This window comes from Pseudopodoces humilis, chromosome 2 (genome assembly GCF_049639895.1).
Source record: "Pseudopodoces humilis isolate 2021_Gansu_Grassland_sample_001 chromosome 2, ASM4963989v1, whole genome shotgun sequence".
Classification (NCBI taxonomy): Eukaryota; Metazoa; Chordata; class Aves; order Passeriformes; family Paridae; genus Pseudopodoces; species Pseudopodoces humilis.
The window spans coordinates 27732905-27877083 of NC_142201.1; the positions used below are offsets into that span (position 1 = coordinate 27732905).

The 144179-nt window shown below is 40.3% G+C and overlaps 4 protein-coding genes and 1 long non-coding RNA gene across 17 annotated transcripts in view; 2 read left to right on the top strand and 3 right to left on the bottom strand.

Annotated features, from left to right (window-relative positions):
• The first annotated feature begins 30595 nt into the window (after positions 1–30595).
• FHL2 (four and a half LIM domains 2) lies at positions 30596–68074 on the top strand. Of its 4 annotated transcripts, none has more exons than XM_014255575.2 (6): positions 30596–30735; positions 55153–55327; positions 61686–61860; positions 65454–65623; positions 66262–66448; positions 67190–68074. In XM_014255575.2, the coding sequence occupies exons 2-6, from the start codon at positions 55172–55174 to the stop codon at positions 67339–67341; spliced, it is 840 nt and encodes a 279-aa protein (XP_014111050.1). In that variant the 5' UTR covers positions 30596–30735; positions 55153–55171; the 3' UTR covers positions 67342–68074. The 4 variants fall into 4 exon arrangements, with proteins under 4 accessions (XP_014111050.1, XP_087907575.1, XP_014111083.1 ...); XM_088051449.1 differs by having other exon boundaries at positions 30618–30735; positions 55148–55327; XM_014255608.2 differs by lacking the exon at positions 30596–30735 and adding an exon at positions 42736–44209.
• On the bottom strand, positions 44462–47948 carry LOC148184817 (uncharacterized). Its single transcript, XR_015771864.1, has 2 exons — positions 47478–47948; positions 44462–44748 (listed from the first exon to the last, which is right to left on the bottom strand). It is a non-coding gene; the product is annotated as an uncharacterized LOC148184817 (long non-coding RNA).
• Positions 68075–70127: 2053 nt separating the features above from the next.
• On the bottom strand, positions 70128–78746 carry TSLIG2 (tRNA splicing ligase complex subunit 2). The gene is made up of 4 exons (XM_005516560.3): positions 78594–78746; positions 76581–76747; positions 73877–74249; positions 70128–71652 (listed from the first exon to the last, which is right to left on the bottom strand). The coding sequence occupies exons 1-4, from the start codon at positions 78735–78737 to the stop codon at positions 71596–71598; spliced, it is 741 nt and encodes a 246-aa protein (XP_005516617.2). The 5' UTR covers positions 78738–78746; the 3' UTR covers positions 70128–71595.
• Positions 78747–82412: 3666 nt separating this feature from the next.
• TGFBRAP1 (transforming growth factor beta receptor associated protein 1) lies at positions 82413–115794 on the top strand. Of its 8 annotated transcripts, XM_088051339.1 has the most exons (13): positions 82484–82601; positions 83695–83834; positions 85229–85930; positions 92923–93117; positions 94086–94240; positions 99894–99976; positions 106072–106413; positions 107771–107828; positions 109143–109286; positions 110233–110379; positions 111730–111889; positions 113446–113879; positions 114503–115794. In XM_088051339.1, the coding sequence occupies exons 3-13, from the start codon at positions 85246–85248 to the stop codon at positions 114689–114691; spliced, it is 2592 nt and encodes an 863-aa protein (XP_087907465.1). In that variant the 5' UTR covers positions 82484–82601; positions 83695–83834; positions 85229–85245; the 3' UTR covers positions 114692–115794. The 8 variants fall into 8 exon arrangements, with proteins under 8 accessions (XP_014106246.1, XP_087907465.1, XP_087907466.1 ...); XM_014250771.2 differs by lacking the exon at positions 83695–83834 and having other exon boundaries at positions 82413–82509; XM_088051340.1 differs by lacking the exon at positions 83695–83834 and having other exon boundaries at positions 82488–82601.
• A 27978-nt stretch (positions 115795–143772) lies between these two features.
• Positions 143773–144179, bottom strand: part of MRPS9 (mitochondrial ribosomal protein S9) — a 34074-nt gene continuing 33667 nt past the window's right edge. For all 3 annotated transcript variants that reach the window (XM_014263269.2, XM_088051638.1, XM_088051636.1), the window contains one exon: positions 143773–143983. In XM_014263269.2, the coding sequence (XP_014118744.1) occupies positions 143892–143983 (92 nt within the window). In that variant the 3' untranslated portion in view covers positions 143773–143891. The remainder of the gene's footprint in view (positions 143984–144179) is intronic.

Sequence of the window (144179 nt, forward strand, 5' to 3'; positions counted from 1 at the left end):
CCATCATTGTGATGGGCATGCAAAGTTTGCAGCCATTACCAAGATTTTTAATTGTAATTTTCAATGTGAGCAGATTCACTTCCCACTTGTATTTACTTGGATACGAAAGGCTAGTCTTGTCTGGTCTGGTCACATGGATGCTTCTGTATTTGTTTGCTGTTTTTTCTTGTTATTCATGATTTATTTAGAGCCAACCCCGTTGAAAGTCATAACAAAGACAGTATGTTCAGTCACTCAAATTATGGGCCATTCTCCAGGGCAATAACCCAAGACTACAAAAATTCATACAATGCCTTCAAAAAGAGAAGGAAAAACAGCAGCCTTATTCTCTGGCAAGCAAGATCTATGATTTTGTTGAGACTTGCTTAAAAGAAACATTATCACATTTTGTTTTGTCTTCTCACTAAGGAATCTGTGCACAAGCATAAGTTATTCAAGCATTCAGTATTTAGGATATAACAGAGTAAAAATGTCCATCACTGTACTCTCCATTTTCCCTTGTTCCTCCAAACAATCCTCCTGTGCTGGGCTGCCTAATGATCCACAAAATGTTGTCCTACTGATTTCATGAAGTGACTTTCTATCCCATGAAAAGATGGTTCATGTCAGAGTTATGAACCGCAGAAGGGCAGGCAAGGAAAATGGCTCAGGAAGCTCTCTCAGTTGCGACGAGAGACAGCTGGATGCTCACAACTCTTGAAAGCAATGAACTTCAAAAAAGAGGCCACGGGACAGTGACCACACTAAAAAAATAAAGATGTTTTTCCTGGAGACGTGCTTGCTGACTTGGAATTGGCCTCTCTGCAGGCCCAGGGGGACGATGCGAGCATAGTTGACTGTCCAGCAGGAGCTTGAATATGGCCTTCTGGTTGTTGAAATGAGCTGTAGAATGAGGGGAAGGTAGGGGAAATGTGCCTTTCAGAATGTTATAAATATCTAATCCCAGTCAGGTTTCCTCCAACAGATTATTCCAGCCCCCCCCCCCCGCCCCCCATCATCTGTAGTCAGAAATACACAAAATTGCAACTCACAGGGATATTTCCTGCTAAATTGTCATTCTTGCTGCTACTCCTACAGTGCAACATTTCTAAACTTAACTAACTGCAGCATCTTACTTTTTAAAAAATTATTGTTTTAGACATACTATACCTTTTTTTTTAAAGATCAATGTGATAGTCATTTGTAGTCATTTGTGAATATTGGGAGGATTCTGTGGGGGAGGATTGCTGTTCTTGCACTCACATCTATATATCTCTTTTCAGATACTTTAGGAGGCAGATTATGTCATTGTAGTTTCCTCCCCCTGAAAAGAAAGCTGTTTTATAAATAATGGCATGGATGGACAGATCCTGATTATAAGTAGTTGTAGAAAATTTTTCTCCAAAGCAGCTGTACTTTTACATCATATAATATATAAGCCTTATTCCCTGGATACATTTCCCAGGAGGATATTCTCTGTGTGTGGTGGTGTGAGGATATTCTAGTGGTGTGTGTGGATCAAACACATTTTATTTCACAATAGGCAGCCATGGTATGGCAGAAACTTTTATGACCTCCACCTAGCTTATAATCTTCAATCAGATACCATTCCTTAAATTAAATTACTGACTAAAATTCTGTCCTATAGACCACCTGAAAACCTTAAATGTGTTGATGACTTATTGCTTTAGTTCTGGATTTCATATTGACCTCTGAGTGTATTCCCTCTAATTTGTTAATGAAAGCATTAAAATGGGTATCAGGAACAGATAAGCAGAATGCCCTAATAATATTTTTAATTCCTCATCAAAAGACTTGGACGTTCTCATATAATTAGGTGAGGTGGTGCAGATGACTGGCTGTTATGTAAACTTCAAGGAAGAAGTAAGAAGGAAAAGATAAATTAGTAGACCTAGAACAACTAAAAAAGAACTCAGTTACCATGCTTTTTAACCTGAAATAAAACCTGTTAAAAGCAGAAAATGAATCATATGATCCAGTGGTACAATGAAACCATCTCAGAATTTTTTTCCTGATATACCATTTAAGTTACTTCTGTAGATGAAGGCAAAAAAATTCCATCTCCTCCCTTATGAATTTAAAGAGAAAAGGCCAATAGCCATTTCCTCCTTCTGTCCCATGACACAACAAAGCTCTGCATAACAATCGAAGTTTAACCATATATTGGAGTCCATGTGACCTTTTAACTTTTTTATTATAAAAAACTGTCAAAGACAGAGGTGACCTTTATGCTATTATCTAAAAGGGCAATGTGTAAGGGTCAAGCTGTTCTTTTTCTAAAGTCAAACAGGCTGGGAATGGCACTGGTGGAAGAGAACTGCCTTCTCCCTGGCCATGGAAGAGACTTGGGGTCTGTTGATGACTGAAGAGTTTTTGACCAACACTGCCCATGCTTCTGCCTAAACCATCTGTACCTGCACTGGGAACTGCTGAGCCTTCCTTACTCAAGGACCACAAACAACCATATCAGATTAAATATTACTCTTTTTCATCTCTCTCTCTCTCTCAACTGTTGAATGAGATTCCTGTCCCTGCTTGGACTTGCCTTAACCTTTACCAGAGACAGAGAAATCTCCCATTTAATTTTCTCTCCTGCCTGAAGATTTCCCTCCATTTTCTCTGCACCTCTCTCCTGCACACTGTCAGAGAGATGACAGCTTTTCCTCTGGTGTGGCTGGGACTCTTTGGGCTACCCAGCAGGGAGACACGCCCTGACAATATAACAGGTCAGCCACAGCACAGGTAGGAATGTAGCAGAAATACATCTGATCTACCCACCCTCTCTTTTTCCTCTGGACATCAGCATGCTGTCTTTTCCTGCAGCATCTGAGTGACAAGACTAACAAGGCTGTGGACAAAAAACAGAGAATCACTGAGCAGATGGGGGCTGAGAAAATCCAAGGATGAAGTGGAAAAGTGGGCAAGAAAAATATAGAGCTGAGAAACCAGCAGAAAAGTGGAAGTAAAATCCCATATCTTTACTTAGGTTTGTGCAAATATTCTACTTTTATATCCATGAAAGTGACTCATGACTCCCTCAGGACTGAACCTGAGTATGATGAGGCATAATCTGGCAGACAGCCTTCCCATGCTGTTCCTGGTCTTGCTCAGCACTATTTCCCTCCTCCCACACTGGAGTTTCTTTAACACATGAGAGATGACTCTGGAGAAAGTTTTAAAATACCATCATAGAGGCAAAAATAGGAACTTGGCTTTCAAGTGCTTTTTCTATTTAAATTGATAGAGAGGAGCCTGATAGAAAAAATTTTTAAGCTGCTGGGCACCACAAAACTCTGAAAGAGGGAGAGCATCCTGTTGGGCACATTGTTGCAGATATTCTTCTGTCCAGTCACACTGTGTGTGTGTATATCACACAACAACAATTGAAGACCCTGATAATTTCCAATACATTGTTAGAAGGGTGGTGCCATCAAAAAAACCTCTTTTTTTTCTTTTTTCTTTTTTTTTTTTCCTACAGGAGTCATGAAAATAAGAAGTTAACTAGAGCAACAATACCCTAAAAGGATGTAGGGTTGAGGTTATCCCCTCATTAGACATCAGAGAAATTTTGGGTTGACCTTAGGTACTGTTTGATCATGCTGAATCTAACACAAATTCAACAACTATTTTTCAACTTTTTTGCCTAATACAGTAGGACTCTGCTCTTGTTTTTAATTGCTAAAAAGTCTGGTGTACATGCACCTAAACTGGCAGTTTTTCAAATTCATCATCTTATAGACAAAAATCTCATCATATCACTATTTTAGTTTGCCTGTATTTTAAATTCTTATTGTGGTCTGAAAGGTACTAAGAATTTTATCAAACAAATTTAAGGATTTGCTGTTTGTCAGCTAGAAATCTGCTACCTCAGCTTCAAGAAAGAAATGTTTTGGTTGCTCTGAAGTTCTGGTCTCTGTCAGGGCTCTCAGACACTATAGTGATACAGAAACATAATGAATGCATCGAGTGCCAAATGACACAGGTGCGAAAATAGTTTGTACCAGCTGAGAGAAAACAAATGCTTCCTCCTCACTTTGCAAGGAAAAATCTTATGGTGTGAATAAGAAAGCAAAAAAACAAAAAACCCAGAAACATCTATGTTTTGGTTTTTTATTTTAAGTCTTTCCATCAAGAACCAAGGTATTTTAGAAATGTCTCTGTTGAGATCTGTTTATTAGCTCGCTCACATCCACATCCTTTCCACACACAGCAGGCTTGCTGGGCAAGTGGTGCCTGTGACCTTGCAACTCTGCTGCTACACAGTCATGCTCCCTAGGGAAGCAGTGGAACACGGTAGGAATCAAGCTGATGCAGGGGAACCACTGAATCACAGCTTTCATAAGGTCCTAGGGTCAAGGTTTCAATTAATTAAATTTATTTTCTCAATAAATTAAATATTCATCTTGGAAAGCAAACACTTATTTGGGAAAATAAATGTTACATTGGTTTTCACCAAAAACAGTTTTGAAGGAAGGTTTTTGACTAATTGTTGTGGTTTAGGAATGGTATTCCCCAGTTTAGTGCTCCCACTGAGACTCTCCAAACCACACTGATACTTGCTTGGTACTCTCCTCCTTGTCCCTCTCTCTCTTCCCCTGTGATGGGCTGAGGAGGAAAATTTGAAGCACAAAAAATAAAGATCATGGGTTAAGATAAGAACAATTTACTGGAAACAGCCATGAGATACAAAAACAAACAGTAAGAGCAGCAATGCTGATGACAGAGGGTACAAGAAAACAGACATTATTGCTCACCACAGAAACCCCTGACAGTAGACAGCACCCATCTGCCCCCTCCTCCACGCCACCCCCACTGCCCCTCTGGCTCAGAGCCAATGTTACCCCACTGCTCCTTCCACCATGCTGGCTTGACCAGAAGGAAGAGAAAGTCTCTTCTCTCCATACCTGGCAATGATGAGGTGGAATAGAACAACCTCCAGCTACTGGCCATGGCCCATCCCAGCTACTGCAAAAATTAAACCTGTCCTGATGGAACCAGGACACTACTACTAAAAAGCAGAGTATTGGTCCTGCAGTTTGTGGTGTTTTTCAGTATCTGATCAGAGGAAACAAGAGTCTACACAGCCACAAGATCTAAAATTGAGACAATTACTGCATGTTTCTCCCAGGTGTTAGTTGTAGTAGAGGATTATTGTATGATACTTTAATCAGAAGTACCAACGTGTTTAAGAGAAAAGGCCACAACATGTTGCACATGATGACCATTTATCATTTTGTTCCATGATTTGATCTTTTACATCAAGCCTCACATTCTGAAAACACAGGGCTGAGCAAGAATCACAGATTTTGTTTTCTAAAAAGACACCTTCAAGACTTGTGCTAGATAAAGCAAACCTGTAAGGGTAACATCTATTCTTTCCCACACTTATGCAGCCTCTCCTTAACACCACAAGCTCTAGTATCAGGAGGACGTCAACACAAGCCAGAGACATTGCTTTTAATCTCATGTTTGTTGAAATCTGCCTCATTGTTTGTCTTTTTCTTAACACTTGGCACTGGCAATGATTAACACTGCCGACATTTCCCTGCCAGAAAAGAAGGGCTTTTTTTGTTTTTTTTCCAGTGAAGTCTGGAGATACCTCCCACTCTGAGGCTGCCTTTCCTCCCTTGTCTATGGAGAGAACAGCTAAGGACAACAACAAAAATCTTGTGCCTCTTTTAAGAGAGGTGTTTCCAAGAGGGAAGAAAGGAAAAGTAGCAGTTAATAAATGTCTTGTGGGTCTAGGACAGTGGGAAAAGAGTCTCTTATTTTTCTTTTTCACTGCTGAAACATTATTCAGAAGCTGCTGATAGCATGTCTCTGCCCTTCTTCAGACACAGCACTGTACCACCATGGATTGCCCCAAGAAATGCTGCTTGGCAGAAAGCTGTGGTCAGTTTGACCTACAGTCTGCTCTAGGTTGATCCAGAAAGTGAGAGCTACCAGGATGAGTCTAGTTGTTTTCTTAAAAAGTTTTCTTAAAAGTTTTCTTAAAAGTCTGTACCTGTGGGCTAAGACACCTCACTTACACTTATGCAGGGACCTGGGTTAAGCTTAGCTTTGCACGGGGAACATCTCTACCTGCTTCTTCTCAGTTTTTGCTCTTGTGAGTTGGGGTGACCAGGAGAGGCATTTTTAGCTGGTCATTTGCAGCTGGATGTTTGCCAGCTCCTTTTCATCTCCTGAACACCACAGAAGCAACAGATCAGATTTGAAAATCTGGCCTGTTATTCTTTGGTTATTATACCAGGGATAGAAGAGCACCCTCTTCACTTGTCAGCAACTAATAGATCACAAGTTGGCTGGTTTTCCAAACATAAAAGCAATTTGCCGACAGCAGGGACCTACACCCTAAAAGGAGAGAACACACATTTGGCTGGCAGCCACCTCACCACCCCAACAAAGGAGACGCTGGGTATTGGTAGCTGCTTTTAAGTCGTCCCAAGTGCAAACTTGTTTCTGATTTTTAGGCTGTCTGATAAGACTTTCTTGTTTATTGCTAACAACTGCTCAGTGAGCCAATACTTTTTAAGAGCAGCTATCATTCACCCACACTGCCCTGTCTGAAAAACAGACATGAGGTTTTGGTGGCTCACTCCTTACCCCACTGCATCAGTGGGATCCTGCCACCAAAGACAAAGGGTGAAAGATGAAAGCTGAGTCATTCTGTTGCCAATTGCCAGGCTTCAACAGTCTTAAATATGCTGGAAAGGCCTAGATTTATTCCGTTTCAAATGATTGTAGTGCCAGATGCATCTTATGTGAATACAGAGACAAAAATTCCTGTGTATCCCTAATGGTATATTCCATTAGTATATTCTAATTGCGTATTCTTCCTTCCCTTGTATTCAGCAGCTACGAAACTTGGAAAGAAATGCCAGTAGTAGATGAAGAATGTGTGAAAGCTATAAAGTGGTGTGGAGGAGGGGAGAGAAAGCTTAGGATGGACCAAAGGTCATTGCAATCCCTTTCTTGCTCAGAGTCAACCCTCCCTACTCTCCAATCTCACATCTCTGCAGCCATTCCCTTGATTTCCCCTGCCACCTTTCAAGAATCTTCCACTACTAGGACAATGCTTAAGCTGAGAAGGTAACTTGTAAGGCACTGAAATGTGGCCCTCAGCTGCGATTCACACTGGGAGCAGTCCTTGGACCTCACATTCTACAGAGCTCTTTGGCAAAGGAACAGGGGCAGGGCTTGGTTGCCTGAAGTTCATGGAGTTGTAGCAGGCACACTTTTTATCCTTATTAAGACAGAGGGCTGAGCGTGCTTATTGGTGTTATTGTACTTGTGTGAAGATTCATCAGCCTTGGTATAAGAACCTGAAGGTTAGGGAATTCATTCCACTGCCCATACCTTGGCTCATGCCCTGTGTGGTGCCCTGGGGTCCTTCATGGAGCCACAACAACACAGGCCACCTCCAACTCCTGTGTCTTCCCTCCTGCCCCATGCAGGTGTCTCACAGACCCCAGGTTATATCCAGTAGCTTGGAACAGCTCAGTGTGAACAACTGCCTGGAGCCCTCAAGGGCTAAGAATAATTTCTTTTGCTAGGAATGAATAGGCTGCTCCAGATAACAATTAAGCACCAAAGAGAGGTCAGATTAATTACTCTCTGGAGGTTCATGTTCTATTTCTTTGGTCATGCTCGCAGACTTTAGACTTACAACTTTCTTGTATCTTGTATGAAGTGAGACAAATCCAAATTACACTGTAGCAGTTGCAGTCATTTTTTAGTACTTTCTTTTGGGATCAGGTCACAGAGCAAAGCTATTTACAAACCTCCATTTATCCTCTTTTTCCATTCACACATTGCCTTTCTATTTTTGTGCTTATCTCTCAAGTTACCTTTCCAACGACTGCCAAAATGACAGCTACTGCTGTGCCGTGGCTCCTTCCCGGCACCCCACGTTTAGCCCCCAGGTGTGTTTCCCAGGAGGTGAAGAGAGAGCAGGCGTTGGTGTGCAGGCAAGCATATGCTTTACAACAAGGCTGAGATGCTGAGAAGCAGTAGCTGCAATGTTGATCATATCAAGGCGCGTTACCAGGAGACACCTCACAGCGCGGCAAACGCGCGTCGTTGGAGGCTTCTTGCCCTCTGGAAGGTAGTGGGTGTAACATTTTTCTTCTCTCTCTCACTCAGACATGAAGGATGAGCAGCTTAACAAGGTCACATTTATTAGAGGCATGTATATTTCCATCTGCCCAGGCGGATAGCCTGGCACAAAGCAAGGAGGCACTCTAAAAAGGAATTGTTTCAGAGGGGAGTGCCTAGGGAAAGCTAGGAGAACAGTGGTGGTTAGATACCATGATGTTGAGACAGGCACAGATACATCAGATCAAAGGCTCATGTACTAATCAAGCAAAACAATAAATGCTACTTCTTTCTTTCAAAATCCTTCTATCTGTATTGCTTTCCAGGGCACCACTAGCAAAGTGGCAGAGAAGATGAATAAGCCCTAGCAGTAATGAACCCCCAAAGCTGAAAGTTCACTCCTTCATTTCCAAGGCAGAACCTGCACTGCAAAATAGTTCATGGCTACTGATGAGACTTTGCTAGACTTGAGCAAGCACTGCTTTCTCTGGTGAGCCTCAGACAGGAGATCCATGAAGATATAATGCTAGTTTAGGTAGCAGCTTAAACTTTTTTCATGGTGGATGAATATAGAAAAAAAAGTCTATGAGGTGAGAGGCTGAGAAAAATCTCTGAACATAAATTTTGCTAAACCCCTTTGAGATGAAAGCTCTAGCTTCACTTCTTTCACACCCAGGACTCAAGGATCTTCAGAGCACAGATGTTTCAAAATCTAGTATCTTACAAAATCTGGTATCTTAACTCTGCCAAGAGAATAGAAATGAAGATGTCCTTTAGGTTCAATGTTATAAATATTTTCTTTCTATTTTCTAACATATTAAACAACTGACTGTACGTGATGAAATAAGGCATGGGGATTGCAAAGGAATAGAAAAGAGAGCAGTGTCTAAAGAATAAGATTATTCTTTAATATTTTTCTCTTCAAACAGCTAGCAACATTTAGTAATTAGTAGGGAAGGGACATAAGAGTAGAGAATAAGGAAGACACAGATTAATTTTTCCTTTGAGGCATCACTAGGATGATTTTTGTGATGGCATACATCCCCAATTAAAATGTACCTTATTGTATCCTCTTTCAGGTTTACTCAGGTTTAAGGCAATGGCATTATCCTCCACTGACTCCTGAAAAATGTAGCCCTTATTTGAATACAAACCACCATTTTTTTAACCAGCAACTATTTCCTTCCCATAGAAAGCTTTCTGCAAATTTTGCAATTTTGGAATTTTCCAAGAATTTCTGTATCAAAAATACAGACTAAAGTTCCACTACCTGTGACTGCTGTCTAAATAGCTGACAACAAGAGATATTCCTGCTTTTTGGGCCATGGTCCATCTCCTCCCTATTTGATTTTGATATTGATGTCTCAGTGAAGAAAACAACATAGTATAACATAGCCTGATTTTTAGACTTTAGAATAATGGCCTGTGTTACCAGAAGGGAGCCAGAGCTCACTGACATAGCAGCAGAAAGCCAGGCCCTTGGCTAAATTCTGACTAGGAATACACGTCCGTGGCGGGATTCAAGCAGATGGATCGTGTGGTGATGGTTCACCTGCAAAAACGCCCCAGCCACCCACTAACCCCTGGGACATTATGATGAAAAGAGGTACATTAACTGAGGGCTGAGTGAGATCCAGCCTGCAGCTAGGCATGTCCATGTGGTGCCAGCACTGCCACCCACATATCCTGGCTCAGCCTCTGCTTCCACGGGCACACCTGTGTTTGGGGACTGCATGGATCAGAGGATGTGAGGATCAGAGGCAGCTGGGCTGGAAGGCTCTCACGTGGGCATGCACGTGTCCAGCCTGTTCCCAACAGGTTCCCACAGCCTGGGGACCGCTAGGAGCCATCATATGTGCTGCAGAAGGGGTGAGAAGCAGTGGCTGTGGGGGAAGCCCCATATTAGCCAAAATATGCATTTGGCTTCAGAGCCAAGAAGATAGGCCAGTGCCAACCAATGTACTGTATCATCCTATCAAGGGTTTTCCTGGAAATCCTCCTCAGACTCCCAGACGTATTTAGTTGATGTCATTGGTGTAGACTGACAGTAGGCAGGTTGCTAAAAATTGAACATTACATAAAGTTTCAGCCATTCCAAAAGTAGGATGACATTTCTAAAATTAAGAGCAAATACTGTGTGAAACATATAGCCAAAGAATTTAAGAGCTACTTAACCTGCTTTTGGCAGGTGCTAGGGTATGGATGTACAGTGAGGACAAACCCTTAATACCTGGAAATGGTTCCTAAAGCCAATGTTTGTCTTTTACTTAGTTTAATTAATAGCTAATGACAGACACATGATGGTGGATAACCACTACCTGCCTTAACCTAAGTCAAAGCTTCAAAGGGCTCTTCCTGGTGTGTTTGGCTCACTTGAAGAGGGCTATCAACAGCAATTCATCACCTCTGAAGTGGGGCTGAGAGGCAGCAGAGAGTTTTCTCAGAACCTCAGCTTCTGGGGAGGGATGGCAAAAGTTGGCTCTGCAGAAGCAGCCCTGAGCTCTGCAGCAGTAGTCAGGAGGAATTTCAGGGGCCAAAGTCCCACATTCATTTATAGAGGTAGAGGCATCTCTCAATAATCAGATCATAACACACTATAGTAACCCTGCTTAAAAAATATCTCCTGTTACATGCCTCTGTTAAAATGATGAGGGAAAGGGGAAAAACCTATTTTTTTCTTTGGTATTCTTTATTGCCACAGGCTCCATGGTGAGCATTTTTGCGTGGGAATCATTGTCTCTGTATAATTTTGTTATTAATATTGTTGCTGCTACTGTTTATTTTCTCATCTCATTGCTGTTTCCAGTAAATCGTTCTTACCTCAAGCAGTTATCTTCAACTTTTGTGCCCCCAATTCTCCATTCCAACCCACCACAGTGGGAAGTGGGAGGGGAAGTGGGATCGAGAGAGCAGTTGTTTGAGAGAGTCTTGGTGGGGGTAGTGATTTGGGGAGTACCATTCCTAAACCATGGCACTGAACAAACCCTCTCCCAAACTGTGCTCAAGATAGTACTGCTCCCCATGCACAAACTGGTCCCAGTACTTTATTTCCCTTAATCATGAGACTGAACTCTTCTTGTTACTTGAGCCTCTCAGGCAGATATCATGCCCTCTTGTCAGGAGAAAAAACTTGAAGGTTCATTTTACACCCCAAATGTAGCAGAAGGCTTCTGTTGAGCTGTCCTGTTTATTTGAGTGATTTGTCCACCTTCCCACACTGAATAATGCTGCTCTGTAGTGTAAGTTGTGGGCTGTGTAGTGTTAGACAAAAAGATCTTTTTGTGGAAAAACCCACAGGTATGCACCATGCCCTCTGGCCACCTCTGGTAACTCCTGTACTGTTTTTTCTCCTGATCTCTTGGAAGCAGATGGTTGGAAAAACAGAGACTTAGCCTGAAACTTTCTGACCATGACAGCTTTCAGTGATGCAGGGAGCTTTCTGTGATACCACAAATTTTCTTTCTATGGTGGCTCCAGCAAGAACCTCTGCCAACCTTCCCACTTTCACCAGTAGTTTCCAATGCCATGTTCCCACTCGTGCTGCTACATTTTTGGGGGGGAAGCACACGCTGAACCAAGCAGGAGAGCAAGCTGGGTTATATTATTAATTTTTAAAGAGTATTTTGATGTGGCTCAGCTGTCTCAGTACAGACCCAGGCAGAGCTGGACTCAGCTGAGCCAGCTCTGTTCTGGTTGTGGTAGCAGAGGTGGGCATCTGGGGGCTCACACAGGAGGGGAGATGGAGTGGGTTTTGCTGACTGAGGTGTAGCCATGGGGAGAGTTATCCATGGAAACATGTACCACACTTAAAAGATCAGGTGGATTTGCCACCTATGAATGCTGTTTTGTGAAGGGAGATGAGTCTGACAGTGAGCAGAGGAATGGCTTTAAGAGACTGGAAAAAGGCAAATTAATTGCTTCAGGAAAAATTCCTCAAAGCTTTATTTTCTTTTTGAAATCAAGATTCACCAAATAGGAGGTGTGGCACTTGGTGATATGGTTTAGGGGTGATTACAGTGATGTTAGGTTGATGGTTGCACTAGCTGATTTTGGAGATCCCTTCCAGCCCTGATGATTCTGTGATTCTGTGTAAGCTTGCACAAGTAAGATACACAAGCTTTCAGGCAGCACTCCCTAGTAGTACATCTTAGTGCAAGAGGAAGGTGTGAGGCTTACCTGAGCCTGCATTCTGTGCTTGCTTAACCCAGACATCTTTTCACACGTTGGTGAGGGAGATTGTGATGTAGAGTACAGCTTCATCTAGAGCACACCCCTGGAGAAATTAGCCTTGGCAGTCCATTGAACCTTCAGGCTTATCTCCCTGTGAGACTGAGCTGACAAATGACACAATCACACCTTTGCTGCATTTCTTTAGTGACCATTAACCCATCCCTTTTTTTTATTGTGACAAGTGGAAAGTGATTGATCTGTCGATTGTGGTGATTGCTGGGAGTGCTCAGGGCTGCATTCTGGGTACAGAAAGCAGGGAAACTGAGGCAGTTAGAGTATGACGGATTACTGTAGCCTAGGTTACAGCTACCACCTTAAAAGGCAGTATCTGTAGGCCCAAAATAAGACAAATGTAGCCTGACAGGTTAGACATGGGACACAGGTAACCTCCTGCTAGTTCTTTCATTTGTCTTTCATTGCTCTATCATAATTTACAAATGTCATATGTGACCTGCTCTCTCAGGTCTTCTACACTCTGGATCCCCATCATGTGCCTGTTGCTATTAACTTCAGTTCTGAAGTGCTGAAGAGCTGTAACAGGCATTTCTGTGACACATACCATTCCGAAAGCCTAGGCCCCAAAGTTGTGTATTTATAGGCTACTAGACATGCTTGGCTCCTGTTTCCAAAGCAGGCACTCCTCCATCAGAGTTGTGGCCATTGCAACCCATGCCCAACTCGCAACCCATGCCCAACTCACACACTTTAGGTTTTCTGCTCTCCTGTACCATCACTTTATAGAAAAGTTAAGGTGTAGAACAAGAATAATCTCCTCCAGTAGAGGAGAACTGCAAACAGAAGGTTATTTATCATACAAGAGAAGGAATTGTGAGGGCAGACTTGGCAGGGATGACCCCAGCCACAACGCTTACTCCCTGCTGGCACACTGCCATGCCTTAACAGGGTTACAGAGGAGAGGGATGCAGGTGGCTCCTGCTGCAAGAGCCAGACTTATCACCTTGCTGTATGCTTATAAAATGGTCTCACAGCTCTAACAGGGGAGTTAGTCATTGCAGGACTGATGGCTGGTGAAAAATGCAGACTTTTTTCCAGGATATGAAGTCCTGCACAGTATTAACCCACTATTCAGATAACGTAAAATCGTATTTTAAAAGCTTTGAAGCATATAGATAGAAGTGGTTTAATTTATTTCAATGTAAAATGTCCTGAAGGGTAAAAAGAATCCCCAGTGAAACACTAAAACCTCCAGCAGAGGCCTGGGGGTTGTTAAGCCATGCCCAGAAGTGAGGGGATGCTAGGCTGAAGAGCTCCTACTGGTAGCAAAACTTCACTGTGGACAGCCACCTGCCTCTGGTCTGAAAAGAGCTTTGACCAAATGTGAACAACTCAGTGGCTCCCTCACAGATTCATCTTTCAGACTACCCTAAACTTCTACTTGAGCAACCTCAGGCTGAGTGTCAGTAGCTCAAGGACAACAAATGTCTGAGTTTTGCTGGGTAGTGGCTTCCAAATTATGAAATGGATTTCTCTTGAACCAATTCCTGAAGTCCTAGCACGTGCCTAAGACCCTGGGCCAGAAAAAGATTTAAATGTGTGTGAATGCCCATTGGCTGAAACATGCCATGAGCATGTACAGTTCTCAGTGCTGAGAGCAGGTTTATCTGTCTTCCTGGGACTGTTGGATCATGGGCTCAAAACCAAGGTAGGGACCTGATCCCAGAGGGGCAGTGGGATAGTCGAGGATCCAGGTACTAAAAATATTGTGGCCTCCTTGCCCTGCAAACAGAAAACATTTCCTCCCACCCACTTGGTACCACTTTGGTGCTGGGTGAGTCTTATGTGGGGAAAGAGGCCACCACTGTCTGCAGGGACAGCAGTGATGAGGATGCAGAAGGAGAGCATCCTTGCAGAGAGCCATGGCTGCCAGTCTGGTAAGTGTATGGCATTGTTTTCCTATTTAATCCCTATTAAATCAGTTTTAAAGGCTGAGCCCAAGTGAGTGTGTGTTATAGAGAGACTCCTCGAGGCAGCTCAGGTAAACTGTATGCTTTACAACTTCTGCTTTTAGTGTCTTTTTTAAGATTCTCCTAACTTAGCAAATAAATCACATTTTTTTAATGTAAGTGAGATTGAGATTTGTTTAAACTAGAAAATGCTTGGAAATTCAGGTTTTGATTATTATTTTTGCTCTGTACATCAAATTAAGCTTGAACTATTAATGGCAACATGGAATTTCTTGTGTAGTGCAGTTTAAGCTGGATATTTTAATCCATTTAAACATAAAGGATCACATTCACCTTTATACAGAGGCACTAAAGTGATAGGAAATAATATTTAAATCCTGTTTCAGACCTAAACATTTTCATTACAATTATTATAGTATGTGCCTAAACCAAACTAATCTTGCAAAAAATGGTTTACTGTATTTAGTACAGAGTATTTACATGATAACAGATAAAGTGAATGCATCATATTGCTAGCTATTAAAAATACTTAATAATTCCAGTTGGAGCACTCAGCTGTAAGAGCTACTTTCCATTTCAGTGAACTTTATGCTGTGGACAGGAAAGAAATGATTTCTCCACATGGCTGAGCATCAGGTTTCTTTGAGCATGAAAGCAGGATTGTAAAGGGTAGGTGTTTATGCTTGCTTGTTTCCATCGGGAGTGTTCTCTGACATGCAAATGACCTGCCATCCACTAGCAGGCTTTAAGCAGATCTCCTTTAAAACCTTCTGCTGCAAGCCCGTGTCAGCTCAGATTAGCTTTGTTTTAGCAGGCAGAGTTATCCTTCAGTGCTGTGCTGCTACAGCTGGGTGAAAAGCACTGAGTGGCAAAAAGGGGAAAACTGTAAGAGTTATCTGCAGATCACAGGCTCTCTTGCCCTTTTCCCTCTCTGAATCCAGATCCACCAGGGCTGATTTCCACCTGAAGGCTGACTTGGAGCAACTCTTTTTTTGAAGTGGTCTTTATAGTTAATAGCTGGGGGGGTTTTGTCTTGTTTTGCTTTAGCAGTGCTCATTGTCTAAAATAGTGAGGATGTTTGAAAAGTGAAGATGTCCTTACACTTTTGGGTAAGCTGGATGGTGCTTTGGGCTCCATGAGCTGTACATGGTGCTTGAGATAATTCACTCAGCCAAAAAACAGACAAATTTTTGGAAAAAAAATATTATTTCAGCCTATCAGAGGAGGTAGTTTGTGGGTAAGAACGAGCAGCCAAGACCAGGAGAAGGCAGTATTTATCTAGGCCATCTGATAATAGTTAGTTAAAAGATGCCTGGCAGATGACATGTTAAAACTGACCAGAGTGTAATCTGGAGGGAAGAGAGAAAAGGCAAAAGGAGGAGCAGGAGGGAGAAGACTTGTTCCCATCTGAAATTTCACCCAGGCTGGCTGAAACACTCATTTTTGGGCAGCTACACATGTCCCTGCTTCATGGAGTCTCTGAGGTATAACATGATGTACCTGGGGAGCACATGGAGCCACTCCCAAGTGCCTGACACTGCAGTCACACCTGTACAACAAATAGCACTTCTGTCATGCCACCATTCATCCATGCAAAAATGACTGAGTGGATGTTTTGGGGGGCAGCTAATGTTGCAGTACATTTCTGAAAGGAAATCTATCCATGACAGCATTGCATAGTAGAACAGCAGGCTTCCATAAATAATTAGGAAGGCAAATCTTTGCCTTTTATCTTTGTCACAGTGACTGGAATGCACCTCACTACCTTCGGTGGTTACAATTCATGCAGCACTAAAACCACAAGGTATGTTTTTTACATGCCTGATGTACACCCCTCCACCCACCAGCATTTCTCATAAATATCCTTTTATTTCAAAGATGCCAGGAGCCACTGGAAAAACCTGGAGTCTCATCAAGTATTTGCTTGAAATAACAATCTGTTGTTAAAAAGAGGAGCTCTTCACAAAAGACACATCTGATCTTTCCAAGGAGTGACTGGTGAACTGGAGTATTTGGAAAGTGTCTGTTGTGAGCATGATGGAAGAAAGGGTCCAGAATAATATTTTGTAGGGAGGAAGAAGTTTCAGAAGGAACCTTACTCCACTAAAACAGGAGATGCTGATAGAAGCCATCCTAAACCAGGCACTATATTTATCACCATTCTTAGAAGTTTTTATAATAATAGCAGTAATCATAACAATAATGACAGCAATAATTAATCACTGTGCAATGGGCTGCCTGCAGCACAGAAATGAAGGTGTAAAGTGATGGAAGATGAGCCCTAGACCACTCTCATTGTCTTGTAGTGTGTGTGTATATGAAACTTTCAGAATAACTGGTACCAAGTTGAGGAATTTTGACTGCCAGATGTCATGGAACAAAAATAAATATATTTTTTCTTATCTTTGCATGTTTCCACCTATGGTGCCAACACTGGTTGCTCTCTCTGAGTACCTACAACACAGCTGGCCAGATGTTTTTCACTGCTTTGGCCTTTACCACATCACAGGGGGTAAGAGGAAAACATTGCAAGAGTTTTATTCCAAATCAGCCTGGCACACCATGGAAATGCACACAGCAGGGTGTTCATGTTGTCTAACCTAACCTGTCCTGGGCACATGTGCCCCTACTTAAGCTACCTCTGGCCCACATTCTGGAGGCCTTCACTAACAGCAGAAGGACTCATGAAGTTTTATTTATGGATTGAGCTAAAGATCTGAGTCAGGCATGAGCAAAAAAGGCTGACACAGTTCAGGAAGGTTGTTGAATAAGAACAAGATAACATTTTGTCAGGACATCTTTCAGAAATTGTATGTCTGCAGCTGATCTTGCCTAGGGGTAGAAGATCCAGCTTTGTTTTTCTGTGACTCTGTGGTGTTCAGTGAGTCCCATGGTCAGGAGGAGGAAAGCTGAAGGAAATCACACAGAACCTGAATTTCTCAGGGAGTTGTAATGGCTTAGAAAAAGAAATATAATGAAAAAAAATAGCTTTGGGGAAATGTGAAGAGTAGCAGAAATTTAAATTTTGAAACTTGCCTGAGGCATCACTTCTGGAAAAATCAAGCTGATATAGCAAGCAGTGGCTTGATGTGGGGTTATCCTTACATCTCTGTGATGTTCATTTTCACTAGAAGAGGGTGCGAAGTGAGGAGGGGAATGTGTATTTTTTGCTACAAAATTCAAGGCCTTTAAGATAGACCCTCTTGAGAGACTTTGGAAAACCTTGTCCTTGTGCCTGGCAAAAACCGTACTGAGCAGAGCTTATAAAGTCACAGGTAAGTTTTTTGCCTTCACTTCAGCTATTTGCTGAGTTGGTCTAATACACAGCAATTTGAATGAATTAGAGGGTTTAAAATGCTTCCCATCACTTTATCCTCTACTGCTCTGTCTCTCTGCCCTTGGAACTATTTTTATGGTCAGATTCTTATCTGTCCTCTTTAAGAACCTAGGTGCAAGTGTGGTCAGATCAGTAGGCACTCAGGTCTGCAGCAGTTTATCTGCTTATGGCATCAGTCAATGTCTCATCTCTTAGGTTGCTGCTGAAATTGTGCTATCTAGGGTTGCTTGCTGATTGCAGAATGTAACTTACAGGTTGGATGTTTAAAATATAGATGGCCTGGGCCATATGGACAGTTTGGTGACTATTCAGAGATCACACACAATTCTTCAGCCTGACCACAAGCAGGGGGTTATTATTCAGAGACCTACATTGTTACCAGGTAAAGAGTCTCCTACGGTGATAAAATCACTGAAACAGGGCCTTATGTGAAATTATGCAGTCAAGGACCAGGAGAAGGACCACTCCTGTGATGTGCAGCTCCACTGCTAATTGCAATTTCACTGCTAGAAGGGAACCAGACTTGTTCTCCTTTCTGAGAAGAGGTTCTTCTACTGTATCAGAAACAATTGCTCATGCCCTGGAGAAACAGGGAAAGGGAAAGAAGTATTTACTGAACTCTGATGTTTGGCACCTGGAGAATGTGTGTATTTTCACCTGGAGTATAAGGCAGGATACTCACACTTTTTACCACCTTGCATTTGAGGTTTCTTTCAGAGACCTTGGAAACTTTTCAGTAACTTCAGGGGAGTTTGGATCATGTCCAAAGGCTACCCAACAGCCTGGAAGGGTAAAATGATAAACTGACTCTTTCTCCTGGGGAGATCCAGGAAAAGAGTTCAACAGAGATAATTAGGATACTGTGGCATTTAGGAAGTTTTGGGGGGTTTGTTGTTCTTGTTGTTTGATAGGGTTTTCTTTCCCCATAGCAACTCACAGTCTAATGCCTAGATTATTTTTAATGTAACATTTCTCCTCCTGTTTTGATTTGTAAGGAGGACAGCCCTCAGGGCCTTTGGCTGCAGGGCTTGTCAGGCAGCTGAAACGGAGCAGCAGGAGCTCCTGCAGAGAAGTGCAATCCACAGTTCAGCTGCCAGCCAGGGCTCCTGAAGGGCCCTGAAGGGAAAGCAGGAAGGGCTGGGGCAGGATGAGGATGCAGAGCTGTCTCAGATGTCCCCAGGTGCTGCCCTGAGGGGCAGAAGGTGACCAGCAGCTGCTGCAGCAGCACGAGGGAATGGGGTGACCCCTGAGCCCACAGAGCCACAGGGGAGTTTACAAACCCATGGCTGCTCTTGTGACTGCCCCAGGAGCTGCTGAGCAAATCACAGCAAAGATAAAGGTTTGATTTGGGATAACGAGAGCTATGATTTTTTTAGTCTGGGCCTGGTCCAAAGTCAGTCTTTATAATCTGGATTGTGTTCAGGCTGAACTGAGCTTTGCTTTTCCATTTTTGAGAAAGCCCAAAGAGCAGCCTCCCGCCATGAAATCCCTCTGAGCCAAGCTGCTGATGGGAAACAAGTCTCACATTTGTTTCCTTTCACATCTTTTGGTTTAGAAGCACACAGATGCATTTAACACACACCCTAAAAATAACATCCTCAGAAAAGTTGGAAAATCAAGATTTTTACTTCTTAATGATTGTCTTTAGCAGCCTGCTTTATGATATTGTCTTAGAACTGACAACACACAATTGATCAGCCTTAAAAACAAGAGTTTTCACACCTTGCTACTTCTAAGATAAAATGCATTTTAATGGCTTTTCTACTAATTAGCTGCCGTAACTTCCCAGTCCCTTGGTAGAGGCTCTTATTAATGTATGCCTATATAATCAACAAGGATTACAGTCTTTTATTCAAAGTATGTTGATAAGGGATAAGCAAACACAGTGGTGCTGCTTTCTCCCCACTAACAGCCACCTCCTGCTGTGCCACTTCAAATATCAGATCTGCCGTGTCACCCACCTGCCTGGGCAGGAGCTGCCAGGAGGGGCTGAGGGTGGGGAGACCACTTGGTAGGGCTGAAGTGGCCTGGAGGATGGAGCAGAAGTTTATTGCTACATCACTGTCACAGAATTCTCTGCTGCTAAAGCACAGTGGAAAGCTCAGAGCAAACCACAGAGCGTAGCTCACCATCTGGGATACAGTGGATTGATAAACCTTTCTCAGAGGTGGAGAGTGTTGTGCAAATGCCATGATCTCCCTTACAGCTCCCCTCTTCCTCACAGGCTAGATCTTCAGTTTGAGTGAGGTGAAAATAAACATAATGCCAGTAAAGAAAAAAGCCATCTGAGTATGAATTAAAGGGGCCAAAGCCTCCTTAACTTAGTCTCTAAGCACCTCTGTGATCTAGGTATTGCCAACAGTAAGCCCAGGTCTTGTGCTCTCCCTCTTACAAATGGCTTTGCTCATGCAGTATCAAGCATTGGCTGGGCTAATATCTATAGTGGTTATTGAGGGAATACACACAACCTCAGTAAGGAGTAACAAATCATCTGGAACACACCCTTGGATGCCCATTTTAAAATAAACATTTACTGCCTCAGCTCTTCAGCCGCCCACAACAGGATCAGCCTAACACCATAGCCTCAGGATTTGTCAGCTTGGAAAACACTTAACATCAGCCTATTCTTAAGATGCAAGCTGTTTGATTATTCCTAGCTAACACAGTTATCTGTGCTCATATTTTCCATGCAGTCTCAATACAACACTCAGACCTTTCAAAGCAATAGTTTAATTAAATATGGCAGTTAGGGTTATTTCAGTTCCAGGAGTACGTGAGGCAAAGATGCTGAGGACAAACACAGCACTTGTGCTTCTGGGGGAGTGTGGAGAGATTCTATTCTGTGGGAATATGAAGCTTTCAGAGGACTGAATTTCATCAGCATTTGAATGCTCTAGAAATCACACTTCATTTACGTATTTCACATTGGACATTTCAAGATGGAATTCATCAAGATATTATACATGCGAGAAGAATTTGAGATCCAGCTATTCCTCTGTGCTTAAAAGGTATTTTTACTTTGTTTAGATATACTCTGTGAAGCCAGGAGTGCCAAGACAGCATGCAGCATGGCTCCCTTTATGCTGACCCATGTAACAGGCAACGTGCATTTTGTGTGCATGCGTGTATTTGCCTATCAGGAATATATGCTCAGCCTCACCAGAGGCTGGATACACACACACAGAGCTGCAGCAGCCTCACCTACATCCTAAAGGCTGTGAACTTCAGCCAGCCCTAGCACCTTGAACTTGATGGAGTTCCTTGGAGTGCCTTGCTGAGGCACTTTTCCAGCTTTCCGGAGATTAAGACTGTGTCCCGAGAAGACCTCCTTTACAATCCTCATTATAAACTTTCACAATGTCTCATGCAACTTGTGGAGAAGCATCTGGCTACCTCTGGCTTTGTATCTTTTCTAGAAGAACAGTCCACCCCTTAACTGAATTGTGGCTTATATGGGAATGGAATGACGGTGGCTTGCCAGTTATACTTAAATCACTCCTACCACCAGACAGGCATGAAGATAAAGTAAGGAATGAATTTATTCAGGAATCCAAAGATCAGCATTACAATCTCCTTATTTAGAGGCAGTTGTGCATAAAGCAAAGAAAACTTTCAGCTGCAGACAGATTATTCTGTTATCTGTTTTATCCTGATGAAATGCTCTCAGCATGCTTACATACCTTTCAGCTTGAAACTTGTCTTTAAGCAAGACCTGGTCCACAGCATGTATTTCATTGAGGGGATGTTTATTAAGGGGTATGCATGTCCTTGCACACCTCTTTTCTCCCCTGGGCTATTTCAATTCCTCATCACACCACTCCCACTCATGCCATTGCCTGAGTTGGGAAGCGTTGGTGCCTGCTGGATAGGTGGGCTCTTCTGCCCAGGCAAAATATCTTGGTGCTTGCCTTAATGCATGCTGACTGTGAAGGAAAGCTTCTCCTGAAAGGCAGAGCAAGATTTAGGCTTCCTTGTATTAATTTTTATATAGTGAAAACATCAACTAGTGTATATGAATAAGCTGAAAATCATAGTAGATATAAACAGTGATAATACACGTAGTTAATTAGATTTTGGCTGTATTGAGACAAGAATTAATGGCAATCAAATTATTTCAGGGTAAAAATATCATAAACACTCTTGGCATGAACTATGCCTATGCAATACCCCAAGATAGCAACCTCTTCCTTCAAAGGTGTTTCTGGGAAACATTAAAACCAAAAGTAATTTATCATATTCTATACTCTATTAACACAATTTTATTTTTCATCTGTTCTCCAAAATCCAGGATTCACATTAGCCAATGGATCAAGCAGTCCCTGTGTTTAATTTTCATATGGGACAGTGGTGAAAATCCTCACTTGCAAAGTTTCAAAACTGGTTACTGAAGGCAAAAGTTTTTCACTCCTTCTTTAAGGTCTGTAGATACCCTTGCAATGGTCACTTGAACAGTAGGAATAATCTTGGATTGCTTGACATTAATGTGATCACACCTCTGTGAAAAATGGTTTTGACTTAGAAAATAGCTTGTTTTTGCACAAGCAATGGTGGCTGGACAGTGTTAAACAGAATGGTTGTCCTCAATAAGTATTCTGGCATTCATATCCACAGAGCTACCAAGGAAAAAACTGGGCAATTTGAGCTGCTGATGTGTTTGAAAAGCAGCAGAACTGCTGTAATCACATTGAGAGATGATGCAAGTAATTTTTCATCATGGCAGCAAAGGTCCCACTTGTGAAAACTTCTCAATTCAGTCCTTTAACACAAGAAAGGGTACTTGGAGAGCTTTGTTTCTGGGATCCCCTGGCCTTTCTCTATCACACTTTCTACTCCTTCTCCTCTTACTCTTTGTCCTCCTCCTCATCATCAATATGATCATCAATATCTGTCAATAGTCAATATCTGTTTTTCTTAAAATTTGATTTCCAGAAGGTAAAATTGTCTCCAGAGCCCATCCTGACACAAAAGATCAAGACCAGAGCAGGATCAGAATCAGAGAGTCCACAGGTCTGAGATCCAGTCTTGCTTTAGGATTTGCTGAAATGATATGCAGAACTGAATGCTCTAAATGCATTTCAGCACACAAGGCATACAAACTTCTCTTTCTTTCTGCTTGTTCATCTCCCTTAGCTCTAGACCCTTTAATGCCAGGAGATCTTTCTTTTCATATTTCTTTAGATTTGGCAACTCTTGAATCTGTTTAGGCCCAAGATCAATTTCAAACTACAGGTGATGCCCATGGCTCATGCAGGGACTCAGAAAAACACCTTCTCAATACACTCTAGCAAAAGAGCAGATTCTTCCTAAAAGACAGAAAGAAGTATTACTGTTTGCTGAGCAGGAGCCAAGTTTAGTATGATCACAGATCAAAGAGAGCTGTGAACCTCTCATCTCCATCTCGGCAGGGTGCTGTCCAGAATGTTTAATATTTGTGCCCAAAAATTCAATGGCAGATTTGTTTACAGAAGAGTTTTCCAAGAGGTGTTTGGGTTGCGCTCAGCAGCTGCCCTTATTGCTGTTGCTGGGCATACCTGGCGTGTCTGGGTGATTTATTGATTTCAACTGCTCTCTGCAGCCCTCCTGCTTGAGAGACAGGGGCTGCTCCAGCACGGCAAGGAGCCATGAAACAACAGCTGCAACAGATGGCCACAGCTCCTGCCCTGGTTTGGCACACCCGGCCAAAACCGGGACAGAGGCACACGCTTGTGCGGGGCTGGACAGGTGAGGAACACCACAAGGACGTTTGAAGATGGCAAACGAAGAGAAACAAAGTGCTGTAGGGAAATAAAGTTAAATGGGGAGGTGAGGGGAATGAGGGGAAGGTGAGAAACGGCAGATGTTTTGTTTTAACATCTGTTAATCCTTGAGGGTAAAGAAGTGGTGGCAAGGACGCTGAGGAGGCAGGAATTCAGAGGATTACCTTGCAGGTTTCCTGGCTTGAGTGGAGATGGGAGGTTGGAAGACCACACTGCTGACACTGCAGATGTCTGGGGCAGAAAGGAAGCAGGGGAGACGTGGTGTGCCAGTCATAACAAGTAAGAGGAAAAAAGGTGGTGGAACAGGGAATGAAATGCATAGAAAATTATGGTAATGCTAAAGTGTCTAGTATTACATTGGATGATGGTTTTATGAGGTATGCATACAGGTAGCATTAGAAAAAGGTCAGCAAATTCATAGACAGGATATGTGCAAAAACAGAATGCAGAATGAGATAAAGACTCTAATCTCACTGTCTTTCAGTCACTGAATGTAAATTCATCTTTTCATTGCTTAAAAAAGACACTGTGGGGGTTTTTTCCAACAATTTGAAAATCAGAAAATTATTTGTGCATTTTGATTAATATATAAAAATGTACCTAGTCTTGGCTGAGAAAGCCTGTATAACAGAGACATGTCATGTCTTTGCTCAGCATGCTTTGGTTTTGATTTCTGCCCTCCAACAACTTAATAGCTGAACATGTCTGTCAAATCTTTCAAATTAATGTATGTCCACAGAGCTGATAATTAGTCTTTGAATTGTTTTTGAAAAATCTGAGCAGCCCCAATGATGTCAGAAATAGCTATTGTTTAACTGAGGTGTCATAAAGAGCTGTCCTCCTGGTATAAGTCATGTTCTCCATTAAACTTAACCATAAAATTAATGGCAGTTTTAGTATATGCAATTTTTTCAATCCACCAGTGAAATCACTATGAGCTCTCACAAAAGGCATCACTGAAACAGATGAAGTATTTATTCAATCATCTTCAGGGTTTCCGTGTTATGGAGGAGAAAATTAGTGACCCAAAGTAAAGAGAAAAGAAGCACTTGAAGTTTACTGTAGTCATGTAGAGGATCTGGGTAAGGGGCAGTGGCAGGTGGCAGGTTGGACATTAATCTGAGCACTTGCATCCAGACTAATCTAGGCTCTACAGTGAAATTCTTCTCATTGTGCTAAATAGTCTAAGAGGTACACAGTAGCTCTAGAGTGCACTTCTCTCAGCAAAGCTCTAGCAAAGATTGAGTTACCTGTTGATTATGTCTCCAGGGGAAGGATATATTCTGTAATAACAACAGCTGCTCTTTATAAACACAACTTTCTAATACCACTGGGCTTGTTTCAAATCACACATGATGGTCTTCAGCAGGCTAACCTGAGCCACCAGGCTTGCATTAGGGCAATATCAAAACAGTGGATTACTGCCCTACTCCACAATGTTCAGGCACAATACAAGGCTTAAACAGTTTTTTTGCAAGATTTTAGGTCTATCACCATTTCTATTTGCATTATCCTAGTTTTTATTTGCATGCTGATTTGGGAAGTGCCTTTGAAGGTACTAGAATATCCTACAATTTTACATCTGAAGGCCTACTTTATATAGCCTAAGAATAGCTTCTTTGCAATGTGGTAATGGATGCAGACAGGATGATTTTGAGGTGCTGAAGCACTCTATTCAAGACCCTATACCCCTAGTTCAGATGTGAGTCAGATGTGGGGAAAGAGCTAGCACAGCTAGTCATGGGACATTTTGTTGGGAAATGGGCTCCTGACAGAAAGATTCTTTTAATGGCTGTGGAGGTGTGGAAAACTCTAAGTCCACTGAGGGCTGGGTTTTATCATCTCAGAACATTTTTCAAATCTGTTTTTGAGCAATGATCTCTCTCATAGTTTCCCCTACAAGTGGAAACCTGAGCCCTTGGGAGCTTTGTTTGATTTTTTTTCAAAGTGCTTGGCACTTGTACCGTCTCTCTCCGTCACTGGGACTTGCATTTACTTGCCAGGTTGGATAACATGGATGTGAGTGTCATATCCAAGGTCACACCATGAATTAATGTCAGAACTGGGATTATTATTACTTATTATGGGCAGGCTGGTGATTACACCTATGCTAAAGGCAATCTACAGTTTCTGTTACAAAAATCTGCTTTTGTGTTTGTGGATGCCAAAATAAAACTGCTTAGTCTAAAATTCCTGATCCATACAAGCAGCCTCATACTTGGAGGCAGGCGAAGCAGACTGGGCTCCTGATTTCTTCATTTTGCTAGCGGCAGCTCCTGACTCCTGCTGCTGGGGTCACAGCACTGTACTTCTCTGAGATAAGAGTTACCTCAGGAGAAAATTCCTCTCTTCTAAAAGGAGTCCTGAAACACTTTTTTGCATGTGTACTGGTACTCACTGGTGGAGTTAGGTAGAGTGCGGTAAAGGCATTAGTTCAAACAGGCAGGTAAGTGGGCAAACAGGGCACCAAAATTCAGTGTTACTGGGATTGCTTATCTCATCTGCTTTGAACTCAGGCAATCACTTAGATCCTTTTGTCACTATAAACCACAAAAGATTTTATTGTTGTTAAGTGAAGCCTGCTTAGCTTTGTAAGGACTCATTTTGGTGGATTATGAGGCCGGATTTAGTTTGGGACTGAAGAAACCTTAGCATGATCCAAAAACAGCAGCTAAAGTATACTGAACGACTATTTCAGCCAAAATGGGAAAGGGCAGAGATGGAGCCATGAAACAGCTGCTAAGAGCAGTGGCCTCCTGTGAGCTGTGATATTTGCTGGGCAGATAGGTGGAAGAGTGAAGAATAAATGATTTCTGCTTTTCCAATTTTGTTTGTACTCTGAAAATATATCCAGATCTCCCTCTGGCTCAAGAGTGGTGAAATTCTCTCCTCGCTCAGGGCATTTGTCAGTGCTGTCATCAGGTCTGCAGAGTGAACCCTGAGGCATGGGGCTATTAAGTAGGCACAGAAAGGCAGCCTGGGGACTGGATTCATCTCCCTCAGTGTGAGTGGGACACGGGATGGAAAGGGGAGAAATGGAAAATCTCCTTAGGCTTTCCTTTCAAAGTTTGGTTTTAGAGGTTTTGGAGAGTTCTGACAACCACCAGGCCCAAGGGGTACAAGCTGCAGAGACTGGGCATGGGACAGAACAAACACCTCAAGTGTTTGGGATGAGAAGCAGCAGAAAATTCATGGAAAGAAAAGAAAAATAAATGCTTCAAGGTCATTAAATATAATTTGCTTCTGTCTCAGTGTTCCCAACCCAAAACCTGTGGGAATTCGGACAACTGTTCTGGGATATATATATCCACAAGCACAAACTACTGGCTAGAGGAAAGAAAATAGGCTAGGTTAACCTACATCTCGTCCAACAGAGCCATTTTTGTGACACACTACTCAAAGCAAGGGCATCTTGTGCTGAGTGAGGCACAGTTCACATAAATTCAGTGATCAGAAGTTAGCTGATGACAAAATTTATGTGAAGGAAAGTCTGGTGTGAGCCATCTTCTGTCACTAGGTAGTCAGCAGGAGATGGGCACCTCCAGCCCTCATAGAAAGCACACAAATAACTGGCTTACATCAGATGCCAAAACCTGTGAGAGGTGAACTGCTGATGAGAGCATCCATGGAAAACATGCAGGTCACAGGGCTCTGAGTGTTCCAACCTGCTCTCAAGCCTGAGCATATCTTTGCAGCAATGACATCTTCTTGTGGAGCTTCAGCTCAAGACACAGGGCAGGAGGGGAAATCAGGCAGAGATGAGGCCCTTGGAAATCACCGTGCTTTGCTGCTTCATACGAAAGCACCTACATCTCACCTGTGCTCCGTAGTCTGGGCACAACGGTGTCAGTGAGAACAGCTGCCCACCAGGAGGGAGGTGGGGTTGGGATCCTCCAGGTACTCCCCCAGGTGTGGCAGGGGCTGGGTGCAGAGTTTTATGTGCAGGTTGAGCCAATTTGGAAGGCACTGGTGTGACCTGTGGCTGTGAAGGGCTAGAAGAAGCTGACAGGCTGATGTCTTGCTAACACAGCTGAATCCCCTGTTCATAACAGCGAGTGCTAATCCTGTCTTTTTCACTGTGAGGACCTGAGTGTGAAGCATTCACAAAAGATTGACTACCAACACAATCCCCACAGGTGCCCTCTTCCCCTCTGGCTCTGCTGCTAAGTTTCTGGCAGTCAATATCATATGTACAGAACCCATGTCTAAATCCCCCAAATTAGATTAAAGGCTCAACAACATCATAACACAGTTTTAATCGCTGTGCTGCCTACCATGAACACAAATGACAGAACAGCAAGGGCAGATTCCCATGAATATCTGTTAGTAGAGCTCTTCTTCTTTCTTTTATGCTACCAGTGCAAGCTGGTTAGATTTTGGTTTGTTAAACCTATCCTGAACATTTAATTTCTCTTTGGATGCCCACACTCTGGCATCTTCTGTGACTTGTAGAGAATGGCAGGGTAAATCCTGATTGTGAGGGATTAGTGGTTAAACCTCTAACCTCACTGCAATGGATGGCTAATGGCACCTTGGTATGGTTTCCAGGGGGGCTGTGCTTTACTACTTGCAGCATTTCATTTCTAAAGCACATTTGGACTCAATGATCTTAAAGATCTTTTCCAGAGTAAATGATTCTGTGATTGTAAAGCAGCTCTTCTTGTACATACACATCCTGTTGCCTTGGAGTAGGGAACTGGTTGAAATTCTTGATTTGCTTCCTGCCTGTGCCTCAGCCATGGAAGCAGCAGGGCTATAGCCCCATGGAAATGGCAAGGGGGACTGTGCCAAGCAATGCCATCACTGCTGTGGGATAGAGAGCCTCAGCCTCCATCCCTTTTCATAAAGCCTAAATTCCAATACCACTGTACAGTTGAGAAACCTGGAGAAGTGTCTGCTTCTGACAATATCCACAGGAATACCTCTCCTCTACTGCTAGCCTGCCACCTTTCTGTATCTTGGAAGTGCTGGTCCCTAGGTGTGGGGACTTTCTCCTGCCTTTCTCAAGGAAGTGGCTCAGCTGTTACCTGCTGCCAGGAGCACAGGATCAAGGCCTGACATGTTGCTGATGATTTAGCTTTCTGGCAGCATCCTTTTTCAAGAAGTCCTTTCCCTGGTAAGAGTCCTCGAGAGTAAAAGCAACACCCAAAATTAAACTGGGACAATTGAACTAGCAGGACAATGTGGGGTAACCAGTTTTAGGGAACATTGACTCTCATCAGAGAGAAAAGGAGTAAAGTTTGCATTAGCAGATCTGTAATCCACCTTCTCTCATTTTTAGATTATGTGTTCTGGAAGGCAACATTTGCCCCAAGCTGGTCCCTGGTTGCTGGATGTGTACACCAAATCCAAAAATGTTCTGCAGTTGGGCTGACACTTGGGGATTAAAGATGTCATTAGTGCCCAGAACATCTTGGACTGGGGAAGGGGACAACCATCATTTATCCAGGTTGTTTCTACAACATCAGCCAGACCTTTGAATCATGCAAACAAAAAAATTGGCTAACATAAAAAGGTTGAGGCTTTCCAGAGCTGTCCAAACATATGTCTTAACTACCCCACTTTTGCTGCTTAAATAGCTTTTCATAACTGTTTATTGTTCTGGGAAATGTTCTGGAAAAGGTTGTTTACATGGTGGCTAAAGAAATATGAGGCAAAAGGCCACTAGATCTAGGAAGAACAATACTTTCTCTAGCAATCTGCGGGATATTTCTCTTATCTCCCTAACCAAAGTCTCTAGGCCATGCTCCTCATCCATGGTGCTTGGAAGCTAGGCAATTCTGCAGGGATAAAAGGAGATGTGTGAAAGTCATTTTCTGCCAGAGGCTTGACTCAGGTTGTCTAATCATTTTGCTTGGCAGAGGCTGGGGACATGCTGTTGCGAGCTTTTTGGTGGTAGGATGGATGCCTCAGATGCCAGCTTCTCATTGGTTTGGAGTTAAAACCATAAAACCTGACTGGGCTCCACATCAAGCCATAAATCAATTTGTCATGCCAAAAAGCCTGGCACACAGTTTGTGTTAGTATCCAGCCTCTGCAGCTTGACCTACACTTGCTGTCCAAACTGCTCAGAGACAAGCTGGGAGGTGACACTCTCTCCTAAGGACTATTGCTCAACTAGAGCTCTGAAGAAGAGAGAGAGAAGGGGGAGATGAAGGGCATGAAGTATTCTTCAGGACCATGGAAGTAATAAAAAAATCAGCAAAGGAGTTTAATCCCTTGTCAAGTACTGCTGATTCAGCCAGGGGGAGGAACAACCGGCAACCTCAGTTCAACAGCACGGTACTTCTTCAGATAAGTATGTTGCTGTGGAGAGTCATTTGCCTGCACACGGAGTCTGCCCGATGTTATTTCTTCACACCCCCTCCCCACATCTTATAGAGAGGTTTTCCTTTTCCTCCCCTTAAAATAGTTCATCTTTGTACCAAGGACCATGCCTCTGCTGCAACTTTCTCTGCAGAAGTACATTGAAATGCAGAGATGGACCCAATATTGGCAAGGAGGTAGGCAGGTTGTAACCCCATCTCTATACTGAGCCTTGTTTGGACAGGTTCTCCTCCCCAGCCAGCAAGACTATTCCTATGGGAGCTACTAGAAGAGCTTTTTTCCACCTCAAACATCTTGGTTTATTTTAATGTACAAGTGTCCCCTTCACCCACCATCACACTTACCTAGCAGCAGGAAGGATACAACAAGTCCTGAGCAGAAAGTTCACCCCTGAGCTACGGTCCTGTTGCCAACACTGACTTTGTGATCTCAGGCTAATCTCTAAAGCTGCTGTCTTTTGTAGTGAGGTGGCACTACAGCTTCCTGCATGAGGAGGTGCAGGGCAAAAACAAGGCAGGACACAAGACACAAACTACTCTGCAACAGGGCTGCACACCTGGCATGGACAGATGTACAGGTTAAGGAGTATTGGAGTTTGTTACATCCACAGAGCAGTCAGCACTTCTTAAGGTGTTTCTGTTAATCCCAAAGGCCTGACAAATAATCTGATCGATAAATTGGAGTTGCTCATATCTCAGACAAAACATTGAGCCCTGAAATATCGTCATCTCCTCGGGGTGCCTTGCAGCACCCCTGAAGGCACTCCCAAATGCAGCAAAGTGATGGGCTGGCACTACTCAAGAGCACAAAACCCTTTCCATCGGGGCCCTCATGCAGCTCTAGCTGTGATACCTTAAAAGGCTGGTTAGCACAGAGATGCTGCAGGCCTTATCTCCTGCCCATGGCTGCTGCTTTGGAGAAATTATATTTATAGCTCCCCCGAAGCACAGATGCCCAACTGTCTAATTACGAAACATATAGTTTGGGCAATGCAATAGAGGCAAGTCTGTCCTGTCCTCTCTCGTTCACAGACTCATGAGCAGAGGCAGCACTGAGCTGCAGCAAGGTAAGATAGTGTCTTGTTTTAGTTTTCACTGTCTTTTGAGCCCTTTTCTCTTTTCCACCTGCCATTTGCCATCACTTCTCAAGGGGTGTGCTTCTTTCTCAGGGGAAGAGTGCACTTTAAGATGTTTGTTCTTCTCTTGCTACCAGGGCACACACAGAGAGTCTCTCTTTGTATTCCCAGACTGTTGTTGGGAATCAGGTGCTAACTAACAGCTGCTCTTTCGTTTCTTCACTAAGAATACACTGTCATGTTTTCATGTTCTCAAGGAACACAACCATATCTAAGTATAGACACTTCCTTGAATAACGAACAGAATTACTTAAGGCAGAAAGCTTTTAATTAGTTTTTGAGGTTTTTTCCCCTCTATCAGCATTTTCTTCTTTATGTTGAATGTTTGGAAAATGAATAGATAGTGGAGAAAAAAAAGGTAGACAGACAGAAGGAGTATTTTACTTTTTTCTTCTTTCAGACCATTTTCTAGTGGCCGTGAAAGAAAAAAAGGAAAATTACAGGTGATGCTTGCTGATCTCGTGTTTTAAACAATTATTTGTTATGGATTACAGCAGTTGAGGGAAAAAGGAAAAGAAAGCAAAGCACTGAATCATAACTGTGTTTCAAAGCAGGAATTCATCAAAACTAGCCTGTAAAATGGCATTAGCAATAACTGCCAAATGCCAATTATCAGGATATTGTTACATTAAATTACTTTTAACCTCATCTCATGAGAGCATTAATTTTCAAATAAAACAAATAAAAGAACACCTTGTAGGGAAAATAATATTATTTGTGCATGTGCTTACATTTGTTTGGATGCATTTAGAGACACGTTTTTATTTTAAATATTCTTATAACCAAAGGCTTTGAAATCCAAGGATCACAAAATATGACACAAAGGTAAGAAATATTTATTTACTTTTAGTCTAAAAGCTAAAGCTATCACACATTGCACTAGAGTTTGTTTACTATTCCATTATTCAAGAACTTAAATGAAAGAAGGGTTTTTTCAGATGCTGAGTCCTTCATGGGCTTTGGCAGGATCTCAGGTCCCTGGTACCCTGAGAAGCAGGACTCTTTAGACCTGACACAAAGCCAGTGTTTATAGGATAGGAACAGCCCACTTCAAAGTGCTTAGGATGCAGGCCAGATCCTATGTGAGGATTTCAAAGGCAGGAGGCCAGATGATTACTTGGTCTGAAGCTGCTGGAGATGCAGGGACTGGAGATGAGAGGTAGGTGTTTACATCGGTGCACTTGGTGCAGCACTTTGGTCTGGTCCCAGGGCTGTCTCTTGGGCTCTGCCGTGGCAACGCATGCCTGGCAGTGCTCCTACAGGAAATGCAGCCCTGGGGCTTTGCCCAGGCCATTACACACTCATGGCCTCTGAAATCAAGTGAACACATCCAAAACCCGTCCTAGGGGGATTTGCTCTTAGACCATGCCCAGAGGGGAGAGCCCTACAAGTCAGGCCAACAGACCAGCATAGGTGACTGAATCTCAGTGCCTGGGAGCATCCTGCTGTCCTATCTGATTTATGAGTAAAGACATGGCCTCTGAGGTTGCCCCCAGGTATCCAACCTCATCTGTGACAGGCACTCACTACTGTGGTTGATGACCTCAGGTAATATGTCATGTCTGGCTTAGCTTTCCTGGGTTATGCTGGTGTGGGCTGTGACAGTCAGTGTAGAGATAGTGCTGGGAAAACATGCTTAGGGACAAGTTTGCTCCACCTTTCATGTCAAGAACAGCACATAAGTGGAAGAATAAAGTAATGTAAAAGACCACATTATCTACACATGCATTTATCTTATCTTGGGGCTTACTGTCCCCACATGGATGCCTTGGAAGGCTTAACATCTCCAGACACTGCAGCCAGCACCTCCACACATCTTGCTCCTCTCCAGCTGTAGCTGTCTTGCCGCTACACCATGGTCTGCTCAGATCTGCACAGAGCTCCAATCTTCTGCTCCCCAGCACTGGTGAGATGAGTTTCCTGTTACCTGGAGCCCAAAGGTAGCATGTCCTACCAGAGAATGCACTGTTTTAGAGGGACACCAGTGGGACATGGTGGCTGCCTTCACCCGTCACAAGATCTTGCTATTAATCTAAGCTGATGTGCCTCCACAGTAAATTGTGCAATAAAGAGATCATGTACAAAACCAGAATTTTTTAATAGCCTCACTTCTCACACACTAAGAATTTTCTAATGTCCTCAAATTCTTTGTCTATTTTCCAAGCTTCTGGCTAAAACAATAAAAATGAGAAAATTGTGCTGGTTGGGCACTTAGTGTTAAAATATTGCAGCCACTGGTGTATTGACAGTGTTCCCTTTTAAAAACAAGAAGCAGAAGCAGCATTCCAATCATGTAGAACAAAGCATTAGCTTTTTAAAAAACCTCTGTTGGCCAAAAGTCTTTAGCTGGAACAAAATGCAGGAACATACATAGTAATGCTGTGATTTTTCACAGGATTTGAATTTAAAAGTGAAGTTAAACAAAAAGACCCAAAGCCTGTTTCCAAAGTGAAACCATTCTAAAGGCAATCTCCAACAATAATGCTTTGTTCTTACCTATGATTTAAATATATGATTAATGGATGAATAACTTTTTCCCTTGAAAAAAGCAAGCCATCAGAACAAGGCAGACCTTTGACTGCAGCTGGCAAGAGGCTGTGAAGGGGAAGCCTCATTCAAACACTTCTTTAACACAGAAAATGTAAAAGGTTATTTTACAAGGAAGTAAACCAGAGAAGGAAGTGGATGTGAATACTGACTTGGGGTGAAATCCTGGTCCCACAGATATCAATAGGAGTTCTCTCAGATGCATCCACAGATTATTTTAACAAAACTCAGATCACTTTCTTTTTCTTCTAATTTTAATAGTGCCATACTTGTGTAGATTTGTATCACAAAAGTGCATTTGCATATTTTTTCTTACCTTTTTCCTTCTTTGTGGCTATGTGCTGTCTAACCAAACCACAGACACTCTGACACAGTTGTTTTTCAGTTAGATGAATTATTACTGACTGCAATATTTTATCTTTGGCTTTATATCACAGTGAGTACAGTTCTACACTGATAAATCTCAGGCTGTTTCAACAATGTTCATCATCTAATGCTGATCAGCTTTGAGAAGCATAGGTCATATTGCACCAAGTCCTAGTTTTTCTGAAAGCAGCTGGAGCAATTTTGCCTGGTTTTGCTCACTTCCCTCTGACAAACATGGAAGGAGAACTACCATGGACATTGCAAAGGGATTCATCCACTTCATAAAACTCAAAATGTTTCTGCTGCAGGTTGATTAACTGGCTACTTTTACCAAGTAAAAGTACTTTCACACTCTTACCAAGAATTAGTAAAACTGAAAGGAAACTAGAAGGAAAAATATTTTCCCTCAATTTCACTTCATATTTTCATACTTTCAGTAATTTTTTTTTATGAAGCCATTTGTACAGGGTGTCTTTTATAATATTCTTTCCTTTTCCTGTAGTGTCCATGGAACTCCCATATCACAACAAATTAGAGTAGAGCTCTCCTTTAAAAAGGAAAACAAGCACTTTGTCATGAGAAGAAAATAAGTGGGGACAGAAGTTGTCTCACACACCTCATAAACAAAGCTAGTGGGCTTTCAGATCAGCATATTCCCTGTCAAACTGAACAGATTTTCACCAGTCTTCCTAGAAATTTGCATGCTTTCTGTAGGAGGGGAGCATTGACAGCATTGATTAGTGCTCCTTTTTGGTAGTCTGTGCCTAGGTAAGCAAAGCCCAACATGCCTTGAGATTACCATATGAAAACAGAAATACCTGCAAGGCCACAGATGCCATCACACAGAAGCCCATTATCCTGTTATTTATACCATTTTTCCAATGCTTGGTATTCAAATTCCCTATGCATGGTTTCCATTGCAACACATCTTCCAGCCTCCAGCTCTGGGTGTGGAAGGCAGCAGGACACCCAGGGGCCTAGAATACTAATTATAATACAAAGAGAGAGAGACAGCATGGCACTTTTGGTACAAAACAATAGTAGAGAGGAAGTTCTCAGAACAAACTCTGTTGTACTTTTCAACACCACCACATAAGCCCCAGTGAGGAATTTGTGTGAGCACAGGTCAAACATGTTACGTGTTACATGCTCGCATGACCTGCCTTTCACCGTCGAGTATTTCTTCTCTCAACATCCTTTTAGGGGAGAAAAATAGCACTTTTTCCTAATTCAGAAAAAAGAAGTAAGGGTCCTCTAAGGACCAGATCTGAGGCCAGCCATGCCTCCTTTCTGCCTTTTTACCCTGTGTTTACTAATATAAAAGTAGGGCGGATCTGCAGCTTACTAAAGGAAATAGCAAAGAGTGCTGGCTCCAGGGCATGCTCATGGAGAAAGCTGGCAGGAGAAGCAGGGTGGGCATGGCTGTGAAAGTGCTATAAGCACTCAGGCAGAGCAGTCTGCCTTCCTCACAGGTCTTCCTCTGCTCTCTCCTGCAATGAAGTTCCCATTGCCTGCCAGTGCTGTGTCTGCTGCCAGACAAGCCAGTCCCTTCCCCACATTTTTTGCTGGATATCCAAGTGTTAGAAACTCTTTCTTGCAAGTGAGGAGTCTGGGTTCATGGAAATCCTTCTGGATACATGGAAGAGTCAGCATCATTGTGGAGAGGCTTTTCAGGGGCAGACAGATGGGCAGTGCTCAGTCATGTAAGGCATTTACATTGTAGCAACCCAGCCAGGACTCACTGGTCTTCATGGTTAGACATCAGGGATAAGCAAAAAGGACTAGCACTGCCTCATAATGTCAGTTCTGACTCCCCTCTAATGATTCATAAAAATTACTTATCTTCCAGCAAGAGACACTTTATCTTCAAGACAAGCCATTGTTACAAGTATTTCCTTCGTTTTACTCACAACATTCGAATTTCACTCACATTAAGACAGCAACTCCACTAGACAGCCATGTGAATATAAACTTGGCAGGCACAAACACAACCCATATGCCTATCAGGCTGAGAATGGATGGTATATTTTTTCAGCTCAATGTGAAGCGGTAGACACGAAATTCACATCAGCAACCAAATGATTTTTAATCCTATTATTTAAAGGGCCTGAGCACTTACAGGGTTCAAAGTAAGCACAGGCCTAAGAGGATCAACAGCAAGGACTCTACTTCAAAGTGCACATTCTAAGCTCATATACTCAATCATAATATATGTCTGAGCCTACATCTCAGACCCTCTCAGTTTATCTGTAGTATATACAAATGGTAGCTGGGAAGAAAAATAATTGTTGCCATACAGAAGGGTCTTTTTTCAAAGCAGGATGTCCCCAATCAAGGTCAGACTGGAGAGAGTGACTGTTTCTACTTACATCAAAATATTGTGAGTCTGAAGTAATTTGGGAAGTGATTTGTAACTGTATGCTTCGTTTGAATATTAGGCAAGTTGAAGGGTTTGGGGAATGATAGGTCCAACAGATAACCAGTCCTTGAAGTCCTTGATGGTTAGAACAGAAGAGGCTAAATGATCTCTTTTTTTTGCTTCTGTGTTCATTGTGGGGAGCTTGAAGAGCTTCCTGCAGCAGAATGCTTCCTCATGGGTATTGTCAGAGGATCTATTTCAAGCTGAAGTGTCTGTCAAAGAGGTATGGAGCAAATAAACAAAATGAATAGGAAGAAAATATTAGAAATAGATGGTGTTCATACAACAGATTTAAAGGGTCTGAGGACGAATTAGCTGAAATAGTAATAGTCCATGGCCTCTTATTTAAAACAGACTTAGAACTGAGCACCTGAATGTATCCAATACAGCATCAGCTTTTTTAAATGCTTCCAAGAGAAAGCGGGAGAAATAGAGCCTGGTAATACTGAGAAATTTAGTAGAAATCACCACACAGGGTAGAGAAGATGGGTGAATATGATACACTGGGAGAAATTCAATATAGCTTGGTAAGGAAAAATCATGCTCTACGGATCCCTCAGGTTCCTATAAGGTAAACAGCATGGAAATACAGGAGGTCTTTGGTTGAGATCATCTGCCTATTTGTCCTTTTCTATGTATTCACTAAGGGCCCTCACCACAAAACCTTAAAAACACAGTAACAGGATAAGAAGGAAGATATTTGCATGTATCACATAAAATCAATTGAAAGATAGACAGGTTTTACAGCAAAGAGATTGATAGGAGATTATTAGTGGAAATTCTTCTAAGACTGAGGAACCAGATGAGAGAAAAGGATCGTAGGCAACAGGATGAGTGGGCACTACAGTAGTCTCTCAAACTGAATGTAGATGTGCATAAAAGAGTGAATGTGGGGGGAAAACGTAACTTTAGCTATAAAGTAATGGTTTTGACATGTCTAGCTGGATGTGAAATTTAGAGGTTATATAGGTTTACAAAAAAACCCAAAACAACAGAACACAAGCAGCCAAAATGCAAACTGAATGCTAAAGTTTTGGCTACATCTCCTGAAAAACTAAACTGCCATATTGAAAAAGTGTGAGGAGGAATGATAAAACACGAGAAGTAGCATTTGTACAAGACTGAACAGGTAGACTTAGACTCCCTGGCCTAGGAGAGATGGCTGAGGGGAGATATGATAAAGATTGACAAAGATAGCATAGAATATGTAGCATATGAATAAAGATCACTTTTTCATTATATCTCCAAAGGTAACACCTAGGATGCCTCAGATGAAACTGGCAGGTAATATGTTCAAAATTAACACAAGGAAGATGGTTCTTCAGCAACACAGAGTAGAGCTACCTGTTACTGGAAACTGTGAATTTCCTTTCAGGCAACTGGGAGGGAACTGCAAGTTCGTGAAAGTGATATTCAGTATGGATACTGCCTCCAGGTTGAGAAATCCCCAAGCCAAAAGTTGCTGGAGGCTGGCAGAGTATTATGAAGAGATATCATTACATTCTCTTCTCCCTTTCTTCCCAAGACATTTCCCAAGAGCAGCATAACAAATTGGAGGAACCCAGTTTTCAGTGATTCTCTTATTGCTATGGTGTGATCCGAATAACTAACTACAAATGACAAGTTCTGCCTGACACTTCATCCTTTACAGGCATGAATGTTAGACTGAAAACTTCCTTCCTTCCTTCCTTCCTTCCTTCCTGCCTTCCTGCCTTCCTTTCCCTGCCTTCCTTCCTGCCTTCCTTCCTTGCCTTCCTTCCTTCCTTCCTTCCTTCCTTGCCTTCCTTCCTTCCTTCCTTCCTTCCTTCCTTCCTTCCTTCCTTCCTTCCTTCCTTCCTTCCTTCCTTCCTTCCTTCCTTCCTTCCTTCCTTCCTTCCTTCCTTCCTTCCTTCCCTTCCTTCCTTCCTGCCTTCCTTCCTGCCTTCCTTCCTGCCTTCCTGCCCTCCGCACTTCCTTCCTGTCCTAATCCTTAACCCTTAAAGGCAAGTTAGACAAAGATCTGCCAGGAATGACTTTGACATGGCCACTTCTGCCTTGGAAATTAGTTAAGTTCTTAACATGTCTGCCAGCTGCTCAGTTTTTCAAGCCTGTCTTTGCTCAGAAGTTCCTGAGGCCTCTGGCTGTCTGATAAAGTGAAATGGTAGTTTCAGATGTTGTGATTTATTTCCAGAGTGTGATAACAGCTATCAGGACTCCAGGCAGAAAAAGTGCTAAGGGGAGCAGAAGCAAGTAATACACACAGGAGTAAGGTTTTGGAGAAGAAGCCATGAACAGTGGGTCAGTGGGAGGGGGAAAGACTATGGAAAGGGGATTTTGCTTAAAAATGCTGAAGTGTGCTGCTGGGAACGCCACAGGGAATGGGAGCTATTTTTTACAGAATAGCAAGTCTCTGGTGCTGTTGGAAACACAGAGTGATTAGTTTCTTGGAACAATCACAGTGTGTTTGTTTCATGCATCTGGAACAGGGAATGATAAATCATGATTATACTAAAATTAATGAATCCTAAATTAAGGGGTAGTATTTACCAGCTCAGAAGACCAGCAATTACTGCAACCTCTGTCATAATTTGACGTCCCAGATTCCATCTGCAGGGGTAGGAAGCCCAAAAGGTTCTTCTCATCTGTCATATTCAGGCCCCACATGGCAGTCAAGTTGAATCCAGAGGAAAGAAGCAAGAGCTCCTCTGCATAGGTCCTTGCACTATTATCATTCAGTCATATGAAGACCCCCACATGTTGTTGGGGGTTGTCTTTCTATCCCAAAGCACTCCCAAAAACATGCCACCAAGATCTCTGCCCTTGGTTACAGATGAGCCAGCTATGGAGCTGAGGGGTTTAGCAAACACTTAGAAGCCAAAGAAATGTGAAGATGGCAAAGACCAAAATGTTTCACTCTAGTTTCCTTAAAATTAAAGGCACCACCTGTTCCTTAGTGAGGGGAAAGAATGAGAAATAATGCTAGGGAAAGTAGATGAAAAGACTGTATTCCATAAGAATTGTTGTCTTCCACTCTCTTTGTTGTAAATCTTCATTATTTCTTCATGCAGTTCACAGCCTGGTGAGGGCTGTTCAGGATGGCTGCCCCACATGGTACAGGCAGCTAACTGCTTGGGGAGCTGTTTGATGGGCTGCCTCTATCCTGCAATGGCCTCTATAGTTTTTTTTTTAATCCATGAGGTCCTGGGATAGATTTTCTGACAATACTGCTTGTCCAGTGAAGGACTTGTCAGTCCTGTAACACAGTGCCTCATCTTTCCAAGCTTTTGGAAACTCATCTGTCAACAAGAGGGATTTTCCTTGGCAGATACCATTCTTTTAAGCCCTATGTTGATGCATGAAGCTTCCTCTGGTGTTCTATCTTCTTCTTCGTCAAGCACCACTACACCTGTGATCAAATTTTGTTCCTCTGCACATCAGTGATAAAAGCTGTTTATCTACTCAGCTGGGAGAGAGGAAAGCAGCAGAAAAAGGGACACAGCTGTCCTTCTGCCTGGGTCATCCACTGCAAGCCCTCTCTTGCATCTCAGTTGTTCACAGAAGGAAGGGTATGGGAGCAATTACACAGAAAGTGACAGGCCACATCCTGACAGGTGTCTCACTGCCATATCCACTTTGGGACATCTCTTTCAGGAGATAGATTTCTCTGAATGAAACTGGGGCTAAATGGATCGAAAGTCCTAACTTAAAAAAATTAATGAAATCTTTGTCCAAACTGGCCATTATATTCTACAATGCTTTCGTCTCTATCCCAGACCATGCTATCATAGAGACACACATGTATTTGAGTCTCAATGATCTCTATTATCACACAGCATCATGTTATCCTTCTAAAGATAACTTTTCCTATGGAAAACTGAAGTTCTTTGATGCTACTCAGCCATGGCATCTTTCTCTAAATTCCTGAATAAATTGTTTAGCACTGCATGTGAAAACTATTTAAACATATTAAGAAAGTAAACATGGAAGTATTTTTTTTTACAGATTAGATTGGAGTTTCTAAATGACTAATGTTTCCACATTGATTTAGGCTAAACATCAATAATAGAAGTCTTGCATGATCCCAAAGCAGACAGACTTTCTCTATCTGCCTTGTCTGGGGTGGTTTCAATGGATTGTCCAAAGATATCTGTAATTCCCTCATCAGAATCTGCAGAACTGATATTTCTTACCTGATGTGTCTTTCTACTTGAGGTTCAAGTCTCCTAGGGGAAGAAAGGAAGATCAGAATATTGCAAAAAGCCTTGTGACTTGGAAACTGAGTTGGGAAAGAAAATACATGCTGAAAATATCTTTTCATCCTTTGTAAATTCCTCATAATCTTGGGGAAAATACTTATCTGAGCATTTTATAAGAATGAAATTTCAGGGAGATTTCATATTGCCCAGCTGTTATTTTAGGTTTAATGAACTAAAATGCAACATCTGCACTAGTCTACACTCCTTCCTAAGTAGTAGTGCCAAAAATAGCAGCTCTCCTAAATGCACCCTCTCATATTCAATTGAAGCTTGTGTTACACAGACTCAAGCATCAAAAAGGGAATTAGTTGAATTCTGATAAAGTAACTTAACAGTTTCCATGATAAATTGGTGGAGTAAGGAATCAGCCAGTAGCTTAGCCATTTTCAAACCTAAAAGTGTATTATTTTCCCCTCCCCTTCTCTCAGAGACATTCTATTTCTCTGTGTCTCAAACTGGGGGAAATAAAAATATTCCACTCCCAGCTGTCTCTTTCCACTACTTTTCTTTGTTCATTCTTTTCAGCCAGAAAAGGAGATAAGTGCTGAAATTACAGTTATGCCACCATCAGTCCAGTAGCTGAAGTGAGACTTATGAGGGCTTAGTAAAATCATTGAGAAGTCCTGCTATGAAAATGGTACTATTCCCATCTTTTTTCCTCATATGGGAGGTACAGCATTCTACACATAAAATTAACCTGTTAAACACACAGACCACTGAAGAACAAGCAATATGCTGTGTAAATGCCATATACATGAGGAAAAGATAAATATAAACCATAGGATGCTTATAAATCACTGTATGGTACTTGCATTTCCACTCTTGATTTAGGCCCCCTATTGGAAGCATTGCCCCCGTTTTCATTGCATTCACTCCTCTGAAACCTTGAAGATGCCTCATCTCTGCTAGGTTCTTTAGAGAACCAATGAAGTAAAAATGAAATATAAAATACATATACAGAGAAAGAAGAACTGGGTTACATAATAAATTTGTTAGTGAAAGGTCCTCTGCCCTTTCCTCCCCATCTCTCTGAAAATTAATGGCATTTGTGGCTCTCCCACCCACCCACACCTGTTGGATTTGATTCTGGTGGGAAAGGGGCTGGGAAGGGCTGCCAATCACTGATGAATATTTACTTGCCAGATAAATGTGGGGTGAGTGGTCCTGAAGGAGGGTAAGAGGTCTGGCACTCCCTATACCTTCCCTAGAAGTGTTTGATGGAATGCATACACCTCATTATGGGATGAGGGAAGGTGTGCCTGGTAACCTTCCGCATCTCTTTCACAGCTCCAAATAGTCTTGAGGTGGCTGCTGAGTGTCAAGTCCCATAGTGAGCTCACAAATCAGTGGGTTTTAAATTGGCAGAGCTTCTTCTTTCTCCAAGGAGTCAGAGGTGATATATTAAATTAGGCAAAAATTACCTTATCTTCCTTAGTCAACCCAGACCTGCAACAGATAAACTAAATCATTTCCGCTGGAGTCAGTATATATTTAAACATATAATTGTGGAAAACACTTGCCTTGTATGACAAGGATCATCAGAAAATCTCTGTCAGACTTTCTGCAGTAGCTGTCAATGGACAGATGGGGAAATAAAAATATCAGGAATATTGAAAAACATATTGATGTTTTTCTGACACATTCAAAATAGTTTGTTTAGAAAAGTTTGGAATCAAATAGCCCAATTCTAATCACCTTCAAGGCCTTTCTCCTTTTCAATGTACACTACTAAATTAGAGTTGAGGTAAGAACAGTAACTAAGATGAAAATAAATAATTATTGTTGCCACTGTGCAATAGTTTAACCTAAAAGAGAGAAACTATTCCTCCTAATACATTCATACTCTAGCTAGTCCTTGGTAAATTTCCTAGCAACTTACACGTGAGTTTGGCTGTCCTGAGCTTTATATTGACAGACAGTGAAGCTAATGAACAGAAAGATGAAATGTTCTGTCCAAGGGCATCCAGGAAGTCACTGATGGGACTGGAAACCCAGCCAGTATAGCTCTCCCAAGATATAGGTGCAGCTCCAAGGTAGCTCATGGGTTCAATGAAAATTTTTCACTCACTGGTTTAATTCATTTTACAGTGCCACTGCAAATTCAAAGGAAGAATCAGGGACTCCCCATGTGGCTGGGGAGTGCAGCAGCTTTGATTTTAATAAGATTTAATTGCCATGGCATTCTTAATCCTGTATGTCCATTGTCAGTCCTCCAGGGCATGATGCCTGTGTTTTGAGAACTCAACAGCAAAGGCTGGATCAACTGACAAACAGATCATTGCTGGCCACCAAAATAACTCACATCTGTAAATGAAAGTTGTTTTCTTATAAAAGAACCAGGAATGGTCCCTCCCCACCATTTTATTCTGTGCTTTTCTAGATTTGGAGTAGCATTGAGACCAACCAACTCATTTTACCCCCATTTCAAATCTGGCTGTATTTGGGTGGATAAGAGGACAGAAAGTACAGGGCAGGGTTCTGGCATAAGTTCGTTTTGCAGGAGAAACCCTTATCTAGCCCATGTGCACATTTACTCCACCGCTGAGGCACGCGCCAGAACCCAGTATCCAAAACTGGACTACCTGGTATCTTCTAGATGCAAAACAACAGCAAGACTCTCTTGGGATAATGGGCTTTACATATTTATCCTTCTGGTATCCCTTGAGGTTGGAAGCATTCATATTAAAGCACCTCCCTTTGGCAAGCACCAGTCATTACTGAAGAATTACCCTGAATTGCCTTCCCAAGCCTAGCCCTCAAGCTGCAGAGAGCAGACATCTCCCATGTGCTTCTCATCCAAATTCTCCCTCTGGGAGGTTTCCCAGGACCTTCACTGTTTTGATTAGCAGAATGTGTTTCTGCTAGAATGGTTGATAAATGAAATTGGATTTTGTAGCAGGAAAAGTAGTTCCTGATTATAGCAGGATTAATAGTTCCCTCTCTTCTTACCATGTGCACACTGGCAAGGCTCTCAACTGGGTACTGAGCATGTGCTGAGACAAGCTGTTCCTTTGGCTTTTTCTTACAAAGAGATGGTTGGTTTTGGTTTCATTGATTTCCCCTGCTTTTGTTCGTTTTCCTCCTGATTATGGGGAAGCTTGGTAAGAAAGAAGGGTGGAGAGAAACTTGACTGGGGTCCAAATGCTGATAAAGAAATGCCTGTACACTTGGTCTTTGTAAAAATGTGCACCTCTCCACAAAGGAGAAGAGAGACAGGTTGTTTCACTCTTCTTTGGCAAGACACTCAGCAGGCAAAACGACCAAAGCAAATAAAGCCTCATACCAATTTTAACCAAGGACTTTATTCTCTCAGCCAGGTGAAGAGCCTTACAAATGTTTGGTCTTGAGCTGCTGTAAAACCTCTCCTTCTGTAAAGAGCGAGCTCTCAGATTTAGCAAAGCCGTGTTATTAATGAGCATCATGGCTTTAGAGAAACAAAGGCTGGAGGAGGGGAGAGGGAGCCTTATTTTAGGAAGGGGGCCAAGAAAGACAAGATGTTTAGGAGGGGGAAGTATTGACACCCTTGCAATAGAGAAAGTGTCGAATGCCAGCTGCAGAGCTCCTCAAAGAACGAGAGTCTCCGATGCTTTTGTGTCCTTATATGGTAAAATGATAGCGAGGGGTTTCACTGGGCTGGGGAAGGCAGCAGCCTCTTTCCACACAGCGCTGACTGCAGAGCTGCGATCGGCAGAGCCGCTCTGTGCAGGCAGCAGAGAGCCCGGGCTGGCAGTACAGCTCTGCGCTGCAGGCAGGCCAGCGTGCTCCTTGCACATCTGTTAGTGGATGTGACCCCCTGTCCCCGCTCCAGGAGGTGGCATTAACTGCCCGCTGCTGCTCTGTAAGTAAATACCCCTTTTTCCCCTTCCCTCCCACTACCCACAGAACATATCTTTGGAGGTGTCGCTTTAAACAAAGGGTGCGGAGAGGAAGAGAGGGCTGCTTAATATCCCAGTGGGTTTTGGGGGAAGGATGCAGAGGAGAGAGATTGCTGGTCCCCCTTTCTCCTGAGTGCGCGGGGAGGGGTGTGAAGAGGACAAAAAGACAAATTTCTTATCACAGCAATTACTGCTGCATGTCAGTAAAGTGACACATCAGCGAGCTGATGAGGAGCTGGGTCTTTTCATGTGTAACTATTTTTAATGACTGTATTGTGCTGAGTGTGTAATCCCCTGGGGAGGTGATAAAAAGTACAGGATGGGGTCTTAGATTCCTTACACCTCCGTGCAGTCCTGCTACCGAGCTCAACAAAGGAGCATTTTTGTACTGTAGCAAGAGCAGATACACACGAAACAAAGGTAGCCTCTCCTTTTTGCTGGCAGTGTGGACAGATTGTGTATGGGAAAAACGGGGAGCCATCAGCATCTGTTTCTTCCTTTTCTGTGGAGAGAATAAATTAGAATACAAATCCCAATTAATAGCTCTGCATTCCTTCTTTTTGTGCTTCTCTCTGTGTGCATGTGTGTGCAGCTACAATAACCCAGTCCTTACTGTATGCTAACGTGGATTTCCCTGTGTACATAATAAAGGAAATACTTTCATTGTCTGCATTGACGGCTGTTCCAAACTTTTTACTCTCCCCAAGGGATGTGGCTTTTATTTAGTTGACCAAATACCTGCATATTCCAGCTTTGCTGTGTAGAGACACACACAGCTTTGCTGAGTACACGAGACAATAAATGTTATAGAAATATATGTACCAGCAAGTCAGTCAGTCTGTGATTGCCACTCACCTGACTCCAATCTAGAGGTACATTAACTAAGATTGCTAATTGACATTGAGATTACCAGGGTCAGTAACCGTAACATTTATTGATGGTTATGCGTATTTATACATTGTCTTGAATAGGAATTGTTCTAAAAGGGACCAATATAAGGCTGTGTTATTAGATACACAAATGAACACAAATGGGAAAGAATACTACAATTAAGGTTGTCTCTGTGTTTCTGCTGTGAACCCTATTTTTATCAGTTTATAAATTTATGGGACTCCCAGCTTTCTGGCCAAAATCTTCTGTGCCTTTTATCAGCCAGATGGTAAACTTTGAACATGATTGTTTCAGGCATTTGGATATGGAAGGCAAAAAAAAAAGTTGGTATTTGTTTCTTTTACAAAAATTTATGTCTGTTTTGTGCACCTGTTGATGTAATTGGGAAAGGATGGATTCTAAAGGTTGCTTTTTCAATAGAACCTGACCAATTCTTGGTCACATAGGGAGAAATTTTTTTAAAAGGATACACTGTATTGAAAACTCAGCTCCTGACATACCATAGCATTAATATCTAAATCTGACCAGAGTACCAATAAAACTGTCTTTTACCCTAGCCATAGGCTAAAATGATCTCTGGCTTGTGAACCAACATGTGGTTGTGGTGAGTGGGGCAGCTGAAAAGACATAAAATGCTGTTGTTGAGGATTCAACATTGTAAAAGTTACCTGGGGTTTCCACCTGGCATCTCCATCTAACTAGCACACCTGACACTAGGGGTGGACCAGTTATGGTGGTCTTTTGAAAAAGCCCAAGATGGCTAAAGTGCTGGGATAAAATATAATTATTTTTGGTTCTCACCATTTTATCAAATGTGCTCCCACAGAAATCAGCAGTGGTTGACAAATCAGAAAGCACCAAATAGACACTTCCAGGTGGTTTGGATTTACAGGATAATATTACTAATTTTTTGTGAAATCACTTTCATCTCACAGGAGTGGCTATATTGTGTCAGATATTGTTTGTCTATGTGAAGCTTGTACCATGTAGAGCATGTAATGGTGATTCCCAACTGAAGAACTCAGGTACAAATAATAATCTATTTCCCACTTCTTAGAGAAGTCTAGGGATAGCTCTTCCCTGAAATCACATCTTTCCTGTCCATGCAGACATCACCTCTCCCAGATGGCACACCTTGCATTAGAAAAGAGATCAGACAATTCCTTTGATCACACGCAACACAGTCGGTCAGGATTCCATCATGTTTTGAAAGTCAGAAGCCAAAAAAACCCACAGCCCCAGAACACTGGTGACAAAATACAACTTCTGTAATTGTAAGGGCTAATGACAGTTTCTGCTACACTGCAAATTCAAACGTTCATCCCAAAAGAAAGGGATGAGGAGGGCTGCAAAGACCTATATTCAGGAGAGACCTCTGGCTCAGTTCTCCAGAGCACTAAGCTCTGAGCCTCAGAGCCAAGCAATGTGTTACCTGCTGATCTCCTCACCTCCCTGCCTTGCCTCATCCCACAGGGGCTAGGATAATCAGAGTTAAGGGAAGGTCAGATGAGTGTTAACACCTTTGGCCACAAGCAATGCCTGTTGCTGCTGGCCAGCATGCTGACAGTCTTTCAAGGTCCCCACAGACCAGGAACATTCAGGTCTAAGTCTCATTCATGTTTCTCTGATGGGAAAATCTGTCCTGAGCATCCCTGGACACTCTGAATGGTGTAGTATTGTAAGCAATAATCTTTCCTCAGTTGGATACTGCTTCAGAGAGTGGGGGAATCTCATAATTTGCATTTTTAGACTGATTAATTCTAATGGTGTAGTTTTAATATTTAATTTACATATGCACAGTTATTTGTAATGCAGATTCACCCCAAGTGAGAGTGTGAAATGGCAGGGTTATGACAGGTTTCATGAAAATAATCTTGGATACATTGACAGCCACTGAAGCATTAACATTTCAACAATATTAATTAGCTATATATAGACAGAGTTTGATTATAAACCACTAGAGCCTTTTCCTAAGGATGAACATCAAAATACTCATGCCAGGTGAAAAAGTTAGTTTTGTTCCTTTTCACATACCCTTCTATATTATATTAGATTATATCAACTAGGATGCTGAATGGTTACTGTACATATAATAATATGCCATAAGAGGAATGCAGGTGAGCATAACACTGACATAAGCATATTCACTTCTCCCTTCTACAGGAAATTTTTGAATTTAAAGTTTCAAATATATCAACCATTGCAGAGAAAGGTGTAAGGTATCACTCTGATGATGTTAGTTCTAGACCCTCAGCAAGCATGAGGGCTCAAAACCCACCACTGTTTCTTCACTTCATCTTGCATAATAAAAGCAGTAAATTGCATAAAGTAATGACATACCTGTAAGCATTTACACAGATATATTTTGTCATTGCTCTGAAGCACCTTGAGATTTAGAGCAGAAATGTCTCCAGAGACCAGGATATTGCCTTTGATGAATTCCACCTCTCCATACTATGCCATGCAGCTCTCCATGGTGGATTCACCATCTTTCTTCTTCAGCTGGGAATAATCTTGCCCACAAAAAGATTGTTTGTGTCTATGTCACCAGGCTTTCTATGTCTTTGTACTTTCTTCTGTACCTCTCACGCACCATAGGTACTTTGGCTCAACCTCAGCAGATGTCCTCTCTGCTCTCTTGTGCCAGTCTCCAGCTACAAACCTCCCCAGAACTGGGTCTAACTGGTTTCACCCAGGTGCAATCCATCTGGTTTGCTAAGATGTATCTAGCTGAACAGGTGCCCCCAAGGTTTACACAGCCTCCTTTGCCAAGTTTTGGAAGGCCAGGGGCATGGCAGCTGAGCAGGGAAGTTTGGATACCTCACAGCCCAGAGGCATCCCCTGCCACAGCAGTTTTATACAGCAGCTGTAAGACGTGCATTAACTGATCCCCCAAACCAGGCGTGCCAATTATCTTAGACACAAGGGGGCTTTGTGGTCTTACCTCAGTAAGCAGAACCAGAGCTGTGCTGCTAGAGGCCAGAACAAATAACAAAGCATTCTTCTTTCACAGAATCATCCCGACTTTCCTTCTATCCTTTCTTTAAAGAAAGAAACACAGGCTATTTGGGACACTGTTCTGGTTTTGTGCCCTTGGTAGTAGTATGAAGGTTTTCAAAAATACAGAAAAATTTGGAAACATGACTGCATGGTAGCACATGACATTTCTGTGTATTTTTATCTTAAAGACTAATTTCTCTGAGATTAGCAGTGTTCCTGTCAATAAGAGAAAGCAATCCTTTTCTGGGAAAAGAAACCTTTGTTGGAGTTTAGTGTCTGCAGACATTTAGCTTAAACACTACTTTTGCAGGATAGTGCCAGAAATAATAACAAGATTTATTAGTCTTATACTATTTTTCTCCTCTATCACTTTTTCTTATCTGCTTAAATGCTCTTATTAAAAATATAAACTTTCATGCTTATGCAGGATCAAGTACTTGACCTTTCATTTGAGCAAGCTTTTTGCTTATTTTGCAAGAGAAAGAAGGAGGACAGCAATTTCAAAAGGCTTTAAAATAGAAAATAAAAGCAAGCCTTTCCACTTGAACTGTGCTCCTCTTTGCTGTGGCAGATTTAAGTCATGGTTCATGTTTTTTAAATACCCTTCTTCTGCAACTGAAATATGTGCAGGAATATGGGTAAGACCATAGACCCTCCAGTAATTTCAGTATCAGCTGGAGAAAACCATAGAGGAAACCCTGTGGGGTACACTTTCAAAGTGTCATTGCTCAGTTTTTCTGTGGCATTTGCAGATATTACCACCGGTTCTTGCTCTACCACTGCTGGAGCGGCTCTAGACTGGAGCAGAACTGTATTGACTGCCAAACACAATAAACCACACAGAAACCACAAGTGGAGTGTTCCTTCTCCACTGCTGTAACTGGGATTACTTTGGCCAGATGCATGAGGAACCTTGCCACACAAGAAACATTTTCTATTTCACTTTTTTATTATTTATGTTCTGCTAAGGAGTACAGTCTTAACGAGCAAGCTATCCACTTTCCAGGTCATGATAGGCTGACTGTGCAATCCAGACAGAAACCAGGTATGCTTTGGTTATCTGCATATGTTAATGCAGTCTGTCGGGTCAGAAAATTGCTCTAAAGAGACTTAAAAAAAAACGTAAAAAAGAGATCAGAATGTTATACCATACACAAAATAAGTCAGCCATTTCCAAGGAAGGTGAGTCCTTGGAAAAATCCAAATGTAATTTTGAAGAATATTATAAGGTAATTTTATTGAAAATAAAATACTTTTTCTTAGCTTTTAAAATTTACCATCTAAAGGCATGACTGGGATATTTTACTTGGGGTCGATTTTTTATTGGGTTTTTGTTTATTATTACTATTATTTTCAAATATTAAACTAAATTTTCCTGGCATTTGATGAAGAGCTTTTCTGACATCTGTAAATATCTACTCTGAGCTTAAGAAACAGCAATTAACACCTTTGTAACTAAGTACTTGTAATATCCCAACCTTGATGTGGACACTGGTAAAGCACTGGGTTTGTTAACAGGGCTGTTCTGGGAGAGAGATGATATATCATAAGAGTCTTGTTATCTTGAAGACAGGGTGCCAAATTCTTTTTGTTGTACTTACTTCAGGATTGCAAGATAAAAAGTCTTCCGCTTTCTTCTCAGCTTAAAAATTTAAAAGACAAGGAGTGCAGCCACATCTGCCTAAACATCCCTGTCTCATTTACAAGCTAAGAATAAACCCCAGACCACTTGTGCCTCATAGCCTGGTTAGTCTTTTCATTGGCCATCTTCAGTGTAAAGCAGCAAATGTCCTTCTGTGGCCCATGGAGGGAGACCTGCCTTTTGTGCATCAGCTGGCTTGGCTCCCCGTGGCCAGGAGCTGCTGCTGAAGGGTCACAGCTCCAAGCAACTCAAAGCATCAACACTCGTCCTATGGCCAGCAGCACCTCCAAGCACTCAGGTTCCCTTTGCTCCATTGTGACAATGTTTGTGGCACTCAGTGAAGAGGGTAAGATACATCTGGAAAGCCAAACAAAGAGGGCTACCAGCCCTTAATGTGTTTTCATAAATCCAAACACACAGGAGTGCTTTGGGTATCCGTGGTTTACATCTACCACTGGCTAACTTTCTCACAATGGGGTTCAGGTGAATTCTGACCATACATAACTTTCCCCCACCCCCCTACCTCTCATCAGTATTACAAGAAAACAGTTATTTATTTATTTTTTTTTTTTAGGGTAAATTTAAAAGAAATTAAATTAGGTTTCCCTCTTTTCCCCTTGCATGACCTTATGGTCTGGTTTGGAAAGATGCTTGGGTCTTCCAAGAGTGTTTTCCTGTTGCTGCAACAAGATGATAGATAATGAGTGTGGTAAGAGCAGCTAAGTTACAGGAAAAAAAATCACCTTTTGCCAGAAAGGCCAGCATAGTTTGAACTGTCAGTTCATGGTTGTAAATAAATCTTTTCATTTTAGCCATTGCAGCATTAACATAAATTGTTTCCAAATGCTCTAGACAGGCATGGCTCATGTCACTGGAGTTGCCAGACACAAATCTTCCTTCCTCAGGGGAAGAGAAATAAACAGATAGGAAATTCTCCATGTGTACTCTCCTTCTGGAAAAACAGTCAGGTGGGAGAAGTGTCTGTACATCTTGAAGGAAGAGTTTTTGTTTCCTGTGCAGGTGGACAACACAACACACCAGCCCAGGGGCACAGGTAGAGAGAGCCCTGGCACTACCAACCTAATTAAGTCAATAGCAAGTACCCCTTTGGCATCTACAGGGGCTTAATTCTGTGTCTCCAGATGCTGTTACAACAGGAGATCAGAACTTCACTGAATAAACTAAACAACTCCTACATGTTTTAGATAGTTTCCCTTGACTTCTTTCTTGTGCGTGTGCATCTACACCTCTCAGTGCTCAACACCCCCTAAGAAGAGTTGAAGAGATGGACACAACAGCATTAACTAGGCTTACAGACATAGCTGAAGAAGCAGGCAAAGTCTACTTTTTCAGTAGTCAATAGTGTCATGGGATGGGGGAACACTGAATAATTTCTTAATGACACGATAAGCCCTAATACTTATGCAGTAATATGACAAATTTAGGAATTTCTTCCAGTAAAATGAGACTGAGCCAATGGGGAAAGAAGAGAAAAGAAGCATAGATTTTGAGTCAGTCTACTAACTTTTTGGTAATTTTTCTGCCAATTCTTACTTCCTGTGAGACACAGTGTGGGTAGTACTAACATTTGGCATAAGCTGTAGCTTCTCTGTTGAGCATGCGACAGAAAGCTCTTTTCCTTTTGGAGATGTACTTGTTATGTCTGATGCTGTAGGAGGGAGACTGAATGGCAGAAAAAAAAACAGTTTCTCTGTCATGATTATGTTAAGAGCAATCTGAAAAAGCATAAGTATAGAATGACTAAAGTGATAAAATCTAAAGCACCTTTACCACAAAGAGCTATAATAATGATGAGCCTCTGCCCTGCAACTCTTCACAGTCAACAAGTATCAAACACAAGAGAAAGAAATAGATCAATGGCAAGGAGGTTGAATTGCAATTTGTGTCCATCCACAGCTGTGCAAGTCTCCTGTTTTGTCTTTTTTCCCTTAAAGTCCAAAACAGTGCATAAAGCCTACGCTAAGCCAAACATGAGGGGATTTTATATAACAGGAATTAATGGACTGGCAATGTAGAGGACCATGTGTTCCAAGTGACAGGCAAAAATATTGCTCAGGTATTGAAATATAACAGTGAAATGATTTGTTTGAAATTCCTTCTAGTATTTAGTAGATAGGACCCATTATTACCTCACATTTAAATCTCTCTGGAGCAGAAAAAGCCCTGTACAATATGCTCATAATACCACATAGTAGATCATGAGATTCAGTCCAAGGTCTGGATTTAAACAGCCTGGACATTTTGTGATGTTTCACCCTTACTTCCAGTTTACCAAATGAAACCACATGAATCTGAATTCCTAACTTTAAGAGATATCCAAAATTGCTCCTAGATCAAATAACAGATTCACATAACTAAAGCCAAAATGCAGATTTTTTTCTTAAGGTTTCCCAGATCTCTAAAACTGTTCCTCAAATCTCATCTAGAGCTGCCCCTGCAGTGTCTTCATAGAGCAGAGTTCATCCCTAAATCTGTTTGGGATATAGAAATGAGGACTGCCTCTCTGCTCAGGGTGAGGGGAACAATCCCCTGGGGCAATCTTAGAGCACATTTAACAAAACAAGATCCCTTTCAGGATAGGAGGGCAGTGCCCAGGTATTTTTTGAAATAGTGGCAGCAACAATTAAATAATTGCTGAATTATTTTGAATTGTTATATTATTGCATTATTATATAAATTAATAAATACATATATTACATAATGCTTGCCTCTGCTGCTGTGAAATGCACCCAGAAGACAATACAGCACTCAAGAGGGAAAGTCCTGTGACCAAGAGACAGGAATGTCCACCTCTAAGGGAGTAGTCCTTCTTCCAGTCCCAATGCATTTCTGTATTTTACATTTAGCAGCTTTGGATGAAATGGTATAAACCTGTAGAGGAATCACACTCTATAGTTTTTGCTTTTACACATCATGACTGCAGAGAAATTTTTCACTCTTCAATATCACACATCTACATTTAAATCAAAGCTAGAAGTAGTTCTGAAGAAGGGTGACAAATGCAAGTTCATAAGTGGTTTCTGTTCATATTTTAACTTAGCAATAATGTATATTAAATGGACAACAAAATCCAATAATTTAGAAAAAAAAATGCCTAATATAGTTGGTAAAAAGTACAGATTTCTGTCCTAAATACAGACTACTTGAACAAAAGCTACCACTCCACTCAGACTTAGTCACGTGTCTACACATATAACTCAGTGTACATTGGTCTGACTCCATGCATTTTGCTGAGATTACTCCAGAAGGAAACTAAGTCCTGACTAGTCCTTTGCCAGGAAAGTCCAAATCTATTACGCAGTTTAGGGGTGCAAACAGGCTCAAAACAGAGAGGATAATCCATGATAATTTTTTAAATGTTCTGGTAAAGACTGCAGGTGCACTTCAAGAGAAGACTAACTTGCTGGAAGAAATTTTTAAGGAAGTCTCCCTTTGTAGTGTCCCTGTTCTCCTGCCTTATGGTCCCTTTGCTGTTGGAAATGGTCTGGAGAGGAGCTCTGGGTAGTAGTCATTGCACTGCTCTCTCCAGCACAGCCTCTTACTTTCTGTCTTCTTATCAGTCCTATGATCCTCTCTACTCCTTAAGGACAAAGAGCACCCTACATTCTCCTCTGGGATAAGAAAGATAATTAGTTCCTAGACCGTCTTTAAGGCCAAATCAGTTGCACTGCTAGTCCTGGGTTGTCATAAGCACAGATGACCAGCTGCCAGGATTTGTGCTTCCTCCAAGCACATTTTGGGGTTTGCTAATTTGTCTCTGCTTAGTAGTTACTTTGAATTCATAAGTCTTTCCAGCAGTTGAGACATCACTTACCTACTTCACACATGTAAAAGCACTCACCCCTCAGTCTGTGCTACAAAATTCAGCAGTGGATTGACCATTAATAAAAAAAATAAAGCTTTTGAGTTATCAAAATAAAGTGTGTCCATTCAGACAGCCCTAAAACCTTAATCACATTCCAGCTAGACAGAATGAAAGATAGTAATAAAAGCTGAAAGCCTGGAGGAGAACTCAGGATCTCAGAACACCCTATGGGTGGCTCCCACTGCCAGAGGGAGAGGACAAACTCCAGAAATCAGCAACCTGCGCCAAGAACAGTAACATTTTGTTACATAACAGCAAGTAACATTTTGTTTAAAACTGAGAGCTGAAGTTTGCAAAAGGACTGCAGCTGCTGTAAATGTCACTTGTGCATGAAAGACAGAGGTAGCCACTTAAGATATCAGTACTCAAAACATTTGAGGATTTATAGATCAGATGTGGCTGAAAGAGGAGATGCAGCCTGGCAGGCAGTGAAGATCATGCAGTCCAGGTGGCACATACTTTCTGCTTGAGAAATTCCTTTTCCTAAGCAGGCAGCTATGCCCTATTCCAGCTGTAACCTCCAAACAGATTTCAGATGCAATACATTCTGCAAGCCTCAGGTTAAGAAAGAGGGTGATGACTGTAATGAAACCTAAAATAAATTGTCCCAGGCAATAATAAATATTCATCAAAGGCATTTGTGTCATCTTTGCTTGTGTGTGTATCCAGAAAATGATAGAGATATAACAAAACCTGAGGAGCAAACATCAATTGTCCCTAATTCAGACAAGCTCAAACATCTCATACAGTTTCTTCTGCTTACTTTTTCCCTTCCATAATCATTGTTTGACATTTGTCTGAGCCAGGAAACCTGGAAGTCAGCCCCCATTTGTGTCCCAAAATGAAGGAGTTGGATAACTCCTTCAGTTGCACCGAAGGAGAATTAGATAGACAGTCACTGACCCAACACCTCCCATGCCCATAGTCCCATACATGAGCAGAGATGTGGGGTTGGTGTCTGCCTGTGGAGGAATGACTGCCAGACAATGGCTTACTGAGAATGCAGAGAAAGGAGGTGTATAACTGTGGTGCCTGATAGGATGTGCTTGACTAAAATCTACTAGCAACATAAACTTTTCTTTTGCCTTATGCAGGAGATGTTGCTTTTGAAGATCAGCTGGATCATCCTCTTAAAGGGCTTTACTCCCTCCATCCCCATGAGAAATACCTTCTTGTTGCAGACCTATAGGTCAAATTCCATTTACAAATCCCAAGACAATTCTTCAGACTCAGGGTTTACTTCTCCCTCTCATCTCTAACACTAGGTCTGGTCAGAGATGGATCACCAGATGTCTAATTTAGATGGGCTTCACTGCAAAATTTATAGCCCAGTTTCTTCCTATTTTGCTCCTTTATTTGACTGAAAGTTGGATTAAAACTGAGGTACAATGTGATAAACATTGAGAATTGACAAACCTTTCCTGGGGGATCGGGTCAAGAGTAGCTCAGTCTGACGTGTGCCTGTTCCTGTCTTTGTGGCAGGACAGCTGGACTCCAGACACCAACATGACTGAGCGCTTTGATTGCCACTACTGCAAAGAGTCTCTGTTTGGTAAGAAGTACATCCTGAAGGAGGACAGCCCCTACTGTGTGAAATGTTATGAAAATCTTTATTCCAACACCTGTGAGGAATGCAAAAAACCTATTGGCGCTGACTGCAAGGTAAGTCAGATTTGTGTCTTCTTACAGAAATCTCGACAGAGCAGCCTGGATACAGAACTCTGAGATCTGGAAGGATCCAGCCTAAGAGCTACACAGGGGTTTCTTTTGATGGGAGAACACGTTCTCTGGACTGTTGTATCTGTTTTGTATTGTTTACCTTCTTTACCTTGTATGGTAATAGAAATGCTCTCCTGTAAAGCACTGAGTGATCTGATGCTCTGATAAAAGAAATTCTCTTTAATTCATTGGCAGAGCCTTTCCTCAGGGCCAGATGGGATCTGAAAGGGAGACAGAAGCTGGTTGTGCCTAACTTTTGGGTCAGAGGGAGCTAAGCCACCGCTGGCTTTGCAGTGACCACACTTCTGTGGTCATCAAGAGACAAGAGACATTGAAGCCAAGGTGCTAACTTGGACGTCACAGAAATCTAGCTAGTGCTGACCTGAGCAATAATTCAAGTGGAGTTATAAAAACTAGAATTTTGATTACAGAATGATAGTAGTGGAGTCCAGTTAAAGAATGGGATGGACAGAACAGAGGCCTTGCTTGCTTGAGTTATGCACTGCTACAACACATAGAAACACCTGCCTGGTACAGATTAGTTGTGACCACCTGTGTTTCTTTTAAATTAATTAAAACCATTGGAGCACATGCCAGTTTCATCCTGCCTGAATGGGGACAGAGGAGCCATCCAGTGAAGTGTTTGTTATACAGCTACTAACAGATTTCATCCTCTTGCATAAAATTGACCTGTTCAAAGCTGGGCAAGATTTTCACTGACAGAGTGAGGTTGCAGTAGAACTGCAATTTGCATTGCGTGGTCACAAGATTCTTCACTGACCCAAGGATATCTGATTTTTGATTTCCCACTGCTGATCTGTACCTCTAGAAATACAAACTAATTCCCATTAGTGATACTATCACTCAATCACTACTTCAGAGATATAAAAATATATGCTTACTCAGATTGGAAAAAATAAATGTCTCATACCTTCCAAAATGATCTACAGCACCCTATTGGCAAATCAGTAGGAAAGTCCCTTTCAGAAGCCTTAAAAAGGTAAATATGTTTCACAGCCATGTCAGGGAACTGGCAATAATCTGTAAGAAGGTATAAAATTACCAGCTTTCCTACAGCTCATAAATATTCAGGTTAGAGATGAGATACAGCTGGCCTGGCCTGACCTGAAAAAAGCAAAATATTCCTGCCTCATTCCAGAATTTGCTTTTGTTTTAAGGACTCTTTCTAATCCCCTGAGAAGATATTTCCATGTGCTGATAGTCAAGAATTTAAAAACTTGGACCAGCTTCAACAAATCTCAGTCAAAGTATTCAGGAATTAATCGGGCTGAACTTTTCAACCCAGTTTTATGTATTTAGGGAGTGTGTGGGTGTTATCCGATATACTGCTTTACTTTTAAGTGAAACACACTCTAATATCAGATAGGAAAAAAAAAGCTCCAACTCTCTGCAATCTAAGAATATTTTATCTATGTAAAGAACCAAAACTATATGTGGAAAACACAACTAAGAGGCAGTAAATAAAGATTTCTTAAAGAGCTATAAATTGTGCCAAAACTAAATGTGTCCTTTTTTGTTTCTGTGCTGTTTGTGCCTGTCCATGCTTCATGCTGTAGCTTTGGAAGCTGTTGAACAATTTGAAGCAAATTCTGACAGATGGATAAAAGTTGAAAGTTAAATTCCTGTAAGTTTACTGGAAAAATCCCATGTTTGAGTAGAAAAAGAGATCCTATGAATGTTCTCACTGAGAAGAAAACTAGAGTAGTTTTTCAATGACTGTAACAGACACTATAGAACACATTTGAGAGAGCCCTTACAAGTGCCTCAGCCACAAGATAAGTTTCAGATGAAGTGTGTGCACTGTATGACTGAGAATAATTCAGCCATGAAACAATCACCAAAAAAAACAGGCTTCTCCTCATCAAACTGTATGAATACATAGGTATATAAACACATAAGAAATACATGCACACACACATATATGTATGCGTTTTTACATAAATCTTTTTACACATTGCATTTACTTTTTCACCTGAACAAAGAAAAGAAATTGTACTATGTTTGGGAATTAAACCAGTGTGTTTACTGCACATACAAAGTGGACTCAAATGTGTTTGTTTGCTCAACATAACCTAAAAATGTAAAATTTGGAATAAAAAACCTAATGGAGTGACAGTGTCATGAGAAAAGGCCATTATCCAGGCCTTTGCATCTGGCAGTGGCATCTACACTTACATCCACATTACAACCTGGAAAGTCCCTTCTTGGCCACCATTATCTACACAGAGAAAAGCTGCATTCAGAACCAGATGCTCTTAATTTCCTTCTTTCCCACCCTCCCAATTACAATCAAACCTCCTGTAGCTGACAGGGTGACAGCAAAGTGAAACCACAGGTGCTGAGGGCACCTGTAACACTCGAATTCTGACAGCACTGGATTCTGAGAGGGTGACACTGATGCTGGATTTTCACATTGTGTTTTAGCTATAGCACAGAGAGCCTGCAAGACAGCAATGCTGTAGAGAAACTTACCTTGAATTCAAGTCAGGGGAGAATTTTCTTCACTATCTTTCTAGTTTTTAAGGTAGTTTATGGGTAACTGTGAACATAACTGAGTAATAACTAATTTGCTCTTTATTTTAAAAGAACAAGTCTTTCCCCACCAAAAAAATCCCTGAATGACACCTTTGGGCATAGGCCATTTCATTAACTGTCTACAGTTCTAGCTGATGCTTACAAAACTTTCACAGACAAAAGCTTCATATACTGAGTGGTAGGAGGCACCAGCAGGCAGTATGAAAACATGATGCCATTTCTCTCACACCTATTACACATTATCAATATACCAACAAGATATAGGAGAAATTTACTGTTTCTAGAAAAAAATCGGCATTTTATTGGCTAAGTCCCTGGTGAATGCTCACCATACCTACAGTTTCATACTTATTTCTGGAAATCCTTACATCTTGTACCCATTTGTTTAACCACTCAAGGGTTACTTTTAATCCTGTGTTTAATGCAGTCCACAATTTTGCCTTGGCAGGCAGAAGGCAGTGAAAACTGTCTCTGTGAAATGTGAAAATTAAATTATGAGTGGATTGTGAGATACAGCTACTGTGTCAGCACACAGGCAAAAAATGGCTCAAAAGGGTCATTCTAACACATAAACCAAACAAAAAAAAAATAAAAGTAAAACCTTCAGTAATGAGGATCAGAAAAGGAAAAATATAATTATTTTTCTAATTTTTAATATTTAAGTCCTGCCTCAACATGCAACACTTTTTTTGGCTCATTACTGAATCTCAGGCTAGTTGTTGTAAAGTGAAATGGTAAAAGAAGTGGATACCTTAATATCTTCTCATACATGTAAGCGGCTGAGTACAGCACAATATCACTTGTTTCTACTTTTTCTCAACATACTTTTATAGGTATGTGCCAGCCTAACATACTTAAGTGTTTTGCTACAGGGTATGTGCAGCTAAAATCTGCACGGCATCTAGTTGGAGTAGCCCATTTCCTACATTCAACCTTCTGAAAAGACCATTGTGGCAGGCAAAAAAGCCATGAACAACATATACAGTTACTGTTCTGGTAATAAGCTCTCAAATCTTCTTCCTACCGGGTGCCTGTTGAAACCCCGTTGAAGAGATATGGTAGTGCATAATGGCTTCAGTTTGCTTAGACTTCAAAAGCCTGAGGAGAAGACAATATAAATGCAGGGTATGAGGAGCCCAAGTTTAACCCAGGTAACTGGTAACCCCAGTCTAAGGGGTCTTCTGGGTTTTTTTAAAGACACACACTTTTCTAAGTCACATGCAGTCCTGCCCTAGAGGCCAAATAAACCATGCTGGAGCAAAACAATACAGAGCTATGGAGAAGCTGTAAAAGTTGTTCTCGCCAATGTTAACAGTTATCTTGCTGAAGATTCCTTTGTGGGTGTCATAATGAAAATAAGTGAAAATACAACAGGAATTAGTTGTATATCACTTGTACCTTCTGCTGTGATGCATTTATTTGGGTCACAATCAGCTAGCATAAACTAGAGCTCACATGCCTAGACTAAACCTGATGTTCTTTCAGCTTAACAGAGGAGCAGCCTGACATTAAGAAAGCTTTAACTCAGTTTTTACACATGCTTTTCCAGTGTAGAATTTGTTCCAGATCAATATATCTGAAGCTTATAGACAAGCTAAAGTCTCCAGTAATACTTACAACATGCTGAAATAGACCAAACCTCCTTTTTAGTGACATAAGAGGCATAAATGGTTTTGTCAGTACCTTGGACTTCCTTGCTTTCCGATGTGACAGATTCAGAGAGAGAAAGCAATATCCATTTCATCAGTCTAATATTCTACTGACAAAGACAAACATCTTGGACTCTCTCTACATTCAATGACAATAGTTATAGTAATCCAGAGTAGCTAAAGATTATTCAATCCACTTTTTATCTTGGGTACTTTTTGTTGTAGCTTTGCTTCATGACTTCATCATGATGAAATACCTGCTGTTGTCACCTACCCAGCTAATGCCTATAAAATCTTGCCATCATCACTGATTCAGGGATCAAATCTTTCATCATTGACACCTAATCTTTGTCTTCATTACTCCTCTTCTAAAAGACATGCACTTTCTTCAGGGTATAATTTCATTGATAAAATAAGAATACATCAGCACATGAATTTTGAATATTAGAAAATAGCTTGCTGAAAATTGCAAAACTAGGAAATGACAGCTAGTGAGGAAAAATAATTGAATACGTCATGTTACAAGAGAAAGAAAATCAGATCTGTTGTTCTACTTCCTAAAAGGCAAATTTCAGTTCTTTTTGAAAGCAGTGTATATTGTGTTTTTTCTGTTGAAAATATATGAGACCGGATTTAGGGTATTTGACCTCACCTAAGGAGAGGTCTTCCTAAAGGGAAGAAAAAAACCAGAAGTAACTTTCAAACAAGATTGGTTTGAATTTGAAATCTCAGAGATGAAAGACACATTGGGTATCAATTGTTACTCACAATGATTCAAAAAATTTAGGTGAGTACCACAGATGTCCAAACAGAAATGCTTATTTGCATGGTCAAATTCTGACAGAATTTGAAAGAAGTTTAACAAGCTACCACATATCAGCTAAGCTGAATGAAACTATTTCAGTGTTTCCTGCTAGCTGTTTATGAGAACAAGGCTCCCAAAGACACAATATTGTTTTAGGTTAAGCTAAATCTGTGGTATCTTTTGTTTGTTCCGGGCTGAGATTGCACATTTGAAGTTACCTGTGACTGCTCTGACTGACATCGTACAGTTTATGCCAGATCAGGTACAAACCCTTTGTGATGCTTCACACAAGTGAAAAATTGGAATTCATTATTCTACCACTCACTCTTTTCCTTCAGTTAACCCGATTAGTTTAGTGCCTGCAATAAATACACAGTAGATCTTGAGCTAGAACCTGAGAACTTATTTTGGCTGAATTTTTATACTCCCTATTCATGACAATTGTAGCCTTTCACACTCCCAACTTAAACCAGAGCCTCTGTATTTTGGGGTAGACACTGTTTCTTGTAATCATCCAAGCTCTAGTTTGAATCTAAAGACATAGTTCAAGTGTTACACGAACAGGCCACCTTAATTTAAATGCTAAAAAGCACAATCCACCCTTTTAGGTCCCAATTTTGAGAAGGACTGTTTCTTTTAAATAATAAAAGGAACGAGTGTGGGGAGAATTTTAAATACTAACACACCCACACTAATCCCTTGGCCAGAACTCTGGATCACTTGAGGCAGGTACAATGTGATCTTATACCTTTCAGTACAATCCACATCTGAAATATAGGTAAAGCAAAACACAAGCGAAACACAGTAAAAATTTATTGTAGTGAAAAAAACCCAGAGATCAGCCTCATTCCATCCTTGGTGTAAATCTGTCAAAAAAATACCAGAATGCAATTGGGAAAAAATATTTCTGTTCAGGAGTAAATATGAAATTAACTAGAAATCGGCAATAGTTAAGGCAAATAGGGGAAATCTATCATTCCTATCAGGCTAACAAGTTTTAATCCAACTCAAAAGCGGGGCTTTATTCTCAAAGGAAATACCTAAGTGAAATTAGCTGTTCCTCTGTCACATACAAAAAGGGTTACCTTGAATTGAAAAAGGGTTGATAGTTGTCATGAGCTGCTCTTGGTTATCACAGCAAAATAAGTTCACCTTCACCAGAACATTTTGTTTTCTTCAAATTAGCCCCAGCTCCTGGCTGGAGTTCAGATTTGGATGTGTTTGCATTCTCTGAGCTTCCGGTTGTGCAAACTATTCATTCCACTTACTCTCTGGTTTTGGATTTCCACAGGATCTGTCTTACAAGGACCGCCACTGGCATGAAACCTGCTTCCAGTGCTTCCAGTGCAAGAATTCATTGGTGGACAAACCTTTTGCTGCAAAAGAGGAACATCTACTTTGCACTGACTGCTACTCCAATGAATACTCTTCCAAGTGTAATGAGTGCAAGAAGACTATTATGCCAGGTTAGGATGCTCATTTCTTTGGACTAAATATCAGCCCCAAACTCAGCAACATTTGTGAGAAATGTTTCTCCTTGACTATTTCTACTAAGTCATGCTGAACTGTGTAAAAAATTGGTGAGGTGAGGGTGCATTCTAGGCCACTTCCACGACCAGAACATGTCATGTTCTTAATGGCTCATGGAAGAACTTCCATTCACATGAAACTTTTTGTCTAATTACTCTAAATTTAGTTTCTCTCAAACAGATGAAGTACTGGTCAAAGTGCCTCTGAGGTCTTTCTTGAGAACAAAGATAAGAAGCAGGAAAGAGCTATTTTCTTTCTCAACATGAAACATGAGGTTACAGTAAGAGATTGATAAAACCTGGTCTTCTCACATCAATACTATAGTATTCTGTGATGATTTGAGGGCTTTAAAGTTGAAGTGCTATCACTGCAGAAATAAAATGTTAAATGGCAGTTTGAAGAATCCTTGTACACACTCTGTAATGATTAGTAGTTACTTTGTCAGCTCGTTCTGACATTAGTCATCTCAGATAAAAGGCGAAAACCACAATATTTTGCTCCTGGGGTGCAAAAATGAAGGATTGATGATGAAATAAGACAACAATATTTAAAAGCAGATGACCCTATCTATCTATGACTGGGTTTAGGCATCTCCTATTATTCCATATGCACCCATTTTGCTGACACAGCAATAAAAACTGACATGCTTGGGAATAGCCAGTGCTAGTTTTAAAGCTGGAACTACATGACACAGACAGTCCACTCATATCTCAGAAAGCCAGCTGTATCCTGGACTGCATCCAAAACAGTGTGGGCAGCAGGTCAAAGGAGGTGGTTCTGCCCCATAACTTTGCTCTTGAGAGATCCCACCTGGAGTGCTGCATTCAGCTCTGGGGACCCCAGCACAAGAAAAACATGGAACTGTTGGAGGAGGGCTACGAAGAGGGCTGGAGCACTTCACTTATAAAGACAAGTCAAGAGAGTTAGGATTGTTCAGCCAGAAGAAAAGGCTCTGGGGAAACCCAATTGCAGCCTTTCAGTACTGAAAGGGGACCTTTAACAAAGATGGGGACAAACTTTTCAGCAGGGCCTGTGGCAGTGTAGAACAAAGTGTAGCAGTTTTAAAGTAAAAGAGGGTTGACTTATATTAGATATAAGGAATAAGTTTTCTATAATGAGGGGGTAAGGTAGAACACTGGAACAGGTTTCCCAGAGAGGTGGTGGATTTCCCATGCCTGGAAAAATTCAAGGTCAGTTTGGATGGGCTTCTGAGCAACCTCATCAAGTGGAAGATGCCCCTGTTTACTGTGAGGACTTGGACTAGATGATCTTTAAAGGTTCTTTTCAACCAAAACTATTCTACAAGTCTATGATTCTATAATTTTATGTGCATATATATTCTTAGAACTGTTCATTGGATTCATCGCCATTGTCAGTGATTTACTGAAAGGATCTCTTTTTTGCCTATGGCAGCTATACATTGATCTATAGTAATGGAGGCTGGATTCAGTGACACAGAATCCCTTCTTCCCTTATAACCCAAAAGAGAAGAAATTAATTTTTGTAAGCTTTACAACTACCCACTGGTCTCTAGCTGCTTACCCAAGATAGCAGAGATGCCAACACATTGGAAGAGCAGTACACTCAGCATGGTTTTACTACTCAGCACACTGTGGTAGTACAGGAGCTACAGCAGAGGAGTATGGTCACCAGTGGAAGCATAATTCATTTTGAAAGAACCAGCAAGTGGTTGGATACCCTTTATGGAGACTGTTAATGCTAAACTTGACCTTTGCTTTGAGCCACTAAATGTAAAACGTTGATTTAATGAAGCTTTATCATGATGTGCCCATATAGGTGATTACAAGCTTGGTCTTTCAGTCCTTCTGCAAACTCAACTCATGCTGGCTTCAGTCTAGTAGCTAACAAAACAGGGCTCTCCCTGCTTTGACAGTGACAACAGCATCCCAAAGAGCAGAGCTGAAAATGTGAAAATAAAATTCTAGACTATTAAAAAAATTATCCACATCTCATTTTTCCAGAATATTATTATTTCAAGGACTGATTTGTTTTCTCCTTGACATGATTTAGGAAGTTACCAGCACAGAGAAGGCAAAATTTGTAGAATGGAGCAGATTCAAGTATTCAAGAATGTAAGCAACAGAAAGAAAGATAATTAATATTTCACTTACTAATGATTCAAGTCAATTTAAAAAAAAAAATAAACCACCAAATAAATCCTGAAGTATGCCTCTCAGCAGAATTTAATGAGATCATAAAAGAAGAAAAACATGCAACTAGTAAACAAAGATGAACTGCTTGAGAAGGGGAAGAATGGTGAAACTTCACCCTGCAGTAATAGGGGTGGGCAGAATTGGCATCAAAGGCATTAGTGTGGCTCTTCATCATTAGCCAACTCGATCAGCTTGTCAGTCTTCCAAGTATTTGACTTCATGTTTGCTGTTACAGGCTCCAAGAGTGATGCAGAACTGTAGGAACAACATTTGTTTGTTTATCCTTCTGGCCAGTATCAAATATTCTGACTCAAACTGGTACATAGTATGGTACATAGGAAACCATACCTTGTGCAAAGAAATTTATCCATATAACAGTTCATCTCCAATTTCCTGGAATGGCTCAGAGTCCACCTGCCATACTGTGGACTGAATCTGCAAAGAACACTCTCTGAACCCTAGAACTTTGTTCTAGAGGAGTGCATTTATTTCCTAACTACCATACCACTTTTCTGCTTTTCAATAAAGGATTGTTTAAATTCCACATTTCAACCATATTTTCAATTCAGCTGAAAACAGAGAGAAAGCTTCTTTCTTACTGAAAGGTTGAAAATCATTTAGGATAGGTGTTGCTGAGCTGGAAACCATTGCAATGCAATGTTCTCAATGAGAACAAGAGAAAAAGCCCCTGAGCAGATAGGAAATAATCCATTGTCTCAAGATAGTGACTATATTTTATTGGAAAAGGAGGCAAGATGTTTGCCAAGAATGGCATGCCCCATCTCTGTCAGTGTTCAAAGCCAGGTTGGATCAGGCTCTGAGAATCTGGTCTCATGAAAGGTGTCCCTGTCTATGGAAGAGACTTTAAAACTAGATGATCTTTAAGGTGTCTTCCAGCCCAATTTATTCCTTGAGTCTGTACTTAACCAGGTACCTTGCTGCTATTTGAAAAAGAAACAAAACATTCCACAAAACAGTGGAATGAATGAGGTTAATCTTTAATGAGGAATGGCCTTACCTCCACTCAGCACTAACAGCAGCTTACACTGGTTTCTGTCCCATTCACTTAAATCTTCCTGTGCATTGAAATTCATTATTTGCCTAATAATGACACAAAAAGCTGTTTTAGGCTATAGCTATTTGAAATAAACGTTTATCTTCTTTGCAGGAGAAGAACCACTTGCTCTCCAAAAACCTAAAATGGTACCAAATGTCATGCAAAGCTGGTAGGAACATGAAATAACCTCTAGCTCATAGCTGCAATTCTTCTTGACTGGCAGTCAGCTACCCAGCAATCAAGAGTTATGAACTGAATCTATCTCACCCAGAAGTTCAGCTGATGCTTCTCATTACAGGTACTCGGAAGATGGAATACAAGGGCAACAGCTGGCACGAGACCTGCTTTATCTGCTACCGCTGCCAGCAGCCTATTGGGACAAAGAGCTTCATCCCTAAGGACAATCAAAACTTTTGTGTACCCTGCTATGAAAAGCAGTTTGCCATGCAATGCGTCCACTGCAAGAAGGTAGAGCTCTTATTTTGCTTACGGGAAACCTAAGGGATTGAAGTCCATCCCATTTTATATCCAAGTAGGCAGAATATCTCATTTTGGTATGCCTAAAAAGATTAAGTCTTAACTGGTTTTAAGAGATGATATAATTTCAGTTCCACTTGTAAGAGAAAACTCACTGACATAGTCTGGAGAAGCAGAAAGTAAATACTTCATCTGAAATACTAAATAAACTAGTGTTTCCCAAAGAAAGTAACAGGGAAGTTGAAGCACATCAGGTAATTCCTTCACCATGAAGAAAGGAACAGGTGAAGGAACAGCAATGAGACAAACTCTAGTATGTGCATACAAAAAGCAACATACAAAGAGTAGCTTGAAAAACAGAGTACAATTGAGAGTGAGATTTTACAATATGTGCAGAATAAAGTACTTTTAGCATGGGGCTTCTTTTTATAAATAAGGAAATTACAATAAACCACTTACATTATTTTCTCAAGGTCAACTCCAGGCAAAATTATAATCTTCCTGTTGCTAAGCCTTCTTCTCCTCCTCCCACCCACTGAAATCTCATCACCCTTCCTCTTTACCAAATCATAATACAAACCTGCCTCTCTTAAGAAAACACTTTTTTGTCTTTTTTTTTCCTGAAACAGGCTATCACCACAGGAGGTGTGACCTACCGGGAGCAGCCATGGCATAAGGAGTGCTTTGTGTGCACTGCATGCAAGAAGCAGTTGTCTGGACAGCGCTTTACCTCCAGGGATGAGTTTGCATACTGCTTGAGCTGCTTCTGCAACCTCTACTCCAAAAAGTGTGCTGGATGCACAAACCCAATCAGTGGTAGGTCTCTCATGGCTGGTACCTTTGCATTTTGTGGAAGTTTTATGTATTGAGTTGCTACTAAAGGCAAAACTAAACAAAAAGTCTGACCTATTACAAGAGATGCCCAACTAAACTTTTTCATGGAACTCCAGCTACTCCAGCTCCTCATTTTTGAGGTTAAGCAAAAGACAATTACTACTAAGAGGCATTTCTCCCTCTTTTTTTTTCTTTCATTTGTACAACTTCAATATACCTGATGATGACTACCATATCCTCAAACTCTGGAATGCTTTTTTACTAAACTGCTTCTTTTCCCGAGGAATTCTTCCTTCAGAACTCTGAATCAAGTCATGACACATGACAGACTTATTTTTTAATTATCTAAATGCACCTCTACAAAACATAAATTATGCTCAGGCACCATAAAACATTCTGTAAAAAACTACCAGAATTCTGTTCAGAGGCAGGTGCTTTGCTTTTCTTCTGCTGCGTGTTGCAGGGCCATCCCTTGGAAGTTCATTTCTGCTATTATCACCAGGGATAAGAGCCTTGCTCATTAACTTTGCTGAAAGCAACAGAAGTATTTGAAAATCTTAGTCACTACAGAATAAGGGTGGCAAAATTAGCACAGCAACAAACAGATTTGTCACAATGGCATTTTGTCACTGCTGTATGTCGGATGTCCATGTCAGTCTGCATGACCTGATGGCTGACCTGCTATTCTCTTCTTGTAACAGAACGATTTTGCTTTTCAAACAGGACTTGGAGGAACCAAGTACATCTCTTTTGAAGAACGGCAGTGGCATAATGATTGCTTTAACTGTAAGAAGTGCTCCCTTTCACTGGTGGGTCGTGGCTTCCTCACAGAAAGGGATGACATCCTTTGCCCTGAATGTGGAAAGGATATTTAAAGCTCAAACTAAGAGGTGAGGAAGAAGGGAGGAAAGCTGTGCTCGCAATATATAGTCTGAAACACATGGATGTTCAGTTAGTTTTGCCACTCTGTGTCTCACTGTATATTAACATTTCTTAACATTTTTCTTTATACTCTCCAAATCTGGAGGGAAAACAACTTGAAAACCTCTAATAGCAGTGTCGGTGTTTAAGATTTCTACCAATAGCAAAAACTAATGCAAAATTCATGATGTAAAACTACTTGGCTGTTTTTGACATAACATACTATTTTTAAGGTTTTTGGTTTTATTTTTCCTAACAAATATTCCCGTTACAAGCAAGTGATACAGTTCAAGGATTACAATGGCCACACACAATACATTCATAGGTGGATATTTAGGGTGAAGCCTTCAGCCCACTGAAATCAATGGAAAAGGCCATTCAAAAGGCCTTTCATAAGGCTGGTGTAACCCCAGTGTTCTTGAGCTATGTGACTAGTGTGTGCTGTCAAGTCTGTAGAAAGACTGCAAAAGTAGAGTGTGTTTCAATGTACATGGATTTGTGACACGCCACAAAGAGATAATGATGAAACAGTGGGAGTGCTTCATGACAGATACACATTTTATTGCATGTCTAGCTGATCATTGTGTGAAGTACAAGTTCTGATTGACAGTGTCAGTATCACAGTTAGTTGACATTACACTGCACATTGTATTTTTCAAAATAAAATTATTTAAAACAAAACTTCAATTGTGGCTTAATTGTATTTACATAATATTTACAAAAATGTTTTCACATTCTGAAGAAACACAATGCATACAAACACAACCCTTTTTGCACCCAATTTTGTGGGGTGTGAAGTTCAGACAATTCTCAGAAGGGCCCTGCTGTACAACATAGTCTTTTACTAATTGAAGTCAGTGGGAAAACTATCAGCAAAAATGAACAAGTGTGTGAAAACACACTGAACTGACTGCAGCTGATAAAAATGTGTTCATAGGCTCTAAACTCAAGCCAAAATACTTTTCTTCTCAGCAAGCAAGGAGGTCAAGACAACTCAAAAGGCAGCTATCTATCTTCCCGAAAGTCAGAAGTTCAACTTCTAGTAGGGCATGCTTTAATTTTGTTCTCTATTGGGATACATAATACCTTTTGTTGTAGCATAATTTCTGCTACATGTTTGCCACAGCAGCAACTGTCAGCAACAGCATGCTAGCAGGACAGTAACATCAAAAGGAAACAATACAAAGGAAAAGAAACCTTTTCCCAACTGCAAGAAATATTGCCATTTTATGCAATGTACAATCCCAGTACACCTTCCAGATGGAATTCATTTGTGTTCAGAAGAAGGAGGAAAGAAATATGTCACACCTCCAACAGGAATCTTCGGATGTGAAATTAAGATTTAGAAATATACTTACTCTGTGTGCTACTAGGCAGGGAAAGTTTGCTCCTAGCTTCTGCCACCACTCTTGAGTTTGTCTCTTTGTACCAAGTGCAAAGCACTCACAGGTCATTCCCCTTTCATTAATTCAACAATTGAAATAGATGTATCTGATCAGATTTAGTTTATTGCACACTGTGAAGAACTTGGCTGGCTGACATTTTTGAAGTGCACACTGTGATGTGTAACATCAGAATTCAGTGAATGACTAAATTCCGTCCCTTGGTGATTTCATTCTATGATGAAAGCTGTAACAAATATTCACAAAAATCGCTCTTTATCCATACCTCCAAAAGGAGGGCAAAGCCCTCTCTCCTCAGGGGTCTGCCAATCCCCCAGCACATTGCTGCTCTGCTCTAGTATTTTGCTGAGAGAAGAAAGATTCCTTTGAGCTAAAGGGGTAGTGCCCCTGTACTTGGCACTGATGACAAGCCACATCTTGAGACATGTGCTCAGTTTGAGGTGCCTCACTAAAATCAGGACAGAGGTGCTGGAGAGCATCCAGAGAATAACAATGGAGCTGGTGAACCAGCTGAAGCTGGGAGTTGCTTAGCCTGGAGAAAAGAAGGCTGAGGTGTACAACTGCCTGAAAGGAGATCATAGCAATGTGGGGCTTGGCCTCTTTCTCTCAGGCAGCTTGTGATAAGACAAGGGGAAACAGCCTCAGATTTTGATAAGGGAAGTTCAGGCCAGGTATTAGGAAAATTTTCTTGACTGGATGTGGTAAAACAGGCTCCCAGGGAATGGTGGAGTCACCCACCATCTTTGGAAGTATTCAAAAAACACGCAGACCTGGCGCTTTGTGATACAACTTAATGTGCACGTGGAATTCAGTTGAAGGTTGGACTTGATGATCTTGTATTTACCAACCCTGATGATTCTAAGGCAGTAGGAGCAGCACAGCTTGTACCTTGCCTCCCAAGTAGTACAGCAGATGGCAAAATGGCCCCAGCTTTGGGGGAAGGTAGGTGAAACATGACAAGGCTGGAAAGCATCCCAGCCTTTCCTCCTGGAAACAGGACTGCTACCATGCAAGAGCAGCATCATGCTATTATTCCAGTGCAATTCTGCATATCCCTCCTTGACACACACCAACACACACATGCTCCCATCAACTGGAAGTACACAAAATACATCCCTGACTCTAGACCACTGACAAGAAGCCAGCCAAAACCAAAATTACCATCAAACTGTTGCACAAGTGCAAAAAACAGCATTTCACATGATACTAACTGCTGCTACAGCTGCAAAGGAGCTACTGACCATTTTACCCTCTAAGTGCTGATCACTTCAAGTCCACTGAAATATAACTGTATAAAATGAACAGCTTAACTACCTCACAAAAACAAGGCAGCACTGTTTTGTTTGCTTTAAATTTATTTAAATAGGATAAGGCTACTTAAAAGACAAGTCTTTACATACAAAATGTACATTACATTAAAGTTTGCTGTACTCAAGTACAAAAACTGCACAAGTGTTTAGTAAAAGGGAAGGAGCACACCATTTCAAAACACACATTTTTACCATTTTACAGCATTCGAGAAGTGCCTTTTATATCATAACAGTGAATGGAGAACTTCTGTAAAGTAAAGAACTAAGCTAGTTTTTGGTTTCAATATAAACCAGTGTTAAAAATGTAAACAAGTTTTCAGATCACTACAGAGCTTCTTTTACTGGGTTAACTAAATGGATTAAGAAGCTGATTCTTTTTTTGTTTTACCAAGTCTGGGAGCATTGTTATTATTCCTATTTACCATCCATATCTAAAACTGATCTAAACTGGCTTCACTCTGAGCCAGTGAGTTTTAATAAAAATGTTTCCACCAACTTAATTGGATTTTTGCCCTGTGAGGCACTACTAATAATCCAGATGAAACACCAAATTTCACAGAAAATCAAAATCCATCTTAAATTATAAACAAAGGGAAAACAGGTTTGTGGTTTTTTTTCTGGAGCGCAATTACATGTGTTAATCTCTCAAGGTACTTCTGTCTTCCTATTTACGTCCCTCTCCAATTGTCTGTAAGCTGACAAAACACTGGTCTGCATTCCACTGGTTTTCCCCATATTTTATAAGCATGATTGTAACCAGGAAAACAATCAAATTTGCTACATTGGCAGATTTTTACACTTATGCATGTATAAAATATGCCTGTGTACTTAAGAGAACATGGCACTAATCCATTCACTACTTCCTCTCGAAGTTTCATGTCAAACAGTCTAGTCACAAATTTCCATCTGTGCATTCCTTGTTTCATATATCAAGAGAAACTTCAATTTGAAGTAATGCTGTTAAAATAGTTCATCTCTTATTACCAACCTAACTTGCACTGCAAATTCTACACTCCTGTGCAACAAAGAGGAAAAAAAAATTATCAGCAGAATGGCCAGTTTTCTCACCTAAATTAATTACCTTTTTAAAGCCAAGAAGGCTCTAGAGATCACTCTAAATTTCAATAGCTATTTTAACTATTTAACCAGATGTGGAATAAAACTGAATCTTAGTGAAACAATGTGTGAATCACAGTGACATGGAGGAGATGAACTATAATAATCTTGAAAACTAAGAGTGGGGGGGTTTAGTATAGTGTAATATCATTACCTTTCAAAGAAGTAATTAACTACTTTCAAGAGTGGATACTTTTAAGGTGACTGGTGATAGTGATTCCAGCTTTGCAATAGGGAGCTGTTAAACTTATTAAAACTTCACAGCAATCTGAATCTCTGTAAGTTTGTAAATCTTAAAACCATTTTATTTAAACAGTTTAAATATGACCTATCTGAAAATATGGAAGCAATATTTATGTTTCAAGCACCATTAGCTACTTCATGGCCATGTGACATGTTGGATTTTCTTCTTTGCTTCTGAAGGCTTTAGGTCATTCTGGAATACAAGAAAATATATAATTATATAACTTATAATTATATAAAAATATATAATTATTCTTAGAGATATTGTACAAATAGGAGTCAGTCATTAATCTACATATTTCAATCTGGTACTATTACAGTATTCAGCTACAGGCTACTACAACAGCTTTCTATTGCCATCTTGTGGAGAAAGCTAAATATCACAGAACTTCTCTGATGAAAATAGAGCCTATGAATTTAACTACCTGCAAATCATACATGTGTTTTGGTTTTCAGCAACCTACAATTAAATATTCTTAAACATTCAAAAATTTCTTTCAGTTATGCAGCTTAGAAACGGGTACATATTGGAGTTTCAAAATATACTTCTGAAGTTATTTCAGGTTGTCTTCTTAAAATACTTGTTGAAGTATATGTTGAAATGGAACTGTGTAAGGAAAAATCCTCAAATACACAACTAGGAAACCAATTTGCTTTTGTCAAATAGTAAAAACATTAAAAAAAAGAAAAAGAAAATTTGGTCTTCCTTTGTAATGACCTGGATAAAAAGAAGAGAAATAATTGCCAAAGCCTCAGATGAATTCATCTTTCAAGTCCCTCTCCCCAAAGAAACCTGCAAAAATCAAGAAATCTCAAAGCAAAGCATGGCAGATGAAGTGGTGAAATAATTCCCTTTCACCATCTAAAATAATAATTAAAAAAACTGAGAAATTAGAGCTTTAATAGTTCACATAAACAGAGTAAAGACAGGTTTTCAAGGACATACTGCAACACACTACTTCGAGGAGCACAATCTAGAGGTCTCTCTTCTCTTTTAAAAGACTTTCAGTGTTCATTTACTTACAGGAATCCTGTGGACTACAACCACTGAAAGGTTTAAGGGAATTAGACCCAAAGATAACAGGGATAGTTCTGTGCTATTCATTACAGTTTTCTTTAAAGTCAAGGAACAATGACTTGCTTGGAGCCACAACTGTCTTTACTGTCACTACACTAAGAATAGATCAGGTTTACAACATCTGACAAGTACACTGATTCTTCCTGACAGCATCACTTACTATTCAATAGCACATTCTTTAACTTCAGATGGTAGACTAACATCCATAGAACACACCTGCCTAACTTCACATGTCTGACCAGCATCAACCAAGGCATGACTGAACTCACAGGTATTAACTGGAACAACCTAAACTGTTGCTAATGTAGAAAGTCAAATGTCAAAGGTCATAGTTTCTGAGTGCCAGTCATACAGTGGTGCTTAAAAAGCCATCATTGTGCCTACAGAACATTTAAATTAAATACAAAGAAGTTGTGAGGTATATGCTAAATAAGTTTCAAAAGCTCTGTAGGTTCAGATCTGACCAATAATACTTGGAAGAGTTTTAAATACTGAAAGAAGTTAGTAATACTGGTAGTAGGAAGCACACCTCTCAAGCACAAATTCCATTCAGAGCCTCAGCCATGATTCTTTTAAAAGCTGCTAAAGCTATCTTTCACAACAGCTGTGTATTTTGGTACTCGTGTTTAACAGAAGTCTGATGGAATGTACCAATCCACACAGCAGAATATTATCTGCATTCTTTCCTTAAAGGAAATAATACATTATTACTTTATTTATTAATATTAATAATTTTATTAATTAATATTAATGTTTTATTGCATCTCATGAGGCAATATTGAGAAAACAAAGTTCAGTGTCATGTCTTGCAAAAATTTTAATCAATGTAACTGCACACTGTATATCTAAAGCTCCCCCTGCAGTTCAACTGAGAACAGCTATTTCTATTTCTTCCTTTGAAGCCCACATTTATTCCAAATATTCCCGTATTCGAGTGGAAATGTGAAAACTTCTTCATTTGTATCATGAAGGAATACAACACAAGTGTTAAGACCTATCCCTATATTGTGGCATGTTTTTAAGAGATGGCCCATTGCTCCTTGCTCATTGACAAGCCCTGTAATCACACCATTTTCAAAACTAACCACTATTCTTTGTCCCCATCTGGCAGCTACACTCGGTGCCACTACCTACACAGAAGCCTCTTATTGACAAGAATAAATTTCTTTCATTCTGATATTTCCCAAACTAGCTACATTTTTATCTGTTTCTAAACACTCAACTATTACTCCAAAATAAAATCATCCTGAAAACTCTTGCAAAGCTCTAACTTTGGCTCCTGTAAATCTCATTCAAAAACAAAAAAAAAGCTGCAAAACAAGATACTGCACAAACATACCGGCAAATCAGATTCCTCTTTTGGAACAGACCTCTTTAACTTCACAACAGTAGTTCCTGCTATTGGAGACAAAGGGTAAACCTTCAGATCAGTCAACACACTGCTGTCAGTCTTTGAAATATTGTTCTGCTGAGCCTCATTATTCCTTATGCCTAGTTTAGCATCCTCTGACAAACTGGAAGCTGAAATGTATGTTGAGGCATTTGAAGGAATTGATAATCTTCTAACTGTGTTGGTGGTGCTTCCAGCTGGAGGAGGCTTCAGGCGATCGGCAGCTCCGTTCTCTGTCTTCTTCACCTTTATGCTTGTACTTGTTGAATTGCCATCAAATACAATTAATGGCCGTTTCCTTAAACCTTCCACTGTTGTAACACTGAAACACAAATCATAAAATTCTCAGAAACATAGGTTAGGTGATCAAAAAATAGTGTATCCATGACATGAGTAGCAAAAATTAATTTTATCCTACTTAAAGTAAATATATATCCCAAAATATTAATATTAAACTCTGAGATGCTGCAAACTTAAATAAAAATAAATATATTTATATACACTTACATATACATAAATAAAAATAAAAAGCAGTAAAAGTCACTTCCAAAATATAAAGGCACAGGGGGCTGTGTGAGGACCAGTGTTTCTCAGTGAGAATTGTTGTGTGAGGAACTATCTAAGCAGACAATTACAGTTGTACAACCACAGGCACTAAGCTTCTATCACTGTAGCTGTTCTGGAGATAACTACAGAGATAATAAGTGTTAAGTATTTCAAGTTATGAGTATTTAAGAAAGAGTGTCCTGCCTTACCTGCAGGAACAGCATCTCATATTCTGATAAGTCTAAATTTTGCCACTCTTAGTCAAAATCATAATGTTAAGGTAAGTCCAAAAGATTGTTAGCCAAGGAATGAAAAACATTACACAAAAATCCCACACCTTTTTAAAATAAGATTTCTTTGAACAGGAACCCTAAGTAGATGTAGTGACATTTTTTTAATAGTTTGTGTCTTCAAGCCTATGTGTAGTCAGAGCAGGCCAGTTTAGTCACCAATAATTAATGAAAAGGAATACTAACAAGCTAATATCAAAACAGTATTATCAGAAAACATCCTGACTAAGAAGAAATAAAGTACAAAGTTAATATAATTCACACTATAGGAATTCAGAGTTTTAAAAATACAATGCTCAATAATGACAACGTTCACATTTAACAAATATAAAACCCAAACCACCATTAAGAGATATAATATTACTGTTAAAAAACTTCAGTTTGCAGTTTTGATAAAAAGCTCTTTTGCACCTATTTCAGCACACTAACAGTTTCCTACCCAAACACTAACCTCACAGTTCCATCCTCAAGTCTACAGATGTAAACAAACTGAGGTACTATAACCTCTTATGCACATGGAAAATAAACCTGACAAAAGACAGTTCAGTGTTTTAGCCACAGCTACAATTAAAAAAAAAACTAAAAAAACACCTAAAAAAAACCCAAATCACTTGAAGGAATTTGTTTAGCTCTTCACAGTTAGAAACCTCAGTAAAGCTAAAAAAGACTCAAGACATCAACAAGCTGTAATACTGAAAAACTACAGGAATTTCCATCCACCTTTCCTTAGGATTTACTGTTGAACATATCAGAACACCACTCATGCATATCACATGTCAAAGTCTTGGACAGGGGGAAGGTTGACTGAAGAGATTCAATAAAACAAACTTTTGAAGATGATTTTGCTTTCTGAGCAAATACAAACAAAGATTTTTAAAACAAGATGGAATACTTCTTTCAGAAAACAAATGTTAGTTTTGAAACAGACACACAAAATTGCTGCAGCATGCACCTCTCACTCTAGATAGACTAGCCGACCCCTACCCCTGTCCAGGAGCAAGAATAGTTAAATATGCTTTTAGTACTTCCCTTGCATACTGCAAACATGATTATTAATTAGTAATTATACAGTGAAACAAAAAATATTTCCGTTCTCCTCATTATAAAGTACTTTGAAATGTATCAGTAACTCATTATCAACACACGCTGGGGGATGAAGGAACAATACCAACTCCCGGGATCAATACAGACTGGGGGTGAAGGGATTGGGAGTAGCCCTGCTGAGAAGGACTTGGGGATGCTGGTGTATGAGAGGCTGGACATGAGCCAGCAATGTGTGCTTGCAGCCCAGAAAGCCAAACATGTCCAAAGCACAGTGGCTAGCTGGTCAAGGGAAGTGATTCTGCAATCCCTACTCTGCTCTGGTAAGACCACAGCTGCAGTGCTGCATCCAGATCTGGAGCCTCTGGAGGAAGGACATGGAGCAGTTCCAGAGGAGGGTCATAAAAATGATCATAAGGAAAGGCTTGAGATAGTTGAGGCTGCTCATCCTGGAGAAGAGGAGGCTCCAGGAAGACCTTACTAAGCCTTTCAGTACTTAAAGGGGATGTGTAAAAAAGACAGTTCTGTGAAAAGAAGCACTGTAAGTTAGATAGCATTGATAACATTTAGATGACAAAAAGAAAAAAAATTATCTTCCCCTTTTTCTATTTTTGCAGTACTTGAATCTAACACTTCTGACATTGGCAAACTAACATGGCATTCTCTGTAAACTGTAACAATATCCAAAAGCTCTACAAGCTTCATTCACCAGGCAAAGATTTAACTAAATGCATTGCCCTAAATTGTCCAAGTCTGGCCCCATAAAGCTAAATTACCTTTTATTCTCACTTTTCAAGTCATTTTGCTGTCTTTTCTTTTCCATCATTTTCCCCCATCTACTTTTCGGCAAGTCACGCTGAGGCAGGGGAATGGCATGTTGAATGTAGAGATCAGTGAGCCCATCTTTGTCCATCTTTACATCATTTTCGACTAATATATTTTTCTGTGGGAAAAAGACTTGTTATTTTTATGACAAAATATATGTTCAACCATCTGAGTGGCATTATTTCTTATCTCAAAATCCACGGTAAACTATTGCACTAGGCCAGGGTTCCAGCAGTAAAGGGGTGGCTGGGGTGATCAGTTTGGAGAGGCCACGAATTGCTCAGTGCCAACAACAGCCTGGTCTCCTACCTTCCTACTGTCAACTTCCTTAATTTTCTGTGTGGATTACACTCAGCCTGTCCCTTCAGTGAGGCAGTGGGAAACACTGGATGATTTGGTCAGTGCACAGTGGTTTGTTTTTCCACCACCTGCAAGTTCACTTCTTCACAGGTTTCCTCATGTGCCTCTTCCTGTGTGTCCTTTGGAGTCTCCTGCCTCAAAGTCTCTGCTGCTCTCTTAAGTGCATTTGAGCACAGGTGCCATGAGCAACTCTGCTTCAGATTCTGGGGTGTGATCATCTGCTTTCTTCAACAGTGTGAGAGACATACAGATCCAGCTGTGACCAGCACTGGGCAGTTATTCACCTTTGCACACACAGGTCAACCCTGCAGCCCCTCTCTACCCAAAACACTGCACATTTTCCCATGGAAAACAGCAGCCAAAAAAGGGAAAAGTTATGATAGACATAATGGTAATGACTGATGTTTTCATGCAGTCTTAAATACGCTTCCCTGAATCCAACTACAATACCAGAGCTCTTTTTCACACTTCTAGAAAACAGACAACTAGAATGTAATGCAAGTAAAACTTTGAGACGTAGAGCTGTGCTTTCTTCCACAGTTCCCAGAGAATAATGGAGGTAAGTTTCATGCCAACATGAGGAAGAACTTCCTTAGGTTAAGGATGGCAGAACAATGGAACAAGCTGCCCAGGGAGGTAATGGATTCTCCCTCTCTGGAGACATTCAAAACCCACGTGGATGTGTTCCTGCTCTTGTTGACCCTCCCTTGGCAGGGGAGTTGGACAAGATAATCTCCAGAGGTCCCTTCCAACCCTAACTATTCTGTGATCCCAGGAACCATCAGTTACAATGCCAGTTTTCTTTCTAATCATGTATCACGCTGCAAACATTTCTTGGTACCTCATGCCAAATTTATGGAATGAGAAAAAAACTCCACTAACATCCTATAAATCAAGGTCACCAAGAGCAGGCCAAGCCTCTGCCACTACCAATTCTGGCAACATTTCATGACTTCTGATGTTGGCCTGAAACCTGTACATATAGACCACAAAGGCATATGAAAATTCTTTGATCTTATACACAGCCCTGAAACTTTGATTTCTATTGTTTCATGCACCTGGAATTTTCAGCCAAGGCAGTAACTAGCATTCCAAACAACATCAACTGAAGCTTTGTATGGTCCTAAAATGTTTATAACTCACAGTGAAACTCAATTATTTTTCAATTAGCAACTATCAGTGCTTACACATTAAAGCGTTAGCTTGACTGATTACATAGGCTGCATTTCTTTAACTCCCAGAATCACACAATTATTAGTGTTGGAAGGGACCTCTGGAGATGAACTAGTCCAACCGACCTACCAAGGCAGGGATACACTGCGTATGGACATGGCAACTTTAACAGTGCAAAGCTCATCCTTCCACGGCCAGTTTTACTGTATGCAGACGCTGCCCCGATTTGGGCAAACTGCTGTTTAACAGCCTCGGTGTTCAAACACAGCCCCTTTGCGAACACGGAGACACCTCCCGCGTCAGAGCCTCCTCTCTGCGAGTTCGTGGTGTCCAGAGCACCGGCTTGGTGCCTGCTCTTCCCTGAGCGCCGTCACTCTCCTCGCCCCGCCTGAGGGGCCGCCGCTCCGCCCGGCCCGGCTCCCCGGACGCACCTGCCCCAGGGTGAGCCGCAGGAATTCCTCCGAGAGCAGCTCCGGGTGCAGCAGCAGCAACTCCGACTCCGAGCGCCCAGATCCCCGCTCCTCCTCCCCACAGCCGCCGCCGCCGCCTGATCCGGCTTTCCCCTGCGCCGCCATCTTCTTCCCCCGGCGGCCCCTTCCCGGACTCCCAGAATCCAGTGCGCGGAGGGAAACGCGTTCCCAGAGGAGCCGCGCGCCGCGGTGGCGTCACAGGCTGGAGCGGGACGGCCGGGACAGCGGGGATAGCGGGGCCAGCGGGGCCGGGACAGCGGGGCCAGCGGGGCCGGGACTGCGGGGCCAGCGGGGCCGGGACAGCGGGGCCAGCGGGGCCGGGACTGCGGGGCCGGGACAGCGGGGCCGGGACAGCCGGCACAGCGGGGCCGGGACAGCGGGGGCGGGACAGCCGGCACAGCGGGGCCGGGACAGCGGGGGCGGGACAGCCGGCACAGCGGGGCCGGGACAGCGGGGATGCGACCTGCCGGGGCGGCACCGCTCCGCGGAGCAGGCGGGTCAGGGAAAACGCACAGAATGCCACCGAATCACAGAATATTCTGAATCAGCAAGGATCATCGAAGTCCAGCTCCTGACCCTACACAGGACTGTCCCAAGTATTACACCCCACGTCTGAGAGCCTTTTCCAAATGCTTCTTGAACTCAGTCTTAGTGCTGTGACCACTTTGCTGGGCAGCTTGTTCCAGTGCCCAGCCACCCTCTGGGTGAAGAACCTTTGTTTTCCTTATCCAACTTAAACCTCCCCTGACTTCAAGCCATTCCCATGGTTTCTGATCACCAGAAAGATCAGTGTCTGCCCCTCATGAGGAACCTGTAGATTGTGATAAGGCGAGAGACTTAAAAAGCTCAGTCTCCTCCGGGCTGAACAGACAAAATAACTTCAGCTACTATTCATACAGCTTCTACTCAAGGCCCTTCACCTTCATGGCCCTACTTTGGATGCTTTCCAATAGTTTTATGTCTTTTTTGTATTGTGACACCGAGAACTCAAGGTGAGGCTGTCCCAGCTCAGAGCGGAGCAGGACAATCCCCTCCCTTGCCCAGCTGGCCATGCTGTGCCTGATGCCCCCAGGACAGGGTTGTCCCTCCTGGCTGCCAGGGCACTGCTGGCTCCTGTTCAACTTGCCATTGACCCCCGGGTCCCTTTCCATGGCACTGCTGTCCAGCCTCTTGTTCCCCAGTCTCCATACATCCAGGGTTGTCCCATGCCGGGTGCAGAATCCAGCACTCGCCCCTGTTAAACTTCATACAGCTGGTGATTGCACAGCTCTCTAACTTGTCTGGGTTTCTCTGTAAGGCTTCTCTGCCCTTGAGCGAGTTAGGTTTTTCTGGTAAGGTGAAGTCATGGCCCAGCTGATAGCATGGGACCTGGAGAACATCTATTTTACTGTCTTCTGTCAGCATACAAGAGGACGAATGCTTTGTGCTGCTGCATGCCAGAACTTTGCTTCAGAATTAAACACGATCTCCGTCCTGCCCATAGTTGTGACACGCACGGCTTGATAGGCAACAACAAAAGTTGCTTTGTAATTCCAAAGTACCATAGCTGCCTGCCCATTGAAGTTTGTTACCCACTTACATATTTAAAAGCAGAACAGGGAATTACAAGTGGTTACATGAGTAAATAACCATGTACTTGTTACAACATAAAATTACAAGGTACTTGATGCATTTTACAGAATTGCCAGGCACAGGCAACAATGTAACACAATAAAAGTACATCCACGTGGAAGGAGTTGCAGATACGTGATTATGTATGTCACATTATAGCTGCATATATGCAGCACTTCAAAAGGCATAAATTCAAGTTTTCAATATTTAAAAAAAATCATTTAAGTGTACAAGTAAGTAGTAACATTATATCACAAGGCTTCCTCAAAAGTATCTTCTGGCAGTATATACAATTTGTTTCTTTGTGCTTTTCTCTCTTCAGGGGACCTGCGTCCAGGGGAAGCAAGGGCTGGGTGCCAGGGCTGCCCAAAGCACCAACTTTATAGTTCTGTGCCCAGCAGGCACACAGCTATAGACTAGTTCTATTTTAATTTTCTCATCCATTTCTCACTTCAGCCAATTATGTCAGAAAATCAACTGAACTCAAGTAATCTTGTAAATGAATATAGCTTCTAGGGTGAATGTTCAGCCTGTATTTTGGTGCTTATTTCAATGAATGAAATTACTTTATTGTAAATTACACAGATCATCTCCCTCTTCCTAAAGTACCTTGTAAGTTCTGCCTGACAGAAATATATCCTTGCTAACCAAATTATTTGTGCACTGTGATTTTCTTATGTTACTATTTACTTTGTAGGCATTTGTACCCAAAATTATAGTTCCTCTTTGATTAATCAAAGCATGTCCTCTCACAGCAAAGTTCTGAAAGGGATGAAATGTAAACAGTCTGATAAAAATGTAATGTTTCTTTTCCAACTGCTGCAAAAATAATAGAATTTTAGTGAGTTATATTGCTTCCATAGATTTGTTGAATGATCCTATTGCATTTTGTACTAGAGATATTTTAGAGATATTGTTAATGCAATAGGGTGATTTTAAATAAATGATAACCAGGTACCATTTTCCATCATTTTTCTTTTTAAGATTTTACAGTTAGAAAAAGAATGCTTTGCATCAGTTCTGATACATTCCTCTTTACTTTGTTCATTAGCTGTATATGTTGTCCCAAAACAGCTTCTTTCACCCAGTGTGCAAGAGGCCAATCCACACAGAAAATTGACATATTTGAATTATTTACAGTTCTGTGCAGAAAGACATGATGGGTGGCAAATACACAAAGCCAGCATGAAGACCATCAAAATTTACCTTTTACATATTTTAGCAAACAAAGGCACTAATGTTCATTGGCTACAAGTTACATAGTTCTTTCATTAATTAGTCTTCTACTGGTCAATGATTCCCTCGCTTCTCATGCTAATTAGCCCACATGCTCAGTCTTTCTCTTCTCTTGAGCCAGTGGGGCTCTTGGGTCAGTGGTCGTGAGTCAGTGATCACAGCTCTCTCCCTGCCAGAATTACCTTTTACCCAGTTGGAGCTGATTTCAGCAGAGTGGTTGAGCAGGCTTTGTTAGTTTCTTCCTTATCTTGGGAATTGTGCAAATATTTTTGTGGCCCATAAAGTCTGCCTTCTTTGTGTCCACTATCAGTAGCACACCCTTCTCGCCAGGCTTTGTTAACCTCCTCCTAGGTCACTGAGGCATGTCAAGCTCTAAACTTTAACACGGCAATTCTACCGACAAGTAATGTGTCTTTTTAACATATAATAGTTGAGAGTTTTTAAAATATATATATATATACATAATAGTAATAGTATAAGTCTCTTTTAATATATGAGACTTATACAATACATAAAATACTGTATACAAATAACATTACTGTAAGTCTCATATAATAGATATGAGACATACTATTACTAAATCAAATTTGACTGAGGGCACTTTCTGGGAATCTCTCATATATGTACCTGTGTGTATATATACATATCCCAAGGCTTTGGACTCTCTTATGTATCTATTTTATATAAGTAAGTAAATAAATAAATAAAAAATTTGCTACTCCTATAGATTAAAAATAGCTGTATTAGTCTCTTCTCCCGGCTGCAGAGTTGTAGAGCTCCCTGAGGCGCGCCCGGGCTGTTTTCCCGGCCGGAGCTTTGGTTTTCCCGCACGTGACCGGACGCGGCCTCCCGCCGCTGCCGGGCCCGGTGACGCGAGCTGGGGGCGGGGCCGACGCCGCACCGGAAGCGGCGCGTCCCCCCCCGCCCGCCGCCGGCGGATCCCAGCGCGCCCCGAGGCGGCCCCGGCCGCCGCCACCACTGCACCGCGAGGCCTCGGAGCGGCGGGCCCGGCTCCGCCGTGCGCCGGCAGGTGCTGGGGGAGGGCGGCGGGAGAGGCCCCGTGTCCGGCCGGGCGGAGGCGGGCGCACCGGGGCCGGTCGGTGGCGGGCCTGGCTGCGCGCGGTGTGTGTGAGGGGACGGGCGGCGCATCCCTGTCCTCCCGGGGGCTCGGGAGAATTGTATCCACGGGTTGGCTAGAGCAGCCCGCGCAGGGTGTGGGACTGCGTGCGGGTGAGGGAGCGGTGCGGAGGTGAGGGAGGCGGGGTGTTGCTCTCCAGGGCAGGGAGAGCACAGTGTAAGGCAAGGTTATTGCTTAACTGGAGCGGGGGAGAGCTGCTTCCCACTTCTTGCAGGAAATGAGTGCGTGCGGGGTTATTACTGCGCTTAACAATCAGTGTCTACTAGACTGATAATTTTCTTGACCATTGTTTTATTTTTCTTTGACAGCAAAACATCCCCATTATCTTGTTTTCCTGACTTCTGAACATCTAAATGTAGTATAAAAAATACTATCTGTAACTATGGGGTGGCCTATTCCACTTCAAAGGAACAGAATATTCTGCAGAACCTGTTCATTTACAGTGCTCACTGTCCCCTAAGGTTTCATAAATGAGAACAAGATAAATGCTAAAGAAGTTATGTCCAGGTCATGGGTGTTGACATTGTTTATTCCCAAAAGCTTTTTCTTACACCTTTTTTTTTTTTTTTTCTAAAAAGAATGTTTTCTTTTCTTTGCTACCAGACTTATGTAGTACTATGGATTATTTTCTTGTAGTACTATGGATTATTTTCTTTTTTATCTTCCTATTCAGGAGTCATGTATCTATTAAGATTTCTTTCCTACTTTTAATTTTCATCAACTTTGGTTTAGGAAATTATTTTTGACTTTTAAACACATCTTGGTCAGGAGAAAATCTCAGTGGCACATACTAACATTTTTACTTTGGGCTACAGGAACATTAAATAAGTCCTTGGCAAATTCAGGTATGAAAGCTGCCTGAGCTCTGCACATGGTAGCAGGCTACACATAGGCTGTTAAGAACTGTTGGGGTTGTTTTTGCAGTCAACCTTTGGACAGCCCTCTCTAACTTAAAATGCTGTGTTACTTTTGATTATGTTGGAGGACAAGGTGGCTGTATTGCCAGACTTGCATTATCATTTTACCCTTTGTTATTTCTCTAGTGATTCCTGGGTTTGTTTGTTTGCTTTATTCAAGGTCATAACACTAATTTGCACTCCCGGTGAGGATGGAAGTTGAAAATGTCAAGAAAATCCAAACTAAAATCTTTTTCTGAAAAAGAACCCCAAAAAAACGAACTCTGAAGTCTTTGTCACTAACACTTACTACTGTATTTGGTAATATGGTTTGCTTCTAGCCATAATCCTAGTTCTATATAATTTTATTTCATGGCTACCTGCAAGTTGTGTAACTTATCTTTTCTGACTCAGTTATAGAATTTTTTGACCATGGTTTTTAGTGTTCTCTTGCAAAAAATAAAGGGGTTTGTTAGATGTAATAATTGGAAATGAAATTTGTTTTGACTGTATTTAGTTTCAGTTTTGTTTACAGGAGCATTTTGATGATGTTGGTTTCTTTGTTGGTCCACAGTGATATCATTTGATGTTTTGTATCACCACTGTACATGTGGACTAGAAGTAATTGTGTATGTTTGAGGTGTTTAGTGTTGTGTCTTCCTCTGCCTTGGCTAAGTGACCATTACAGACCAGTCATGAAAAATTAAAAGGTGATCAAATAGGGTCAGCAGTTTTTCATCTGCTCTTCTTTGGAGTGTTGAGCACAATAGTCTGCTGCTTTTTTATAAAAATAACACAAGTCTGGAGTATAATATAATTGCATGGACTGTTTTTAAAACAGCATTAACACTATTATCTGCTTCATAAAATCTGTCCCTTGACGGCACTTGATTGGAGAAGGATAGGTATAGTTTGTAGAATAAATATTAGAAGTGCTGGTTAGCACTTAAAGACAGACTTTTGGAATTACTGTGGTAGTGGGGAACAGAAACACTCTGAATTTCCGTGACACTGCATCCTGAGCTTAATGAATGCTTTATGGGCCATGCACTCTGCATACGTTTAAAAAATACCCAAACCAATCTAGAGACCCAAACCAACAACTTTTATTATGAGTTGGATGATACCTTGTCTAAGTTATTATTTAACTGGCATGGAAAGTATGTACTCCTGATTGCTGGATACTAAGGAATGTATAATACGTGTTAAAATGGAATATACCTGTGATATTTTGTGAAAAAACTAGGTATTAATAGGCCTAGAGTGGAGCATAAAGCAACATGACGTTAACTAGTAGCACTAAATGCCTTGTGGCCTCTCAGGAAGTCTAAGACCTGAAGCTTCTCTGTTTTCATGTACAGGTGATAGAAACCTGTGCATGACAGGGCTTATAAGTAACTAAGCACTGGCAGTAACTTCTTGTCATACCAGTGGCTGAGAGAGCCAATAACATGCTGGTTACTTGTGGAGAAAGCATCACTTCAGTGTTCTGTTGTCAGTCTGTTTCAGAATAGGTTAGAAGTGGAAGCATACAATTTGATTAATTTCTATGGTTATTAATGTGCTTGCTCTGGCTTGTGTAGTCAGGTTGGAAGTAGAGTATAGACTTAAAAAACACAGTAGTTAAATTTTTGTATCAGTGAATGTTAAATTGCTATCTGATATTTGATTCCATGTGCAGAGGTAAATGTTAGTGTTTCTTTCTCTCTAATTAGATCGCCCAGAAGACACAATGAGCGTTAAAGCTTTCAAGCTCGTTTCTGCTGTTGAGCGGGAGATGTTAATGGGAGACAAAAATTACATCAACATAGAGTGCATTGAGTGTTGTGGGAAAAACCTCTATATTGGAACCAATGACTGCTTTATCTATCACTTTCTCTTGGATGAAAAGGTATCAACAGCTGGAAAAATAACTTTTGCTGCCACCAAGCAACTACACAAATACCTGGGTTTGAAGAAGCCTGTGAGCGAGTTGAAAGCAGCCTCTGCCCTCACCAGACTGCTTGTGCTTTGTGACAACACGATAACACTAGTGAACATGATCAACTTGGAACCTGTCCCCACTGGTGCTAGGATCAAAGGAGCTGTGACATTCACACTGAATGAAAACCCTGTGAGTGGGGATCCTTTCTGCGTTGAAGTTTGCATTATCTCAGTCAAGCGTCGGACCATTCAAATGTTCATGGTGTTTGAAGACAGAGTCCAGATAGTGAAGGAAGTGTTTACTCCAGAACAACCCTGTGCTGTGGCTGTAGATGGTTACTACTTATGCCTTGCCCTTACTACACAGTATATAATTTTGAATTATAATACTGGCGTCTCCCAGGACCTATTTCCTTATTGCAGTGATGAAAAACGGCCAATTGTGAAAAGAATAGGCAGACAAGAGTTTCTGTTGGCTGGCCCTGGAGGCCTAGGTGAGACTAAGGATTTTAATTTTTTGCAATTTTTTTAACTTCTCTTTATTTCTCTAAATTTTTGAAGCAAACCTTTACTAATTAAGTGTTATGCATAATAATGATGCTTTCCTTCACAGGTCTATATTGGAATGCTGAAATAAAAAGGAGAATGGCAAATTTTTGATACTTAGTACTATTATAACTCTATAATACTATTATAACTATAAAAAATACACCAAGTGTTTTTCTAATGCACAAGACTTTGTGATTATTTTTATTCTAATCATGTGTTTTATTTTAATCAAAGCTTCATTTCATTGTATCTTGAAGCCCTTAGCAAAAAAATTGTTGGATACAAAGTGAAATTTCAGAGATTGAGAGTCTGTAGTGACTAGGCGGGGTGGGTTTGTGGAGCCCCACATTGCTACAAAATTATTCAATTAGTGTAGATAAACTAATTTTTTCCTCTGTTGCTATTCAGAGGAGCTCATACGAAGTCCATTTTATAGATTCTAACAGATTCACAAGAAGGTATGTTGTACTACAGTGTTAGTAAGAAATTTTACTGGAAGTAAGTTGCATCCTAACTCTATAATAGTAAACACTGTCCTAGCTGTAGGGATTATCAGATACTGCCCAGTTTTTATGCTTCCATTTTCTTAATATATTTGGTATTTTTCAGCTCTGTGTTACAGAAAATGCTTGTTTAAGTATTGCAAAGTTAGATCATGTGAAATCATGCTCTTGTCTAAGAGATGACTGTAAGGACTACTGTAATCTGTCTAAATCGACAATATGCTGTGAGGTCGGTATATGCTCAGTACTCTCGAGCTTTTTTTGGAAAAACTGCAATATCCCAGAGCTGACAGACCACAGGCAGAGTACATTCATGCTGTTTGCCATATGACTCTCCTTTCAGGAGACACGGTTTATGTATTTTCCCTGAAACATTAGGAATAGCTTGGCATACAGCTATTTAGGTTCTTAATTCAGGTTTTCACTTTTTAATATAAATTCCAAAGAAAATCAAATGTGCAGTGTAAATTCAAAAGAAAATCAATTGCTTATATTGAAGTTTTGCTTTGTGACCAGAATGCAAGACGTACATCAACTCACCAGCTTTCCTCTAAAGAAGTAGACTCTTAGTAGAATTTCAGTTTAAGTGAGTTAAAGATGTTCCAAGATGAACTTGGGTTTTTTTTCAGATACAGAGCTTTTCTAAGTCATTTTGGCTGCCCACTTCCTATTAAAGCTCTAAGTTGTTTTAAATACGGACATGTATTTTTGTATATTAGCAATTTTAGTAGTGCTAGGGAAGTCAAAATTTGTGAATTAGCTGATTTTCTGAGAAGCTTCCATTCTTACTTAATTTTTTAATTTTCTTTAGGCATGTCAAACCAGATGCCATTCAAGTAATTTCTCTTTTCTTTTTTTTTTCTTTAATAATGTAATTTCAAAAGCATAATTGTATCTAGTTAGGAATCAGAATTTTATTTAGTCTGACTTTTGCTTTTGTCAGGTGTACTGTAAGAGAGTTACATGAAAAAAAGGTTACTTATAAAGTCCAACATGCTTGTGTAAGTAGAATGTCCTGGGGTTAAAATGTCAGGTATGGGAGATCTTAAGCAAGTGCACTTTGCTGCTGTAAACTTGCTATAAACCACTTTTTTCCTCATGATACAGGCAAAGTCTTTCTTGTCTTCTCAGAGACCTTTTAGAGTATTTGCTATCAATTGTATAGTTTTTCCTTGCATAATTAAACTCTTTTTAGCTTCTGTTCTCTATCCTCTCTCCATTGATGTTTTTATTAAGTATTATCCATCTTGCTGGTCTTCCTTGGTAGAATTCCTAGTGTTAACATTTGTCTCTTTGAAGTTATGAAGATGGTTGGGCACCTTTATAGTAGATAAGTAGATAAGTGTTGTGTATCTTGGTATCCCAGGTGGGCCTCTGCTGTGGAATGCATGGACTTGAAAAGGCTTGATGTAAATCTTGAGGTCTAATTTTGATTTGCTTTCGCATGTCCCATTGATCTGGGCATGCTGATTTGGCACTCAGTAGAGCATCTATGCTAAGTTCAGCCTCATTTGCAGAGGTGGAGATATTCTGCATTACTGTATTTGGCTTTAGAGTATTTGAAGTGATATTCATTTATATTAATTTTCTTTTAAGACTGGAACTTAGATTGTCAAAAAGCAAGTGCTCAAAATAATGATAAAGTAAAACATTTCTGAGTTAACTGTGTATATAACCTTTTTCTTTATCTGGACACTGGATTTTAAACTGATTGTTAGAATTGTTCATACCAGATCTTCAGCCATTTGATACTTTGTTGTCTTTTACTTGCAGTTAGTATTTAGCTTGTTCTTTCAAAAGGAGGAGGAACTTCATTTTTGGTGCTTCTTTGTTCTATCCAGTAATTAGTTAATTTATTATTCAAAAATCAATTATTTCTGATATGTATGAAACTGCTTACCAAAATTCAGTTTTTGAGTTTGTGAAGCTCTGGTTGCATGTTTTTAATCAGATTTCCTGCATTACAGAGGCTTTAAGTGTTTAAAATTACAACCATCACTTCTTGATATTGGCACAGGATATGCTTCCCAGCTCCAGCTGGAGCAACTGCCCCAGATGGTCTGAGATGCTGACTCAAACTGAGGTCCCAGTGGAGGGTGCAGCTCCTCACACCCTGAGCTGAATAAAATGCCTCCTGCCTCTTGCTGAGACTTGACCGAGTAAAAATGTTGTCCTTGCCCATAGGAGATGTGTGCTTGGTTGAGGATTTCTGTTGCCAAGTAAACAAGATGCAGTAGGAGGAGGTCAGCAGAGTATGTGGCACCAGAGATGGCAAAAAGGAAATGGAATCTTCTCCAGGACCCAGACATGAGCCTTCGACCTCCATCTGTACAGAGGGGAAGGACAGGCTGAGTCATTGCTGTTCTATGATGGCAGACACTGGAAACTTGTGACTTCTCATAGCTGGAAGAATTCTACTTCTCTGCTTGCTGATTGTCGTGGTTTTAAACTAGTAACTAAAAATTACTTATTTCTTGCTGTGAGATATGGATTAGAACAAGAGCAAAGCAGGCTTAAAACTTAAAAAAAAGGAATAAAGACATCTATATAATATGCTCAGTGCTTACAGTAGCAGATAAAAAGCAGCAAGTTCTGTCCAACAAATCATCTGTGCTTGTACAATGCAGTAGCACCAGGAGGAATTAACAAGTAATGGGAATGGGAAACTCCCTCATATTGGAGATGGGGGTTTTCTCATCAATCCTGCTGGTAAGGAAGAATTTAAGTAGAAATACCCGGGTTGTGCAGATCGCCAACTGATTGCAGAGCTTGTGGTGATGGGTTTTGTCTTTTAGGACTATGGATCCCTATTTAAGGAAGAAATGCGATCCACCAGGTCAAGTGAGGCAAAACCATTTTTGCCAACTTGACTGAGCAACATGGTGAGTTGGATTTAGATTAGGCATGGTGGTGGTAGGCTGTGTTGGCAAACAAATCAGGTCAAGTTGGTTTGATAAGAGACGTCATAAGCAGCAAACAGAGCTGAAGAGATTCTGCTTCAGGCATATGCAGAGAAGTAAGTCTTTATAAAGCATCATGGTAGTGGAAGCTCTCTCACTTTTTCTGGGAAATCAGCACAGCTGTGTGTTAACAGCTAAGATGGAGGTTACCCTTTACATGGAAGCAGTAGGAAGATGGGTGGAGTACCTTGGAACAAAGAAGGAGGCAGATGGGAGTTTATGGATTTGGGTTAGAGAGCAAACTAACATGGGTAAGCAAACCCATTGTGGTGAGTGCCTGGAACAGACCACTTCATCAGGAAAAAGATGTAGGTATGGCCTTTAGGGAACAGGAAGAACTCTACATTTGCAGGCCCTGTTTTTTAGAGTACACTTATACCACAGTACCTTCTAAAGGGGCAGGACAGCGGGAGACAAGCCAGGAGTTTTCCAGAGTGCACTGATGGTGACTGAGGAGATGATGGAGTGTGCTCTGTTGAACATTAGTGTGTTATCAACATGGTTCTCCTACTGAATCCAAAACACCAGCTGCTAAGAAGAAAATGAACTTTATCCAAAACCAGGGCAGAGGTCAACGTCCTCTGGCATTGACTCTGCTGATCACCATGAAGGGCAACAAAAAGAGCTTGTACAAGCATATCAGCAGCACAGGAAGGCTAGTGGAAGCCCACTGTTAAATGGGGTGGAGGACCTGATGCCAAAGGGCATGGAAAAGGCTGAAGTGCTTAATGCCTTCTTTATGTCAGTCTACTGGTATGACCTTCTTTCAGGAATCTTCAGCCCTTAGGAACAGTGGGAAAACCCATGCTCAGCAAAGAAGGATCATGTTATGGAACATTTAAATAAACTGGACAGACAAATCCATGGGACCTGATGGGATGTTCTCATGAATACTTGAAGGTGATGATCAATGTCATTGTGAGGCCAATTTATTATCTTTGAAAGGTTATGATGATCGGAGGATCTTCCTCAGGACTGGAAGAAAACAAATGTTTTCACTCCTGCCTTAGGTGATCCAGAGAAAGGAACCTGGGAAGTGCAGCTGGCCATACCCTGATCCTCAGGAAGGTGATCTGAGAAAATCCTGGAAGCTGTTTCCAAATATACAAAGGGGGAGAATGTGATTTGAAGTAATCCATGTGGATTTAAAAAGGGGAAATTGCATGACCAGACAGTCTTGTGTGATTAGGCGCCAGCTTGGCGAATGAGGGGAGAGCTGTGAAGCTCAGCAAGGCTTTGATGCTCTCTGCCATGAAATCCTTTGTAGACAAACAGATGAAGAATGAGCTGGAGAAACAGTTGAGGTGGATTGAAAGCTTGGCTGCTTGCAGTGCAGCTGGAGGCCAGTCACTAGTCTTGTACCCCAAGGGGCCAATGCGAGGTCAATACCAACATCATTTTAACAACATGGATGTAGGGAAAGGCACACCTTCAACAAATTTGCAGATGATACAAAATATTTCTGTATGTCTTGGTGCTGAAAACACCAAACCTGTAAAAAGAAAGTGGTGCTTTGTTTCAGTAACTCTTGTAATCCTTGGGTAGTCTATGCAATTTTTAATATGGAATTGATTGCCAACCTTATCTCAAGTTTCATCAGATGCATTCCTGTACTATAAAAAGGCTGTGGTTTCTGTTTGTAGTTATGTTTATTGTTATCCTTAGGTGAGTGCTGGATGAAGACAGAAAATGTATCATTCTGCCACAGAAGTTCTAGCTATTGAAGGCAGAGGGATGTAGACAGAAATTGACTTGAATGCATACCTTCTCACTTCCATAAAGGATTTTTTTGATTACCTGAAAAAGAGCTTTCTCATTTAAAAAAAATACGGGGTTTATAATTATTTGTGTTGGAACTTCACAGAAATAGAAAAGCCTAAGAATTAGTCTTTTGAATATAATATGCCCTAAGTTTACTACTAGTTAGTATGTATTTCGTACAGGTTTTCTCCCACATCTTAAAGTGGGATTATATAATGGAATAACAAATGAAAAGCCTTTAAAACTGGACAGTACATGCCTGACATAAAATTTTACTTCTGAGTCATAATATCAAGATATATAGAGTGAATATGGAATTATATATTATGACTCAAATAATATTTTCTGTAAGGTGCTCTGGTTGAAAAGCTGATCATTGTAGTGAAAAAGAGCCCTTAGTTGAGGGGAAAGGGCTGATAATTTGAAAGCTACTGTAAGGGATCCAATATCTTGGTCTCTACACTGTAGTTCTGTAAAAGTCTACAATCTTCTGTTTTCACTGATTTCCCGGTTTGTTTTGGGGTTTTTTTTTGGGTTTTTTTTGGGTTTTTTTTGTTTTTTTTTTTTTAAATTCCAAGGAGGTCCTTATACCCAGCTCGCCTTGCCTCATTATCCTCTGTTTGGAAGAGATTTTGTAAATTGAATAACATAATCTTTTAATCTCTTCAGTTCTTTAGAGCTCAGACTTATTCTGCCAGCTGTCAAGTGGCTCACTGCTGCCAAAGATCAATTTTCATGGGCATGTCTTTTAATGGCATGAGAATACCATCAAGGGGTATGAATTCATATTTAGAATAGAAGTTTACACTGTGCTAGTAAATCTTTATGGAAATAGGCCTGAAAATTGAGACTAAAATTTCTCTTCAATTAATGTCTCAGAATTGGGAAATATCAAGTAGCATGAATAGAACCAGTGGCATGTAGTCTTAAATAAGTTTAAAAGTCTATTAAGCTAGGAGAAGAATGGAGGACAGACTAGACATGAGGAAAGGTAATGACAAATAAACACTCTTCAAATTAAGTGAAACTTTAATCTGGTTATTCTGAAGACAGCATAGGAGTTATCACTGGGATAATAGAAAGTCTTTGCTCTGTGCTGCTTTATAACAGCCTCTGCATTTTTTCAAATGATTTAAAACACAGATGCTTCACAGGAAGTGACTCACCCCAAGGAACTGGGCCCTTGTTCTCTGAAACTGTTGGCTGTAGCAAAAGTGAAAAAGTATAAGTAAACAATGGTGTCCACTAAAATGCTCTTTAGACATTGGACACTACAAGAACAAACGCATCTGCATTGCCAGATAAGTCAGGTGGTGCAGGTCTGCAGCTACTACTAAGGCAAGATTGTTTGAAGGTTGGGTCTCAGTAAGTGGTACTGTTCTGAAATGAACTTAAACTACGTGGCATAATTCCTTTAAGAAACCTCTTAAACTTACTAAACTTGAATTTCTTGCTAGCTTGTTTCAGTATTCATCTCTTCTCAGTTTTTGGCATTGTCTGTTCCTGTGCTGAAGGAGAATGAAAAAATAAAAATTGAACTGAATTAACCAACTCTCAGGTCCAGGGAGGTGTGATATGTTGTCATCATGCTGCCCCATACTGTACCTGCTCTGAGATTTTCCATTGCAGTACCTTGGTACCCATGCTTTGTGCTGTGAAAACAACAGTCTTCAACTAGCATGAGCCTCAGGCTTTGTTTTTCCCTTTTTGTAGGCATGTTTGCTACTGTAGATGGGATTTCACAGCGGGCCCCAGTGCACTGGTCAGAGAATGTGATTGGGGCAGCTTTGTGCTTTCCTTACGTGGTTGCTCTGGATGATGAGTTCATTACGGTGCACAGCATGCTGGACCAGCAGCAAAAGCAAACCCTGCCTTTTAAAGAAGGTCACATTCTACAGGACTTTGAAGGTATTAAAAAGGACACTTTGTCACATCAGTAATTCTGGAACAACTGCTGCAGTCACTTGGGTTTGTTTTTTAAACAAAGTATCTAACAATTATGTTGACTGTTTTGTTGAAACTTTTATTATTGTAAATGATCTCGTTAGATTCCTTGCAGACTTCAGTAATTTGAAATTCCAGACTTCTAACAAAATGTATGCTCATTAAATGTGCTGTGATTGTCAAGTTAATTGTTGGGTAGGAGTCTATGGAGCTAGAGCTTTTTCTTGTAACTTGATTATTTTTTTCAAAGGAGCAATGTTAATTTAATGCTGCAGCTCAGTAATTGTGACCTACAGGTATTTGTCCATTGACTATCCTGACAAAATTCTTACATATTAGAAAGGAATACAAAAGAAAAATAATTTTTTTAATATCTGTGTAAGAGATTTAAAATGGGATCTTTCACATAGAATTGTTAAACAAAAAAATGCAAAAATTTCTATTGATCTATTCTTCAATTGAGAACTCCTAAGTGTGGAATATACTATGGTACTACTTTTTTTTCCCAGAGAAGTTACAAACTGTAGCACTGTGAACTGTATATTACTTTCTAGATTTGATGTCTGGCTTAACATTTTCAAATATAAGTCTGGAGAAATACCTGTTGGTTAAAAGTTCCTACCCTCTCAAATCTGGACAATAATTTCAGTGATCTTACCAGCTTAGTTCGTCATGAGTGATTCTAGCCAATTTCTCTTACTTGGAAGAAAATCTGCTGTAACTAAATAAATTTACCATATCTGTGTATTTCTGAGGTGGAATTCATAGGTAAACTGTACTATCGAGTAAATGTGTTAGCAGCAAAGGTCACTTTTGGAACTTTAACACTTTTTAGGTTCTTGTATCTTAAATTGTGTATTTTAAAGCTTATTTCTGAAATTGCTTTTTTCTGTAGAGGCTGTAAATTGAATATATCTGTTTGTTCTGTCCAGGAAAGGTGATTGTTGCTACTAACAAGGGTGTGTATATCTTGGTGCCACTACCTTTGGAAAAACAGATTCAGGATCTTCTAGCTAGCCACAGAGTGGAAGAAGCCCTTGTTCTAGCAAAAGGAGCTCGAAGGAATATTCCAAAAGAGAAATTTCAGGTCTGTCCTTCCTTTAATTTTCATGAAAATATAAATTTCACAGTGAGGTCATGTATTCCTTTAGTAAAGTGGTTGGAAAAGGTGGGGAGGAATTTACCTTGTAGAGAAGTTGTAAGACCTTTTATGATTTCAGCCTGAGGAAAATAGGTATTCTGCTAAATTGTTTTGTACTTGAAGAAGCTGTGACATTGGCAGGGTTGAAAGCTGTTGTTTTTCTGGGGTTTTGTTGAATTTTTTCAAGTGTGGACCTTGAGAGAATTGAAAACAGAGAAAAACCAGAAACCTAGTGGCAGAAAATGCAATGGATACTTCCTTGGTACTAGATTCAGTTACCATTTGCTATTGCTGTTTAAAAATGTATACTTTATTTTAAATTAGAATTTTGAAATTTTACTTTTTTTGTCGAAGATTCTCACTGCATCCCAAACTCCACAGTAGCATTTAATTTCAAAGTTAAATGATGAAATCTTAAGAAAATGCATCTTACTGCCAAGCTCTTACAAGTAGTGCTTGTACTGCTGTGTAACTTAGATTTAAAGCTTTTTGTGTGGTGAAGTATCTTTTTGATTTCTGTGTTGACAAAAATTTGTACTCATTCCCTTCTACCTCTGATTTATATTGCCATACATATTCTACTGTATTTGCTCCTATTTAGGGACTTGTAAAAATCTGCATGACATGTCTACTCATGTAGTAGGTGAATGAATATTTGTCTTAGTTTCTTTCTTACTGTAAAAGCAAAACTTGATCTGTAACCTGAAGAAAATCTGTGGTTTTCCTTTTTTTAATATACTTTGGAGCATTTTGTTGCCATTAAAATAGTTTTGTTATTTTTTTTAAATTTTTTTTGTGTTATTTTTGGTTTGTTTAGAAAGGTGTAAAGTTTGAAACATGACTGGAAGTTACAGGATTGCAATAGTTCAAAAGATCTGACTATTAGGATATTTTTTTTTTTTTTTAATTTAAATTTCAGGAAGATAATAATTCCTTTTCATTTCAGTTTTGGTCAAGGCCCTTGAAGGCAATCATTAACTAAAACTTGTATCAGCTTTCATTTTGATCCTTAACTCCTCTCTTAAATAAGCAGCTGGGAGACTGCTGGAATTAAGAAGCTTGTTGAGAAAAGTGTTCCCATCCTTTTGTGAAGGTCCAACTACCTGAAAGTACTTGAAGCTGAAAAGTATTTAGGCAAATAAAAAGTTCAGTTTCCAGGATGTTTTGCTATCTTCACTTCCTACTTTTCCCTTCCAAATCTGTTTAAATAAGCAAACAAAAATCTCACTGTGAGGACAAGATGCATGATCTAATCAATGTCTTCTATGTGTGATGACCTATAATTTTCCAATTATTTCTTTATACAGTTTATGTAAGTTTAGTGTGGGAGATGACTTTCTGTATTTTGCCACAGGATGAACTACAATTGGTTATGTAGAATCTCATTTCTCCTCAGTTTTCTTGCATCTAGAATTTTTCAGCCTTTAAAATATGTTACTTTCTTTCCAAAAATATCTTAAGTGCACAGGGTTGGTCTTCCTGAAATTAGTTTTCTAGAATACTGTAAGTTCTTTCTAACTTACTGTGCTTTTAAGGGTGTTCAGTTACTTCAACTCTGTGCTACAGCTGAAAACCAGAAAACATAGTACTTGCAAGCAAAATATCCTGTTCTGTTTCTGGGGTGTATTTGCAAACATATATTAACCAGTTATCAAATTCTTGAATTGATGGAGTTTCCCACTGACTCCTATTAAAATGACTCAGCTTGGCTTAGTTGTTGAGACATTACTGCAGTTTTTCAGAGCTTGTCTGTAGCTGGAAATGTCACGTGTTGAGTTTGCTTTCTAAGGTGACTTTGATACCTGGTGTTGTCATTATAGGTTTGTTGCAGGCACATCAGGATTTCTTTACCGTAGTCTTGTGTAATAGAAGTCTGATGGACCTCAACCATATTGAATGCCTTACATATGTTTTTGCAACTTTTCTTTGACATCCTTTAACTGATCACACAGTCACTCATTTCTAACTCCTTTCTGAGAGCTATCCTCAAATAATACATATCTATTAAAAAGTTGGTATTTTCTAATAGGTATCTTCTGGTATCTACTTTGCAAGCATTTCTGAATTCTGGGCAGCTGACACTTTAAAGCCTTATTTTGCCATTTTGTACAAGCAGTAGGATGGAGTGCATAGGGTTGACATTAAGGCACATGATCCAGCCACTAAAATCTATCGATACATAACAGTGATTATTATTGTTGGGTTCATGAAGTATAGTGCCAGATGATGCTTTAGCTCTGTAGTTTGCAATGGCTGATGCCATCTTAAGTGTCACTTGAGCTCAGGGCGCTGCAGGGCAGATCTTGAGGACTTGGGGTTTTTTCCCCCTACAGTTCAATACTCTGTCATTGCATGCATACATAGGTGCATGCTCTCCCTCTGTATAACAGCATAAATATATATGTATTTATGCTGGTAATGCAGAATGATAGTGGAACAGCAACAATGAGTTACTGTACTCTCAGAATTGTTTGTACAGTCAATATTTAGTTATTGAAAAGTAGCAGGTCATGCCTTAGGAGCTGTAACTTGTTATTTAACTTGTGGTCCCTGCAGACTGCAAATTTAGCTCTGCCATAATAGATGAAAATTTCTTTGTCTTTGAGCATCAGGAATTCCTGCTAGGTAAAAAACTCTAAGTAAAAGTGTTCCAAGGAGACGACTATGCCAGATGTAATTTTTGATGGAAGAATACAAAGGCCTTTCTACCATGCTACCATGAAATGACTGAATACTACTTATTAATTTTTCAGGACAGCTGACGTTTGCAGAAATCATGGTTGATGGTAGTGAAGACCTTGGTTAGATTGACAGACATCTTGCATAGGTATCTTTCTTTTTTTTTTTTCTTCCTAACTCTTTTTAGTTTCAAAAAACATATTAACTGCACCCAAAACTGACCAAAAGACAAAGTGGCTTTCTAGAAAAATTCCTTCAGACAATGTAGTTGGTATTTCTGACCATTTTAGAAGGGATTTCTTTAGCATTTGAGAGAATGAAGATGTCACTACGGCAGTCACAGCTTCAGCAGTCATCTTTTTCCTATTGCTTTTTCAGATGTGAATTAATACAAAACTGGTGCCATGTTTTTATAGCTACTGTTTTTTATATGAGTTCAATCAACAGTGCAGAATTTGCCTAAAGAATTGCAAGTTCTGCTGTGGTTCTTGAGAAATTATAAAGGACTTCAATAAGTTGTTGAATTTTGACTGGGTGTAGCTTAGTACCTTTTTAAAAGAAGCCTGCTCCAGATCTGACAAGCAGATCTGGAAGAACTGAAGATTTTTTTTCTGTCGTAAACAGAATTTAACTCTGTGTGTTTGACATGTAGGTCTAGTCCATTCTTAAAAATATGTGAGAAAGGAAATATTGAATTTTCCATTATCTGCTCTGTTTTGTTCCATAATCTTTACCTTAGGACATCTTAATATCTAGTGTTTATATTCTACCTGCCTATTTCATCATTGCATCTACCTGGGTACTGCCTATTTCATCATTGCATCTTAAAAAAGTTCAGAAAGTGTCTGTAGATATATACAATTTTTTTTTGCATGGCTTTAAAGGAGAATTGAAGATATATCAACATGTAAATGAAAGTGAATACCACTTTGTCAGTTCAAATTTAAAACTGGTTCCTTCAGCCTATAGTTACACTATCAGTGAGCTCTTTATCACTTTTTTGTTAAAAAGATGCTGTACAGACTAAGCTGCAATTAAAGCACTGCTTTCAGTGAGATTAATTCAAACTTTATTACAATATCATAATTGACTAAGTATGTAAATTTTAGTGATCACTCTATTTCAAAAATTGAAAATAGGCTTTGCAGGAAAAAAAAAAACAGTTTATATACTTTTGATACTAGTCAGCAGGGTGAGAAGTCTTTCCCTGGAAAGTCAGGCTGGATTTTAACGTTTTTCTGGTGCCATGAGATGCAAATATTTGCAGAATTAAATCATTCAGCAGTGTCCTTAGGAAGGTGACCAGGTGGGTATTCATTGGTTCACAGATTACTGTGTATTGATGTAATAACACTGTCAGAAATCAAAAATATTTTGGCTATTTTGTGAGTCAATCCCCTAAAGAAGTTATACTTCATAACTCTAATTAAATTCTCTTTTAGCTTTAGTTAACTCTATTTTTAATCATTGCGCTTGAATGTAAAGCATTAGTTAATATAAAGGTGTCATGAAGTATTGTTTGTTTAATTTGATATTGTTAAATTTGTCTGAAAAACTGTGCCTGATAACATTTCTCTCTGTCTCTCCCTTTTCTCCTATACTCTGGGGAGGCAAGAAAAGGCCCACAACCATACAATGCATTTTAGAGACTTGTTAACAAAAGAGATGAAGTATTTCCATTAGACAAACCATTCATAAAACATGTACAGACTAAATAGACTGAAGCCAAGCTTTTCTTTTGGTAAATCCATAACCTTTTAATCAAGGTGAAAAACCATCAGTCAGAGTATTAATCCACTGTATTTGAGGCCTGGTGCTCTTCAGCAATTCCTTCCTTGAATACATTCCTATTGTATTGTACTTACTCTGGGTATTTTTGTTGAAAATGTTTTTTTTTAAGTCTGATATTAGTTAACAGCCTTCATGTACAGTGTGAAACATTAGAAAGCTGTGTATTCATGAGCAAATTGAAGAAAAAACTGAGGACATGTGAAGGTAGCTGGGTGTATTTGCCAAAATACCAGTGTTGACATGAATGTGAATGCTCTGCAGAGCACAGTATAGGTTCCTTGCTTTAAGTACTACTTCTCTTCTGCTGTTGGAAATATTCTGAGCACAGTGATTTCATCTTGTAATTGTTAGTTGGTTGACCATTCAGATTTAATAACTACCTATCATTTACAGTAGTTTTTGTGTTCTCTTTCTACTGAGCTTCATTTAGACATTTTCTTTCTAGGTGTGACCTTACTATTAAAGCTTGATAACAAAGAGCTTTCCATATCATGGTTTACTTGGTTTTTAACCATATTACAATATTATTGGATAGGTTGAGCTGTTTTGGAAGAATTTTTTATTAAAAAAAAAAACACAACAAAAAACTGGCAAAAGATCAAAAATATGGCCATCAGCTGGGTGGGGATGAGACTATGAGAATTGTCAGCAATTTTGTACCAGAGAGATGAAACAGGAAGGAAGTGGCTGTGTGTGGTCAAGTGGGACCATCTTTGTTTTTTGTGCTTACTGAATCGTGGGGAACTTCAAAGATAACCATTGGTTTTTATGTTTGCAAATAAGAAATCAAGAAAAAACTTAAGGCAAGTCAGTGTGATGTCAAATTAGTCATTATTTGAACAAGCAAACTTAAACTTGCTCTTTGTTGACACTGCTTTTAGTAAGTACTCTTGAGCAGTGTTGTGTTCACACACTTGTGGAAGAAACTGAGTCTGGGCAGTAGATTCAATATATTCAGGTACATAATTTAAAATGTAGAAGATTAAGGTTTATTTTGCTTTTGACTTGTCAGGTGTGGCTGAAGATCATTTGTTTGGTGATTTACAGCAGGTAGCTATTGCAGTAGTAACTAGCACTACATAAATACAAATATAATAAACCTTTTTTTCCCCCTCCTTCTTTTTTATAGGTAATGTACAAACGAATCCTGCAGCAAGCAGGTTTTATACAGTTTGCACAGCTTCAGTTCCTTGAAGCAAAAGAGCTCTTCAGGTAATTGTGTGACAAGAAATTTAATAATTTACCTTCTTTAAGGAGTTAGTGTTCTTGGTTTGAAAAACTTAGTTGCTTGAATGTTTTATATGTAGATGTGAGTTCACTGTAATAAAATGGTTTTGTTGGGGCTAAGAAGAGAGTAACATTGAAACAACTTTATAGCTGAAGAGTTAATGCAACTGATTTTTTTGGGGGGATGGTAACATATAGTAGCATTAAGAATTTGAGTGTTGTATGTATGGAGATTTTTCTACTTTTTGCCCATGAAGGTCAAGGCTTTATCACTGAGTCTGTGCTGTGATTTACAGCATGAACATTGCTTTGTAATTTTTTTTTAAATACTTTTAACAAAAGGTATAATTTAAATATTAGTTACAATTTAGGCATTATTGACATAGTTGTACTAATTTTTATGAGGATGATGATAGTGAATTTACTTTAGCACTTGTTCTGCTAGACCTTTTCCAGAAGACAAATTTGTTCTTGAAATCTGTACTAACCTTGCTGATTTAGCCATTTCAGCAGTCACTTTTTTATAAATTGACCTTGATATTCTACTTTCATTCAGAAAATGCTGCTTGTTATCTTTGTTCTACGTGATAATTTCATTTCTGCTAGCCATGCCTCATTCCGTGATGCGGCACTGTCTGGAGTTAGTGGAATGCATGCTGACCACATAAAATAACTCTCCTTGTTATCTGCTGAAATTCAGTTTTAACTGCTTTAAATCTGTTTAGAGTCTATGGAATAGGATTAAGGTTAGACACTTTCAGTATATTGTAAGTGTGTTTACAGTGTAAGAAAGAAGTTGTCCTTGGATTTATGGAAATGCATTGAGGAAAGGTAAAGCCTTGAGGAATGTTGCTATGGGTGAGGGACTTTGCCATTTTGCCTCCTGCTCGCCAGTATCATGGGAGACACTGGTCTTAGATGAGCAGTGTACACTGAGTGAAGATGAGGGAATGAAAGGAAAGGCCTGAACAGCATTTAGTAACAATTTGTTCTGGCCACAACCACTTTGTGTATCACCTAGTAATTGTCATTAGTGAGCAACTTGCAGTCTTTCTCCACCCTCACAATCTTTCAGACACTTGTGTATCTGACCCTTGGGTTGTGTATCTGAAGCAGAAGTACAAGTGGTGCATAGTTAAAAATATTTTAAGAGCAGTGAAAAGAGGGAAATGTATCCTGTGAGTGATTCTACCACCTTGTGGAAGGAGTCAAGATTGCTTATGCATCCTCCATCCAACTATCAGTCCATCTGACAAATAAGCTTTAATGAATAGGATTGTGGGAGCTCTTCTATTGAAACAAACATGCTTCATAAGAAAGTGTGCTGTCCAACCACAAATTTTGCAGCTGAGTCAGCATCCCAGGGTGTTCCTTTCCTCTAAAAGCTGCAACTCCAAAGCAGAGCAACAGTTCTGCTGATGAATTGCTGATGTCTGCTCAGGGAAGAAAGCCAGAATAAGTTTATGTGCTTTTCTTCTGTCCAGTCATACATAAGCTAAGCAGAGTGTTTTGGTGACTCTGAAAAAAACTTCTGGTAGTCAGGTTCCTTGATTTTCATCCCTGGTGGGCACACTGATTTAGAATAACAGCTGGGTGTGCCCCAATACAGTCTCAATCAATCTTGTTCATTAAACTTACTGATGCTCACAGGCAAAATGGGAAAGATAGTGGCAGTCTGTGAAAACACTTCCTCCCATTCCGGTGTGTTGCTCTGCAGATGTTTCAGTCTTGTCTTAGAAATTACTTCAGTCTTAAAATGTCAAAGGGAAACTTGGTACCCATCTGAGAAAAGAGGGATTTAAGCAGTGAAACAGGGTAGCAGCAGTACCTCAGAGATCTTGGTGTGATATATGGGCCTGCTTCTGGCTAAATATGAAGTGAGATTGTCTCACTACTTGGAAAATATCTGACAGTTACAGCTTAGCAGGAGGAATTATATTGGATTAAAAGTCTTCATTTTCTTGTATTGTTACCCTTCTTGCATAACCTTGTCAAGAAACAGTTATATCTTATGTTTAAATTCATAGTTCTAAAAGACTGGAACTTTTAAGAGAAGTAATTTGCCATGTTCCTTGTGGTTAATGCTGATGCTTCTGAATACTGAAGAAGGTTGACAAAAAGGAAGGATGTGGTAGCTTTATTGAAACTCAAATAGTTCAACAAAAGGAGGATAATTTTCTTCAGCTAGAACCATTAATCTTAAAACTGAGTGAGAAGCAACCGTAGGGCTTCTTTGGTCTGACAAATGCTGTTGTAAGCAATAACAGAATTGTGATTGTATTATGTAGTTGTGATTTATAGTTGTGCTATTTCATGTTGCTGTCATTAGAGTTATACCAAACAGTGCTTTTTAGGAGGTCATTTGCTGAATTTTCCATGTCTTACTGAGATGTTTGGCAGCTGTCATAGGGAAACCAGTTCTCTTCAGTGTTTACTGGTTAGATATTGCTTGCCTTCTGACCCACTGGATGCTTGGATTTTTCTAAACTTTGCTCTTTTTAACAAATAAAAATGTTAACTCTTTACACAGTATTTCTCACCTTGGAAAACCTATAGAGAGAATTTAGGTATAAGTTTCTCCTACACTGAAAAGGTTTAAAAAAATTGCTGGTACTTGTACCTGGAGAAATAAAAAGTAGGAGTGATGTAGGATTTGCATCTTGAATGTGATTCAAGAATATAAACTTCCAGTACAGCCAATGGGATTTAGGCAAAACAGCTAACACTGTAGGCTTCTTTGGCATCTCTGATATCTGTAGATATGAGGATCTGAATACCTAAGTTTCCTGAAGACTTGTAGATTCTTCCTGTTGCATTGTTTATATATATGAAGCCCAAAGAGAATTAATGCAGAATTGCTCAAAGGGAAGTTGCCTCACAGCACTCATGTCTCAAGAGTTTATTTTCTGCTGTGTGTTAAGTTCCTATCTGTATTTTGCTGAGCCTGAGATGCTAGAAGCTGAAGGCTCCAGACATGTTTTTCAAAAGAGATGAGTTCCTTTGTAGCTACTCTAAAAGGGTTTTGTCCAGATGTGATGGAAAGATCCAGAAGACATCCACAAATCCCAAGAGCCATAGGCCTTGAGCTGAATGTTAGCCATTTGTGCAGGTGGGGTCACTGTTTAGTATTTGGTATTTTTCTGAAGAAGGTCATGGAGGATGTGGTACTTTTAAGGAGGCTGTTTGATTACTGCTTACCACTGTTGTGGGGAGGACAAAACTGTACAGTTTAGCTTGAGAGAGCCACAGATGATTCACAGCCTAGGCTTTGGGCTAGCAAAGTTGAAAGTGGATTCTCCTTTTGGAAACAGATCATCATTGAGGCCAGAATCTGTGAAGTCAGACATAAGGTAAGGTAGCTAGCTACTTCCTCAAGTAGGAAAACTTGGATGGTAAGATTAAAGGACTCAGAAGCTACTGTGGAAGTTGGAAAATGTTTTAAAACTTATTAAAAGTGGCATATTAAATATAGCATTTTTTTAACTTCATCCATTTCAATGGTCATAGTCTCCAACTCAAGCTTAGGGCCATCTCCAAATACATGACAGCATAGCTAGAATGGGAATTGATGTTTATATTTGAATTTCTCCAGACTTATTCAAACTTATTTTTTCTGCACAAATTTTGAGCAGCCTGTAGATATTAGTTGAATTATGGGTTGGCTTTAGTTCTAAAATAAATCAGGGAAGATGTCGCTCTAATCAGGAACGGCGAAAAGAATGACACAGACTCTCAAGGGAGTCAGAACGGGAGAATTCCTTAGTTTATTGCTTTAGGCTTGTCTTATAGACTAGTCTGTGGAAAGGTACAGAAAGGAAACTCTTATTGGTTAGTTAACTGCTACATCACCATCATTGGTCAGTGGTGTACACCACCTCCTGACTTTCTCCTGCAAGGAAAACAAGAAGACAGACAAATAGCACCTGGCATGGCTGTTTTCTGTTTCTGAGGATTGTTTTGATTCCTCCTTAAAACTTCTCAGGCTACTTTCTCAGGCTGGACTGAACTCCGCGGCCTGCAATAACCACAGGCAGATTCTCTGAAACTCTGGTTCAGATTTAGCATCCATAGGAAGATTCATTTGGATTGGAGGGAAAAGAAATATCCTCTGCAAATAGGGTTAATTTTCTAGTGTAATGCATCTCATATAATATATTTCATCTGGTGGTCCTCAGAACTTGAAATTTCAGAGTAGTTGCAGTAGTTAAAACTGCAGTTAGGTTACTGTAATAAGTTCATACTGAAAACTCAAATATTCTTGGAACCATCAGGTCATGCCACTGACAAGAACTTGCTACTTCTTGGTTATTCTGTCTCTTTTCATAATGTAGATCTAAGAATTTCAAAGCCAAATCCCAAAAGAGGGATTGAAAGGAACTTCAGCTGCAGAAATCTGTGAAGTAGACCTGAATGCTTTACCCTCAGTTAGAGGTGGGTCTTTCTAGTGTGGAGGTGGGTTTTAGGCTGTAGGAGATCCCTGCATGAATTGGGAAAATCTGCTGTTCAAGCCTCCCTTCATGGGAAGGCTTCCCATTTTTGTCTATTGTAGTTCTTCTCTATTGTCTGTGTTGCTATTTCTGTGCTTTGCAGTCACTAGGTTCTGGAAGAGAGGATGCTGCTTTTAAATTTGGTGTTGCTGCTGTCTTCCAGAATGTCTTTCTCCTGGTGTAGATTTTTGTAGCCAGAGGACTTGTATTAACTTGAAAGAGAAGTTCTAAAATAGGGATTCTAGTTTAAAAGTTTAAAAATATTTAAAAGTTGTAAATGGGGATTGTCATGGTTCCTACTAGTTCACATTTCCTGGGTGGTTTTGGAATTGTGTCTCTGGCAAGAAGTGAACAATGCTGGGCATGTCTGTAGTGAAAGGATGAGCCTGTTTATGATGATCTTTCACACTTTATTGCCTGTAGAAATCTGCTGCTTTTCTACTTCTGTGTTATCATTTGCTTATTTTAGGAATTCATTCCAATTAAGTTGTGAAGAGAAAGTCTTTGAGTTTGCTGATCACCTGCTAGATAAGGATTATTTAAAAAAAGTTCTTTTGCAACAAAATAACTAAGCAGGTTTCTTCTAGAGAACTGTCAAGTTTATTTTGATTTTTTTTTTCCAGCAACAGTATTTCCTGCACTTCAGGAATGTTAATTTTTAAACGTGAATTCTGAATAAAAACTTTGATAGTGAAATAAAATATCTTGATGTCTTGCTGTTCTTCTAAAGCAAGGTCTGGAAATAGAGTTCACTCTACCTGTGAAAATTAGAGATTGTTCGGAAAAAAAAAAAATTCTTCTCTCACAATATGAATTCTTAAAAAACTTTAGGAATTTCAATCTAGTCTGAAAGAAAAATGTTTTGTGTGCCATATCTATGTTACAACTTGCTGCTGAACAAAAGTATAGCATGTCCTCACACCTGAAGTGGAAAAGCCACTCCAGAGGAGCCTCCATGGAGGCCACCCAAGGCCTGTACTTGTACAACAGACTTACTGGTAAAATGGATGCATAATCAGTAGCTATGGTTTGCTTTCAGAACCTCTGTAAGAAGAGAGCCAAATGAGGAATCTGGTGCTTTTCAGGGTTGGGGAGAATATTTTCATCATGCAAACAGGTTCTGAAAGCTTTAGTTTTGTACAGGAAGTTGCTGTTTTCTCCAGAATTACACGGACACAGTCTTTGTGGCTTGCCTAAAAGGGTTCACTTTTGCAATTTTTTTAAAGTTTTTGTTTGTTTGTTTGTTTTTGTTTTATTTTCTGCCATCAGAAGGCTAGCTCCCATAATGTATGGATAAAGTCTAGAGCAGTCCTGAAACTGCTGTAGGGCAGTTCAGCTGATTTTTGTGTATGCCAGAGAATATCTGTGGAAGGTCAAAAGCAAAAGACTGGCTAGTCTCTAAATTCTCAGAGCTTTCAAAGTCTAGAGGAGGAAGAAGAATGATAAAGATATAACAAAAAGTATTCCAGAAACTGACTACATGTTAGTGTGGTGACTCTAAGCATATGTGAGCACATTTTTTTTTTTTTTTTTTGTGCCTATGTATACTTTTTCTTTCTTTTTGCTTCATCTAGTTTGACACTGTAATTGCAGAAGCGGCCAGCTTGATGTCCGGGAGCTGATCTCTCTGTACCCCTTCCTGTTGCCTACTTCCTCTTCATTTATCCGGTCTCATCCCCCTCTGCACGAGTACGCGGACCTGAACCAGCTGACCCAAGGGGACCAGGAGAAAATGACAAAATGCAAACGATTCCTCATGAGTTACTTGAATGAAGTCCGTAGCACTGAGGTTGCAAATGGCTACAAGGAGGATATTGACACAGCTTTACTCAAACTGTATGCAGAGGCAAATCATGAAAGCCTGCTGGATCTCCTAGTTTCAGAGAACTTCTGTCTTTTAACAGATAGTGCTGCCTGGCTGGAAAAACACAAAAAGTAAGTGGATTTTTTTTTATTATTGCACCTTCTAGACCATAGAGAAAATTGCCTTAGATGCTCTTAGCTTCTAGAACAATGTGTTTGAGTACTTTTAGTTCCTGTGCTTACACTTGTCCAGAAGACATCTCAGTATGAATTAACATTGTTAGCATTTAAAAATGTTGGTGAGAAGCTATTACTTGACAGTCTTAAGGTAAAGGAAATGCATTCTGTCTTATCCTGGTAAATGCAGAATTCTCCATGAAAGTTTCTGTATCCAACACAAAAGTAAAGAACTGGTACAAGTTTGGGAGAAAAAAGTGGATTGTTTGCCCTTGTGATAATGGGAGAGTGGAATGGCTGCAGTAGCTGTACACAGACAGAACGAAAAGATGCCTTAAAGCCTGCACTACCTTAGGTAAATGCTATTAACCAGTTAGTGGCTTTAAAATTGTAGTTGCTTATTCAGGGAAAGAGCTCTTCTGAATTGCAAGCTTTCTGTGTTCCACTGATTGACCAAAGATTGATTGACTTGAGATGACTGCAAATTACTTCAAACCAGAAATGCCAGCAGGCAGAGAATTGACTCTCATTAAGCAGGAAACATTAGATAGTAAATGTGTAAAATACAAACTCTAACCTTAGGTAGTATTTCTGTTTTGGTTTTCATTTTATTTAGCTTTAAACTGTCTGGTGCAGTAGTAGCAACTATAGTGGTGAGGAAGAGTCTTCAATTGTGGTTATATTTGGGGTGATTTCATTTATTTCAGGTGTTTTGTTAAGACCTTTTGTTAAGTGTGATTTACATGGCATACTTTTGCAAGTGTGAATTGAATGAATGTTAGACCATTGTTCTGTGAGGACAGCCACTACAGAACTTGGCTGTTTTTTTCTTAGAGTATACAAAACCACTCTGTAGTTGCACTGTACAAAGCTCTTCTTTGCCTGACCTGACCCCATGCCACAGTAAAGAAAAAAGTTTCCAATAGTAAAACAGAGTTTTAAATAAACACGAAATAAAATATTATTTAATGACAGCTGATGAACTATTGGAGGAATAGTTACTTGGAGGCATGTTATGTCTGTACATAGGATGGAAAGAATGGCATGGGAAACATCTCTAATTGGGCACATACTTTGTTTAAGTTGGATCTAGTATCTACAAACTGTCCTGGGGACAGCAGTGATGGAGGCACTTTTAAGGCAGAACTTCACTCCTTTGATTCATAAAAACAACCTACAGAGACTTCCAAGTGTAGGCATGGCCATGTATATGTCATTGTAAGCTGTTATTTGTTCTCTGTGCTAATCAGTCAATTATGAAATTAGTGGAAAAGTTCTAGCAATTTTAATATTATTTTCTCTGTCTTTACAGGTATTTTGCACTTGGTCTCCTGTATCACTACAATGGTCAAGATGCTACAGCACTTCAGGTTAGAATAAATCTTTTAGTGTCATCTGTAAACTATTCCAAAATACTCTTTTAGCTCTGAGATAAAAATCTAAGGTCTTAATTTATCTGTTTGAAAAGTTGTGATGTGTGTGTGTATGTATGTGTGTGTGTATGAGAAACTTGAAACTTATGCTAAGACTTCCTTGAATAAATTAGTATACTAGATGTGAAAAGTCTGTAGAGCTTACTGAAGTTGACAGCTATTTAGATGCTTGTATGAGATTTTTCTAAAGCAAAATGGTACCTACCAGAACATGCTTATACTCCTCAAAGATGGACAAAAGTGCTAAAATAATCAAGGAATCACTTTAAAAGCTGTTTATGGGACTCAAGGAGCATGCCCTGTGCTGATTGATCAGTATACAGACAGTAAAAGAGCATTGTAATCTCATGGCAGATGCTGATGGCAACTGAGAGTTCATTTCCTTTCCTGGTGGTGACGAGTGAACACATTCTGCAAGACCTGTGGGTTTCAGATGGTTTAGTAATCCCTTTGGGGACCTTCCATCTGATGTCACTGATGCTAGGAGTGGTCTGTACACTGTAGAATAAAAAATTCTTTTCTTTCTGTCTGCAAAACTTCATCTAGAGAAATCAGAATTCTCTTGATATGTTTCAGATCATATCCAGTATCTTTAAGTCTGCCTTATTTCATGTCTTTTTGAACACATTAATCACAGTAACCTAATCGGATGCATTCAGATCAGTTATATAAATTGTAATAATGGTCTGAGAAGAAAACAGGTAAGGGCAACAAAACCACATTTGTCATTTGCAAGAAATCTTGGAAGAATTTTGATGCTGCAAAAAACAAGGTTTATTTCTAAGGTGGTTTGTTAGTTGTGGCACATTTTAATTCCAATTATAATGTATATAAAAATAATATCACATGGTACTTGTAGTTCTTCAGTCAAAATGAAAGAAAGTTTTTCTTCTAAATTGCTTGTATAATTTGCTTTTAATTTTGCACACACAGAACACATGAAAAGTATACCATACATTGGAGAAAAGGATTTTTGATAAAAACTTTCTCTGTGATTAGTGTACCTCCTTTAGTCACTCTCGGAATGAGAGCCCACATGATATGAGGTCTGAATTGGGTGAATAGGGCAGCTGCAAGAGAAGGGTGTGATGGCAAAAGTGAGCAACCAAAGATGTTCCTTGCAATTGGTGTTCCTGTCAACTCTTTCTAATTCCTCAAGACTTGTACTACGTCTTCTAGTAACTCACATAAATTTTGAGCTGGAAGAGCTAGTACACATTTTAAGCACTTTAATCTGTGTTTTTATTACAGTTATGGGTGAAAATAGTTGATGGAGACATTCAAGATTCTACACGTTCAGATCTCTATGAGTACATAGTTGACTTCCTTACGTTCTGCTCAGACCAAGACCTAGTGTGGAAGTACTTTGAATGGATTTTACAAAAAAATGAAGAGGTTTGTGATTGATACACTTTTCACAGAACATTGGTATTTCCCTGCAGTAGTGTCTGGGTTTTCCTTAATGTTGATTTTTCTAGATAGGTGATTGGACCTTTTGCAGAATACTTAATGCCAGTTAAATAGTGATCAGCTTAAGAAAACTTGCAGGTTTCTCAATTCATCCAAGTCCCTCTATTAGCAAGTGCTAGTGATAATTGCCTCTTTTTATTCTGAAAACAAAGTTCAGGGCATGAAAAATACAGCATGTCTCTTTTCTTCATATTGAGTAAGATAATTTTCAAATCTTAAAATAAATAAAACCTCTGGCAGGTTAGCTGTTGCTGCTGCTTCTTATTTTAAAGTGGGGGGTATCTGTGCACACCAGGACATGGAACAAATAACCTGCATTCAAGACAAAATTTCATCGCTACAAGAATTAACTTAATCTGCCAAAATTAAAAAAAAAAATAAATTGTGATGCTATATCAGACAGTCTGTGCTGTTGGAACTTGTCACTGCCTGATTTATATTAATTTAAGCATAGCTATTTTGTGCAGTAGTAGATTTCTAAGCTTTTGGTTTGGTAATTGAGAAAGTCTCTTGCTTTGTCAATATCATCACATGTGAAAAGGCTTAGAACATTCTAGCCTCTAATTCTAGCTTTCCTGTTGCAAAGGCTGAAGCCTCTTGTTCTGTTGTGCAAATCCATTCAATATTTTTTGTGGAAGTTATGCCCAAGCCAAGGTTTATTGGCTGGACAATGTACAGACTACAAATTGAGGTAGTGTAGATAAGAGTGAGATCATGATAAGCACAGAGTAGTGTAATCCTGTGGTGTTGAGCAGGGTTTTGTGTTTATCTTCCTGAATAATGTACCGATAATAGTGCTGTTCCTTTTTAATTTAAAATATTTATTTAAGTGGTTGCCATTGAGTTCCTAAATGCAATTAACTCTTTCTAGGTTGGTGTACAGATTTTCACTAAAAGGCCTTTGGAAGAACAGGAGAAAAACAACATTAATCCAGATGATATCATCAGTTGCCTTAACAAATATCCTAAAGCACGTGTCAAATATCTAGAACATCTAGTACTGGAAAGAAAAATACAGGTGAGTTCTGTGAGAATGCTAAAAGTATGCATAGGATTCAGGATGCAGATTATGATCAACAAGCCTGAAAATGGTCAGTGTCTGGAAGAAACAAGCATAATTTGAAGTCTTTCAAACGTACTCAGAGTACATTTGAGTACACTCAGAGAGATAGGAGTGTTTTTAACACTAAAATGAAAGATGAGGAGTGTACACCTTCATTATTTTGAATTTTTCAGTGCTTGTGTTATCAATTGTTAAGACAATTGCTTATGTCCCCTCAAACTTAGTGGGGTTTTTTTTTACATCTGGTTATTGCATACTTTTCTGTTTCATTGATGAGGCTCAAACCTTCTTCTGGTAAGATCATAGAAAATCACCAACAACAAGTTGAGTAACTGATGATCCTATTGCACTGTGGCAGCAATATATTAAAATTGCTGGTTCAGTGTTTTACAAGTAAGAATGTTTTATTCTCTCTTTCTGGAGAAATTTGAACAATTAACAATCCCATTAAACCATGCACCACTCACTAGAATTCCAAACCACTCTTGATGTTGAATGCCCCAAAGATGCATTCACAAGTCCTAAGTGACAGTGTATTATACTTTTGGGAGTTTTAGCTCAATAAAAAAGCAGCCAAATGTTGTATTTGGATATGAGACATTTTAAGCATAGGACAAGTCCTTTGACCTGGAAGTAAAGCAAGGAAATGAGCACTGAAAGAACTCTGGAGAGCTGATGATCAGTGCACTAATTCACATTCTTCAAATGCACACCCAGTGGTTTCCCCTTAATGGTGTTGCAGATGCTACACTATGACTGCTGAATACACTTGTCTCTGATGTCATGGATATTTCCAAACAAACTTTTTGAGTTAAACAAAGTGCCTTGTAGAATATTAGTGAAAATATTTGACAATAAAATCTACCTGCTAGTGAAGGCTGGGTTATAAATCAATTTGACTTCTAAAAATTACCAGATTATTGTGAATGATTTAGTGAGGATGTTTAAAACAGTCAGATCATCAGCTTGTTTTAATGAATATTAGATAATGGAAAACAAAAAAAAAAACACTGTGCCATCAGAGTACTTTTTTACCTCTGGTGGCTTTGTCAAATTTTACTGCAGAAACAGAAAAGGTCAAAGAACGTACCTGAATATGAGAAATCTTGTATTTACAATGTTACAATTTTTGAGGCTGCTCTGAAATAAGTTATCTATCTGTATGGACAAAAAATTTATGATTAATTCAAATTAAATAAATTAAAACACATTTCTATGTGATTAAGTAAACATTCATCACTGTTATCGCTGGGGACAAGAGATCATCTTTGTAAACTGAGCCAACTTTGTTCTATTCATCTGTAGAAAGAAAAGTACCATACTCATCTAGCTGTCTTGTACTTGGAGGCAATACTTCAGCTAAAATCTGTGACCACAGATAATTGTACAGAAACAACTGAACTGCTGTTGAAACTGCGCAGTCTGCTTCAGAAATCCGATCTTTATAGAATTCGCTTTATTTTAGGTAGGTTGCATGTTGTCTGCTATAAATGCTGTATGTGATTTCCAGCTGGACACAAAATAATACTCCTTTCAAGGATAGAAAACTACAAGATATAAAGTTTCTGGGTTTGTTTGATAAGCTGTATTTCTAACAGGCACAGGTTAACTTAGAAAGCATATGTGTTGGTGTTGTCCTTGGTCTCCATAGCTCCAATGGTACATTTGCCACTGTGCTAGAGACAAAATACCTTCAAAATAGTCACCTTCTTTTTAATGATGAGCATGGAACTTTTGCATGACATAACATGACATGACAACCTTTTGCAAATGAAAGACCTACAACTTTATTTTTTCAGCAGCCTGCTCCTAGTGAGCAGAAGTGAAACTTGGAGGAATCTAATTACCAAGGAGTTGTTTGTTATCCACAACCCTGAAACTCCCTCTGGGCTTCGTCTTAAATAATAATATGAGCACCTTTTAAAGTGAAAAGTGCAATGTACATGTTATTGTTGGTATATGGCAACAGTTGAGTGAAATATTTTTTTTGTCAATGCTTATAATGGTTAATTTTCAATGTTTCATCCACTGGAATGCAAACATAAAGTGCAATTTAAGCAAGCCAAGTCTTTAAATTTTCTCTGGTATGGAGGATTATGGCTGAAGAATGATGGAATACTGGATGAAAGGGAAGTGACTTGTTATTGAACTGAAAGATGTGAAATGATTTTTTGAAATTCAGTGGAAAAAAATCTAGTGTATGGGGAAATAAAAATTGCTGAGTAGCGACTAAAATAATTTACCAAAGTTTAATGTTTCCTTGCCTTTTCAGGCAGCAAAATGTTATATGATAGATAACGTACAAGTAGAGCAGTCATTAAAACTCTTGTTCTTTTTCATCTTTTCATCAGTTTTTAAACAAATCTTTCAGGGCAAAAGTTACCAAATGGATTATTCTCTTGAAATCCATGAGCTGCAAAATAAAGGATTTCTTACATGACAATTCTTATGAAAGTGAGATCAATGCAAACTAGTGTGTTCCTCCCTGATAACCAAAACATTTTGGTGAGAAAAACATTGTATTTCCATGCATTTTACATAGGCCCATGCCAAATCTTTATCACCTTTATAGTAATTAGATTATTTTCTACTTTATTTTGAAATGCCAGATGAATACCTGCCTATTGCTGACACTTAAACTTTAAACTGGATTAAGGGTTTGTAGTTCCTTTCCTTAAAGGGAAGAACTATTTGATTTTTATTGTCTTTTATGGAGTTTATTCTGTGACCTCCTATAATGGGAGAAGCAGAGGTTAAAAATATTGCAGCTTCATCTTACAGTTTATTGTACATGGTAGCAGTGTCTGCTGGAATTTAAAAGGTGTTAGTGACAGTGGTTTATCACTTATTATTTAGTAATTTCTTTGTCCCGTATTTTGTGGTGTTGTTTTGTTAGAGATGTGTTTCCATACATCCGAGCATTCCTGTGCTTCCAAGCATCTGCCTTCTCTATAGTTCATTGGGAGAGGGAGCAGTTTTCACCTCCACTGAGCAAATACTGCCTTGTTTCTCATTTAACAGACAAAATCCAGGGCACAGACCTTCATATGGAAAGTGCAATTTTATATGGGAAGCTAGAAGAACATGAGAAGGCTTTGCATATCCTTGTCCATGAGCTGAAGGACTTCCACGCTGCTGAAGAATACTGTATGTGGAACTCTGAGAACAGAGACATGCAGTACAGGCGGAGGCTTTTCCATATGCTGCTGTCAGTGTATTTAACTGCAGGCACTTCAGATTGTGCGCTTGTCATGGCTGCTGTGGATCTCTTGAATAACCATGCTATGGAATTTGATGCAGGTCTAGTTTTGCAGGTGGTGCCTGACAGCTGGTCAGTGCAGCTCCTTTCCCCATTCCTGGCTGGAGCAGTGAGACAAAGCATTCACACAAAAAGAATGACTCAGGTGGCACTTGGGTTAGCACAAGCTGAAAACTTAATCTACAAGCACGAGAAGGTAGGTTACTGGGGTGCTTTTAAATAAAAGCACTTTGAAGCTTTACAGTTGAGTCCTTTGATATACAGTAATCCAAAAAAAAGTTTGAAGAATTAGCACAAAAGCTGTCTTCATGTCCTTGGCATTTTTTAGGGTTTTATTTTGCTATGACTACTAGATTCAAAATTAATTGTATGTTTTCTCTGTAAAACAAAAGGGAAAGTAGGGGCCCTGAAATAGGAATAACCTAGGTAGCTTCTGGGCTGAATATGGAATGAATCTGGGATTTGCAGATTAACAGAGTTCTTGCAGAAACTTTAACAAGTGTGAGTTAGCATTTCTTTCACTAGGAGGGAGTGTCAGAATTTCCAATTCAATTTTTTTACAGTGTCACCTGTCAAAATTTGCTTAAAAAATTATCCAGCACTTAGTATTAGTTGAAACTTTTTAGTAGATTTTGTTAATGGTAAATTCAGTTGTGAAGATTTCTTCTATTCCTATCTAGGGTAGTGTTGCTTAGAGTTCACAGGAGATTCTTAAAATTGTTTTTGTTTTATCCATTTGGTATAGTTGCAATTATGCTTCATCATTTCCCTCCCTTTCTTGTTAGATTCACATTTGGAATTTTTTCCTCCTCTCTTTAGGTTAAACAAAAAGGAGCCCCGATTCTCCTTTCAGACAAAAAGGTGTGTCAGGTGTGCCAAAATCCTTTCTGCGAGCCTGTCTTTGTGAGATACCCAAATGGGAGTATGGCCCACACGCACTGTGCTGCAAACAGACATCTCAATTCCAATGTGACTCATCACTCTCCCAGCTCCAGCAATCAGACTTGAAATATTCCCACAGTTCCCATGACTTATACCCCCATTGAAAGTGGGCTGGAAAGAAAAAAGTGCAGCTACTTTAAGTATAAATCAAGATGGACAGCTAGTTTTTGGGTTAATGGGAAGATTTCCAGTAAATATGAAATACTGCTACTTACCTTTTTGATTTCTAATGAATGTAGATAGAAAATCACTACCAGACATGGAGAGGTGCAAATACGGGCTCTTCTGTGAATAGAAGTAATCACCTAAGAGAAAAGGAGCCTTTTCTTCACAGTGAGGATGAATGTTACAGATTGAAGGCAAACAGTTATTTTGGGAATTGTCACTTTGCACTGACTGTGGTGTTGATAAATTTGTGGAGGGGAAGATGGCATCTATTGGAGTTGGAAGTCTTGAAGAGTGATGGGACAAGATTGGCATCGTGCAGCTTACTATGAAGACAGAGATGTGCATCAATTATAGTGCTTGCTGCAGCATGTCTTCTTTTGGGCTGGATTATCTTCCCCAGGATCACATTATCAACTTCAGTTTCTTTACTCTACAAAATGTTGGCTTTTTGATGCACTTTTTAGTACCTCCCTCCCTTCCACCTGCTATATGGAATTTAAATGTAAGCACTGCTCTGTTAGGTTTCTGCTCCTGCAGTTACTGTAATGTACTGAGTGGAAACCAATAGCCTCAATTACACAGGTGAGCTTGGAAGAAAAAAAAAAGAAACATTGTCTGGTTAGACTGTAGTCACTTTTATATGGGGGAAGAGGCCCTGGCTTTAATATTGATTTATTTATTAATATGCAAATATGCTGTACATACAGTTGAATAAATTGATCTAATCATTCTAGCATTTATTTGGAGGATTAAAATGTAGCTGATACGTAAGTGTACAGATTGTGTGCTAAGTGTTTGCTATAACATAACTTAGGCAGGTTGGAACTCCACAAAAATAGGTTTTAGTGCTTATGGATGACTTGGTGCAATCAAAACCACAGAGAGAAAGCATAAAATTGTAAGAAATCTACAAAAATGCACTACAGGAGTACTGGGTTTTTTATATTCTACTAAATATTTGGTAAACTAAAATTTTTCAAATAAATAACACAAACCCCTTACTTAACTGGCCTCATATGTATTCACATTGCCGTTTAACCATTTTAAAGCAGTTGATTTAAAAGATGCAGTTTCCCCCAAAAGAAGTTAAAAAAATGACAACTTTAAATAAAAGTTAAGTACTGCAACATGAAAGTATTTCTTTTAATTCTCTAAACCTCTAAAAAGTACCAGGCTTACTGACCACCCTGCAGTTGAATTAGTTGACTGGTCCCTGTTTCAGAATTCCAAATCAGTAGAGGCTTTCAGCAAAATGGAGTGTCTGCTTGGTCCTTTCTAGAATCACAGAATAAGCTGAGTTGGAAGGGATGTATCAGGATCATTGAGTCCAGGTCCTGGCCCCACACAGGACACGCTAGAGTCACACCACATGCTGCAGAGTGTTGTCCACATGCAACCTCCTTGTATGTACAGAAAGGCTGTCTTCTGTGTACGGTGCTGCCTCCAAAAAGGGCCAGCCACATCTCCTCCAGGGGGCAAAGATCTCCATCTCTTCTCACAGAAACTTTAGGGGTGAAAGGGAACCTAAAGATCATCTATTCCAAGTCACCTCCCACTGGAACAGGTTTTTCAAAGCCTCACCCAACCTGGCCTTGAACACTTCCAAGGATAGGCTGTACACATCTTTTCCCTGAGCAACCTGTGCCTGTGCTTCACCCTCCCAGTAAAGAATTTCTTCCTGATATCCGATCTAAACTTGTCCTCCTTCAGCTTAAGGCTGTTCCCTTTTGCCCTATCACTACATGCATCTGTACAAAGTCAGCTCTTCAGCTCCCTTGCTCGTTCCCTTCAGTTTCTGGAAGGTGCTGTAAGGTCTTCCAAGAGCCTTCTCTCTGGGCTGAACAGCCCCAGCTCTCTCAGCCTGTCTTCATAGGAGAGGTGCTCCAGCCCTGTCATCACTGAGGCCTTGCTCTTGACTTGTTCCAACAGTTCAACATCTTACTTGTATTGTGGGTCCCAGAGCTGTACTCGAGGTATGGAGTACTTTGCTTTAAAGCAAAAGACCTTTGAATCTTTCTCCTTCCTGATTTTGAAATTGGGAAAGTATAACTGTTGTGTTGAATTTTATTTATTTTTGAAAGCCCAAGTAAGGAATTTTGTAGTGCTTTGTACGAAGACATGTAAGCCACATTTAGTGAGAGGTGCTTCAAAAGAAGTCAGATGTAGGCATTTCTGACTCAATTCTGGCATGAGTGATTGTGCTGTGGCACTGATATAAGCAGATTCTCTATTGAGATTCTCTATTGAATCAGATACTCTCTTGTAGTCATGGGTTTTGAACACAGTATGTACAACTGACAGTAATGGTGTAGGAATATTTGTAGTCCCCTGTCCTCAAAATAGTTGCTGATAAGAGTGGAAGTGATTTTTACAAAAACCCTATAAACCTTTTGTGTACACTAGCATGCATTTCTTAAGAAATACTTTCTTTTGCTGCCAGCATCCTAAGTATGCTCTTTTTATCTATTTAGTAAGGAGGTACTAAAACAAAAACCCTTCTCCATGATTTAGAGTAATTCTAGCCACTTAGTAGTGATGAACTACTGCTGCAGTGGAATAAAGAGCATATAATTCCAGACCTCAGGAAAGTTCTCATGAAGTTGCATGAAAAAGTATGTCTATAAAAGATTAAACGATCTTTTTGCAGGTATGTACTTTGGCTAAAATGCAGCAAAACCAATAATTGTACATACAGAACAAATACAGAAATCAGGATAATACAAGCTAGCATTTTTTCAATCAAAAGTGTGATTAATATTTAAGCTGGGGGCATCTAGTTCTTTAAAGCCCAGTCCCCCCAAAATGTAGACTGGAAAATTTGATATTGGATTCATATTTGTTAAGTTTTATGCCAGAACTCATTTGAATCAATTAATATGGAAATCCCACAGTAACCAAAGGAATAAGCAGAGAAGTGTGAGGCTGAGGCAGAGCAAGAGCTCAGCATGGAGGTGGCAGGTGGATGATGCTCTTCCTGTGTGTGTCCAGCACACGAGCAACTGGGATAATTCTCAACCAGAGATGTCAGCCCCCATCAGAGTGGTATGTGTGTTCTGCGCTTTGTCACCAGGAAATTTACAGAAGGTCTGCATTCAAATTTCCTTAGGCGGGACAACTGAGCACTCCTTGGGTAAGAGAGCTTCATTCTGGGGAGCCTGAGTTTGTTCCTTCTTTTGTTTTGGCACTCTCGGTTTGATGATTCTTGGTTTATGTACCTGAAATCCTGGGCCAGCACTGCTACTGTGGTAAGTTATGGCTGCAGCAGCATGGAGAGAGAGTGAACAGGGAAAGAACCAGATTTGGGTATTAATTGCTGACTGCATATGTGAAGGAGGAGAGGCAAGAAAGAGGAATATTTCTCTGACTGTTCTTCTAGTTCAGAAATTAAATGTTTTTTGGGAGTTAAAGCTTGATGTGATCTTTTTATCTCCAGTTAGGGAGTCTGGTGTCTAAGACCTGCCCTTGGAGAGTGGAGATTCTGCCAGAATATTTATCCTTAATTTAGCTGTTGCTAAATAATTTGAAATTCATCTCTCTCACTTTTTCCAATGAGTCTCCTCCAACTTTGTATGTGTGAAAACTAAAACAGTAGTACAGATTTTTTTTTTTAAAATGTGACACTCTGTGATTCAGGACATAATAAACGAGATTAGTCTCTCACACTGATGCCTCTGCAGATATCAAGACATGTTTTTCTAACATGTAACCTCCAGTTACTGAAATATCGCAGCTCTGTTTTTTAGCCATCCACTGCTACAGATGATGGTACATACAAAAAGCACTTGTTAAACTTTCTTCTGCACTTTCATATCTCCATGCTTCCTCATATAAAAATTACCTATAATGTGTATGTCATCATATGCAGTTTTTCTCTCTTTAAGTCAGTAAGAAGGAAAATAAAAAAAAAAAATTGCTCAGAATCTCTCACTGTTCAAAATAAGATTTGGCTGTATATTCCTAAGAATTCAGTTACATCTTCATTTCTTTTGTATAATTGTCACATTGAGATCGGTATTCTTGTAATATTGTCAAAGCCAGGAGAAAATAAGCATTTGGGGTTTGTTACACAGAGCACACCACAGACACCTATGAACTGACTTGTTCAGGCAGCCCATACTGAGGTGGCTCAGGTGTGCACAGGAGTCCAGGTTACAGTGGGAACTTCTCTCTTTACTCCCCTTGCTCCCAATCTCCAGAAACTTTCCAGCCTTTGTTGCCTGATTAATGTCACTCTTCTAGCACTTAACTGACATGGGTACAAATCTTGAGAGGTCTTGGGGACTCCTGAGCAGATCTGTCTTCAATAAAATGTCACTTTATTACCCAGCCACATGAGGCCCTACTAAAGTGAGCTGTGGAAAGGTGGTTGTGGGGAGGGAGTGTGTGTATGTTTTCTGAGAACTTTATTACATGTTTAAACACACAAGCATTATCCTGACTGCTGAGTCTTTATAACAACATCTGTTCTTCGCAGGACTCCTGTCCTGAACATTAAAAATATTTTGGTTTATGCAGTTCTATCAAGAGTAATTTTTTATTTTATAACTCCTCCTGGTTTGCTGCAATCTCTATTCAGCATGGCTCTAAGTGTTTTATTAACATCCTGCTGTTCATAACAGGCAGCAACTAATACATTTTCATTGTGAGCTCTCTTCCTATTGCCTATATTAGCTAATTAATTTTTCTCTTGCTGTAGAACACTTTGGGGCTTATGCCTTGTGAACACTGGTAATTAAATGTGCTGCTACTTTTTAAGGGAAAAGAAGAAAAGTTAATAACATTCTTTAATGTATGATTGATTTCAAAATTGAAGTTCCCCTGCAGTAAATTTGTTCAGATGGAAGTTTGTACTGTTAAGGCTTTTGGACTTAGTGGTTATATTGGTGAACATACATAGCAGTATGTGGAATGTACAAATGTATAAATATGTTGATTTTTAATAAAATAAAATCTTTTAATTATATTTGTCATGGATTCATAGATACATAAACTCTGGAATGTGATCATCCAAGTGAAGGGAAAAGATTATCTATGGATAAATGGAAGATTCATCAGGGTGACTGACAGAGGGGTCAGGTCCCTCTCATGTGGAAGTGAGGCTGGTGCTTACATACTGTGCAGAAGGCAGTGGTGTTGGTGTTCCTCATCTTCCTCCTCCTCAGTCCTAATGGCCCTGGCTTCAGGGCCAAAGCACCAGCTGCTCCCCAGTTCCAGCAAGAGGGGCCAGAGCCACCACAGTGGCACAGTGCACTGGCAGTGCTGCAGGCACCTCCTGGATGCTGAGATCAGGTTGTGTGCGCAGCTTAACTGGGATCCAGAGGGGCAAAAATCCAACAGTCAGAGCTTCAGGGAAAGGCTCTTGTTTTGAAGTTCATGTCTGTGATCACTTGACAAGTTTTCTACAGCCCTATCAGGTAAAGTTTATTCCTTTGACTGAAGTGAAGGCTGTGGGAACATTGATGGGTGCTCAGGATGCTCTTCCAGAGGGTGTTTGGGATGCAAATGTTGAGTGCAGCATGATGCTGAAAGGAATGAAAAATTAACAGAACAAGCATGATTTTATTAGCTAGCAGGAAATACACCCTGGAGAGCCCTGGTTTGCATTTCCCCATCCATCCATCCATCCATCCATCCATCCATGGAAAGGTAATGCAGAAAGCATTAAGCCCCAAATCCAGCTGTGACTCAGCACTGTGGGATTTCATCTAGTTTTGCCTCTAGACAGTGGTTAGAAAATGGTCCATGCTAATCATCCAGATGGCAGCTCCTTCCAAGACAAATAATCAATAGAGTATAGCTGAGTTTAGGCAGAAAGGAGTCCCAGAGGTCCAGTTCATTGCAACAGCTGTAGCTGCAGGACAGCATAAGGGTCAGAGAGGCCAGGGCTGCCAGAAGAAAGCGGATGGCTGAACACATGGCAGGTTTTCAGTAGATAACAAGGCTGATTACAGTGCCTAAAAATCCAATCGCAGTCATGAACATCATTACCAATGCTTATAATTGCCAATAACCCCCTGAAGATATTGTCCTGTAACCACCTTGTGAACGTGGTATTTGCATTGAGTGGGACCTGACCATCTCAATGCATGTTAAATCCTGGAACGATCTAGACTGGTTGGGTTCTTTGGAGATGGTGCTGTCCAAGCCCAACTTGATGCAGGGTCATCCTGTGTCACGTTACTTGTCTTGTTTTAAACCAGGGTTGGCAAGCTTGAAACCAGGTTGGTGAGGGTCCAAGTGTCTTCTTGGCATGTCTTTGCCAGAGGCATGTATTGTTTAAACATCCAAAATGCTCTCTGTTAAAGAAAGGTAAAAGGCTAAAAAGTAAAAGTACATTTGTCTTGAATAAATGGTTTAGTTTGTTTGGTTGGTTTTTTTTTGGGGGGGGGTGGTTCTTTGTGTTGTTTGTTTGTTTGTTTGTTTGGGTTTTTGTTGTTTATTTTGGTTTTAGTTTTGTTTTTTTTTCAAATATCACAGAAAGACTAAATAAGCAAGGAATTTCTAAAAATTAGCAAGTTACTGGTGACAGCTTCAAGATTATGTACTTTGTGCCTCTAACCTACAGAAGTATATTCAAATAAAAAGCGAGTTCTTTATATCTGTTTGAAAGTCACAGACAGCATGCAAAGATGTTTCAATCCCTTTAGTCCCTCTAACATACAAGGTTACTCTGCAGTGTCATGGCAGAGAGCTCCCAGTGTGACAGAAGTAGGGGTTTTTCTACTTGAATCACAAGCAGTTGAAGATGGGGAGGGAGGAGTACAGGATGGATTTGTATCTGCTTTTTTAAAAGATGTCGTTCACTGGGGATTTGTATTTGCAAAGGGAAAGAAGGTTTTCATTTCTGTCCGTTTTTGATCCAACTTTAGGTTTTAAGTTGCCATAGCTCATTTCAAAGCGTCTCTGTGGCCTTTTGTGACACGCTGATTTGTCAAGCAGAAGTTTTAGTGTTCCTGCTTCAAAACCTTCCTGAAATCTCTTGTTCTGGATAGCAGCCACTCAGTACATCCCCTCCAGATACTCTAGTCAGTGTGACAGGAGTACTTCTCCTCACAGTTGCTCATTCTGTAATGTGAATGGCCATACAACTGTGCTGGTGTCATGGTTTAACCCCACCAGCAGCCAAGCCCCACACAGCCCTGTGTAAGCCCTGTTCAGCAATAACAAAAACATCTCTATATCATCAACCCTGTGTGCAGCACAAATACAAAACACAGCCCCATACCAGCCACTGTGAAGAAAATCAACTCCATCCTATCCAAAACCAGCACAGATGGTCAAAACTAAAAACTAAAAACCAAAAAAATCTCAATCCCAGAGGAGGGAGGAGTCTCTTGTTAAGCTGCTGTTAATTATCAATGCCTCAATACCCTGCGCTTTTGGTTTTCCCATCTGCCTGATATCAAATCACAAGAGTGTGTAGTGTTCCATACAAATAATCACTTGTGCTGATAATTTTCCTCCCTGTGGAAAAGAGGAAGATTTTCTTGATTGAAGCAATGCCATGACAAGATTTGAAGGCAGCCAAAAAGAAGACCTGACAGGGCTTTTTTCCAAAGCAAGTGCCCTTAAAAGCACCAAGAGGGCTCTGAATCCAAAAGCCAGGGCTCATGAAATCATGACCTAGAACAATTTTAAAATGGAAAAAGCTCAGGAGTTGAGTAGGGAGAAAGTTTTAGAGGTTTGCAAGCAAATTCCCCGCTTTGTGTCTTATCAAGTCTGACTTTGGTCAAAGCAGAACAAACTTGAATGACTTTCTAAATTGCAGAGTTTCCTCCATCCAGCCCCTTCTCACTGCCTTAGGAATGAGCCACACTCCTCCAGCTCTCAGGGGCTGACAGGCTGCTCTGTCCCCAGGCTTCTGTTGGTCCCTGGCCGCCTTCTCTTACTTGCCCACACCTTGTTCTTCCATGACTTTCTGGCTGAGTGTGGTTTTTGGGGCAGTGCAGGCTGGGCCCTGCCTGGGGCGCTCCCTCTGCCTGGCTTTGATGACTTTTCCCCTCCAGTCTTGCATCAACTTCATACAGGTTGATATTAGGCTTTAGTAAAGTGCCCGAAGATAAAAATGAGGTAAAACTAAACAGGGACTCCTGACTTTATTAAACAAAGTTGCATTAATTTTTTTCATACACTCACTACTTTAATGAAGTCTCTATGGTGAAACATTGTTTTTAATGATTCTACTAAGGAAGCAATCTAATACATCGACTTACTGTTTTAATACCAGAAAGAGTCTGAAGGCATTTGTAAGCAGTCCTGTCACATTCTGTCCAGCTCTGCAGAGGTCTGAGGAAGCCAAGGGGACAGCCTTGCTGCCTGTGGACTTGCATCATTCAATAAATAGCAAGTATCTCTGGTGGGGGTAAGCTGCGGGATGTGGAGGAAAAGATGAGCCCTATCCATATTTATTCATCATGTCTTATCTAGATACTCGAGTGCTGCATAACCCAGCACCTAAGTGTTGTGTGCTGCCTGCAGCATCAGGCCAGCCCCATCCCAGAAAACTCATAAAATGCCTTGTTCAGGTAGACTCAGAAATGAAAATCATAAAAAAACTTGCAGCTTTGATATGCTTATTTTATGCATCATTACCTGCTGTAGTTTTACACAACTGTCCTCCTGCTGCCAGAGCACTGGGAATGCTGGTTTTTTTTCCTGTTCTTTGTAACATTTAAGGGAAAGAAAACTGTACCCAGGGTGGAAAATGACCCCATTTCTCCTTGAATACTGTCATGCCTTCCCTGTGAAGTGACAGGGGTGGTTCTAAAACTATGCTCTCACTGACTGTACTTTCCAGTAGGCGACAGAACCACAATGTAAAGAAGGCAGGCAGCACTAGCACAAGTGTGAGTCCTCACCAGTATGACCAGTCCTTGCCAGTATAACCAGTCCTCTCCAGCATAACTTTGCTCCCTGCAGATGCTGGGTGTTGTGGAGGGAGCGAAGAAGTTCCAGCACTGTAGTGGGCACAAAAGTCAGAGGCAAACATGCCACGGGCTCAGCTGCACAGCAAAATCTGCTGGTCCCAAGGCTGTCCTTTACTCATCCTTTTCTGATGGAGGATTTCTTTGGGCCAGGCCCAGCAGCAGGTGGGAGGCTGGGCACTCAAGAGGAGACATGTAAAGTACTTACACTGCTCTTCCTAAAGTGCAGTGACAAAGAGAAGCATCAAAGACGGGTACCAACCTTAGCGCCACACACCCTACAGCAGAACAATAACAATATTATAAAGAAAAGAAAGATTGATTTACAGCATTCAGCTGACTTGGTGATAGACAACTGCTCTTGCACTTGAGCTGTTTCCTCCATCAAATTACCCAGTATGGCCTCAGGAGCAACATGGTCACCAAAGAAATCCACATAATAAAAAAGTCTGGCAGCTTTATCTTTCATGGCATAAGGAGGCAAGTTCCAGGCAGAGGCAAAGTTTATTCAGGTCATGCTTGTCACTCTATGTGGATTCTTACCAGAAAATTTTAAAACCTGAATATGTGCCCCAAAAGATGAGTACATTTTTCCTCTCATGTAATCATGAGAATAAATTTTCAGCTTTAGCTGGAAAAGAGCTCTAACACCGTGGAGTTATGTTATCAAGAAGCCCCTCTTCTTCCTCCCTGCTCCTTGACCTAGTCACCTTTGGGACATTTCTATTTCATTTGCTGTCTTCCATTACGGTATTTTAAAGTGTGTGTTCTATTTCCATTCCTGCACAGCCAACACATAAAGCTGATTAATTCAGCCTTTCTGAGATTATGCACACTGCATCAATATAGTGTTTCACCCCTTAAATAGTGTTTAAATAAAAGGTCACACTACATTCTCCTATAAGTAGTACTTTAGAAACTATGAAAAAACCCCATGCCCACAGAAAATGTCAGAGGTCTTGTCCAAGTGCCCTGGGCTTACAAGCCTGAGTTTAAAAACAAACTTGTACCTGAACAGTTGTCAGGGCTTTAAGTAGCTACATTTATTATTTAAGGTTCAGCACAATTCAGGTTGTTTTTTACAGAGAGAATAGAGAACAGCCACAACAGAGCAAGAGAAAGGAAAGAAAAGGCAGGGGAAAAATAAGACTCCCTCAGTGCCCACTCTGCCTTTAGGTAGCCCCGCAACCTTCAGGGCTGGAGGCACCCACATATGCCACCAGGGCTTTGAGAATGGTGGTCCAAAGAGCCAAGTGAAATCTTTCCCCTCTTTGTCTCCTCTCTTCCCCTTGGCTCATCCCAGCTGTAAGTCTTGAGCTACACTCTCAAACACAGTGGTCTTCTTGTCACTCTGACCTCTCTGCGCCGGTGGCTGGGAAGGGACAGGGACCTTACCTGACTCATGACATTTTTGTGTGCAACCATAGCAACACTATCTCAGTGATATGGCAAAGTTGTACCAAGCAGATTCACTAGAAAGGTTACTTATTTACAACTTTAAAATATATACAAAAAGAACAATAAAGAGCCTACTTAATGATCATGAAACTGATTTAATGCCATTTAATTACTGCACCTGTACTAAAAGGCAGAAGGAAAAATATAATTAAACTCCAGAATTAGAAAGAAGGGGAAAAACAGTCTAATAATAGCTACTTCACCAATAAACATAAAGGTTATAAGTGGAATCCCCAGAATTTCAAAGTCAAAATATATTTGTAAAAGTGAAAAGGTTAGAGGCAGAAAAATAATAATCAGGCAGCAAAAGTAAATAATCCATTAATCCCGCCCATCTGTTGCAGCGGCTGAGCGAGCAGGATGCAGGTCGGGCTGCGGAGCAGCAGCAGCAGCAGCCCTGCTCAGGGAGGCACCTCCGCCTGCAGCAGCCGGGACCTGCCCGCTGGCGGGAGAGAACACAGTCATTAGAGGCAGGCTCTAGAAACGGCTCCCGTGGGAAATGCTGTGCTCACTGGGCAGAAGCACATGGGAAGAGGCAAAACTCAGCAGGCTCTGGCTGGACAGGTGCTAGTGGAAAATCACGAGGGATGCAATGGAGAAAGCTGTAGGCAAAAGAGGGTTAGCCAGCCTTTAACCACGGACGTGACAGCTTCACTCTGCCACTCACCTTCTCCAGCTTCCTTCTTGCAAAAACAATTTCGGGTCACTGACATGATGAAAAAGAAGGGTGTTGTCTTTTCACTGAGGTTAGCAGAGTGCTGCATTTCCTTTGGTCACCCCTGACACCTTGTGCAGAGTGGTGCCAATGCACAAACATTTTCAGATCCATGAAGTAAAACAGACTCCACACTGCTTCATGCCTCAGCACAGCATTGCCTGGCACCACAGCACAGGCAGAGACAGACTCATGGGCACAAAAAAGAAGCTCCCCCACGTGCTCACTTCCCACATCTGGGAACAGCTGCTGCCCTGGTACCCACATTACTGCATCCCTGAGTGGTGATCTCCAGGTTCTGTGTCTGTTGAGGCACTCTATTAAAATGTGAGGTGTCTGTTGAAATGAGCCACGTTACCTTATTCTGCTCTGAAGCAGCGGAGGTGTGTGTTCTAACGTGAGTGTCTCTCCTGAAGTGGTCCTGAGGAACATTTGTTCCCTGGGCATTTGAATAACTCCGTGTCTTGGCCCAAGGTGTGGAACTGCTGCAATGCTCATTTTGATTTGTGCTCAGGTACTTTCCCTGGCAGCCCAACCAACTGTGAAACACCCTGCTCTGAGATTTGCAGATCATGTGTTTCACTTTTGGATGTCAGAAGGAATGAAATGCCACCACAAGCAGGGATCTACTGATGCAGTAAGGCAGGAAAAAATGTTACCAAAAAGAAAAAGGATGATATTGAACAAGGAGTGAAATCAGGTCATTCCTGATTTTACCTGAAATCAGGTAATTCCTTTGGATGAATTAGAGCACATTTACAAAAATATTTCTTCGTGCCTATTTTTGGTCCAAACTCACAGTAAGAAGGCTGATCTTTTCATAGAATTGCAATGCTGAGATGCACAGAGAACGTGGTTTAGCAAAGCTTACTTACATGGAAAAGCAATATGAATTTACAGTGCTTTGATAACCATCATGGAGATTTTTCTCTGAGGGAAGTAAACATCTGGACTTGGGAAGTGAAGGTCTTTGGCACAAGAGCACACTTTGGCAAGTGTTTTTTTCCTGCAGAAAATAGTTCCTTCAAGCACTCTAAGCAATGCAGAATAAAATACTTTTTACATCAAAATTCTCTGGACTCTTGAAACATGAAAAATGTGAAGCTGATTTTCATGCTAGTTATTGGGCTGAAAATATGCACAGGGAGCCATTGAGAACCATTTGAAGAAACATTCTGAGCTTAGACTATAAATTAAACAAAGAGGAAATGGGTTTGTTTCTTGAGGAAGAAGGAATTTAGTAGTTTTTCTGTAATTCTAACTGCAGAGACTTGCTCCAGAAGAACCACTCCACTGCAAGAACACATACCAGGCTGCTCAAAGGCCCACAGAAGTAAATTTAAATTTTTAAATATTTGTTTAAAAAGCTTTTTAAAAGTTACTTTAAAGTCCAAGCTTTTTGGTGTTCAGGCTAAGAAGCCTGCAAGAGTGTCAAATTAATTGCTAATGGTTGATTTAGATCCCACTACTAGCACACAGACATATTTGTTCTCAGTCTAGCTCCTGGATATTCTCCTTATCAATGCTAAAGGCAGATGATTGAATTGAAAGCTGAAGAGAAGCTTCATTTTTATCTTGCAAATTAAAAACCAATATGTAACCAGGAGGTAACTCAATTTATCTACATTTCACCTTCAGTTGCAAGCAAGTCTTAATTAAACAGCCATCTTAATTCAGATGGCATTAGAAAATTATTCAGAAAAAAATGGTTTAGATGATTTAGAACAAAGAATCTTGCTTCAATTCAAGGAGCTGATGTAGAAACTCTAATAAATGAACTAATAAAAAAAATATCACGCCCACTACCTTGAAAGTAATATTTTTTTTAACTCTGTATTAGCATTGCTGCACTAAGCTGGTGCTCCATTCCAGAGAGGTGGAGCCATTGGAGATTATCATTAATTAATAATTTAAAAATATTTTAAATTGAAGATTCAGAAAAAAACCCCAAACCATAATCTATTCAAAGTACAGCTGGATCATACAGACCTGTGAAGGAGCTATGCTAAAAATGTCATTATTAGAAAGCCAAAGGTAAACCTTTGGTGCTCCACTTTGCTGTAGGGTGGCAAAGTTGCTACAGTGACCATGGTGAAAAAGGGTTGATAAACTGCAAGAACTGTGCTTTTCCTGCAAGGTTCAGATGACAGCTTCACACACTGCTCTGTAGGACAGAGTGCATTTGATGTGCATGTGTGCTCCCTTTCTCACACAAATTAATAGAAAAATACATGCTGAACCAATTTTAGAGGAATCTGCTCTTCACTGAAAAATTCATTCGAATAACAGAAAGTTCAACATAAGCAAAGTAACATGGGGAAATATTTTTTTCCATTTTCCTGATCACATGCCATAAAGAGTACATATGATTAATATCAGTGTAGCAGAAACTTGTTTCCATGGTGCTTTACAAGTATCAAACCACTGCAATTTCATATTTAACAGTAATTCCTAAGCCTACTCCTCTACCTGTGAAAACACAGCAAGTCTCTTCTTGTAGCTCTGGCAATGTCTTCTGGATCCATTAACTTTTCCCACTTTTTTACCACTTCTCCCCAAGTCCTTTGCCTCTGATGCAAATAATTCCCAGTGGAAGATGCCCTATGATCAAAGCTGGCTTTTAATTCCTGAATAAGGGCCCATGCAAATGAGATGCTCAGCTAAGTAAATCCAACCACTAAAATAATGTCGTGGAAACAGACCACCATAACCTGCCTTTGCTTTTACCCACCACTTGTCAGACATGATCACAACAATAGCAAATTAACTTTAGGGAAAAAAAAAACCCTGACAGGGCAAAGATACTTGGGCAATATTCAAATGAACCACTTAACCTTTTGGAACTAAAAGCTTCCTGCAATAATGACACATTAGTCATTAACTCAATATGTGCTTTGTTAAATATTAGACAAGAGCTCACATTCAATTTGGCTCTCACATGTACTCAGTGACAAAGAGCCATCTGTGTCGGCTACAATCTCCAGGATGGGAAGTGAGCTGTGAATGGCACTCCAGCCTAGTCAAACTCTGGTGTACTGGGGAAAAGTACGCAGCAGCCAGTATAGCAGGGGGAAAAGTAATCCAAAAGGAGAATAATCCTCTTCAGGAGGCTATTCACCCTCCTCAGTGCCACCAATCCTGCGCAAGCACAAAGGAGAACTGAAATAAAGGAGCTGCATTTAACTCCTGGGCAAGCAAAGAAAAAGCTCTGCCCAAAGCAGGGCATTGCCCGTGATGCCCCCAGGGCTTCACCAACAGGCTGCATCACCTTATGCCTTAAACTGGCAGCTGCCATTCACCAGGTCACTGGATGGCACAAGCATCATACCACAGGCAGTGCTTGCATGTGCCCCTGAAGCACTGACTTCCCCTGAAACTGGGGAAAAAAGGGGAAGAGAATGATGACTTTGAAATTGTTTTCCCGGTTAAGTATGCGGATAAGAAGGCTGCATGAATGGGACCTATATATAAAGTGTTCCCAAGTAAAGGAAAAAAGGAAGAGTAGATTTACTGTCTGTCAAAAATTAATTTTTGTCTTCTTGTGTTCAGTGCAGAAAATTGCTGAGTACCCCCTTTACCCACCAGTTCTCACTTCCTTAGCCCTTCCTGGCTCCCCAGTCACCTTGACTGACAGTCAAGGTTGGCAGATAAAGTCAGCTGGGCTCCATATGCTCCATGGGCTTCTATGCTTGATATCCAGTAAAAAACATCCTGACAGACCTCTGCTGGTCACCTGATACTAGCCCAAAGCACACTAGTAGGTCCTTAAACAAAAGCCCTTCAAAATACCTAGGTCTGAATTTTATTTACTGTATGATAAAAAAAAAATCAAGATGAACTTCTGGGCTATAAAACACCCAATTTCTTTGTTTTAAGCATATGTAGTTATTATTATTGTTATTATTATTGTTATTATTATTATTATTACTTGTGTTAAAAAATATTAGTTTTCTGTCATCACATGTGTTTCAGCTGCCTGAATTTTTCTTCTTGTTCCACAAGAACTCATGAAGTGTTTTAGACAGCTCCTGACCAAGACACAGTACAAGTGTTAGCTTGTTTAGCTTTAATGATATTGCTCTGGGCAAGGTCAGATATTTCATATTGTTCTGTCAAGGAAAGAAAACATATAAGCAATAAGATCTGAAAGGTTTCAGGCCTCCTGGGAATCCTCCCTGTAAAGTTCACTACAGCAGAATCTCAACAGGAACAGCGACAAAAATATGTAGCAAGAGAAACAAGGTTCTACAGCATAAATTTGTATTTTCAATTATTTCTACAACTTTAGAGTCAGAGAAATGTTTTTACTATTTCTACTGATCCCTCTATAGAAGGCTTCTCAAAAGAGCACTTGAAAATTCAGAGGATTCTTCAACTTTACAAGTTCCTGATTTGTGACATGTGTCCAAACAAAGCAGTTCTTCCTTAAACAACTCAGTTAAGTGTCTGGAAGCGAACTAAGTTCACTTAGTTAGATTTACAACTAAATCCCTGTACTGTGAACCATGATTTCTGTATATTTAGGGTTTCTGAGTGAGTTAGTTGCTCCCTTCTTTCCAAGCAGAGAAACAAGCTCTACTGAATCTTGGAAACTACAGAAACTTTGCAGTTGCAAGCCCTAGAAGTTTTCAGCTGGTTTCTTGTCCTTTTGCTGGAAGATGTCAGACAGAAACATGCACAATAAAAACACTTGAAAACCAGCAAGAGATCTGCTACAATTTGTCCTGTATTTGTTACTACAAAGACTTTTTTCTCAACTACTTCTCTATAGTATCTTGCCACACACAGTGAAGAACTGAGAATACATTGAATGCCAAAACATAAAGCTGAACAGTTCTTGTCACAGTACATTATGATATGATGATAGTGCTTTTTCTGAATTGTTCCATTAGAAAAGCTATTCTAAGGAGAAAAAATCTGTGGTTAGCAGTCAAAATATTAGGAAGAATTCTTAGTAAATGACGCCTTTAAAAGTCTACTAGAATAGCTACGGAGATAGCACATATATGGAATAAAAAAAAACCCAAAACCAAACAGTACCTGGGTTTGACTGAAAGATTCAATCTAAATTAGTACTGTATAGATTAACAGGAAAAGATGCATTTTTTAGAAATATTTGTGGATTTGGACAATAATACACTAAATACACAGGGCTAAAGGTAATTAATAAAATGAATCTGTAACTGAGGATACATGCTTATGCTGAGAAATATAAGCATGCCCCAGCCTGATAATGAGAAGCTGTGGAAACATCAATCCAACTTCAGTCATAGCCATTGCATAGTCTGGAAACAGGACCTGAGACAAACGTTTTACTATAGGTTACCAATGAGCACAATGAATTTTAAAAACTCACACCACCTGATGCTCATGAGGGGTTATTAGGGTTATGGTGATTGGTTTTACAGATGCACAAGTCCATTCCCTATTACCATAGCACCTGGCATTGAATTCAGAATCATTGAATCATTGAATTCAATCTCAGTAGCCAAGAAAAATCAGTTCCAAACAGATTTCCCTACTACCTGCAATTAAACACCTCTCCTTTCTGGAGAAAGAAAAGCAAAGCTGTACTGTCAGAGCCAGCACAAGATGGAGAGGTACTGCAGGGTCGCATGCCAGGGGATCTACAGACACCGTCTCTCTGTGTCATTAATGCCTTGCAAGCTCTCATGGGGGCACTGCCAGCCTTAAGGTTAAGGTCTGGTCAGGAGCTTCAAGGGTGTGAAACACTGAGACTTGGAAACTGAACATGGAGCTATCAGGGCAGAGCACTGTCCCACTGCTGTGGGATGTTGTTGGTCAGACATTGTGGCTTGTACCCTTCCATCGACCTTCTTCATTCAGGGTATTTCAAGGGAGAGGAATGAATCAGAATTCTGCCTATTATTTAGTGTCTGGATATTTTCTCCATTTAAGAAACCACCACCCCGTGTATGTGTGAATTGATTATGGTATAAATGTTACTACCTCTAATCTATAGTTAAGTCATTGTTACATTTGTAGTGAACCATATTGAATTGCTTTGTAAATGTTAAAGTACTCAATGACTAAGTGCTGCTCACTCCTTTTGCAACCTTGTCTTTGCATCCATCTTCTTGGCACTCTTTCTTCCTTTGCATTCCTAGCTTCCATGTAAATCGTTCCAAATTGCTTCTATCTAACTTTATCTTCCTATGGATGCTTTAATGTGTCTAGTAAACAACAGAGTGAACCCTGCCATCAAACTCTGTAAGTCGTATTTTCACAAATTCATATTAAACCCTGCCTTTGCCAACACCTTTGACAGTGTTTCTTTAAGTGGCCAAATCACTCATTCATGACAAAAATTTACTGCAGTAAGCTCAAACAGGCCCAGAGGAGGATTCCAGCTTTGCAATGAGTTTGTGGCTCATTTCTGAGCTGCTCAGAGGTGGTAACCAGCACCAGCAGCTCCAATCCAGACATGCCTCCCTTCCCTGACACTTCCAGGAAACCTGGCCAGGAACATTCCCAGGGAGCACTGCTGGCCAACTCCAGGGCCCTGGGGCTTGGTGGGAGACTCCCACAAGGGTCCACTGGAGGAAAGCAAGCTTGTCTATGTACAAAACTACATATAGCTGCTAGGTACATCTGGAAAGGATTTTCATCTACCTCGGGACATTCTTGCTAGTCCTCAAAACTTAAAAAAGTGGGTTTCAACTTTGGCTTGAATATGAAATAGGTATTTTGTCAATGAATGTACAACACATATATATGATTTTTTAATTTGCTTTTATATATATATATATATATATATATGCATATGCACATATATGTAACCATAGAATTGTCATTAATGACTGATTCCTACAGAGAAGCAAACTAGGCATTGCATGGATATCTCATATAATTGTAACAAAGTTTTTCCAGATTTGGGGAGGGAGAAAAGGGGGAGAGGAGAGGGAAGGAAGAGAGAAACTGCATGTGAACATTTTTGTTTGGGGGGATTGAAGGCATTTAAGGGACCTTTACAAAAATCACATTTAAGAGACCTCTCGTTCATCTTGCAAATAGTACAAGAGCTTGCAGGAAATGATAATTATCTCCTACTACCACTTGCTGGTACACTATAAAATATTCTTTTAAAATATCTAATGCGTTGAGGTGTGTCAAGTAGCTTTTTCACCACATGATGTGTGATAAACAGGATATCTCTCGTAATCAGAAATCTAAAGCATGCTGGATGTAAAGTTTAAAAGAGCAGTGTTTTTCCTTAAATGAATGTAATCAATGTGCTTATTAGTTTGCTGCGGCAGAAGGAGGGAGTGGGTGGGTGTTTCAGAGTTGGCACATGTCTATTTGGCAACAGTGAATAGCCTGAGTGTTTATAAAGAGAGCTCTGTGGAATCCCTAGATTCTGCAGATTTTCTTACCAATTTTGTCTCAGATAATTAAGGATTTTAAATAATAAAAGAAAAAGTTAAAGAGGAAGTATGAGCTCCAGCTGGATCAAATAAAAAATAATAAAAAAGAAAGAAGGGTGTTTAAATTCTCAATATTGCCTTAAAACTAAAAATCAGCACTAAGGCACAATTTGGCTCTTAAAAGTAACTATGGAAAACTGGCACCTGCTTCCTCAACAGATCTCCTCCCTGGGCGTATCCAGAGATATATATCTTCTTAAACTAGTGATTTTAAAAAGTTTCTACAGCTGCTGGACCTGCAAGACACAACCCATAAATGGGACAGGACTGAGCTAGAGATATCCTGGTCCATACCTGGCCTAACTTCATCACTTCACTGACACTGCAAGCAACAATCCCAATGTCTTGAGATCCCACCCTCTCCTGCAAGTAAGGATAAAATGTTACAGCAACCCTAAAATGAAAAAGCATATGTAAGTATGCAGAAATGCAGCTGAGTTGCTCTCTGGTCACGCCTGGGAGTAACTGTGGCAGACCTCCAGCTGGACAAAGCTTCTCTTTCATGCCTGACTAGCAGGACAGCTGAGGCTTAGGCATGGCATCACCCGTGGGAGGAAACTTCCCGCTGCAACAAAGTGGCCACGGTGCTAGTGCCTCTTTCATGCACACAAGAGCCAGCTCTGGCACCAGTGCTGACATCAAGGAGGAGTGGAAGACACAGAGAAAGGATATAATTCAGTTTTGAGGAAAGATACACCGCCACCCCAAGCAGTGGTCACTCATGGTTTCTCCAGCACTGTTAATGGCAGCAGAAACAAAAGGTCTGGCCTGGCCTCCTGCCCCAACTTTCCTCTTTTCTATAGCTCAGCCTCTCACCCTAGAAACACAATTCTCTTTCATCTAGTTCCAAAAAGCCAGAGGCCAGTTTTGAGCACCAGGTAAAAGCTGTGTAGCTATATAAAGTACAGTAAGTCCCAAAAGTCACTTGAACTGAGCCCTTGGGGGTCTTGTGGCAGACCTGGAGCAGGCCAGGAGGTAGCGAGCGCTGCTCTTCTCTGACAGCAGCACCTCTGGTGCCATCAGACACAAGCTCAGGACACAGCATGAGGGCTGCAGCAGAAGCTGCAGGCTGCCTGAGAGCAGCCATGAGGATGGACAGACAGGGCCAGGGTGACTGACATTAGCAGGCTCATATCTGGATTCTCTTCTGAAAGCTTGGACACTGTAATGAGCTGAATAGATCTCCTGTGCCATTGCCTCTGTTCAGGTATTGCCAGATGCCTGCAGCTCATGGTCAGGCAGTAAGGAATTCTTCCACAGTCACATACAAGCTCTGGAAAGGAGCAGGAGCTGAACTATGTGCTTGCCCAGCATCATAACAGCTTTCTAACTGCAACTTTATTCTGAATTGTTCCAGTCCTCATAGCTAAGTCATAACCATAGCACAGTTATCAAATTAGCTCAAGGAATTATTTACTTATTTAAATCAGAAGGAATTACGTATCTTCCCTAGCTCTAATAGATGTAAGTGTATAATACCTGGATGCAAACATGTGTTCATGTATACACGCATGTAATACACTGATCAAATATTACTTTATTATTACGTGTTAACATCTGGTTGACCACAATCTGTTTCCGGCTTCTACTCTGACTAAAAGAGATCAATACTCTTGGGTCATCTATTATTTTACGAGTTATATTAAACTAAAAGCTAAATCACATCAGCAGCAACTCAAAACAGGGAAACATCTGTATATTGTAAAGATGTTATATCTCATTTTGTCCAGTCAGTGACTACATTAATTAGATTATATTCAATAAAACAAAATTTATTTCTTAAAATGTATACCTACTAGGTGCACTTTGCCCTTTTTTTCTTTTTAAAATTTACTATTCAAAAGTTACACTGAGCCACTAAGCCATACAACACCAAGGCTATGTGTAATCTTAATTCAGACATCACAGGTCTCTGCCAGACCCCCACTAGGGAGGGTCCTTCTCTCATGAAGGCAGGTCATTCTCAAACACTGGCATCTTCCTCCTTCCCCCCAGAAAGAAAGATCATGTGTTTTTATACCCTCTCCAAGAGCCATCTTCATGCACTGGTATCAGACCCGATGTCCAATGCCAGTTTAAAGTAATCTTTGCTTAAAAGCCTGAGGCGTCCCTGTCTTAGAGACATCCTCCCACCCGAGGAAACACTCTCAGGGATCCAACAAGGGACCCCAAAAGGCACAGCAAGGCTTGCAGCTCTCTCAAGGTGTTCAGCACTCGATGCCGTATCGAAATGGGTGGTCACAGCTTCAGAGACTTTGCCTGCCTTCATAGCCTCACCAGACTTTTCTGATCAACAGCTACAGAGCACAGAGGAGCCTCTTGGCTAAAGACATTTCTGTCTGGTGGGATGCAGAGGGAGAATGGACAAATCTCCACCTCATTCCCTCTCCAGTGAACTGGAAAATCTGAAGGAGAGCAGCCCATAAACCTTACAAAGAACGTAAGGATCTGATGTAAAGCTTTCCACTGACTTCAGACCATGTCCTGAGTGTGGCACACAGTGGGATAGTATCCTTAGGCAAGTCCACAGCAATGCTCATCTGGAAGAGTCAGGCTGAGGCAGGAGGTGTTGCTCATCCTGAGCTTTGGGGTACATCCAAAGCCCCATCCAGCATCCTTTCTCAGCACACATAGCATCTGGATTGAACATTTTAAATCGTATCCTTCAAAGCACTTTCCCAACTATTCAGCTTTGGCAGTGACCGTTTTGTCAGGAGATTTTGATTACCCCTACCATTTCCATGACCATCTATTATAAATAATGGCCATGCACAGAACTGTGTAGGTGAAGCACATTAATTTTGATACTGCTTTGTGATGGGGGCATGCAAAGCTGCTTCTTTGGAAAGGTCCCTCCTCCCCTCCTATTTTGATTTTTCTGCTTCTATGCTTGATGACTAGCAATAAAAATGGGTAAACAGAGATCCAAGGGAAATGAAACTACATCTGCAGAACATTCAGAGCCAAAATACACAAGGTGGATAATTTGCATGCTGTATGTAAAAAGTAGTTATGCAGCTTTCTTCCTACTCTTTATATCTCCATAAAACATAATAATAGATTTCTAATTATACATCCAAATAATAGGCAAGCTGCAAGATGCAGGGAGAAAATTAGAAAGGGGGAAAGAAACTAACCAAAGGTACAGATGTAACGAGGGTAGTGACATTTCTATAAAGATGCTTTAATGGTTGTTGAGTAGTCATTTTGAAACAGAAATTTTTTAAGTGTCCTAATAGGAGTTTTCATTTTCAAACAATTTGCTGTGCAGTTAAGTGATGTCAGACTACAAGCTGCAATCTACGACAATGACCAAAGAAAAGCTGTTTTCACACCCATCACAATATATAATTGATTCTGAAATTGGCTTTCTACAAAAGAAACCAATCAGATTTATGCCAAATTCAGGCAGTGGATGAAGTCTTGACTTTTGATGTTAAACATCTGATAAACTTTATGCTAACAGAACACGCTATATTAAATGGTAAGTTCCTTAACATAAAAATAAGCTCACAGTGGATCATGAAACACAGCCAGTGTACCCTTTTTACTGGCAAATAAAATCAGCTGCATTGCTGTATGGAAAGGGCACATCCTCTGCCCACACACAGCGTGAGAGTTCCAGCCAGCAGTTCCTCCTTCCCACAGTGAAACCCTTCCCAGACATTGTCCTGCCAACCTCAGAGCAGCCCAGCTGCCAGGTTGGGGAGATCTGGAACCCCATCCTCCATGGATGAAGAGTGATACCCCAATTAGTTGAAACACTAGACACCATCACTGCATCAGTGAGTGCCACAGCTTCCACACTGAACAGCAATTCACCACCTGAGGTAGCTCTTCTCCTGAGGTGGCTCATTTCCTAGGGCTTCCCCAGGCTTCAGCAGCTGGCAGGGTTGGCCTGGAGCTCTAAGTTCAGCTGCCCCTGATTCTCTACAGCTGCTCTCAGCTGTTCTGCCTCCTGCCCAGTTTTTGTTCCATACTTTGGAGTATCTTCTGTTTTGCACATTCCTGGTCTGAGGCATGAGTCTTTCAGAGGGTAATGTGTATGCTTTGCAAACTCAGCCCATCCATATCAGCTCCATCAGCACACCTGGTGCAAGCAGCTATCCCTGATGAATTAAGGCAGAGATCACACAGAAATCTGGCTGTTAGAGAAACAAAGAAGCAAATGTTTTTCTAATGAAATTTTCTAAATATCGTTTTCCTTTCTCAGTTTGCCTTAGTCAAATAAAATCATAAGGGATCTTCACAACTTGAGTACAAATGAGTCTTTCAGCTTTGGAAGCATGACTTAGAGAAGAAAATAATCTGCCTGTTTGCTTAACCTCTGAAATGATACAGAGTCCAGAGCTAATACAGGAGGAGGAATTAGAATAGGTCTCAAAGTGACTTTCTCACAAGGAAGGAAACTCTTTGAGGGAAGCTGAATGTTAAACCTGTGTCAGCTCTCCTAGTAGAAGCAATAGCTACCAGAGATATCTCAGATGAAAGATGCAGGATGGACCCCTGTGGCATTGGCTCAAAAACATCTAAGAGATGTCAGCATGCACGTCAAGGTCTCACCAAAGAACATGCTTTTTAATTCCTAAGAACTTAACTGCAGCTGAGTGAGGAGAAAAGCAAATTTCTCCCTGCCTTGTAGGTGACGTAATCCATGGACAAACTTTTACTAAATAACAGATCCTAGATCTCTACTACGTGAGCAGGGGCAGCCCTTGCTTCAGCATTGCTGGGGTCCCTCCCCACCAGAACAGTACAGCCTCAGTGAGAGCTTTCTGAGCCTCACTTCCCTCTCAAGCCCAGACAGCAAACACACCAACAGCGTGCCTGAACTGCAACACACCCTACAGCAGCTGCCTGGGGCTTTCCTCAGCTGTCCCCAAAGTTTATTACTGAGATGGTGGTGTCCAGCTCGGGTTGAGCAAGACGGGTGACACGTAGCAGAAATGTGTAAGATCCTGACAGCCCAGTTGTCCTATGATTATATTTATTATTTGAGCAAGGAGGGTATTGTGCAACCACGTGCTTGCATTCTCCTTTTGCAATGAAGTTGAAGGAAGCAGATGTTTTGTCTCACAGATGTTTTGTGTCACGCAGCACTGTCAGTATTCATGTCACTGCCTTCTCAGGCATTGTTATTTCTGCCTAAGAGCGGTCAGCAAGGATTTTGCTGGCTCACCTCACACTTACAGAGATGGGCATGCCATGCTCAGACCAAGTGTGAAAAGAATTTTGTAAGACAGAGACACAGAGTCCTTTACAAAGCAACGACCTCCTTTTTCTCTGTTACACTGTCTGTAGCAATAGTCTTACCATTTTACTGTTGACAATGGATAATCTACACCCATTCTTGCTTTGTAAAATATTTTCCTATAAAACCTCAGTTGATGTTATATGAATACAAGTTTAAACAAACAAAAATATCCTATTGATATCTCCAGTACAAAAGCATTAGAGCTGCCACTGCCCATATGCAATCTAGTACCCAAAGAATTAGGTATATATGGCCAAAGTTTTAGTGGTACCACCAATCTAAATCCTGCAGGGCTGCTCTGGGGCTTGAAATAAGGGCTGTACCAAGACATGTTACAATACAAATACAAAGACATTGTATTTTTAATAATTTCTGCCCTGGTACTGTTAGTGCGATCAATTTTTTCTTAGCATTGTGTTAGTTACAACAGTTACTAAGTCCAAGTGTTACCAGGCCAGCAGGAAAGTATCAGGACCAGTTCTGGAATCAAGGAGAGTTTGCTTTTGTTGACATCAAAGGCAAATCAGCACTTTAGAAAGATTTAACCGTCTTGTATCTCCTGCTAATTATTTCTCAGTCTGAAATTGCTTCTGTAATGTACTAGTCTGCTCAGGACATGTGACAAGCACACACTACTCTGCTTGTGTTGTTTATTATGTCAGTACCATCAGCATCTGAATGTGACATTTATTGAAATGATGAAGAAATAGTCAGGACACACCTTGAATGCCTCAAAGATTCAGTGTGTTGAAATACACTGTGCTGTGAGTGGAGCACTCAAGGTTTTCTTCCTTTCTTCAAACTGAGCAAGTCCCCAGCAGAGCAGCAGAGTATCCATCACAGCTGATGTGGCTGGTAACTAGGAGGGAAATGACAGGTGGACTGGAATTGCCCACCAGAAAGACTTCAACATTTTGATATTTAATACTGAAAACTAACAGTGAAGGTGATTTCTGACACAGTGGCTGAGGGCAGATGCTAAGCACCGTGAAATCTAAACCCATTACTGTCCATTTGTTTGCTTGCTTTGTTCTGCTCCCACACTGTTTATGTGGGCAGGTACACAGACTGTGATTTATGTTTACTTGTTTGTCCGGACATTTAGTAAGATACTACAACCTACATCCACTGTGTGCTAGCACAGCATAAAAAAAAATTGCTTCCAATTCCAGCCCATTAAATTTTATCCATATAAAATAGAATACTGAGAAAATTAATTTCAATATTTACAAGAATTTTATGAAACTGTACAGACAAAACACAGTTTTAATAACAAATCTCCCTCCCCTTAGCCAAAACTGATTTGTGGCATTTTATTTAAATAACTGTATTTATTATATTTATTATTATACTTATTATTATGTATAAATTCACATATGTATACATTTTGGTATGAGATTTTTAAGGGTAGGTTTAGGTTGGACATAAGGCAAAAATTCTTCACAATGAGGGTGGTAAAATAGTGGAACAGGTTGCTCCAAAAAGCTATGGCTGCCCATCCCTGGAAGTGTTGAAGGCTGGGTTGGATGGGGCTTTGAGGCATTTGGTCTAGCGGAAGGTGTCCCTGCCCATGGCAAGGGAGAGCGCAAACTAGATGATCTTTGAAGGTCTCTTCAACACAAACCATTCCGTGATTGTTGATGACTGGCACAATGTTATAGTACCATTTCCAAGATTTGAAGAGCAGCTGGTACTTCTTAGCATAATGTACTATTAATTTGAAGGTATTACTTCCACACTGAAATTAGATTGCTGAAAACAAGTATTAACTGACACTTATTATTTCTCACTAAAACCTTTTCTCTTGTCACGAAGAAATAAAAGCAGCTTTGGAAAGCCAATTCGATTACACCCCTTTGAAACCCAACCCTTTTATTCTCATATTAACCTGTGGCTCCCGGAGGAGTGTTGATGAGGCGGATTCCTCCTTCCTTTCTTTCCCCAGTACCCGCATCCCCCGCCCGGCTGTGCATTCTGTTGCGAACTGCGCCACCTCGTGGCAGCGCGGCAGCATCGACCGCACCGGAGCACCCCCGGCTTCCCCCGCCGAGCCGGGGAACGGGACAAGGACCAGAGAGCGGGGCTATCAACATCTGCCATCTGTCTCACCGGCACTTCGGCTGTCTTAAAGAAAAAACAGCAGCTTGGTGGACAGGAACGAAAACAAACAAACAAAAAAAACCCAGCCTGAACGAATCACAACATACATTGCCCAAAAAGCATGGAGGGCTTATTTCTTTTTGCCCACATTCAAAAAATATTTTAATGTTCGGTGTGTAAGCACAGGACACTAAATTATGAAATCTTGTTGGTGAAATAAGTTGGTCCATATTGCAAGTGTTCAAAACGGAGAGCTAAGAAGCCTGGCTTGAACACAGAAGCCAGGTGTTCAGGGCTGCTCCTCTCAATAGCTTTGGAAATGCAATGAAGTAAGAGGAGTGGGAAGTTAAAATAGATTATTCAAACTGATGAACTGATTCTACTGCTGTGCTGCTGTCACAAACAATTAACAACCTCGACAAATTTCCTTATTTGGTTCTCCCACATGACAATTGTTCTGATCTCTGCAAAAAGGAGTGAAAAATGGTAGTTTCACCTTTTTGTCAGCTTTAATACTACAGATATTACAGTCTTTCTTAATACAACTGTTTAACTTCCTAACTCCTAAATGCTGACATATATTGCAGATAATTGAGAGAAGCTTCATACAAGTGAAAAATGAAAAAAACAAACAAACGAAGAAACAAACTGTACAATTCTGGGTTGGTTTTGTTTTTCTCTTTTAAAAATGTTTTTCTCTTTTGTCTCACTTCCAGATTTAGTTGGAAGCCTGAGCTGGCAGCTATTAAGCATGTGACCTGGCTGCCTAGTACTAACTAGTATTCCTAGTGACTTTACTAAGAAGTTGTGGTAAATTCTGAAACTTTATCTCATTTTCTTTGCTCAGTTAAAACATCAAAGGCCATGACCATACTTTTTTTGGAAGGTAAAACACAAATAATTCCTTTAAAACATGATAAAAGACTGCATGTTTTAAGTGCTAATTGGCTGTTGCACTTGTAGCTTCTTGCTTAGTCATGAGGCAAGTAATGTGGGCAAACGGATCAATTCTCATTTGAGAAGATCTTGAGATTAAAATTCTTCACCTACCACCTTCAAGACCACGTGATTATGTTCACTTCATTATGAGAGCATAGCAAAAGGATCTTTAGGTACTTGTCCCAGCATGGATGAATGTTTTTATTACAAATCACAACTTCTACTCATACATGACATAGTTATTTTGCTACACACAAGCAATTCAGATTTAAATTAAAAGAAATGCTACTTAAGCCTTTCTGCATTTGCTTTAGTGTAGAATCTCTCATGTAAAACCCCCATTTGTTTTTCAAAGGGACAGGTGAATTGCCTCAGCTCTTAAATTCAATTTAACCAGACACAGAATCTTCTGCATTGGAAGAGACCTCTAAATTCAGAGTCTGACCATTTACCCAGTGGTGTCAAGTCCACCATTAAACCATGTCCCCAAGCGCCATCTACATCTCTTATAAATACCTTCAGAGATGGAGACTCCACCACGTCCCTGGACAGCCTGATCCAGTGCTAGACAATCCTTTAGGTGATCAAAGTTCTCCTAACAGCCAATCTAAACCTCCCCTGGCACAACTTTAGGCAGTTTCCTCTGACTCTTATCACTTGTTACTTTGGAAAAGAGGCCAACACCCAATTTACTACAACATCCTTTCAGGTAATTTTAGTCTCATGTATTCTGACTGAGATGAACTACCTCTTCCATGAGCAATCCTGTCCAAGTTTGCAGAGTATTCTCATGGAACAAACGTTAAAAAGAAGCACAGGCTTTGGAGAGAGGAATCACAAATGTGTATGCAAGGATGCACACCCAGTTTCTGACCTTCTCTGTTTTGCTCAGCTGATGAGGTCTATTTATTTGTTGCTTCCCTGAATGCTGCTTGGGAAAATAATGACCTGTACACATCATTTAATATATATTATAATATTATAATATATAAGCAACATAATAGTCACTTATCACTTGTAGTGACCTGCTGGCACCTTTTGTGACCTCTGAGGTGTAGCTTTTGCTATGATCTACAGCAAGTAAGAAGCAGAGCAGGTACTCCAGCACTTGAAAAAGCCTGCAGAAAGAATTCCAAATACAGAAGTGCTCTAAATTAAAAGAAAGCTGGAAAGTATCATGTTGTCAAAACTATTGAGCTTTATTTTTCTGCTTTTCCTGGTGAGATAAACTTTATCTTTGTTTTTGCTGTAGCCCACTTCCGACAGGACAGATGAAGGATATGCTTTTCCTTGAAAGTATTTGACCTCTGTCCCAGGAAGGAAGTTGGCAATAAACCAAAACCTTAAGCTTTTGGGTGAGCACTGTAACCACTAATCTATTTTGGAAGGCTACAATTATAGACAGGAGGTGGGCAGCACTGTCATCACCTCCTGCTTCTGATTTTAAAACAGAAAAGTTATGACTGTATTTGGCAAAGAGTCCAATGCTATCTTTGTGCATTAGCCATATTCGGAACACGCCTCCTTGAACAGGCCCCTCGAGATTTAAGGGGTGGAGAAGAGTTTTCTGAAAGACAACTTCAGCTTAATCCCTCCAGCTCTTTCTGCATTTCGGGGAAGAACAGAAAAACTGACTCCTCCAGAGTATGATTCAGAGAACCTAAATTTAGGTACTTGCTCTGAATCACTCACTACTTAACCTGGGGAAGCATCCTGGAGACAACTCATTCCACAGGGAAAGGTTATCCTCTGTGACAGTTCCTCTCTCAACATCCCCTCAATTGTCAGTACTATTCTCACTGGCTTCTCAACTCCACCACAGTTTAGGTAGGAAGTTGTTGCTTATCCTCAGATACCTGCAAGGCAGAAAGGGAGGCACATTGAAGATGTCCAGATACCTGGTTAGGAGCTGCCTAATTTCATAATTTAAACTGCAAAATCATTAAACAAATAGACCAATTTTTAAAAGTTATAATCCACCAGAAGTTTCATAAATTGTTATTGATTTCATTGGAATTAAGATGCAAAGTTGGCACTTGAGTGATTATTTTAGATTTAGTGTTCCATCAAATTTCACCATGATTTTCCACAATTTTAAATAAATTTAGAGTGGTTTGCTGCTTTTTAAACAGAAGACATAATAATTATAAAGGGGGAAAAAAAGGTCTTTATTACTAAATATATTCATACAGCAGTTTTAAATCATAAAACAGTATGTTTTGAAGTTTTGGTAGCACTTTGTCACTCTTTAAATACTCAAGACTTATCGCTTTTTCCAGGTGAATTTCCGTCTGGGTCCCTCTTGACCAGGTTTTTTTCGTTCCTTCACACGTGGGTCAACTGTTAGTAATCCAGCTACAAAACACAGAAAAGCACTCATTTACTTATTCCTACTAGTTAATATTACAGGTATACTACCTGTGAGCAAATAACTTTCACTAACAGTATGATTTGTATCATCTAGAGGGCAAAAGGTTCAGAACCACAAAACACTGAAAGGAGCCTCATCAGATCCTCTAACATTTTAACTTCTCTTTAGCAACTTAACTTC

Coding starts and splice junctions, on each gene's coding strand:
- TSLIG2 (XM_005516560.3), bottom strand. CDS start 78,737: ATGGCGGCGCAGGGGAAAGCCGGATCAGGCGGCGGCGGCGGCTGTGGG. Junction 74,250..76,580: donor TTGAAAAGTGAGAATAAAAG/GTAATTTAGCTT, acceptor TTTGTGTTTCAG/TGTTACAACAGTGGAAGGTT. Junction 71,653..73,876: donor AAGAGGAATCTGATTTGCCG/GTATGTTTGTGC, acceptor CTTGTATTCCAG/AATGACCTAAAGCCTTCAGA.
- TGFBRAP1 (XM_014250771.2), top strand. CDS start 85,246: ATGAGCGTTAAAGCTTTCAAGCTCGTTTCTGCTGTTGAGCGGGAGATG. Junction 110,380..111,729: donor TACTGGAAAGAAAAATACAG/GTGAGTTCTGTG, acceptor ATTCATCTGTAG/AAAGAAAAGTACCATACTCA. Junction 113,880..114,502: donor TAATCTACAAGCACGAGAAG/GTAGGTTACTGG, acceptor TCCTCTCTTTAG/GTTAAACAAAAAGGAGCCCC.
- FHL2 (XM_014255575.2), top strand. CDS start 55,172: ATGACTGAGCGCTTTGATTGCCACTACTGCAAAGAGTCTCTGTTTGGT. Junction 55,328..61,685: donor CTATTGGCGCTGACTGCAAG/GTAAGTCAGATT, acceptor GGATTTCCACAG/GATCTGTCTTACAAGGACCG. Junction 65,624..66,261: donor AATGCGTCCACTGCAAGAAG/GTAGAGCTCTTA, acceptor TTCCTGAAACAG/GCTATCACCACAGGAGGTGT.